Source organism: Harpegnathos saltator, unplaced genomic scaffold (genome assembly GCF_003227715.2).
Source record: "Harpegnathos saltator strain DR-91 unplaced genomic scaffold, Hsal_v8.6 scaffold696, whole genome shotgun sequence".
In the NCBI taxonomy this organism is placed as follows: domain Eukaryota; kingdom Metazoa; phylum Arthropoda; class Insecta; order Hymenoptera; family Formicidae; genus Harpegnathos; species Harpegnathos saltator.
Genome location: NW_020230533.1, coordinates 430,170 through 570,000, shown reverse-complemented (window position 1 = coordinate 570,000; position 139,831 = coordinate 430,170). Strand labels below are relative to the sequence as shown.

At 47.5% G+C, this 139,831-nt stretch overlaps 2 protein-coding genes and 1 non-coding gene across 5 annotated transcripts; 2 read left to right on the top strand and 1 right to left on the bottom strand.

The window, feature by feature from the left end:
• Nucleotides 1-37,137: 37,137 nt before the first annotated feature.
• On the top strand, nt 37,138-100,884 carry thw (chitin-binding domain protein thawb). 3 transcript variants are annotated; one of them, XM_025305435.1, is made up of 8 exons: nt 37,138-37,572; nt 81,329-81,386; nt 86,091-86,131; nt 89,649-89,802; nt 89,956-90,003; nt 92,683-92,798; nt 93,510-98,127; nt 98,588-100,884. In XM_025305435.1, the coding sequence occupies exons 2-8, from the start codon at nt 81,356-81,358 to the stop codon at nt 98,869-98,871; spliced, it is 5,292 nt and encodes a 1,763-aa protein (XP_025161220.1). In that variant the 5' UTR covers nt 37,138-37,572; nt 81,329-81,355; the 3' UTR covers nt 98,872-100,884. The 3 variants fall into 3 exon arrangements, with proteins under 3 accessions (XP_025161220.1, XP_025161222.1, XP_025161221.1); XM_025305437.1 differs by lacking the exon at nt 89,956-90,003 and having other exon boundaries at nt 89,649-89,781; XM_025305436.1 differs by lacking the exon at nt 89,956-90,003.
• Nucleotides 74,816-74,888, top strand: TRNAF-GAA (transfer RNA phenylalanine (anticodon GAA)). The gene has a single exon. It is a non-coding gene; the product is annotated as a tRNA-Phe (tRNA).
• A 21,312-nt stretch (nt 100,885-122,196) lies between the features above and the next one.
• On the bottom strand, nt 122,197-133,309 carry LOC105187766 (spidroin-2). Its single transcript, XM_025305455.1, has 5 exons — nt 133,259-133,309; nt 132,210-132,272; nt 127,916-127,944; nt 126,418-127,117; nt 122,197-125,721 (listed from the first exon to the last, which is right to left on the bottom strand). Exons 2-5 carry the CDS (start codon nt 132,232-132,234, stop codon nt 123,662-123,664), a joined length of 2,814 nt encoding a protein of 937 aa, XP_025161240.1. The 5' UTR covers nt 132,235-132,272; nt 133,259-133,309; the 3' UTR covers nt 122,197-123,661.
• Between the last annotated feature and the right edge of the window lie 6,522 nt (nt 133,310-139,831).

Sequence of the window (139,831 nt, the reverse complement as noted above, 5' to 3'; positions counted from 1 at the left end):
TATAAGCACCAGGTAAGATTAATACTTAACAACTCGACGTGCTCGATTGCTCTCTCCGCTCGTTCGATTTCTTTCCTAAATATAAGACGAGCGATTCGATATCTCTCTTCCATCGAGTATAAATCCAAGGAATTATGTATATTACTCCAACGGAGTTACATGTGCGAAATCATTGCGGTTAATTAATAGGTGTGATATCGCGCGCGGGTGAAGAATCGACACGACTCTCGTGCGAAATCTCGAGCTTCGAATGAGAGATACGAGAAAGTTTATCGCAGCGAGGTCGCGGCACCGCGGCTCGTCCTTTCGTCCAGGCCAACGTTCGTAGAGTTTCCCGGTGTATCGGCCACGAGGGCTTTTCCATTTCATGCCAGCTTTCCAAATTCTCGGCCGCTCTCGCTTGACGATTCTTACCTGAAGAGGTAAGGTTGCTCTCCGGGAATGTCATTTCCTACGTCCCCCGTCATCGGACCTCTCTCTCTGGCCGACAAGTTCGAGCGACCGCGCGCTATGCAGACTCCGCAGACCGGGGTTAGTCCTCGGCCGGGGGGTTCCGGAAGAAAACACGAGCCTACGTCTACGCGGTAAAAGGTGGAACGACGCGCGGGCATATCCGATCGGGCAGTCGCGGAGTTCTCTCTCGGTTTCTCGTGAAAACCGGCCGATCCGCGCCGGATGTTTCCTCGAGGCTCGCGAATGAGCGCTCGCTCAGCCGCGGCCGACGAATCGGATTTGGGAAAAGTGTCTAATCCGCGGTTGCCGCGGATTGTCAATTTATATCTCCGAGTATACACACATGGGTACTAGATAAGGGATAGGTCCATATCGTAGGTGCGACCAGCGGACTAGGTGGAAGGCGCGAAGGCTTCGTTCGGGCGGTGCAGCCGAGGTGTGGTTCTCGCGGATCCGGGCTCAGGATGCACCCGAATCCCTCGGCGACGACCCGATCGCCGAGTCCGCTCGAGCGCGGGCACGCACTGCTGCCTTCGCGCGGATACAACGAGCCGCGCCTCGCAGTGACTCTCTGTGACCCTTCACACGCGTCCGCGTAGAATCCGCGGAGGAAAAGGAGGCAAAGGAGCGTGACGTTGCGTAAATCGCGCGAAGCTGCGACGAGAACCACGGCGACAGGAACGCGAGAGCGTTCCCCCGCGCGTACCGAAAAAAATAGGCGTGTCGCGCTGGGAAAAATGTATTGTTGCGTGAACCGAAATTTTGTTGTAACGACGAAATAATTTGGTTAAAATATGCCCGACAAAACTGTTTAGTTCCTGTAAACAAACATCGGGTTTGATTACGGTTTGTTCGTATAAACGTAATACTTTTGTTATAGCAATACCAAAGAGCTTTAACTATATGAATTTTATTAAAAATACTATAATTTCTTCTTAATGTATAGAATCTAAATTTTAGTGCACAGAAAGGCAAAATAGTATCCACTGGGCATTATTTTAGTTTATGTAAAATAATATTTCGTTATTATGTAATGTTTATGGATAAAGTAACTAAAATGCTTAATTTTTATACATGAAGTCTGAGAAGAAAATCATTTGGTCCAGAGAACAAAGCGGGAAAATATTTTGAGTCGAGACAACTAAATATCTTGTTATATAAAACAAGATATTTGGTTGCTATTAAGAAATGCCTCGACTAAACAGTTTTGTCAGAGATACTAAATTTTTTTTCCTACGCACATTACACCCGACATGTACAAATGTACGCGTTGCGTGGCGTCTTAGGTGTCTCTGTGTATCAGATGTCTCGTCGCTGCGTGTGAGTGTGAGTGTGTGTAAGTGCGTATGTGTGTGTGTATGTGTGTAATTTTTAGGATGTAAGAGTCGATTAACACGGGACAGCAGTAATCTCCTACCTCGATAACGCATTGAGAGAGCGAGAGAGTCGTGGGAGAGAAGGAGAGGCGATAACGCGACAGTGCGTCGTTCGGAAAGACTCTTGACAAAGATCAAAAGCAGGAGGGGAGGGTCCGGCAGGCGATCCAGCCTGCCGATCGAATGGGATACCGCAGTGATTTTCTGACCGCGAGATTATAAGCGCGATTATTAATGGCGGGAAGGTTCGCAAGAAGAATATCACAACGACGAAATAACCAGGCGCGACACGCGCGGCGAAAAGTCTGATCCTCGGGTGATCGACCTCGGGTGCGATTCGGGACACGGAGGTCCAGCAGGTGCGAGAGACCACTCGTCCAGCTTATCATTTTATATTGCGCGGTCGCGAGTTACACCGCGAGGAGAGCTTCTCCGTAAGGAAGTCGTCGAGTGTTTCGCTAGATTCCACCTGACGGTCCCGCTTTTTCCGTGCGTCCGGCCGAACACTCAGAAGGACGAATTCACACCGCGCGATCGTATCGCGACAAGTACCCGACTAGAAATTTATCCCAGGATCATAGGTCCTGATCAGATTAACCTCATTTGGACATCAGGTGTCCCAATAAGGTAATACTATCCTAGTCCTAGTAAGTCATGTGCACGCAGCGTGGATATCAGGATCTTGGTAAGGATTCATAGTCAGGTTTATTGAGTCACCTTATTGAGTTACCTTATGGAATTCTTATTACGGTTACAGTTTTTCAAATTATGGCTCCTGATTACACTCGCCACAGCTATATCGGGTGATGACGTCAGAAATAAGAAATGACACGCTGAAAATTCTTTCATGTCATGTTCCAAGTAAAAAGATATTTGCATGAAATAATATTTTAGATCGCTCGAGCATACTTGTAAAATGTTTCGAGAAAGAAACATAAAATGTGTATCATAAGGTATCATAAAGTATCACAAGGTGACAAGACATAAAGCAGTGTGTTAAAGAGAAAACTTGCATGTCACGTTAATTTTACAACTATTTATTGACTGCTAAAAAAAGGATAGTTTCTGTAGCATTTTACAAATATATTCAAGTGATCCGAAATGTTTCTTCAATGCAGACATCTTTATATTTGAAAATGACACCTCAGAAATTGTTTTGTTAAAACTTGATAATGCAAATCATATTAGGTACAATGAATAAGATCCCGACAAGGACCTGATCAACTGAACCATATTATACTAGGTTGGTACATTAAGGTCCTAATATGGAGCCAATCATTATAACCTTATAAAGGTCTTCCTTTACTACTACTCATTTGTCGTTAGGACATTGTAAGGACTAACTTACTTAGGATTACCTTTCATTCACTCTATCAGGCTCTTATCAATATCAGGTGAACCTGACCAAAATTTCTAGTCGGGTAGTATCCGCAGAGAGCGACGAGAAGCAACGAGAGAGAAGTCGCGAACGCTCGTTAGAAATCCGCGGAGTGAATTGAGATCGCGCGATAACGCTCGCTGACATTTTCCGCCGGCGACACGAGGGATCATCGCGATCGCGCGCTCCTCGCCGCTCGACCGGTTAACAGTTGTGTGTCGTGAAGCGGAGTCGCCGCCGGTAATAAGCGACGCTCGGAAGTTATTACCGTCTCTCACGGCACTCTCATCCGCGCATCCGCCGCGCCGAGCCGAGCCGAGTCGAGCGCCGGGAATAATTCGACGCGCGAAGCGCGTGGCGAGCTGCTGTTTCTCTCTCTTTGCGGCAGTAATGCCAAGCCCATTACGATACAATGTGACAAGCAATTGAGATTGTCGTCGTGGAAATTACCGTGTCGTCCCGCTCCGGTCGGACGGACCGCAGCGAGCCTCTCCCGTCCGAGCGAGTCTTGAGGGACGCTGGAGGGGCTGGAGGAGGCGCGCGCGTGTGTAGGGCTGAATCGTGTTCTACGTATAGCGTGTATGTGATTAACTTGTGCCACTCGTACTGTAAATGAGAGACCTCGATCGATGTGTCGCGGTGACGCTCGCAAGAAACCCAAAATTAGATTAGAAACACCGACGGGGAGGGAAAAATCGAGGACAAGAAAGAGAGAGAGAGAGAGAGGGAAGAGAGGAACACCCAGAAGAAAGTAATTTCACAAGCGGAATAATCTAAATTTTAGAAGATTTTATTCTTACATATGGCCTCAAGAGGATTCCTCTGAGATTAAGGGAAAAATATTGTAAACACATTATTCTTAAAGTTAGGGAGATTATATGTTACACGCATAATGCCGATCTTATCGATTTTAATAGAAAATTTCCTCTTATATACAGATCATTCAATCGTTTTTTAAGAGGATTATTATTTACTCTTACTGGTTGTACTAGTTAATTTGAAAAAATTATAATATATAAAAATATTATAACTTCATAGCTACAAAGATATTCATCATAACCAATTGTATAATTAAAAATTAATAATTCAAAAAAGAATATATTATTCAGCTTCTTACAATAGATTATATAAACTGTATTTGATCAAATACGGGTAAATTATTTTCGTTACATGTTACAGCAACGTACATACCTTTTTTAGAAAGCGTTCCAAATATTCTGACCCGTATGATTATTTCTTCATTCGCAAGTCTGGAGGATAGAGCATGACTGAACAAAAGAAGCTGACATTCGAATCAACACATTCCTCCTCATATAAGAGGAACATTAATTGATATAAGAGGAAATCCTCTTGAAATGAGAGGAAAACAGTTAGAATAACATCTAATAAATTTTCGATAAATTTAATCGCTTTATCGAAAAGGGAATCCTTTCTCTGTAAAAGGCTTCGCTCAGAATACGAGAATGGCAAAAATCACTTTGCAAATAGAATACTTTTTTTTTCGGTGAACGAGAAGAAAACGAAAGGAGAAAGAGAGAGAGAGAGACAGAAAAATCGCTGAGGCAGGCTAAGAAGAGGGATTTCCAGCGATTCTCTGAGAAAAACAGGAAAGAAGGAAGGAAAGAGCGAAGAAGCTCGAGTCCTTGTTTCGGAATACAGCGAAGTATGCTGATTCAACGGTCCTCACTGCGAATTATCATATTTAAGCGAGAATTGTATCAACTGTCTGTCGCTCGCGACAGTTTAACGTGTGTATCCGCGATATCGCGCACTCTCTCTCTCTCTCTCTCTCTCTCTTTCTCGTGCTTCAGCGGCGATCCGACCGCTCCTCGGTGACTTTGATCGCATCGGGAAACTTGGACGAACTTGACAACTTAGATCTTGACGGCATCGTTGCTATCTCGGTGAGTTCGGAAAGCTCGTCGGTAAGCGTGAGGTTCGCTTGAGGTTGTCGTGTATTGCCCGTTTGTCACCTTCGTCGGGACGACGGAAATTGCCGCGTTCGTATCGTCGACCGTCGTTAAGCCCCGAGGAGTCGCGTCGGGGAAGCTTCTCGGTCGCGCTGTTCGTAATTAGGGAACAATTTTCGGCAAGGAAGGTCGTCATCCTGGTGTGATTTGCGATTAATCCTGCGTGATCCTACGGCTATTGCGAAACATGCGTTTCGCGATGGAACGGTGCTGTTTTCGCGCGAGCTTATTGCGCGTGTGAGAGAGAAAGAGAAAGATAGGTAGAGAGAGAGAGAGAGAGAGAGAGAGAGGAGAGAGTGAGTGAATAGTCAAAGCAACGTGATCTAATTTTCAAGCGTTCTCTCTCTCGAGATAAAATCAGCGAGAAAAGAGAGGGGGCGGTGCCGTCTTGAGAGAAAGAGAGAGAGAGAGAGAGAGAGAGAGAGAGAGAAAGGGAAAAGAAAAACGAAGGAGATTTTCTACGTATTTTTTAAGGATCTGCGATCTCTACCGAGGGAGGTGCGGAGTGAATGGAAACTCGGTGCGACGGCAAAACAACACGTTGATAAACGTAGCACTTTACGCTAATTTTCTAATTAATTCCGCGACATCCTCGCTCCGGCGTCGGTCTGGTCGCTCCACTCGGACAACGCGTGAACCTTTGTTTCGTACGAAGCTTGACTTCTCTCACTAAATCCGGGGCGCGTTTCGACCCCCCCCCCACCCCGCCCCCGGCTGTTCCGCTTGTAGTCCTTTGAGTCCGTCGCAGCGAGGACGAGCTGCGTGTCCGGGGGCGCACAAATTTCCGGGGTTACACGCTGCTTGAACGTACGCTTCTAAGAAGGACCTGCTCCTGATGGCCGACGCGACCTGCGGCCACAAATTCGAGACTCACGAGACGAGCTCGTAAACGAAAAAAGAAAAAGGGCCAAAAATAGAAGCGTATAGATATAAGTAAACGCAAGCAAGTGAGATGTCCTCCTCGACATTTAAAGGCGTGCCGGTTAAGTCGCGCCAAATAGTTGCCGGTCGCACGAGATGATGGCCGAAGGTACTCCGCTCTCGCGACGACCGGTGCATTTGCAAATTGGACACCGGGAGATCAGCGAGAGAAAGGGAGAAGGCTCTCCCCCTCTCTCTTTCTCCTCTCTCCTCCGGGCCGCGAGTCGGTGGATCGTCTCCGCGCCGATTTCGACCATCGTGTTCTCCGCTCCGGTCGCCGGCCACTGTCAAGGGTTGTCGACGAGAGGAGCGCGGCAGCCGCGCTAATGATAGAAACGATACAAAGGATACACAAGGAGCGGCTTAGGATACACATACGCATTGACAAAAATACACGCGTGTTCCTTCGACTCTCGGCGTATCCGACCCGGGCGATGAGGAGAACAAGGGAGGCGCGCCGACGGAAGAGCGGGGAGGGCAGAGAGAGAGAGAGAGAGAGAGAGAGAGAAAGAGAGAGAGAGAGAGAGCGGAAGGACTAGCGAAGGAGCGAGTAATTAATCTCGTCGAATTGCCGGGTAGCCGGGCGATCGCGCGGTGCTGAGCTGCCGTTGGCTGAGCCGTCGTCTCGGCGCGATGGCGGCGTTTCCGCGTAAGGACCTGCATATTAGATCGCTGCGTGAGTCGACAGGGATTTTCGCGAGAAAGCCGATGAGCACGTAAGCAGGCGTAACTCTCGTCTCGTGATGCACCGGCGAGTGCAGTCGCGCCCAACTATGAGATTATCGGCCATCGACTCTCTGCGCGAACATCCCCGCAGATTCAGCCGAGCAGCCCAAAGGATGGATTCCTCGTGAGAGAGGCTGAAGACGAGACGAGTGAAGTGAAAGACAGCTCTCTGTACGTCCTCTCTCTCTTCGTCCGGCTTTCTCCGATAGCCCAATTGAACGAAGATCGACTGCGGCGAGGGTCTTCCTTTTCAGACAGCACTTTTCGCAGCACTCCCTCACGGAGCGCTCAGTCTAAAGCCCGTGTCACACTACCGGATTGAAGATCAAGGATTGCGAATTGAAGATTAGATTTCGACAAATCAACGAACTTCGCTTTTGATTTGCTTTATTCCGATTGGTCAAATTTCAATCTTCAATCCGTGTAGTGTGACACGGGCTTTACGGCCGTGTCTCCGCGCCGACGATCCGCGTCGAGCGAACTCGGAGAAAAATCCAGAGGCGGATTTTTCACTTCAATCGGCGCTGCTAAAAGTCTGCGCTTCCGCGCGTCACGATGCTAACAAATGAGAATAACTAAAGGCGCGCGAAGAGTCAAAGGTCGCTCGTTCGTGGCATTCTCGCACGCACCGCGAGCAGCGCGAGGTCGCCGATAGCGTTGTTCAGCTGGTATTTAACGCGCGCGCAATCACTGTTATGCTTAGGCGGCTACGATTCTCAACTTGACTCGTTACGTAAGTGGATCGATGATGAACGGTATTCTAAAGGAGCGTTATCCATGAGCGACGGATGAACCGAGCGGGGGGGGCGGACGCCCGCGCGAGAACCACCGCCTCGCGGCGGGATATGAAAGTGAAAAGGAGAGAACGGCTCGCGCAGGACGCGCGCTCTTCGCGGCGACACGGTGCGTTACCGGTGGGCCAGTCGTACCGGTCGTACCGGTATCGATACTCAGGCTGTTCTGGAATTCGCCGGAATAGGACCGGGAAAGTCGCGATTTTTATATTATAGGTGCAATCAAAAAGGTTTAGCGTGATAAAAATTGAGCAAGAGCAGAGAAATTTTCGGAAAAAAATATTACAACCGATATACATTGAGAAAAAATTGTATTAAAATTAAACAAATATTTGTCCGAATACGACTGTGAATACATTTATTCAAATTAAGCGATTAATTTCTAAAATGAGATACAGAATGGTTCTCTGAATGTAAACTTTTTTTCTTGAATTTTAGAAAATAATTGCTTAATTTAAATAAACGTATTCATAGTCGTATTCGAACAAATATTTGTTTGATTTTAATACAATTTTTTCTCAGTGTACGAATAAATGTTGTAATTGATGTGCAAATGAATCATTGATTGGCTCTTCGTTATCAATAACGGAGGGTCTCCCTGAACGACGTTCGGGGCCCTACACTAGGAAAAATGTATTGTTGTGTGAACCGAAAAATTTTGTTGTAACAACAAAATAATTTGGTCAAAATATGCCCAACAAAACTGTTTAGTTTCTGTAAACAAATATCTTGTTTGATTACGGTTGTTACAGCAACCAAAAAGCTTCAACTATATGAATTTTCTTAAAAATATAATAATTTTTTCTTAACATATAAAATGTAAATTTTAGTGCACAGAAAGACAAAATAGTATCCACTGGGCATTATTTTAGTTTATGTAAAATAATATTTCGTTATTATGTAATTTTTATGGACAAAATAATTATAAAGGCTTAATTTTTATACATGAAGTCTAAGAACAAAATCATTTGGTCCAGAGAACAAAGTAGAAAAATATTTTGAGTTGAGACAGCTAAATATTTTGTTATATAAAACAAGATATTTGGTTGCTGTTAAAAAATGCCTCGACTAAACAGTTTTGTTAGAGATACTAAATTCTTCTTCCTAGTGTATGCTTCATGAGGATGATCCTAACAATCTTTTGCGCGGGTTCGCGCTAGAAGAAAGTTTTTTAAACGACTTCTGCGCGCAGCCGTTCCCTTAACGCTTCTTCTCCAGATGCTACGCATATCTTACGACATGCTTCCGCAGCTTTCGACCTGAGTTTAAATTCATAAAGCGAGCGTGCTTAAATTACATTCGACTCAACGGACATTTTAAAAGGATGAATAATCGTACACAGAGACGTCACGATAAAGTTCATCGATTAGCTCGCGCAAATCTATATACTGCATGATACGCGTAAACGGGCGCTCCCGTCAAGTCCCTCAGCAAGATTTGACAACTCATTGTATCGAACTCGAACGAGAACCGCACGAATTTTTTTCGTCACCTAAAAGTTTTCCACGACGCAAGGTGAGCGCCAGCGCGGGATTGCGACTCTCGTCGCGCGCGAGCGATCCTCGCCAGGACTGCCGTGGGTGTGCATCCTGACACACGAATATGTACACACACACACACACACATACACGTACACGCGGAATAGTAGTGATATCGATCAGAGATATTTTTCAATATCTCAAATTCGCGGGGCAGCGGCGGAGGGGGGGCGCGGTAGGCAGGGCAAGGGAGCAAGGGAACAGTTTCTTTAGAGACCTTCGCCCTCGGAAATTATAAAAAAAATGGCTTCGGCAGAGAGAGAGAGAGAGAGAGAGAAAGAGAGAGAGAGAGAGAGAGAGAGAGAGAGAGAGAGAGAGAGAGAGAGAGAGAGAGAGAGAGAGAGAGAGAGAGAGGTCTGCCCGTTCGCGCGCGTCACTGAGGCGGACGACGCGATGCGAAATCGGAGCGGAGTGTTTGTCACCTGATGTTCAGCCCGAGTGCGTCGCGTGAACGGGTCACGCGGCTTATTCTGTTGTTGTTACTGAAGTATCGATCCAACCAACTCCCGACACGTCACGACACCGTCAATTCCGTTGTTTGCGTTGCCTTTAGCGGGACACCGTTTGTGATATTTATCGCCGGCGACAGGAATAATTTCGCTGTACTCGTTCCGTTCATGTGATACATCCGCTCGCGATACGTCGAAAGTTTTCACGTGACTTTGCCGCCGGTGGTCCGTTTCCCTCGGAAGAAGGAGAGGAAGGGCGCACGCCGTGAATCCTTCGGAGGAAAAATTAGCGTAAGACTCGACGGCGGGCATTCGAGTGAATCGCGTCAGAGAGCGAAGCTGCCCGATCGTCGATCTGTTCATAATTAATGTTGTCTCGTTTGCGAGAGAGGGAGAGGGAGAGAGAGAGAGAAAGAGAGAGAGAGAGAGAGAGAGAGAGAGAGAGAGAGAGAGAATGTACCTGTAAGATAAGGCAAAAAATCAAGTGTAGTTCATTTCATTACATTATATCATACGCTAATAATAAGAGTGAATAATCATTAACGATATATATTATAAAGTCGATATATATATATATTAAACAAGATATTTAATATATATATACATATATAGATGTATATTAAAGTAGAAAGTAATCGACGTTAAACTGTCTCTATATATGTAAAAGCCCGAAGACATATGTTATACGGTAAGAGGAATTATGAGCAGATCGAAAGTACTCCTTCAAAATTGCTTCAAAAAGCCGCGAGGATCGCTTGTCGCAGACACGCGCCACGCGCGCGGTCGTTAATTACCTCGACGCATCCCGCACGACGGAAAGAGAGAAAAGAACTGACAAATGTGTCGCGGGCGCAGCTGTCGCAAGCGTAGCGGCGATCGATGAAGAGCGAGACGGAGAGAGCGCGCCGCGAGGAGGAAGAGGATCAACCGCGAGATTACGCGCGCTCGCGAAGACGAGCCGCTGTCGGCGGTCACATTTATTTATTCATCCATCGGTCTGGTCCGCTGGGTCCGTCTCGCGTGATAACGAATACAGCAGCCGTGGCACGTCCGTGGCGATTGTATACAGGGTGTCTCAAAGTCTACAGGTTCGAGCGGCGGGAATAATTTCGCGCGCGCGGAGCTCGCGTGTCGCGGGCGTCATCGCCCACATCGCGTCATCGTCGTCGTCGTCATCGTCGTCGTCGCGGAAGCGTTCTTTCAAAGTGGCACAATTTCCGTACGTTTCGCCGGGGGAGGGGGGGACGGACGAAGGGAGCCCTCTTGGCGAGGCGGGGGACGCGAGGATGCGCGTACTTGGTGCATGCGAAAGCTCCGGGGCCGATGAACTTCACGGGAGAGGTGAAGTGCTCACAAAAGAGGCCTATCAAATCAAATGGGTTTGTGCTTCCTCGAAGCGACTCGTGCTCGAGGATTTTCGCCGCATCCTCCGATCCTCGATTACCGCCACCTCTCGCATCTCGGGGAGGACTGGGGGAAGGGTGTGTTCGCGCCGCTGTCGGAAGAACATTTTCGCGACGCGAGAGAGAGAGAGAGAGAGAGAGAGAGAGAGAGAGAGAGAGAGAGAGAGAGAGATTCATCCCTTATCACGTTCTTCGCGCAGGTGATACGTTCATCATTTCGCGGTTGCGGAAGGAAGGGTGGTTGGCTTTTCTTGTCGGGACAACGACGAGATATCTGTTCTGCCGTTCATTTCGTTCGATCGACGCGTTTTCGGCCCATATCTCTCTCGCTCCCTCTCAGGCACGAGAGGCCTTATCCGTCGAGTTTTCCCCATGACATATCAAGCGGAAGTGACACCAGCGACGATTACACGGCTATAACGTTCTCGACGAGCTCAAGCGGCGGTCGCGTGAGTAGTCGTCGTGAGCGATCGCGAGAATCACCGCAGCGCGGCGGCTGTAGAATACCTTCGGGCTCCGCGGGATATCGGCAAGAAGCGGAGGATGACAAGGGGGAGTCATCGCGATCGTCGTGCACTTCTCTCTCGAGCCTCTCGTGCGTTCGTTCCCGTGAAGCGTTCCCGAGGACGCGAGACGGCTTCCTCGAGCCTGTTTCTCGGCTCGACATGGGACTCGCGAACGGAGGAGCACTCCGCCGCTCGTCTACGAGAGAGAGCTCGGCAGCTCGCGGTCTCTCTCTTCTCGTCTTGACGTCGTTCCCTCTCTTTTCCTCTCCGTATTTTCCTTACCTCTTCTCGCCTTGCAATCGCTCCTTTCAATCGCTCGCGCACATCACGATGGACGATTACAGTGTCCGCGTAAAAGTCCTACTCCGTGCGCGCCGCGACTATCAGGGGAGTGTGTGTGTGTGTGTGTGTGTTTGCATGCGTGCGTGCGTGCGTGTGCGTGTGCGTGTGTGTGTGTGTGTGTGTGTGTGTGTGTGTGTGTGTGTGTGTGTGTGTGTGTGTGTGTGTAGGTGTGTGTGTGGGCGAGGGGTAGTTACGAGCTGCAGTTATTCCCTGCGACTCTTTCGCACTCGGACGTTGGTCGGTGTTAGGCGAATAATATTTTGTATCGTCGTTGTAAAAACTAGTCGCACCGCACGCGCGCGGGAATTTCACGCGTCAACGTAAATACGTACTGACATGTGTGAGAGATCGGCGAGTGCTCTCGTGTGATCATTAGAAACGCTACGTCGATACGTGCGCTAAGGCGTGGCGGGGATTATGATCCCTGCCGATTCGCAGAGGTGCCAGGACTGGGGGATGCTTCGAACACACACGCATACACGTACACATACACATACACATACACACACACACACACACACATAGACGCACACGTAATTGATACGGAGATGTCTTTAATACAAAGTATCCTTTCACTTCGTAACTTTTTAATCACGAATTTTACAAGATTATATATATATTTGTATATTTTATATTTTTCAAAGCCTGTTCTTTTTGTGAATAGCATTCTAAATTTTATATTCGAGAAAAGGACGCTTTTCAGAGCATTTGATAACACGTATCTCTCTTATTTCGTGCCCGAAATAAGCTTTTTATAATAAAATCTCACCCAGCTCTGGATTCGAGAGAACGATATCCGACAAAGAGTTCGAGAATCTCGCACCTTCTCGATCCTTTGCTCGTGCGTGCCTCGAACTGTTTCAAGACGACGGAAAAGTGCGGAAAGCTAAGAAGAGAAAAAAGAAGAATCGAGAAAGCTTCGCGAAAGGGGAGGAGAGAACGGGGCGAAAGAGAGCACTCGGAGAATTTGAATATTTGTTCGTATATAAGTAGTATGTTCTCGAGTATATAGTGTTGATAAAGCATCGGGGTGAAGAGTATTTTTTCTAGGAATGTTAGTGGACCAGGCAGCAGGTACATTAATATCGTAAAAAAAATCGCGGCGAATTTCATAATTTATAAATTGCAGAAAAATGCAAAAAAAAAACGACAAAACCGAAACTGTAAGTAACGATGAAAAGTAACGAGCAAAAAATAGAAACGTCAGCCATCGGCTTAGGAGAAGTACAGTCGGTCTTGTAAGTCAAATGCTACTCCGAATGATAGTATAAATACAGAGTTCGTAGACAGTAAAAACTTTTTTTAGACGTCCTGGAGAGAAAATGGGAATGGGTGAAAATGAGAGAGCGAGAGAGAGAGAGAGAGAGAGAGAGAGAGAGAGAGAGAACGGTAGAATGCAAGAAAGAGTAAAAAGGAGGTGAATGTGTGTGAGAGAGAGAGAGAGAGAGAGAGAGAGAGAGAGAGAGAGAGAGAGAGAGAGAGAGAGAGAGAGAGAGAGAGAGAGAGAGACAGAGAGTGCGAAAAGGAGAGGAAAAAAGCGAGAATGTATATAACAGCGACTAAGAAAGATAGAGAAAAGGAGAAAGTGAGAGCGATAGCGAGAGTGAGAGAGAGAGAGAGAGAGAGAGAGAGAAGGAGAGGGAGAGAGCGAGAAAAAGAGCGAGACATGTTTGAGAAAGAGAGGCATTAACAGTAGAGAAACAATATGAAAACGATAATATTATAAGCAACAAGAAGTGCTTTTATGAAATACAATATTATTTATACCATCCTGATGATATATATATATGCATATATATATATATATATATAAATATCTATATCTATATACATTATATCTATACGCTAAGTGATAAGATAAGAAAGGAATCGTGTATTATGTAACAACAAGGTATAGATAAGTATATTAATATTACAAATATATATATACATATATATTAAAAATTATGACCTATTATGTGACTATGATAATATTATTAATATTGTAATAATTCGTAGTATTATATTGTGACTAGTACAGCATTAAGTAATAAAGGTTGTCCTGTATGTGAACATGAGTATTGTGTCACAAACTCATTAGTCAAATTTTCAATAAGCCCACTTCCCCTAATAATCCCCGCCAATCGGCTTCCTTCGCATTCTTACATTTTCTCGACTCTTGATTTGTCTGACGCATGTGTGATATATATATCTATATTATTTTTTTCTTTTCGTCGACGACATTTTAAGCGACAACGAGAGAAATTCACGCGGACACGCGTGTAACATCATGGAGGTAAGTGTGTGCACTTACTACTGTTTATTAATTAATTAGAAAATAATGCAATTAATCGCTCACGGGAACGGTCGGTTTTCTTGGTATTCTGCTAATAACGGTCAAATCGTTAAGTCACGCGTACGTTAAAAATCGTGATCTCTCTCACCGGCACCGTACGCGATAATCCTCAATGATTTAAAGAGACGGTACTTCATCAACGGAGCTGTTCTCTCCGCGCAGCGGTCGGTTTCCACCGAAATTCGCATTCGGTTGGCACAGCTGTATGGCAAAATTACTCGGCGCCGAGCGCTTCTCTCTTTTCGCCAGCCATCTGTTAATTTTAACGCATTTCGCGCCGCGCCGAGCTTACTGCTGCCAACGTGCTGCGTGTGAATCGCCGTTAAGCCACAGTAATGTTCGCGCTCGCGGTGGAACGAAGCGTTCAATGAGCGATCGGTGGCTCGAGGCTCTAATTGTGACACATGTGCCCTCAGATTAGCCAAGAATACGCTAATCAGTTCCACCAAATTGCTAATCGCTCCCTGAGCGCTTTGTTCTGCCGGACGCAACCATTGTTTCTCTCAATGGCGAAAGTACCGAACGGTCGGAACGACCATCGTAGATCGTCGGCGGCGGTTCGTGCTGCATGGAAGGTGTCAACGATCAGCCTGAACAACGGCGATCCTGGGAGAAACGGGAAGTTAACGTTTCAAAGACTGCTACTATATGTTTCCCCTTGAGATATTTTTGCTCGATGCGTCGTCGCCGTGATACGCGCGAATTGAGACAAAGGTACGAGTACGAGATACGCCGTGTGTGCCTTCTATTTCTATCTTGTGTTTTGTTCTCTAATTTCTCCATTTTATGCAAGGAAATGTTACACAAGACCTTACCTAAGATTCTATCTAGGATAAAAATTTACACAAGAAATTTTATGTAAGAAAATTGCTCCATTTCCTCTTCCGTATAAAACTCTTTTGTCGATTTTAAATAATAACGATCCGACGGCGTTTCGGTGTGAACGGTGCGCTCGAAATATATTTCGCGCGAAATCAGCGAATCGCTCTCGAGGAATATTTGCCGACGGAATGGCCGCAAAGTCGACGCTAAATTTTAAGGAGCCCAACATATTCGTACGATGACACGATGGATCGTCGGGACGAACACGAGCACTGCGGGGGGGGGGAGGGGGGAGCGTCGACGATAGTAGTAGTAACAGTAATTTGTACCAGTAGTAGTTTGGTAGTAATGACAGAGCATATTATGGTCAGACCTGCCGCTTTCTCGATTATATCGGCAACGGTCGGCCGACAGCCGGCCGATAAGCATTGACTAATATTTCGTGTTGATCTGAAGATTCAAGCAGTGCCGGGAAATACGATGATTAACGATGAGATACGGCTGAATGGCTGTCGAGCTCTGCCCGTGCATGCGCACGATCGTAGGTCAGATGTGTATCGATAAGAATTTACAACACCGATCTCGCTCCTCGCGACCGCGACCGCGGAATTGCAGACAGATAAGCAGCACGCGGTATCAAAGTAGAAATAATTGGTGGACGCGCGTGCATTTCTCCGGGAAGAAGCGCAGCGGGATTTGAAAAGTAGGACAATTTCCTGAGAAGCCGTAAACAATACCGTAATCTGTGAGCACACTCAAAGAAAAGTATTCTATTTGTAAAGTGATTTTTCCCATAGTCTCATATTCTAAGCGAAGTCTTTTACAGAAAGAAGGATTCCTCTTTCGATAAACCGATTAAAGTGAAGCATTCATCGAAAATTTATTAGATATTATTCTAACTGTGTTCTTATTGAAATAAGGATTTCCTCTTGTATCAATTAATTTTCCTCTTGTATGAAGAGGGATATGTTGATTTCAATGTCGGCTTCTTTTGTTCAATCATGCTCTACCTGCAGATATGAACGAATAAATAACCATATGCTTGTGGCTCAGAATATTTGGAACGCCTTTTAAAAAAGGTATGTGTGTTGCTGTAATATGTAACGAAGATAACTTAGCCATATATTTGGTCAAATACAGTTTATAATTTATTGCAAGAAGTTGAATAACGTATTCTTTCTTTTAACTATATTTCATACAATTGGTTATGATGAATATTTTTGTAGCTACGAAATTCATAACGAAATTGATTGGAAATTTATTTGTTATGATGATCTTATTCCATTCGTACCTACTTATTGTAAAACTGAAGCCGGAAATACATATATATATATATATATATTACTTTTCGCTATACATTATAACAATTTTTTTCAAATTAACTAGTATAACCAATGAGAATAAAGTACAGAAAGAATAAATAATAATCCTCTTAAAAAAAGATTAAATAATCTGTGTATAAGAGGAAATTTATGTCAAAATCAATGATTTGCATTATATATGTAACATATAATCTCCTTAACTTTAAGAATATGCGTTTATAATATTTTCCTCTTAATCTTAGAGGATTCCTTTTGAGGCCATATAAATAAGAATAAAATCCTCTAAAATTTAGATGATTCCGCTTGTTTTGAAATTACTTTTTTTTTGGGTGAAATTGATGTACGATAAAACAAACTGTTAGGAGATGCTTTGGTAGCTTGGAACGCCATTTATCGCGCACATCAACGTGTGCAATCGTCATTAATCGAGAGGTGCCTCGTTAAGATCTATCATAGCGCACTTCTCTAAGAACGTCATTATTATCTCTCTCTCCTTCCTTGCCGTCTCTCTTTCTTTCTCGACAACATCAAGTCTAAGCGTGGTTTTATGAGAAAAGTGGCAAGTAAATGAAAAATGTGAGAAAGCTTGCGAAAACATTACGTCTTATGCAAATAAAGATTATTTTAGAGATCCCACTTGTGCGTGTTCGGCTGCATCGATGGCTGAAAATTTGCATTGGCGTTGCGCAAACGCGTTTCTTAACGGAGCCATTTGGCAACGGTCTTATAAATGACAGTTTGTAGAAACAGCGTCTACCTCGTAACGCGCACAATTTTGCCGTCGAATACGCCAAAACCCATCCGCGACGCCCATCCGTTTCGTCGCTGCGGTATTACTCCATTATCTCTCGCCGAGCGATATTGTACCATGATTGTTGTTACCGAGCGGATCGCGTTGCCGACATCTTTGAGCATCGTAATTCGATGCTTATTAGTTTCGTTATTTCGAAAAGCCGAAGTCGCGCGACCGCGAAGAGTTACGCGGTACCCAAACGACGGGCGAACCGCGACGGGCTTAAGCGACCTCTTTGAAGCCAGCAGGATCAAATTACCATTAATCAAGATTCTCTGATTAATAACGTACATTAGCACAAAGTACATTTCAACATTTCAATATAGATGGGCTCCCAGATCCTGCCGATTTTCAAGCCGCTACTTTCCGGAAGATCGTTCAACACTTTTAACCCGCCCGACCGTCTACGTATGTATGTTATAGAGATATGCGAACTATTCGAATTCGAATCGAATCGAATTACATTAGATTCGATTCGAATCCGAATCCCTATGATTCGAATCCGAATAATTCGAATAGGAATCAAATAGATATATTAGCGTTTGTGCGTATCAGTTATGAAACGGGCCATCTGGGCCTGTATATTTGAACCCTTAACTTATTTTTAATTAATTATTAATTAATAATGTTTAATTACCGTAATTAACCTAACTTATAATTAATAACTTAATTATAAATTACTACAAATATTTAAATATACATTTTATTTTAAGATAATATTACAATATTAATATTCCCTTTCATATTAAAATCTTCCATCATTGTTCGCACGTTTAATATTCATGTTAAATTTTTTAATGGTTCGATTCGATTCGATTCGAATTCGAATGAAATTTCATAGATTCGATTCGGATTCGAATTCGAATTTAAAAAATGAGATTCGATTCGATTCGATTCGACATAAAAATTCTTGATTCGCACATCTCTAGTATGTTATTACATTCGCGATACGTCGCGTCGTGAAATCGCTGTATCGCGCTTACCTGGAATTTCCATCGTTGTTAAGTGTCACTCATAATCGTCTATTTTCAACGCCGGACATCGGCCTCCGATCCCGTCCAAACGAGAAGCGTAATAAAAATATAATGGCTCGGCTACGCGTGAGAGAAGGGAAGGATGAGGGAAAAGCAGAGAGAGAGAGAGAGAGAGACAGGGGGGGGGAGAAGAGGCAATGGAGTAACGCCGAGGGATCTAAGAGCTGAGTCATTTCATTCGGTATACCGTGCACGATCTCCGAATGGAACGGCAAATAGACGAGAGACGGATTACGTTGTTTGACGAGGGTGGAAGTGTGCGGCGAGTTGAGGTGTCGGTTTCGCAGCGTACCTGTGCGCGGGCCAATGTCCCGGGGCGTGGGAGCGCGTGTCGCTTAATTGCTACATTCTTTTCTTCTCGTCCCGCCACCGCCGCCGCCGTCGCCGCAGCTGCCGCCGCCGCCGCCGCCGCCGCCGCTGCCGCCGCCGCCGCCGCTATCAGCAGCACCCCGCGGCCTCGGCGGGGTGTTGCATTGTACCGGCTGTACGCGGCACGCGGAAACACGCGTACACGCCGAGGGAAACATTAAGATGCCGGAAGGACGCGTTCTCTCGCGCCTCGCGCGACGTTACATGGCTCCTGTCTTTCCATTGTTTGACGACGTCGCGCCGCGCGCCACGCCGCGCGACGTCGTCCTGAGCCACCGCGTGGGCCTGGAAAGACGTCGATAAGGATCCACGATCCCGTCGGATTAAGGCCCCGGCGACGTAACGTTACGTCGCCGTGCCGCGGAGAGGAGGAGCATTTTTAGAAAGTACGAACGTCGCGCGCGCCTTCCAGCTCGCGCCTCGCGCGCCGCTTGTTTTATTCCGTCCTACTATTTCTATTCTCTTGTCCGTTTTTATCGAAAATGCATTAAATCCCCCCCCCTCTCTCTCTCTCTCTCTCTCTCTCTCAATATTAGCTCCAGGCGCTTGTTAAGACAAATTCCCGAACGCCATTGTTACGAGATAATCAAATATTAAAAATGTTAAAGCAAAGTAAAAATGCGATAGAGAAAAAAAGAAGGGGAACAGGGGACGACGCGTACGCAGCCCGAACAATAAAAAATTATGCGCAGTTTCGTTGTAACAGAAACCACATCCGACGGCCACAAAGGCCGATAAAGAAGTAATGAACGCGGTAGATCACTGCGCTGTTCAATCGATATGCTCCGAGCACATCCAAGTAAGCGCGTTATCTCGATCGAACGTTCTTACGATTTAATGCGTCCGATCGTTCGTGCGGACGCATTAAATCGCTCGACGTATCGCCGAGTCACTCGCTAACAACTCACCTCCGTCGCGCACTCTCGGGACTTGGTGGATATCCTTTGCCGTGCGAATCCGGAGACTCGGACCTCCCTTCGAAGCGTAATACCGCCGTAAACGGCGGCGTCGTGATAAAATTCGAGGCGCGGATAGCGGAGCGACTGTGGGGTGCCGCGTGGGAAGCGACAGAGAATCCCCATGAAAGAGTTCGCGGCCGTAGGAATTTGGTGCAAAGGATCTTGCACGAAATCTCAAAGGTTAGATTGCGCCGCCACGACGCAACCACGTGGGAAGAATAAAGCTCCGCGAGCGAAAAGAAGAATTCGCGCGTGCGACACGCGCTCGCCCAAGTCACATGACGGGATAAATTATTGCACGCGTCCTGGGAATGTCCGAGAAGGACACTCTTTAACCCTCAAATACTAAGATGGGGGAGAATTCACCCCATGATATTTTTAACTATTGCCACTAGATAGAGCGGTACATTACCCAGCGGTGTCTTAGTAGGATTTATAATGTTCATAAATATTTATAATTCATGTACGCCAAAAGAAAAGAATAATAAAAGAATAAAAGTAATAATAAAGATAATAAAATAATAATAAAAATGGTAATAAAATAATAATAAAAAGAATAAAAAAAGAATAATAAAAGGAATTTATGGGGATGGGTGGAAATCCTAGTGAGGTGAGGTAAATGTCTCCCAGTAACCGAACGTTTAAGCGTATAGGTCGTCACGAAAAATGCAATATATAATATCAAAAATAGTTTTGCCAGCCAGTCTGAGGACATTTTGCAACTGGAAAAAGTTGTTGGGTTTGACCAAGCACAATCCGGCACAACTTTCGAAATTTCGAAAACGTGAACAATTTTTTTGCGTTTTTTTACGGGCCAGCTTCACACACATATGAAGTGGGAATGGAGTTTAAGATGTCATAGTATAAAACGTCTTTAAGACGACTTAAAGACGTCTTATGTCCCGATTCTGGATATTGTGTTGTCTGGGAAGTTATTAATTTACTCATTTGCATCATTCAGAGTAGAAAAAAACATCTTTCGCTTTCGCATTCGCATTCACTTTCGCAATAAATTTTTTTTCCATCTCTTTCGCATTCGCTTTTGTTATAACCACTTTCGTTACAACCCTAGTTGAAATAGGTTATGACCCAATGTTTGGATATAATTTGTCCCAGTGTCTGACCGCAATTAGGAAATTAGTATGTGATAACGGGCGGTAATATAAATACAGATGCTATCTTTTAATCTTTTAATTGAATTTATTCACGATTGACCGATTATTTTGGCAAAGCATAGAGTAGTGCATACTTATTTAATTAATTTTTCTTTTAATACAAAGATATCAAATTGAGTATATTTTTTCCAACTAATTGTCAAATAATAATGGAGTTTTTTTACAATAATTATTACTTTCATTCATTACCGTTAAAATAAATAATAAATTTCTTTTTCAAAATGGTCAGATACTAGGACGTATCCGGCCATTGGGACGTTTACCTCAACAGGAAGTAACGAAAACATTTGAGTGAACATTGAAGGATTAATGGCGCGCGCGACGCCGACTCCCATCGATCACGAGACGCTCCGGTGCTCGACTCGAGTTTCAATCGCCGAGACGAGGAGATGCGACGAATAAACGCCATTCGCCGTGCACACGTCCGAAACGCTCGCTTCATCGACTCCTTACCGTCCGTACTTGTATTTCATTTGCTGCACGCAGCTGGTTACGCTTTTTCTTCTCCTCTCTCGTTACATAAATTAGCCAGACGCGGCGAAATATTGCGGCGTCGTTCAGCGCCGACCACCCATGGCGGTCGACGTGTTAATGGCAGAAGGCCGTTAACGAAGAAATTGTCGAAGCAACGGCGCGTAGATCGACCCAACTGGATAACAGCCGGAGAACGCGAAGCGGAGAGCCGAGCGTGCGTATTTGCCGCGCGGAAAAATCTGATAGCTTCGATTGCACACATGCACTCCATATGGAATTGAGAGTGCACTGCGCGATAGCGGCCACGGTTATCTGTTGAATCCAACGACAGCAAACATAGCCGGGCGACGGAAAAAAAGAAGAGAGAGAGAGAGAGAGAAAAAGTACTCGCGGAAAAATTCAAACACTTCCGCGAGCCGAGCGCGTCGGGCGGCGGGTAGTTGCGCGAAATTGTTCGACCCCGTTCCTCAAAATTGACGGCTTTTTCGAAAGGGCCGCTACCGGAGACCTACAATGCTCGCGGCCAAGTATAGCTTTTCCCCGGCATCTGGATGTCGGAACGCAGCCTACGAAACCGCGCGCTCTCCGTCCGTGGCGGCGATTCACGCGACTTAAGCCCGTGTCACACTACCGGTTGAAGATCAAGGATTGAAGATTGAAATTTGACCAATCGGAATAAAGCGAATCAAAACCGAAGTTCGTTGATTTGTCGAAATCTAATCCTCAATCCGCAATCCTTGATCTTCAATCCGTAGTGTGACAGGGGCTTTACGCGCGATTTACGCGACGACGATGAAATCCGCCCCGAATTTAATCGCGGCAAAGCCCCGGGCGGCGTTGCATCGACGCGCGCATCGGCCGCGTTAATTCCGCGTTCCTTTGCTTCATCATTGGTTCAAGATACCAACTGCCCCCTCTGTTCCCCCCTTGATCTTCGACGGTTCGACGGATCGCCGGCGTAAGATCGATGTGACAGCGATGAACTTTCGTTGGCGATCATCGGCGATCGCACCGCCACTCGTCGGCAATATCACGAAAGGGCGTCCTCTTTTCCGTGACTCGAGGAAGAACACTGGTAGGTAATGTGCTTTTTTTCCTCCCCCTCCTCCGACGATATCCACAGTATTCTCGTGCCCTCCCCTGATCGCTCCCGCGATCGCAACACAGCCCTGCTGCGTGTCGCGGGCATAATGGATGTCCTTCCAGGCGGTGACATTTCGCCTCGGAGGATTTGAGATTGGCTAACAAGTCGCAATAAGTTTCGCGCGGGGATCATTATTCTCTTATTAGAGCCCGACCGATTGTTCCCTCACGCGCCTCACGGTGAAACGAGCGAAGGCATATCGCCTCTCGTGTCATTATCGTCTTAACTCCCATCTCGCGATTGCCGGGAAATCAATTTGTTCCCCGGCGCGGCGGCGGGTCGGCTCGAGCGATTCCCGAGCTCGCTCCGTGGAAACACGCCGCGCTGAAGAGACGAACTGAATTTTCAACCGCGCGCGATAAATAAATATCGCGCAGCGATTTTTGCACCGCCGAGTTTTGCGACGAGAAAGGAGATCGCGGTCGGGTTGACTCGGAAACGCGCGTCTTGGTCTCTTCGAGAGAAAGGAATTTCTTGCGAAGGATTTTCTTCGGACCGAACAACATTTCGCTCATGGGAGAACCAACAATTCCGCTCCCATCCAAGCAACAACAACGAAAAAAGTGCGCTTAGTTTGTTCGCGTCAGTTCGACCAAACTTTCCTTCTCGTTGTTCAACTGTTTATTTACTCGTGTTTGTCTATTTGTGTTTGCTTGTATCTGTCTGTATGTACGAATACGTGTATCTATTTTTATTTATTTCATTTATTTCCCTCGTTATTTACAAATTTTGAGAAATCGAACTCTTCCCGCGCGAGAGGGTTTTCGATTTAACCACCGCCCGAGGAACTAACGGGCGGTAACGCGAGCTTCGCTCCTGAAAATTCACGATAACGAGTGCTTGCGTTTTCAGGGGAAATAGCTGCCGGAAAATACTTGGAATAATTAACAAAGGAGCATACAATCGCGCGCGTGCTCGCGCGCGAATTGCGCGGCAGGAATGCACGAGAAGAGGCGAGACCGCCCCGAAAGAAATATCTGCGCGGCAGTTACAGTTGCTCTCTTCATTTTCTCCGCGATCGATGCCTGCTGAGGTCAGTGGTCGTGTCTCCTGTCTGACGGAGCTTTTTAATCCATTACATTTTATTCGCTACTTTACGCTCCCGCGCTTCCCGAAATAGCCGCGCGGACACGCCGGCGCCGACGTTGCTCGGATGCTGCAAATGAAACATTGAATATTCAACGATAACGATTTATCGATATGCCGTCCGGGTGTTTACGACGATAGGTTTCCCGTGTATTTTCCGGAGCTGTTTCTCACGTCGACCGGAATGTTCAAAAGCCTTTTAAAGTTACCGATGCGCGAGCAAGCGTTTCTCACAGGTAGCGCGTCGTTCCGCCGATATAGCGTTCAATAAAACGTCGCGCTTCAACGTTTCTCGCGCGTGTTACGGGCCGCTTAATCTCCACTCAAGATCGTGGACCAGGCGCTGCAGTCGTTGGATTATGACATCATGGAGTGATAGAGAGAAAGAGAGAGAGAGAGAGAGAGAGAGAGAGAGAGGGAGAGAGGGAGAGACAGCAACAGAGAGATCGTAGGTAATCTCTGTTTGCGGTACGCGTCGAAATAAATGAGAGTTCTTTTTTTCTCTCTCCTCCTCGTGTCATCACTCACTTTCTATAAGGTGAACGTCCCAGTTAGCGAGCGAGTAATCTCGTCGTGAAAATAAATTAATAAATTAACGGTATACGTCTTACGAGCCGAGAGTGCAAGTTGATCAAAGTTGATTTTTACGTCGGGCAATTTGAGCATTTTTTTTAATCGCGCTGTATTTTTCTAATTTATTGAGACATTTTAATTCATTCATCGCATTTATCTCAGAAACGGCTAAAGTGCCGCTTAGTGACAATTTAGCTTGGAAGAGAGAGAGGGAGAGAGAGAGAGAGAGAGAAATTAAATATGATATTAAAATAATATATTTACCATAACAAGACATGTTTGTGGGACAAGAATAAACCAGTCGTGAAAATAAATTAATAAATTAACGGTATATGTCTTAAGTGAGCCGAGAATGCAAGTTGAACAAAGTTAATTTTGATTTTGAGTCGGGCAGCTCGAGGATTTTTCTTAATTGCGCTGTACTTTTCTAATTCATCGGCACGTTTTAATTCATTTATCCCCTCAGAAACGGCTAAGGTACCTCTCAGTAACATGAAAGTGTAGTTTGGAAGAGAGAGGGAGAGAGAGAGAGAGAGAAGTTAAATACGATATTAAAATAATATATTTACCGTAACAAGGTATGTTTGCGGGGCAAGCGTAGATCCGCGACCGATGTGAACCTGGCAAGCAACCTGATAAAAAAAAATTCGCAATACGGTTCGATTGTACTTCGTTTGTACCTGTTTGTACCATTTTTGTTTCGTTTGTACCTCGAAGAATAAAAAAATAGGGGGAGGGGGAAAAATAGTCAGCAAGCAAGTGTAAGATATCCGAAAACGGCCAGCACCATCCGAACGAGAATCGTTTGCACTCGTTTGTACCTCCCTCCAAGTCGTTTGTACCTCAGAACAATCGGAAGTACAGGATCTTGAAGAAACGTCCGAGAAGTACTTTCGCCAATTTTTAAGATATCGCGAAACGGCCAACGCCATTCGAAAGAGAATCGTTTGCACCTGTTTGTACCTCCCTTCAAATCGTTTGTACCTCAAACGGACTGGAAATGTATGAAAGTAATCTTCCGACATATTTTGAAGATCCTGTACTTCCGGTTCCTTTGAGGTACAAACGACTTGAAGGAAGGCACAAACGGGTACAAGCGATTCTCTTTCGAATGGCGTTGGCCGTTTTGCGATATCTCAAAAATTGGCGAGAGAACTTCTTGGTTTTTTAAAGATCCTGTACTTCCGGTTCCTTTGAGGTACAAACGATTTGAAGGAAGGCACAAACGGAGGGTACAAACGATTCTCTTTCGAATGGCGTTGGCTGTTTTGTGATATGGCAAAAATTGGCGAAAGTACCTGTTGGAAGATTTTTGAAAATTCTGTGCTTCCGGTTCCTTTGAAGTACAAACGATTTGAAGGAAGGTACAAACGGGTACAAACGACTCTCTTTCGAATGGCGTTGGCCGTTTTGCGATATCTCAAAAATTGGCGAAAATACCTGTTGGATGATTTTTGAAAATTCTGTACTTCCGGTTCCTTTGAGGTACAAACGACTTAATGAGAGGTATAAACGGGTACAAACGACTCTCTTTCGAATGGCGTTGACCGTTTTGCGATATCTCAAAAATTAGCGAAAGTACCTGTTGGATGATTTTTGAAAATTCTGTACTTCCGGTTCCTTTGAGGTACAAATGATTTGAAGGGAGATACAAACGGGTACAAACGCTTCTCTTTTGGATAGCTTTGGCAGTTTTCGGATACCTTATACTCGCTTGCTGGCTATTTTCCCCTCCCCCTATATTTTTATTCTTGGAGGTGCAAACGAAACAAAAAGTGATACAAACGGGTACAGACGAAGCACAATCGAACCGTATTGAAAAAAAATATTTTTTTATTAAGTTGTTTGCCAGGTTCACAGAGCGGTATAGCATTCGCGCTGGTCGATTCATCGAGAGAAAAACGAATGAGATTGTCGCAAGTTGGAAGCAATCGGGGCATTCATCTTGCTTGAGTTAACTCGCAAACTCGCGAAATCCCCGCACGTGTTCGGCTAATAAGCGGCGGCGTGATTTATTTCGAGTGCGACCGATGAGATTAAATTCTCGTCGACGACGGGCGATTACACTTCGTCAACCGCTCGTTTGGCCGCGAAGAGCGGAGAAAGAAGTGACACTCGCGCGGCGTGTTTGACAAGTCTGCTATCGTGAGAAGAAATTACATACACGCGCTACTGACATCGTACAGCTATGCGCAACATGATTGGTCCGGTGCTTCCAACGGGCGAGCGAGAATAATAGCTCACGAGACGCTAATTCCACGTTTCCCCCCGCGCGCCACCCCCCTCCTCCCCCCGCGGACCCGCTGCATGGTATTCGCGAAATTACGGCTGGCTGATTTGTTTCCCACTTCTGGCATCGTTACGACGAGCCACGATAAATTCCCATACAACTGGCAACTATACTTTTTACGCACGGCGCTCGCGGAGCCGCGCCGCGCTGTGCAATGTTTAAGAAAGTAATCAGCAACTTTCAATCTCGATAGTCACGAGCTCCTCCTCGTTGATTGCTTTCTTAGGCGCACCGGACTCAGGCTCTCGAGACTCCTTTCTTTCTTTTTTCTTTTCTTTTTTTTTTTTTTCAGTCGCGGCGAGTCAACTCCGCCCGAGCCCGGGAACTTCGTCCTTGCGACATCCTCGCCGATCAATTATCCGTGGGCAGCGGGGCTCCTTTTCGGCCGGCGTGGCTTCCGATTTGCATTCGATCGAGCGAGCAGGACACCTCGCCGTTGCTGAATAAATACCGAGCGGGGGGAGTCACGCGTGACGGGGACACGAAGAAGCGGCGGGAGGACAACGACCGAGCAATTAGTTTTCGTCATGACTGAGGAGAAGAAAGTGAGTCTCTTCCGAGGCCGGCTGTGCGACGCGACGTCAACAAACCGTCGGCTGTAATTTATAGCGCGCGATGAATAATTCCCGATTCCGCGGCGACGGCGTTGGGACACGCCGGCAGCTTTCCAAAATGCAATTGGACGTTTAGCCGGATTCGTAATGCAGCGCAGCGCGGCCCAACGCGCGGAGCAGCCGTCATCATGTATAATCAAGCGTGGCGGCCGTGCGCAGGGAGAGAGAGAGAAAGAGAGAGAGAGAGAGGGAAAACGAGAGCGAGTGATAATAAACCGAGCGTTACGATATTAATTAGAGCCGAGATACGGACGAATAACGCGCGCGGCCTTTGATCTGTAATTTTTCGTACGTGATTTTCCAGGGCAAAGGGGAGGAGGGAGGGGGGGGCAGGAAAGAGTGTCGAACGTCTCGTGCGGCAACATCGCTGCCGGTATCACCGTGCTTTTACGACGGCGTGTTTAATTATTTCGCGCGGCAGCGCTATTTCTCTGATGACATCAGCGATGGCAAAATGCGTCATTAAAAATACACCGTTGTCGGCATTTTCGCTCGTCGGCGTTTTCGGACGAGTGCGTCGGCGGCGACTTTTGGTACGCGCGCGAAACGCCGCGACCGGACGCGCAGTAATTTTCACCTTAATAAAGTCAGAAGCGATATTCAGTAACCGCGATATTCATTAATTACCGCTGAAAAGAGCGCACTGGATGTATACTCGCACTATTTACAATCCGCCCCGCGCAAGTCGGTCGGAAGAAATTCTCATTCGATCGGACGCGCTGCTGCGTCGCGATTTTTATATTAATTACGTCGGGAAACTCGCGCGCCTCGTCGATTACCCGAGCAGAAAGTTGTTAGGGTCATCCTCATGAAGTACGAAGCTCTGATAAGGCTGAAAGTAGGATATCCTAAAAAGAGACGCCTCATTATATGTACCACATCAGGCCTCGAGATGGATCTTTTAGGGAGACCTTAGATTTTACGAAATAAAAATTTGATAAGGAAAGCTGAGAAGGGCCTTGGAAGAATTTTTTAAGAGGAAGAGAGAGAGTTATAGAAATCAAGTTTTGTTATAGAAAGAGTTATTAATAAGATCTGAAGCATGTAATAAGATTGTCATAGTTTAGTATTGTTTTAGTAGGTACGCTTTCTCTATTGGGTTCTTTTAAAAATTTTTTAATTATACCGCAATTAAAAACAAATTTTATTAGTTTTATTAGTTGCCATATTCATTAGTCTCTTCCAAGGATTTTTCTAGTATCGCCTTCGTTTTGAAATGCAGCAGACTTTAATAAAAACAGTAGCAGGAGTTTTATGTGTGAAGAATGCTATATTTTATTGTTAAGTATGCTATGTTTTTAAAATAAAAATATTCTTGTTGCATACGAACAAGATTATAAAGAAATTACAATCCATTTCTTGGAATGAAAAGAACGAATATTTTTACTCAAGCAATAATAAAAATATTTCCTTATAAAACCCCATTAATATTGCTTTATAAGGTCCTGTTGATATTGCTTTTTATAAGAACCTTATGGCTCTTATAATATTGCCGGTAAATATATAGAAAAGGGTACACATCACCGATTTTTTCCATTTTGAAATATGTTATAAAGGATGAAATTTTCCTGAGTGACTTTTCCTAACACAATTATATGCGGATCGCTTATAGTTTCCGAGATATTTGACTTTAATGTTTTATAATTGTACGTTGAAATATATTTGAAGTAGACAAGCAGTTTTCATTCATTTTAAATATAGGAAACAGTACATATAAGCGGGAGAGGGGCTCCGCCCCTCCCCAAACAAATCCTAACCTAACCTAACTTATTGCATCTTTATATATTTCTGGACATTGTTGAAAAAAGTTCTCTTAAGATCTATCACCTGGCTCAACTTAATTTATTATAATATCTGCAATATAATTAGGTTAGATGTTGCGGCTTTTAAGGAGATCTTTTCAACATCGCCCAACAATATATGAAGATACAATAAGTTAGGTTAAGTTAGGATTTTTTTGGGGAAGAAGTGCGAGGGAGGAGCGGAGCCCCTCTCCCGTTTATATGTACTGTTTCCTATATTTCTATGTATACACTATGTTTGGATTAACTGTTTGGATTGTACTGTAAATAACGTCAGCTTATGATATTTGGAATTCAACATCAAAATTCCAAAACTTTAAAGTCAAACATCTCGGAAACTATAAGCGAGATATAGTTGTATCAGGAAAAGTCACTCAGAATTTCATTCTTTATAACATATTTCAAAATGAAAAAAAACCGATGAGGTGTACCCCTTTCTATATATTTACCATATTGCCTTATAAGGACCTGTTAAGCCACCCTGTTACACCCATCTCGCGTAAGGCCCTTATTTTTCTATCCCTACTAGGGCTCGATTAATGTTGAGGAAAAACAATCGGGCCCTTACCAGAGTCCTATTAATTTTTCCACTCGGATGGCTCTGGCGAGGACGATTTGTCGCGGCGGAGAGAAGGAGAAAAATATCGCCAGCCGCAAATTTGGATTCTATCGCGAGAAAGTTCGCCGGATCCCTCGTTCCTTTCTCTCTTTCTCTTTCTCTCCCGTCGAGCGAGCGCGCCGGCGTTCTCAGAGAGAGGGAGAGAGGGAGGGAGAAATATCCTTCCTCATACTTCGACGTGTTCCTTAAGTACCGCCTAGCGTCTCGCTGTTACGTCGCAATAACCACGTGCGCATACGTTATTCGCGAGGAGCGTGCTCGCCGCGAGAGCTGCCTCAAATTGTAATTGGGCTTTTTCGCCGGGGGTGCGTTTTCCCCTCCGTCTTTCCAACACGTGCCAGCGCCATTAGCGGCGCGCCCGGGGGGGGGGGGGCAATGGCGCGGCGATGTCGTCGTGTCGTTTGCATGCGTTACGACGGGACGAGCGCGTCACGAAGCGCGGGCACGATTAAAGCGGATAACGGCTTTCACACGTTCGCGTGGCGCGCGATCGCATTAGGACGCGAAAAGAAAAAAGAGAGACGAAAAACACGTGATCGCATCGGCGCCGCAGCACAGGTGGCACTTCCGGCTGAATGAATTCGCAACGAGGCAGAGTGCGCGCTTTCCGCGCCATCCGCGCCGTCCAAACTCCATTTCGTCCTTGTTCCGCGGATTAACGCGTCTCCGCGACGCCGTTCCGTCGAATGCTCGCGCGCGACGAGGACCTCGCAGGAGATGAGAACAGTCCTCGCGAAGGAGGTCCTTCCGCCGGCTTTGCTCTCTCTCTCTCCGATCAGCGCGAACGTTTCAACGAAGCCGCGAGTTACGGAGGAGATCATCGACTTCTAATTCTCTTCGCCTAAGAAGACAGACGAAGAAAGCCGGAGGAGACTCGACAACGTCCCGCGCTCGTGCTCGGAAGAACAGAGCGCACTTTGCCGGTTCTTCTCCTGTCGGTTCAAACTTTCCGGTGTCAAACTCTCGGGTCAATCATCCGAGGACGCTGAGACGCGCGCGCGTGCCGACATCGATCGTGCGCGGATTCTTCTCCCGCGAATCGAAAGGCATCGCGCGCGCGCTTCGCCTTGCCTTCGCTCGCCTTGGCACGGCTAATATCACAGATGAAAGTGAGTTTACTGTTACTGGCGCGTCGCGTCGGTAAAAGGATGCGCCTGCAGGTTACCTCTCTCTCTCTCTCGCTCTCTCTCTCTCTTCCCTCCCCCGCCCGCCGCGGCGAATAGAGAGGCGTGGGAGAGCGTGTCATTCAGTGGGTAGTGCTTACTACGCTATCGGGACGCCGCATCGCGAGAAACGATCGAAAGTCGCGCGGGTACTTTTACGACTACGCCGCGGCCGGACGGACTAACGGCGATTGGCGAAACGCTTCAGAACGCCCGGCTCCGCGGATGATACATCGCGTCGCCCTGAGGCATCGTCCAGCCGCTTCCTCCCGACCGCACGATCCTCCTGTTCCTTGACTGCTCGCTCGCAGGACGAAGAACTCTCGTCCTCGGGGGAGCTCGCGCGCTCGGGCGCTCTCGGCGAGGCGACTTTTCCTGCGCGATTTCGGGACTCTTAACGTTTTCCCATCTGGAAAATGAATCTGCCGCTTGAAGTCGCAGATTTCGCGAGAACGTAGATGGGGTCCCCCGGATAACCGCATTGTCGCTCCCGGGCTTCGTTCCCCGGCGCTCCGCCGCTCGCCGGCAGATATTTGACAAAAGTTGCCGCGATTGCTTGTCTTGGAGCGTTCTTACGGCGCTTTATGGACGGCAATGGCGTTGAGATTTCGCGAAACTTGAGCGATCCATGCTAATGGGACCGGTACTTCTCGCGAGCGAGTCTGCAAAAATGTTTCCGTGACTGGATCAGCGAGGAGGGCGGCGAGCTTCACCGGTGAGATCACAGTGTGAATGTTCATCGATTTTCGCCGTGGAAATGCACCGCTCTCGCTGGTCCCGGCCGAAGCGGAAGTAAGATTTCAGCGCGGAATCTGCGCGAATTCGCGCGACGCGCCGACCAAATGCGATTTTCCGCGCTTGTGACTAGGGATGCGACGATTTCTCGAAATATCGAGACAACGATATTATCGTCATTTAGAACCATCGATAACGATAATATCGATAATTTTGAAAAATATCGATATTTATATCGATATCTATATAAAAAAAAGGTATACATACAGGCGTATGCATATAAAGAGTATACACGAAAAATTAAAAAATATTTCTTTTTAATTTTTATCTTTATATAATTTATTGTCGTATTCTTATTAGGAAATATATGATAAAGCGCAGTCGTTTGCCGAAGATGCACTGCATACATGCACTAGGAAAAATGTATTGTTGCATGAACCACAATTTTGTTGTAACAACAAAATAATTTGGTTAAAATATGCCCGACAAAACTGTTTAGTTCCTGTAAACAAATATCTTGTTTGATTACGGTTTGTTCGTATAATACTTTTGTTGTAGCAACCAAAAAGCTTCAACTATATGAATTTTCTTAAAAATACAATAATTTCTTCTTAATATGTAAATTTTCTAAAATGTAAATTTTAGTGCACAGAAAGACAAAATAGTATCCACTGGGCATTATTTTAGTTTATGCAAAATAATATTTCGTTATTATGTAATTTTTATGAAGAAAATAACTAAAATGTTTAATTTTTACATACATGAAGTCTAAGAATAAAATCGTTTGGTCCAGAGAACAAAGCGGGAAAATATTTTGAGTCGAGACAACTAAATATTTTGTTATATAAAACAAGATATTTGGTTGCTATCAAAAAATGCCTCAACTAAGCGGTTTTGTTAGAGATACTAAATTCTGTTTCCTAGTGTGAAGCAGAAGATCTGTTACGGTTCAACGATCGAAGGTGAAAATGACAAAAGTGAGCGAATTTACTATAGACATCGACCAATTACATAATATATATTCTAGTGAATTCACTTTTGTAATTTTCATCTCGGTCGTAGAACCGTAATAGGCCCCCGGAACTCTGTAACTGAAAAATACGAAATATCAATAAAATTCATATCGACATATCGATTTTATCGGGGATAAAAAAAAACATCGATAAATATTCGATATTTGTCTCTCGATGTACCGATACTTCGATATTATCGATTTATCGTTGCGTCCTTACTTGTGTGACGACGGAAGTCGCGGCTTCCGCGACGGTGTCGCGACGAGTCTGCGCTCGTAAACAGCGGATGATAATGGCAGCGCAAGGGTGGTCGCGACGAACGGACGCGCCGATTTCCACTCATCGTCGCAATGTACGACTCGAGTCACCGAAGGCGCGGCTGTACGTTAAAGCTTTTTATGCGCACTTGCTAACGTTTTGTACGTAAATTAACGAGACACGGTAACATTATAGCACGTCGGTCCCGCCATTGTGATAGTCAACGCGTCAAGTGATTACCTTCGCGACTTTATACTGACTGCAATCGTGTACTCGCGAGCGAACAGCACACGAGTCGCGAAAGTCTCTCGGATCGCCGAGACCGAGATGAGAATAAAATACGATTATCGGCTGCAATATTGTGTGATTTATACGGCGATATCCCGCGGCCGAAACTGCTTACGCCTTGACATTGAAGCACGCGCGAGTATCTTTTCTATATTGGTCCCTGGTGGCTTAGCGAGGAGAAAGCGCGACGCCTCGAACGGTGTATAAATCGTTTCGCAATATTTGCATCAATCTGTAGGAACGTCGTGCCGGACGAATTCGGAGGCGATAAAGTTTTACGGCTGTTCGTATCGACGAGAGAGAGAGAGAGAGAGAGAGAGAGAGAGAGAGAGAGAGAGAGAGAGAGAGAGAACTTAGCTTCGCTCGTTTCGCAAGGCATCGCGATGTTGGCCGATGACATAATAAGAGCACAAAGCCGAGCAACGAATTAATAAAGTTAAACGGGCCTGTGTGACTGAGAACGGAGGAAAGGAGAAAGCGAGAGAGAGAGAGAGAGAGAGAGAGAGAGAGAGAGAGAGAGAGAGAGAGAGAGAGAGAGAGGGCGAGAACACCCAAAAAGAAGTATTCTATTTATAAAGTGATTTTTCCCATAGTCTTATATTCTAAGCGAAGCTTTTTACAGAGAAGGGATTTCTTTTTCAATAAAGAGAATAAAGTGAATCGTTCATCTAAAATTTATTAGATATTATTCTGTGTTCTTTTTATCGAAATAAGGATTTCCTTTTATATCAATTAATTTTCCTCTTATATGAAGAGGAATATGTTGATTTGAATGTCTCGACTCTTTTTGTTCAGTCATGTCTACCTTCAGATATGAACAAAAAAATAACCACACTGATAGAAAAATATAGTTGAATTCATTATAATTTCATTATATTTTATAGTTTATTTTGACGTCAACGATATTTTTATAGTTCGTGGAACCTGCAAAATATAGTAGAATAAACACAAATATATAGTCGATGATTGTCTTAAATAATTGTTTAGTTACTTTTATCACATATATGGGTAATTTCTCATTCAAATATAGTGAGATTTAATATTCATATAGTTACATCTGTCATCATTTAGCAAATATTCGGGTAATATTGACTGATGTGAAAGAGTTACTTTACTTACTATTTTATATTTTGTATCCATACAATAATTTTAGTTTAACTTACTATCTAATTCTTAGTAAAAATATTATATGGTTGGTTTATACTATGCCTATATCGTAATTATTACCGATATTATGGTAATACTTACTATAAATATGATATTTCGGACTATAATTTAGTTACTATATCATTATTTAATTCCAAATATCATATACTTTTCTCTCAGTGCATATACTCATACTGGGCAGAATATTTGGAACGCTTTTTAAAAAAAGCATGTATGTTGTAACATATGTATAACGAAGATAATTTATCCATATTTGGTCATATACAGTTTATAATCTACTGCAAGAAATTGAATAATATATTCTTTCTTTTAATTATGTTTTCATACAATTGGTTATGATGAACATCTTTGTAGCTGTGAAGTCCGTAACAAAACTAATTGGAAATTTATTTGTTATGATGATCTTATTTCATTCGTGCCCACTTATCGTAGAACTGAAGCCAGAAATACATTTATGTATTTTTCCTTTTCGCTATATACATTAGAATAATTTTTTCAAATTAACCAGTATAACCAGCAAAAAGAAAATACAGTAAGAATAAATAATAATCCTCTTAAAAAAAGATTAAATAATCTGTATACAAGAGGAAATTTATATTAAAGTCAATAAGATTTGCACACTGAGAAAAATATCTGAAATACCCGATTGTTAATTTCGTTATCCGATCAAATATCCGGTGTATTTAATCGGATATTTGATCGGACAACAAAATTAACAATCAGATACTTCTGATATTTTTCTCCGTGCATTATACATATAACATATCCCTCTAACTTTAAGAATATGTTTATAATATTTTCCTCTTAATCTTAGAGGAATCCTCTTGAAGCCATATATAAAAATAAAATCCTCTAAAATTTAAATGGTTATTGCGAAATTACTTTTTTTGAGATGAGAGAGAGAGAGAGAGAGAGAGAAAGACCAATCTGTAAAGACTGAGCTTCAATCACGGAAAGAGGAAGAAGAAAAGCGACGAGGATCGCGGAGAGATTGACAATCCTTCCTGATTCTCTCACGCGTATAATTTTACAACAATCCCGTTTACGCTCGTATGAATGAAGTGCCTGAATTTGCAGCGAGCCGCTCGTGTGATCGACGTTCTTATTAACGCCGCCAATCACACGGCGATTGGCCGTGCATCGCCTACGGTGATTGAAAGTTGACGCAAGTTGTAAGGCTGAAACGCAGCGACGGGCGCAGCGACGAGCGGCGCGCGCGTAATAATGACGATACGTAATGAACGGCAGGATCCTGCTGGAGAATCCTAGATAAGAATCAGAGAGTCGTGACACCGAAAGTTCATAGCGATAGAACGTCCGTCCCGAACGGAGCATCACGGCTGGATACAGTCAGAGGGGGGAGGGGTGGCATTATAGTGTACGCTCGCGTTCGCGCGCGCACACAGGTATATAGCGGGCGGCGCAAGAGTTGCTGCTTTATCGGCGAAAATAAATATTTGCCTGGCGTTGAAATATTTGGCGTTGCCTTCATTGCGCGCGCAAAATTTCAGCAGTCGGACGTTGGCTTTGCGAAAGCCGAGATGAGCGCGCGAGCTTCGAACGAACGATACGAGAGGGGGAAGGGGGTCGGTAGAATCCTACGCTATGCCGGGCGCGGGCGCGAGGGTGATCGCGTGTGGATTTAGCGGTACTACGGGCGAATTAATGTTTATCCGGAATGAGGATGCGTCGATAACTGATTTAAACCGCGCGGAGCGTCGGTGTTGCGGACGGCCGCGAGCAGCCGCTGAAAGAGCGGCGGGAGGCGTCATTGTTATTTATCACTGTCCGGGAAACACGGCTCTGCGAAGTTAACTTGGAAATAAAACAATAATACACATAATATTTGTGCACCGTACGCGCCATGTTGTACAGCGCGAACGGAAAAAAGGTCGAATTGATGAGGACACGAGCGAGTGCGTTTGCGTCGAAGGGGTTGAAACTTCTCTGGTTCTCGAGAACCGCGCGAGAATCTGCCTCGAATGATTAAAAACTGCTTTTCTCCGTGCAGTTTCTGTGATTTTATTGCGATTTTTATTTACGCGTAATCGTGTTGAAAAATTACTGACAATCTGTAATATATAATGATACAAGAAAATAATAGAGTAAAAATTTATCGCAACCTGCGACCTGAAAAATCAAGCGACGACAGACGCTCGATGGAGAAACGAATGTAGCAGCTTAATCATCCCTCCTTCCTTCGTTAAATTTTCTCTCAACACGTTGCCTCTCTCTATCCGCTTAAGATAGCAACATGACTGAAGATAGCAACAAACAGGAATTAATACCGTCAACTTGACGTTTAACACGATTGTCCCACGCTAATGGCTGCTCAAAGGTAGTTTGAGTAATCTCGAGTAATCCCCGCCTTTTTTTACGCGGCGCCACGCAGCTTTCTCTAACGGAATCTCGAAAGATTGCCTAGTTTTTTCGCCGCCGTTACGCAACTTCTAATTCTCTCGATCTTGGCTCACTCACTCGCCACGCTCGCAGCAATTAGCGTGAGCTAAGAGCTACCAAAGAGAACACTCGGGAACGGGAAGCAAAATATATCTCGGTTTCGGAAATTCGTAATCTCGTCGAACACTCGACCGGCGAGACAGACAATCCCGCTAGGTTCAGATTCGAGAGCCTCCGCGAATCGCAAATTTCGCCGCAGATGTTACCGTGCTCCACATTTTTGTATCCGCATCGTACCCTGTTTGTCGAGTTCTCTGCAAGTGCACCAAAGCCCGGTATAAAAATACTCCTTGTAACCTTCGACATATTTACGGCTCGAGCTTTTTAAGCTCAACGACGGCCAATGCGCGGGCTCTTTCCGATCTTCCCGGGTGTTATCGCCAAAAAAATAAAAAAAAAACAAAGAAAATTCTCGCCGAGCGGCAATGTCGGGACAAACGAAGCACCACCTCTCCCCCTCCCCGCCCTCCTCGCACACGCAACACGCGAGCTTCGATATTCGATAAACTATAGCCGGCGCACCGCTTAAATCCGCGCGTTGGTCCTCGACGAGGGTAGCGCTGGGGCGATAATGGCTGAGCTGCAGGAGTCAAACTCGCGAGTCCGCGAGTTTGACTCCTGCAACTCGAGGGCCGGCTGGCGGGAAGGCGCGGCAACCCTCGGCGCGGGGCTCAGGATCGCGCGACGACTCTCCGTGCCCGTTGATCAACCGGCCCTGAATGTCGACGGCGCGGCGCGCCGCGCCGGTGGGGATGGAGATCCTGGCGGCATGAGGTCCGCGCGCCCCACGGGCGACTCGTCAGTATCGTGCCGCGACTCCCTCGCGACGAGAGAGCTGCTCCAAGTTCCTCGGCCACGATACCCGCATCCGCAGTCTCTGGCGCGCGCGACGACTCCTCTTCTTTCTCACTCCTTTCTCCTCGCTCCTGGCCCGACCGGCCACTCGCGCCTGCGACGCCGCGCGGGTTCGCGCGTCAAGAGAGAGAGAGAGAGAAAGGCAGCGAAAGACAAGAGAGAAAGAGAGAGAGCTGGGGAGCGCGCGCGTCTCTTCTTTTTTTTTTCTTTCGTTTCGCTCCGGTAACGCGCCGACCGCGAGTGTGATCGCGATCCGTGGAGGTGCTTAAGAGGCCCCTCCGTCGCCGAGCCGCCAGGATACCCTTCAAGGGACTCCGGGACTTCGACAGCCGGAGCGACGCCCGCGCGCGGTCTCACGACGCACAGGTAGGAGATCCTTTTACGAGATCAGTAGTCTTAGCGAGTTGAATCCTCGCGCGCACGAACGCGTCGCTGTTAGCAGGACTCGTCGGGATGACGAGGGAGATAAAACGATGCGGCCGCCTCCTTTGCTTTGTAATCATCCCCCGTGCGGCCGCACGGGGATTATCTAATTTATCTTCCTGAGACGTATAGATGCGCGCGATCGAGGGCTGATCGAGGAGCGGACGCAGAGGAGATGTACGCTAACCAAATTATTAGAAATGTTTCGTCTCACGCGACGTCGCGACGTGTGTGACGTCGTTAGGCGGATTCCGCCGGCTGAAGTGACAAATGTCAAAAGTTGCCACGTGCCAAGTGGAAATCGCTCCTTTAGACGCTCCAAGCGCGACAAGGTTCAGCCACGTGCGTCCACGCGCGTTGTGGAATAATCTCTCGGTGATGAATAAAGAGCTGGCGATCCAGTCAAAGTACGGGGAAATTTTCCTACGTGAAATAGAGTTTCCTCTGAGAAATCTCGATTTTCCTAGGGAAATCTCGCTTAACCCTTTAACGCCCGACTTTTTTTATAAGTGCTTTAAGATAGAATAAAATTTGAGTTTTTTTGAACTGACATTATAAGTAGCGATGACCAAAAAAAAATATCAGAATTTTATATCTACGAAAACTACGGAATTTTCTGACGTATCAAATGATTCTTGATTTTTTCCAAAGCGTCTTCTTGTATTTTTGTTTATTGCTTATTGGTAAATATGACTTGGATCCTGAAAGCATATACGAGATGAGGAACCTATACGGAGAAAAATGAAAGGTAATCTATACGACATAACTCTGATAGTCAGCTTGACTTTACTATATTTGCGAGTGAAGTTTATCATTCAGAGCGTCAAGCTTACTATTTCAGAAGAATATCTTGTAGATCACCGTTCAGACAGTCAATCGTCCCTTTATTTCTCGCCGCAAAAACTGTAGGTCATCAGGTTTCACGAAAATAGCTTGATTTCTTGATTTTCGTGTCCGCCATATCGGATTCGCCATTTGGAATTTCTGTATTCTTTTAATTTCACATTTTGCGTCTGAGAAAGCTTCCAAATGTATAAAATTATAACAGATACCAATCTATTCATTTATAGCGCACTTCTAGATGTCAATAACAATGCTTAGCTATGCCTACTTGGAATTTGACGAAACATGTTATCGTTAAAACTGAGCTAAAAACAGGACTAAACCGAATCTACATACAATCTATATAGCATTTTTTAGAAGAAGAATTCTTCACCTTTACAGTGCAGCTTCGAAGAAAACGAAGAATATCTCCTTTTTTGACCAAGTTATGGATTCTTAAATGCGTTTCTGGTAACTATATATATATAGTTACCAGTAGACGTTAAAGGGTTAAAGCCGGAGAATTATCGGCACGCGCGACTCGTGTATGCCGAATGACGAAGCCATCGGCCGATCCTCGCGCGGATCCTGCGGCGCGGGTCGTCGAGCCTCGGCGAAACGAGCATGACGGCCTCTCGCCGCGGGACAGCCGCGGGGGGAATTGTCGCTTTTCCCTAGCGCTGTTCTTTGTTTAATTAGGGCGCCACTCGACCGCCGCGCACTCACCTCCACCGATTGTTTCTCGACCGCTCACTCGAGTCCGACTCGCCAAGGATGCGGTGATAAATCAAGACGTGACTCGCGATGTGCGTCCAGTCGCTTGAGCTTTGCGAGATTAATGCGGTTTTAAATCAATGCAATTCTAAATTTCCAATTGATGCGATTGGCCGGAAGCGACCGCGACGTTGTCGGCCTCTCGGAGCTTCCGGAACGCTGGATCGCGCCCCGCGGCGTGCACGAGCGCGAATATCACACTCGTGCGGAAACATACGGCGGTAAATTCGGTCGAGTTTAAAAATGCATTCGCTACGCTACGCGGAGCGTCCGACTGAAGGATCGTCGAGCCGCGGGCATTCTCGTAGCTGGCGATATAATGCGAGCTGACGCGGGTCGATGGAGTTATCGCTTTACGAAAATGAGACGCCCCGTGAGTAATCTCCCCCCCCCCCGTCCCCCCGTTGACGACCAAGTGCAAATTCGATTTTTGCCAAGTGTCTCGGCCGAACGTGGCGGTCATCGCTTCTACCGGGTACGAAAATCGCGACGCCACTGCACATTCTGTTCCATTGTGGATTATAAACAGTAGCGAGCTGGACCGGAAAATTGCATTGTCTTCTCCGCGCGTGATGGAAACAGCCGACTGCATTCGCACGCGGCTCGCTAAAGATCTCGGCCCCGCGTTTCGGAGGCGAATTTACCCGATGCATTCAATGGATCATTAATCGAACAATCATCGCCGCTGTTTGCGATTCGTCGGCGAAGTTTTCGCGACAAAGCGTCATCAGCGCCGCGTCGGCCGTGTTCAATGTCGGGGATAATCGATGGAAATTTCTATTGACTGATGAAAATACCCGAGCAGAAAATTATTAGGACCATCCTCATGAAGCATAAGGTCCCGATAAGGCTGAAAGTAGGATGCCCTAAAAAGGGATGCCTCGTTATTACTAATCAGGCCTCGAGATGAATCTTTTAGGGATACGTTCGATTTTACGAAATAAGGCTTTGATAAGGGAAACTGATGAGGGTCTTAGAAGGATCTTTTAAGAATGCTTTAGATACGCAAAAGCATGTTTTGTTACAGAAAATTAATAAGATCTGAAGCGTGTAATAAAATTGTTATATTTTAGTATTGTTTTAGGTAGGTACGCTCTATCTAGTTCTTTTAAAGATTTTTTAATTATACCGCAATTAAAAACAAATTTTACTAGTTTTATTAGTTGCCATATTCATTAGTCTCTTCCAAGGATTTTTCTAGTATTGCCTTCGTCTTGAAATGCAGCAAAATTTAATGAAAACAGTAGCAGGATTTTTATATGTAAAGAATGCTATATTTTTAAAATAAAAAATTCTTGTTGTATACTAACGAGATTATAAAGAAATAAAGAAATTACAGTCTAAATTTCTTGGAATGAAAAAGACAAATATTTTTTTAAGCAGCAATAAAAATATTTCGACTCGCAACTGCAAGAATGAATGTCTCACTCAAACTTAGAATGGATTTTAACTCCATATCTTAACATTACCCTATGAGACTCTTAATATTTATTAATTGCTTCATAAAACTCTTGTTAATATTTCCTGATAAGGCCCTATTAAGATTGCCTTATAAGGCCCTGTTGATATTACCTTAAAAGGACCCACTAAACCGTTCGTCACACATCTTGTAGGGCCTTTGCCTTTCTATCCCTACTAGGGCCCGATTAGGGAAAAATAATTAGAGCCCTATTAATTGTTCCACTCGGGTAATGTCCAAACTAACGTCGGGCGAATCGAGCGATTGTTAATTAATTTCACCGATCGATTCGATGATTTCGTAATTGCATACGCGACGACTGACCAATTCTCCCACGATCGATTCGCCGATCACTTCTCTCTCGCTAAGATTCCAATCGACGCTGTCGTCGCCTATCACACGTGTGTGATTATCGTAGTATCGATGTGACGTCGCTCATCGAAGATCAGACCGAACTTTTCGACTGACCTAGTGCAGAATGTTACGCAAGATGGTGGATGCGATTAATGAAGGGCGCGCGGCGGCTGCTGGCCACATAAATGCGAAAACACGATCCGGACTTTTTGTCGCGCACGCGAGATGACAATTCCGTTCTCTCGAATTAATTTCTTCGTCGCGCGATATGGATATCACGATTTGATTGGAGATTGTGTCGAAACAATCGGCCCGTGTAACTTCCGCCCCGAGTATCCCAATGTTTCACCGCTTAATTGAACGACACTTTTGCCGTTCCGGAGGGAGGGCTAAACGCATCAGAGGGTCGCCGTTCAATCGAACAAACTCTGGCGCGTTTCCACGTCGCGCACGCAACCATTTTTATTATCCTCGTCGGCGGCAGGAAAAGCGCACTTTTTCAAGCGTGCATTTAAATAACATCCGACCGCCGCGCGCCGCGCCGGGCCGAGCCGTCCGACATCGCGTTTGTCATGCAATAATCTTTCATTTATTTTCATCGGCTCGCTGCCTCCGCTCCGTTAAACTTCGCTAAGCGTAATTAAAGGCGAACAGACGCGAGAACGAACGCGCCACTTCGTACGCTCTCGAACTTTCGGCCAACGCTCGAGCGGAACACCGAGCGCAGATTGCACAGATTTGAGCGATCCTCCGAGCGATCCTCGGAGGAGCCGCACATGCCGTTAAGGGATAACACGGGATAGCCGGAGTCACGTACAACTCCGCAGCGCGTCAGGATTAAATCGTCCGGGACCAGTCCGAGATCGTCGGGAATTGTTGCCGGGTATTCCTGCTATTTGTAATATTCGACATCGGATGTGTTGCGCGACACAAGGTATTAACAAACCGGTCCTCCGTTGTGCGAAACTAGAGACTCAATATCGCGATGTGTCGCAAACTAAGATTGAAAATCCGCGGAGCGTCCTCAGCGCGAAATGTCACGTCGATGATACGCGTCTCTCTCTCTCTCTCTCTCACTCTCTCTCCTCCTCCCGGCCTTCATCTCGGAATGTCATTATCCGCTCCGCGTCCGTCGTTGACAGTCGACTCGCAGGAATTACTCGAATGGGGTAGCTACGCGATGTAAAGGAAATTTCACCGCTCCATTATCGCGCGACTGAGCTGACAGATCCTTCCGAGAGCCTTTATAGCTTTTGCCGCGCGCTATTCTGAACTTTGCGTCTCACTCTCGGCGCGCGCGATGTCCAATTTGAGATTATGTGCCACAGAGTTACCCTCCCCTGCCCGCCCCCCCCCCTCCTCTAGCTCCTCGCTTATTGATCCTCTCGCGAGGCAAATTACCGCTCGATTTGCATCGCCTCGGAATCCAACGAACCGGCGTTTTTTCTCCTCATCGCATCCTCCCGCTAATTGCGCTCAGCACATTCCGCGCGTTTTCAATGCAAGCCGGCGGAATACACTCTCAGCCATTCCCAAGCGGTCAACCCGTGCTGGTTATTTTACAATGACTTTCAGCGCGGCCTTCCTTCGCGCTCAACTGACGCGCGACAGCCTCTAAATCCCTTATCCTTACACGGCAGAGTAGCTTGAAAGGCACTTACTCGACGTCAGGCAATTTTCACACCCTTATTATCGGGGTTGTTACATGCGCACGAGACCAGACCCAATTTGCGCGATCAAGCCGACGGATCCTTTCGGAAGTCCTTAACTTTAGTCTCTCCATCTCCCGAGAGGGGTGAGAAAAAAGTGGCTCGGCTGTCGCCTCGTTGCGAGATTAAAAAATACACTATATCCTTGCGGCGTTACTTATAACGCCCGACTTTTTTTTATAAGTGTTTTAAGAATAAAATTTGAGTTTTTTTGAACTGAGACTATAAGTAGCGATAACCAAAAAAAATATCAGAATTTTATATCTACGAAAAACTACCTGTCCAAGCAGAAACTACTCCCAGAAGCGAAAAATACGCCTGATCGGTTAAATTTTTTTTTTAGCTTTAACAATTTTATATCATACCTAATGGTTGGAGAAATTCCTCGAAACATAAAACTCATATTCAGAACTTGATCTTTATTTACCCGGAATGGAATTGAATTGAACTGGCCGCCCCATTCTTTTACGTGAGGACAAGTTTCCAGTGAGCTGTCTTGCCAAGCTCAGACGGAATCCCAATTGGTCAACCGACTCATTTTTCGTGCGAATTTTGCATAATATGTACGAATTCACGATTGCTAGGTCAATCAGAATATGCGGTGCCTACTTGGAATTTGACAAAACATGTTATCATTAAAACTGAGCCAAAAACAGACTAAACCGAGTCTACATGCAATCTACGTATCATTTTTTAGAAGAAGAATTCAGCTTTACAGTGGTGAAGAGAAAGAAAACGAAAATATCTCCTTTTTTCACTAAGTTATGGATTCTTAAATGCGTTTCTGGTAAATATAGTTACCAGTAAGCGTTAAAGGATTAACGAGCAAACAGGAAATTAAAAAAAATACATGAAACAAATAAATCCGGCTGGACTGGCCGACTCTCGCCGTCGTGTGGCTTTCTAAAAAAATTCGCAATTTTTGGAAACCGCAGGACCGACCAACGCTGCGCGACTCCCCGGTGAGATTTTCGTCCAACTTTGCGATCGACTCGGGAAACATCCGGGGGATGATCCACACATAATTGAAGATAAATCCACGGAAGGTAATCCCGCATCGTCGTCGTCGTCGTCGTCGTCGTCGTCGTCGTGTGCGCACACTTGTTCTCATTACTCGAGAGTTTATCGACTCGCCCGTTCAATTAGCCTGAGCGCGCGTTAATGCGCCGACGGAGTCGACGAGGATCGCGATACGTCGACGAATCGTTTAAGGGACCCGGACGCACCGGCGGCGTCGTGCACGAACGGCCGCTTAATGAACGGCGCTGTCGCCGCGATAATTTGATAAAGTTCACGCACGATCAACGCGCGCGCGTCTTTCCGCGTCGGCTGATATGCAAATGAAGTGAATTTCGGTCTTTCGAGTTTGCAGCCGGCGCTTCATGAGAATAAACTTCCCGTCCCGGCGATGTCGGGTCCAAGTGGAGCGTGACGACAGCCAGCACCCCGCGACGCGACGCCACGCGACGTGCCGCGCCAGGTCGAGACACACCCCGAGGTCATCGTAATTAATCGCCCCCCCCCTCCCCCGCCCGACTAATTAATCCGCCCGCCGGCTCTGTTATCCGGCCAGGTGAGCGCGCGTGTCGTGCGTCGGGCGGAGCGAAGCTCGTTGAGCAATGCGTCATAATGAAACGCGTGTACGACCCATTTTTGCGGCGCGGCCGGCACACACGCGAAGTGGCCTGTGGAAATCGCCCGCCCCTGCTGCAGCAGCTGCCGCCGCTGCCTCCTTCTTCATCGTCGCTCTCGTCGTCCTCTCCTTCCCCTTCTCTCGTTTTGTCCCCGTGGCCTGACAAAAAACATGGCGCAAAAGAGTCCCACGCTGGTGTGGCCATCGGTATAATTACACCGCCCGCCGGTGTAACCACTCGCCGGCACGCTCGAGCGTGCGGCTGGGCGCGAGTTCCTCCCGCGAGAGCGGCGATGAGAGAGAGAGAGAGAGAGAGAGAAAGCGTTATTTATTGAACGCTCTGGGACAGTGTCCCTTCGAGCGCAAGGAAGTCAAAAATGATACAAAGAATTTAGAGTTGTACATTAGTTGAAAGAATATGCAAGGTAAGTACAAACAAGTAATGGTATAATATAAAATATAAAATAGAGAGAGAGAGAGAGAGAGAGAGAGAGAGAGAGAGAGAGAGAGAGAGAGACGTGACTCGCGCAATTCGTTCATGGAGGTTCCCTCGTTTGACTGGGAATTTCGACGAAATAGGCGAGCCGCGAGAGCGCGACGTGTTACAAATCGTTGGAAAACTCATACCGTTGGCCGTCGCGTCCGCCAGCGGGAAATTTCATCGTTGGAATCCGCGAGATAAAAGCGGCATATCTTTCGTTAGACCGATTCGCGTCTCGTAATGAGAGACGGCGTAATGTGCCGCAAGATATGTCGAGATAGAATGCTCGGCAGCGAGAATATGTAATGCGTGTGATAATTCATATCGATTGTGCAATCGCGGAGACGCAGAATGGTGGCCCCGCTATTTTTTTCCGCGAGTCTCGGAAGGCATCCGTCATGTTGCGCGCTGGGAGAATTTCTCCATTGGGAAAGAAATTCCTCGTCTTCGGACGAAGGCGAATACGCGCCGAAACTCAACTCCGCGCAAGAAAAGCGGCGGACGATCTTTCCGCCCGCGCGCGCTCATTTTTCTTTACCGCCTCCGCGGTAACGCGTGCAAAAGGTTCCACATCCTGATGGACGAGCCGCTGTTTGTCGCTAACGTAGCACGTCGTTGCCGACGATACATTGTTACCCCGCGCGCAAATGGATTTATGTGGTTGTTTGCGTTAAATTGTACAATCGCGGCCCGCTTTCGCGGCCCAATGCGGGAGAAACGCCGACCTGGCCGCACGATTCGCCCATCCTCCGTTCGTCTTCATAGCTGTCATTTGCCGCGAATCAGTCTCCAGTTATTATCTCTGATTGATGCCGGCGCACTTGGTAGCGGCGCGGCGCCGGATTAGATCCGGATTACAGTGATTAGTCCCGGATTCAATTGTAACCCAGTTCCGAGAGAGGCGCGACGCGCAAAAAGCGCAGCCGTCGAAGGAGGGGAGAGTCACGAAGTGACGCGACTTAACGTTAAATCGGGAACGTTTAATCGGGAACGAGTCCGGGAAAAGCGATCCAGCCCCGATGCTGTTTGAATAATGCGGTAAACGAGCGCAAACAAACGTACGTAACATCGTACGGGCGTCACTGATAAAGCCGTGTGCGTTATGTCGAGCGCAGCAGCTCGGCGCGCACACATACGTATAAAGCGACTCACTAATAATCATTTTAATGGATTCCGTATCAATGGAAAATTGAAGCAGGTCGCTCGAAATTCGGATTTCAGGAACAACCGGTAAATATCGCGATAACGGAATTTACGCGCTCTTTGGGCGCGTGAGAGCGCTTTTTTAATCGCCATAAACTTTAGTGCGGTGACACTCACACATAGAGAGGAAGAGGCCATTTCGCAATTTGATTATTTCTCTTTATGCGTGCCGATTGTCAGCCACAGGCTTTTCAAATTTCAAAGGCAGCAATCTCGACGTATACGTAACTGTCGCGGCAGTACGACCGCGATATAACGGCGCAGTGATAATCATGATACGCGCGTTTGATGTAATTTAATATGAATGAGTGGGATATATACAGGGTGTCCCATTTTAACTTTCGCATTAAAAAATCTCGAAATCTTCGACGGTCGACGAAAAAATGTTTCAGACAAAAGTTTTAGGGCTTCAAAGGATCTATTAATGATCTATTAATGACGCTATGAATTTGACATTGGGCTAACCTTGAAAAAAAGTCCAGTCAAGATCAACATAAAAATTTTAAATAGGTAGCCCAATTTTTTATTACATCATCTTTTTCTAGCGATTAGTTTGAACAATTTTTGTCTGAAACATTTTTTTATTTACCTAGTATTTTTTTTTTGAGATATTTAGGGAAAACTTGATAACTTTTTCAATATTTAATTCACGATATCTCGCTAACTATTTGTCAGAAGAAAAAGTGGTACCAGACCTTTTTGCTCTACCTTCAAGTTTCAAGAATATATTGTTACAATAGCGCCCTAACTTTTTGTTAATTTACTGATTTTTGGAAATTTCAAAATCATCAGAGATATCGTGAGTAAAATATTGAAAAAGTTATCAAGTTTGCCCTAAATATCTCAAAAAATATTAGGTAAATAAAAAAATGTTTCAGACAAAAATTGTTCAAATTAATTGCTAGAAAAAGATGATGTAATAAAAAATTGGGATATCTATTTAAGATTTTTATGTTGATCTTGACTGGACTTTTCAAAGTTAGCCCAATGTCAAATTCATAGTGTCAGTAAATAGATCCTTTGAAGCCCTAAAACTTTTGTCTGAAACATTTTTCCGTCGACCTCGAAGATTTCGATTTTTAGATTTTTTAATGCGAAAGTTAAAATGGAACACCCTGTATATATATATATATATACTTATATGCATGTGCGTGTGAGTGCCCACTAATTCGAACCGCGATATAATGACAAGCTTCCGAGTTATATCGCGTTTTGATGCATTTCGGAGGGCCTGCTTTTACGCAACTCGCATAATTCGTCTCGCCGAGTGACGTTAATCGCGCAATGTAAATGCTCTTGTTCGGCATTATGCGCCACATTAAGCTCGTCTCGTGGCGGGACGAGACAGCGCGGCATAGATATTTATTTAATAATCGGTGCGAAATTTTTGCCGGACCGACGGCCATAATTATGACACTCGGGATTAAAGAGAATGCTATATGCGTACAGTTGAAGTGTGACAGGAAACGCTCCGAATTATTCACGCTTCCTCCCGCGTTTACACATTTTGTGCCATCCATTCAGTCGCACATTTCGAGGTGAAATGTATTTTCCCGCGGCGGAGAAATCTGTCCGGACGAAAATTTCATATCTTATTCCGCAAGATTTTGCCAGTTATAAATTTGAATTAATGCGCGGTTTTGTGACGCATAATTGCCAAATTGTGACCGACGTCACTTTTTGTGACTTTACGCATTATACTTTTGCTTCTTCGTTCTCTTCATTTCTTTATCTCGTCGCTTTGACAAGCTTGACATCGCTTTCATATCGACCGTGTGTATTTTTTAGAGGAACTAAAAATTGTAAAAAACTTATAAAACATAATCAAAACTTGACTCTCAAGAAGCTTCATTTGGAAACCGTCGATATAATACTGCCGACGGTAAATCAACTCCGAATTGATCAAAGAGAGCTCGCGGGTACAGAGGAGGACACGGAGAACTATATAATATCGTCCTGCGCGAGCAAAAAGGACACACGCAGCGGGCTTATCTCTCTCCAGTCTCCAGTATTGTCGCAGCAACGAGCAGAAATGCGCGGTGCGTATAAATCCCAAGCACTCGCCGTTACCGAGATTGTGATCCGCTATCGGATCGATAAATCATTAGGACGGAGCGAAAAGAGAGAGAGAGAGAGAGAGAGAGAGTCTCTCGCGCCCTTTGGAAACTCCGCACCGCGGCGGGGGGGGGGGGCGATCGCGAGGTAGGACACGTTATCTTGGCGATTCCACGCACGGTTGTACTCGTACTTAAATTGAACCGGAAAATGGCTCCGGGGCCGCGACGGGGCGGGGCGGGGAGAGGTAACGGCTACATCAAAGTTTCGATGTAGCCGTAATTCCCAATTTGCCGAAGGTACGGCGCGGTACACGCGGGCCGTCCGCTAATGCGATAAACGATCGCCGGACGCCTGGTTTCTGGCTATACTACTAGCAACGTCGGCCAGTTTCCACATCAAAGTGTAGCCGCTGCCACTCCCGCGGACAAGTCGCGCGACGGACGCGACTCGTGTTACCGATAACGCAATCGCTTTGATGTAGGGCCTCGGCTATGATTCTTCCGCTCCTCCTGCGCGAAATCTTCCTCCCCCGCCGCCCCTCGCCGAGCCGACCGCGCACGCATACGACGCGCGTTGTTGCGTGCGCGAGGGCGCGGCAGAACGAGAGAATAACGGGAGAAATTGTTACTCATGCATGTTGAACAACGCGAGCTCGAACCCGCGCTTCGTCACGCGACGCGTTGTGGGTCGTTAAAAAGTAGACGCTTCGATAATCTTTCGTACTTAAATTGCGTCAGAGGATGCTTTTTCGGTCTCTCTCTCTCTCTCTCTCTGTCTCTCTCTCTCTCTCTCTCTCTCGGTAACGAAGCGAAACATTGAAAGTCCGCCCTCCTCGATCGGCTTGATGTTGATCAAACGGCGAATGAAATGTTTTCAACGGTCTGTGCGCTACTGAAATCTTCTCCGTTTTTAACCTTTAGAGGACCGGGGTGGCTCCTATAGGAGCCACATATAAATCGGCATTCAGTGTTTTCTTAAAGGTTATATTATAGTTATTTATGCACTTATGTCGATGTTTATGTGCTCTAAAAATATATTTGCATGTGTGTTCGTGTGATTTTTACCTTACTTGTAAATGAACATTTATTAACAAGTACAGATTTTAACTGCATAGTAATTTGCATCTCAGTACGTTTTTATTTATGATAAACCCATTTTCTCTCAGAATTATATAAAATCAGCGCACAACACTATTAGAGTTTCGATTGCGCACAGTGCGTGATAACAAATCGCAAAGTAACAAATAAGTATAAAAAATACAGAAAAATAGTTTTTGAAATGAAATAATTTTCATTATTTTTTATAACCAAAATTTAAAAAATTATAAAAAGATTAAAAAATTAAAACAATTTTATATTAACAAAAAAAATATAAAAAAAAAACAAAGGAGCTTATATAATATAAATATAAAAAAAAACAAAAAACAAATATAAAAAAAACAAAGCTACATAACTTTCTACGTCCACGTCGTTAGCTGTGGGTTATGCTAAAGGAAAGTTTTATTACCGTATGAGATTACTTATAGTAATATAGACTTAATTTAGGTAAATAATTGCCTTTCTTTGTAAAATTTCGATAATCTGATATCAAAATGATGATCAGCGATATGTAAAAATCCCCTATGGGGATTAATGCCAAGGTCCAAATTTTGAAAATTTTTTATTTTCCGTTCCGGACCGGGGTGGCTCCTACAGGAGCCGCCACTAACAAACTCGAAAACAAACTCTACGCGACATGATATGGTTACATATATATATATATATAAATTTTCCGCGAAAAAATTGCAAATTTTAAAGGAAAAATGCCGGTCCTCTAAAGGTTAAGACGCTCTCGGAGAGACTCGGGTAAGACGAGCGGAATGTTTTCATAAGGAGAAACTAGCGGAAGTCCCATCCCCCGAAATCTGCAAGGACGTTCCCCGATGAAGGCGCGCGCTCTGCGCGATTGATTAATTCAATCCGCATCTCAAGCGCGCTCTCGCGAAACCGATATCGTCGCCGTTCCGAGGTCCGGGAAGGACCTTCTTTGCGCTACAAGTAAATTAATGTCTCCCGTACAGCCTAGGCGTGACGTGAATGAACTGCAGCACCGAATTTACGCCTCAGCTGCTGCACTATGCGCCCCGGTCTAAAAGTATATTCAGCCATTCGCGATGTTGCAGAAATTGTACGTGCGCCGCGAAGGCCAGCCGAGGAATTAATACCGTCAGCCTTTCCCGGGTTAATATTGTATTCCAAGTTCGAAATACGCGCGGTTCGCGCGCTACAGCGCGCGTCTCGGGGCAGCAATTAAGAGAGTAAAGCGACACCGGCGCGTGTGGCCGGACTTGGCTGGGACTTTTTAAGTGCCCGATACGGAAGCTCGGACTCTCAAGTTTCCCGTTTACTCCGATTGCAATCCGGACACTCGATATTTCGAAGGACTCAAAGGTTTTCGGGTAACCCAACGCGCGGGAAGCGCGTTTGAAGCGCGTTTGAAGCGCGTGATCGCGCTTCGATCGAGAATACTACACCTCCGACGATCCGTTTCAGCATCGCGCGCTTCCGTGACAAAAAGTTACCGCGGACTCGCGATGTTGTCTCTTCCGATATCGCGTTTCATTATTGTTATTATTATTATTATTATTATTATTATCGTCGAATGAAGTGAACGGGAAAGCGAGCTTTTCTCTGTCGGTCCTCACAGTCAAACCAAATCAATATTCACCACATTTCGCCGCATTAAAAGGAAGAGAGGGGCAAAAACACACGCGATATTCATACGATATATATTTATGAGAAAATAATTTATGAAAATTATCGCACACACTGTCTTCCCCGTCATTAATGTATGCGCTAATGAATCCGACGCGACGCAAACGGTCCCCGTCCGTCCGGAACGGCGTTCAGCGCCGGACGAATATTATTCTCCTGCGTGGAAACATGACTTCGTCTCGTTATTAGTTTCCCGCGGTCTTTGTCGTGCACACACGCACGCGAGAGCGCGGGTTCACCAGCGGAGTCCCCGGCATCGATCGACAGCCGGCTGCGCCGATGAGAGGCTATATCGGTTCAAAGTTATTGATCTAATGGTAGCGGAGAGCGCGCGCTATGGATCTCTCTCTCTCTCTCTCTCTCTCTCTCGCTGCGCTGCCTGCGCTGTGGCGCTCGATGCCGCCGCGGCATCGGGGATATTGTACCTTGGGTTATGCCTTATGCAGAGCACTTGCCCTGCACTTATGCACTTGGCCGACGAGCGAGGTCTATGCGCGCGCGCGCGATTTTTTAGCCCGCATATTCGAAAAGTCCGGCGGTGAACGTCGCGGTAACGGTAACGCAGCGCGATTCCGCGCCGATCTATTCGGACCTAAACGGCTCGACTAGAAATTTATCCCATGGTCCTTATTAGGTTCACCTCATTCGGTCATCAGGTCTGAATAAGGTAATGCTATCGGGTCCTAGTAAGTCAGGTCGCATGTAACGCAGTGTGGATATCAGAACCTTATTGAGGGGGAAATTACCCGCGCCAGGCCATTTTCAAGGCTATTTTTAGGGAATTTTTTTAACAGAAACGGTAAGATCAATGGAATTGGAATGTTCACAATGTATTCATTAATATTCAAAGTATAAAATAAATTTTATTGAATCACAAGAACCGATCCGATTTGTAATTATAGATAAAAATGCAATCGTCCCTTTGCGAGCTTTATGTTTGTTGTCGATATAATTTCGGGCCTCTCTGAAACCAAAAAATGAGAAAGATTTTTAAAATATACGGTTGCTATTATAGTCCGTGCCAAAATGAAGGCAGTGAAGCCGAGTTTGGATAAATAACGACTGTACAAAAAGAAGCGTCGAAAATGAAACTTTTTTCAACTTGTAACCATGTTAAAAAAAAATGAATAAAGTAAAATATAACTATGTTCGAGGTAGGAGTGCGAAAACTACGTATCTACTATATATTGTGCAAAAATTTCAAGTTATGCGGTTCAGTTTTTGCGTAATCGTGTTGACAGTTTAAGAAAATGGTGTTTCCAAATAAACGCGTTTAAAGTTTTTTATGCGTACTTTCCATATAAATAGCAACAAATCTATCTTATACTTTGAACATTAATGAATATACTGTGAACATTTCAAGTCTATTGATCCTACAGTTTCTGCTAAAATAGTTCGTAAAAATAGCCTTGAAAACGGCCTGGCTCCGCATGTAATTCCCCCCTTAAGTAAGCCTTATCGAGTCCTTCTCACGTTTTATTTCAGATCAAGGCTTCTGCCCAGTCAGAAACACTTAGTTCATACGACGTTGAATCAACATCAAAAACTCAATGTCGGTATTCAGATTGATTCGACGTTGAAGGCACATAGACCTGTCTTCGACCGCAATTTCATTATCGTTTCAACGTCGAGTTAATTACTCAAGGAACGTCAACATACGTATTAGATTTTAAACGAAATATTATAACTGTTCACCTCTAAACAGCAAAACAGTTTGAAACGAATCCAAAGAAGAAATCCAATGTCACGTTAATTTTACGACTATTTTTACTGACCGTCAAGGGAGGAGAGGATAATTGACTATAACTCGTTAAAATCTGATAATGCAAGCTACATTATGTAGGTACAATGAATAAGAATCCCGACAAGGACCCGATCAACTAAATCTTATTATATGATACTCTAGGTTGTTACATGAAAGTCCTAAGATGGATCCAATCGTTATACAACCTTACAAAGCTTATCAGGACATTATAAGATCTGACTTAATCAGAATTACCCTCCACCCTCACCCTATTAGATCTTTGTCAATATCAGACGTACCTGATCCAAATTTCTAGTCGAGAGTGTGTGCACACGTGTGGCTCGCGAAAAGACGCGGACTTGTGCAAAATTCGAATGCTACATTTTTTAATATCGACTACTGACACCGAGTTTGTTTATCAATGTACGCGCGCGTATGAGAGCATGTGGATCTCGTCGGAGATGATAACGACATCATTATAATTTCGTTACCATCAACCTCGGAACTCGCGTTTGTTTATCTCGCGGCTCATTTAGCTCAAAGCGGGACTTTAGCAAGTGCGCAGCGCGCGTCGATACATAAAGTTCGTCAGATGCGGAACTCGAATAACAACGACGCGCCGTTGGATTTTAGCCGCGCGTATATTCTCCGAGAACTCATTAATTCGACATTTAATTGATCATCAAGCGACGGCCGCGAAAAACGTTGTTTCTCAATTAATTCCGTCTGGACTCTTGGCAGTAGTATTTTAATTTGATTTCCAGAGGTAATTCGACGTCGAATCGTCCTGTGCGACGGCGTCGCCGGGGGAAAATTTGCCCCGGGAAGCATAGCCATTAAAACATAATGGCGTACAGTATCGATGCGCGCCGGTTTGCACAAGACACGATGGTATTTCACTCAACGAGGGCAGCGGAGGGGAGAGGGAAGACACTACTCGTCCAGGAGGTTATTTATTCATTCTCGACAAAATGCTATCGATTTTTCGACCTACGTGCTTTTTCCTCACGCCCCGCGCCCCGCGCCCCGCTCTCAGCCTCTCGCGCGGTTAATCTTGCTGAAATAATTATCGAATTAGCATTACAAAGGAGGAAGGAGCCACGTTCGTACGCATTCGCTAAGATGCCTAGGCTCCTCGCCTCGTTATCTCGCCGCCTTTGTTCCGACATCGGACTTCCCTCCCGAGCGAGTATCAGAAACGTGAAACTCGTTCTCGCCGTGCCCAGAGAGTCCTCCAGGCCGCTGTCACGTTAATTAAACACACCGCGCACTGCGACTCTCGGTTAAGACGTCGCTCGACCCGAACCCTAAGCTGTTCCACAGAGAGAATGTCTCGGAAGCAGCCGTCAGGATTTGTCAGCGCGCACATCGCGTGCGATAGTAAGTCAGTCTTCTTTTTAAGGATCTTTATTTTTTAAGAATCCAGAGTGTACACGGGAGAAACTGATTCGCTAATCAGCGAGCTCGGCAAAAATTCGAGGGATTCGCCGACCGAAAGATTCTGTACTTCCGGTTCCTTCGAGGTACAAACGATTTGAAGGGAGGTGCAAACGGGAACAAACGATTCTCTTTCGAATGACTTTGGCCGTTTTGCGATATCTCAAAAATTGGCGAAAACATAATACCTCTTGGACGTTTTTAAAGATCCTGTACTTCCGGTTCTTTTGAGGTACAAACGATTTGAAGGGAGGTACAAACGGGTACAGACGACTCTCTTTCGAATGGCTTTGGCCGTTTTGCGATATCTCAAAAATTGGCGAAAGTACTTGTTGGAAGATTTTTGAAAATTCTGTACTTCCGGTGCCTTTGAGGTACAAACGATTTGAAGGGAGGTGCAAACGGGTACAAACGATTCTCTTTCGAATGGCGTTGGCCGTTTTGTGATATTTCAAAAATTGACGAAAGTACCTCTTGGAACATTTTTTGAAGATCCTGTACTTCCGGTTCCTTTGGGCTACAAACGATTTGGAGAGAGGTGCAAACGAGTACAATCGATTCTCTTTCTGATGACGTTGGCCGTTTTCGGATATCTTATACTTGCTTGCTGGCTATTTTTCCCCCTCTCCTATCTAACAAAAAGTGGTACAGACAACGAAGTACAATCGAACCGTATTGAGAATTTTGTTTTCTGATTAAATTGTTTGCCAGGTTCACATCGGTGGCCGGAACCCGGCCAAAGGTGAGAGGCTTTTCGGAGCTTAAATTAAGGTGCGAACAAAGAGTCGAGCGAGAGAGAAAAAGAGGGGGATAAGCAGTGGGACATAAGTGAATTAAGGCTCGGATGAAATTTTCAACGGGAATATTAGAATGCAAATTAGTCGCGGGATATTTTCCCCTCGTTACACGGGATGTTCCGACCTCGACGGCGCGTCCTTCGCAGTACACATCCTGCACCTCGAATCAATTCCCTGCGAGAGGGCACTCCCGTTCCATCGCGCACAACTTTCATATATATTTACGATTTTATATTACGATTTATATGCAAAGTTATATGGCGACACTGGGCGAAAGAGAGCGAGAGAGAGAGAGAGAGAGAGAGAGAGAGAGAGAGAGAGAGAGAGAGAGAGAGAGAGAGAGAGAGAGAAAAGCACTCTCGGCCGCGGCTGAATTCGCTAATGTTCGCTAATCGGAAATTGGACGACACGAGCCGCGACTGTCAGCGGCAACGTCTCTCAGGGCGGCCAGAAGCGTTTCCCCGCGTGGGATTGGAAGAGAAGAGAGAATCTCCCGAAATCGCGGCATTTTAGCAGCGCTTAATTGATCGTTCAATGTCAAATGGCTGAGAACGGGAGAGAAGAGTCCTCGCGCGTTCTATGAATAGCTCGGCGCGCTAAAAGGAAATCGTTGTCGCTTCGATCTCGAGATTTTCCCCGATGTGCCGACACACCGTCCTCCCCTTCTGCTTCGCCATCGCGCTCGGATGTCGCGTTGCGGGAGAGGAAAAGGAAAGAAAAATCGATGCTGTTATGGAAGCTGCGGATGACACTGAGGGGAAAATGTCACGTTTGCGACGCGACGCTTCGATAGGCCAGTCGGCGCGGAAAGAACGGCAGCTTCGTCGCGCGACCTCGTCGTTCTGCGGCGCGCAGGCATCCATCTCCGAGATTGAAATTCGGTGGATATCGGCGGTGTCGATTCGCCAATAACCACGAAAACTCGCGCGAAAGCCCGACGCGCGCGCCAGCCCGGGCAATATGAAACTATCGCGGTCGAACGGACCGGAACTGTGTCGCGAAAACAAGCCCGCGCCGTTTGGCTGCGACGGAAAGGGAAACCGTGTCATATCCACTTTAGCAAAGTCGTTTTGGCCGCGGCTATTTTTGAAAGCCCCACGTCCCGGCGGCGCGGCGCTCTCGGCTCTCGGCGCGAATTTCACGACAAGTACACGGGAAAAGTGCGGGTGCTTTTCAATTACGGGCGAGGGACAACTTCGGGGGATCAATAGAAGAGAGGGCGGCCGGGGCAGAAGTTAGCGGCTGCGAATTTCGCAGGCTACACTGATAGAAAAGTATAGTTGAATTAACTATAATCTCACTATATTTTATACTTCATTTCGGCGCCAACCATATTTTTATAGTTGGTGGAACCTGCAAAATATTACAGTAGAATAAACACAAATATATGATTGTCTTAAATAATTGTTTAGTTACTTTTACCACATATATGGTAATTTCTCATTCACAAATATAGTAAGATTTAATATTCATCATGGTTACATCTATCATCATTTAGCAAATATTTTGGTAATATTGACTGATAATATGAAAGAGTTACTTTTACCTACCATTTTATATTTGTATCCATACAATAATGTTGGTTTAACTTACTATCTAATTCTTAGTAAAAATATTATATGCTTCGTTATACTATGCCTATATCGTAATTATTACCGATGTTATGGTAATACTTACTATAAATATGATATCTCGGACTATAATTTAGTTACTATATCATTATTTAATTCCAAATATCATATACTTTTCTCTCAGTGTACCGTTCTCGAAAGTCACCCGATGTATCCTGGCTTGCGCGCGCGCGGGAATACAAGAAAATTCCTCGAGTGATATCGCACGATGCGCGTGGAAACTCACGCGACGGCGACGGCGGCGGCATCGGCGGCTTTTGCGAGGCGAGCGCGTGGGAAAGAAAGTATTTTATTTCGTCGAGAAAGCGGGAAGGCCGTATATCGTTATGCACGATTATGGCACGTATATATCTGCCGCGCGCGCGCGTTGACGTCTCGCGTTACTGTTCCTCCTCGTTCGAGCTGGATCAGCGAAGCGCACGCGGCTCGTTACACGCACGAGAACGCAAAGTAAGCGCGGCACGCGATCACAGGAAATTATTGCGCAATCCGAGTCTTCCCCCTTTCCTCTCTCGCGCCCTCCTCCGGCGCGCAGCGGTCGATTCGGGATTCGATTTTTTCAGATTCGCGCCTTGAACTCGCGGCTTGAACTCGTGCGCCGCCGCGAGACGACGATTCCGTTCGTTCCGATCGAGCCGATCCGGACGTTAGCCGATCGTTTCATGGATCGTTTCATTAGCGCGTTGCGAAATGTGCACCGGTGAAATTGGGTCAGAGCGGGATTAAAGTTCGGCCCGCGTATCCTGCCGCATGCTGCTGAGCGCGACCGCACCCCCCTTCCCCCTGCCGTCTCGTGCCGTCGTTAAACGTGTCGTGCGTATCACGGAAATAACGCTCGAACTCAGAAAGCCGCAGGTAGCGCGACGTTAAACGGAGATGGGATGCATCCTTAGTTTATGGCGTTCTCCCTTGCTCTCGCTCTCGTCCTCTTTCTCCCTCTCTCTCTCTCTTTCTCTCTCTCTCTCTCTCTCTCTCTCTCTCTCTCTCTCTCTCTCTCTCTCTCTCTCTCTCTTCCTCTCCCGGTGTAAAATTTCACGACGGTCCTCCTCCTATCTGGTGGCGGCGCATCGGCGAAGCGAATTTTTGCATGCGCGGGGATAAAACCCCCGAGCGCCACCCGGACGGTTATACACTTAGTCAGAAATGGGCCGTGAAACAGGGGCGGAAATGAAGCCATTATGTCGAATCGTAATTAAAACGTCGTACCCTTTAATGTTGCTCCTTTGACTCCTCGCTTTTTCTCACGCGGGAGAAACACGTAGCTTAGGGGAAGACATTATTGAAATTTCCATCTTATAACTCGGTAATTTTATTTCGTCTTTTTCTTCTCTCTCTCTCTCTCTCTCTCTCTCTCTCTCTCTCTCTCTCTCTCTCTCTCTCTCTCTCTCTCTCTGTGTCTGTCTTTTACCGAGACGCCGAGATACAAGAGCGAGGGAGGAACGCCGTGAAGGATAAAACATTTAAATGTAATTATCGCGTGTCACGAACGCGACGGTCCTGTCGCGGAATGAATTTAATCGCTCAGCCATATCCGTCCTGGGACTTTAACGTATTGAATTATTGCGTGCTCCGTCCACTGCGATTAACACCTTGAGAACGATTCTCGAAATATTTTTACGACAGCTGACGATTCGAATCCGTTTTACGACACGCGGCGCGACACTCGTCCCAATTGCTCATCACGGCTTGACGGTATCGGATACGCCGTAATTTGGAACGCAAACCGTCGTCGTCCTTATCGTCGTCAAGGCGCGACGATCGCCTCCCATTGAGGAAAGGAAGAATGGAGAGATCTCACCAAGGACCGAATAATAGCCCCTGACACTATCTGTCTTTCTGATCCACTGATGCGAATTTTTCTCCGAAGGCGAAACTTTCATAATTTCTTGGTAAGGCGGTATTTCGAAAAATTTTGTAGCGCGGCCTTCCTCCTCCGCGGCGCGATTGCGTCATTTCCCTTAATTCAAAACATGAGATTACACGAGTACGCGCAGCTTGCGACACAGTGACTCAATATGAGAAAATGTAATACTCCGTGTGTGTGTGTGTGTGTGTGTGTGTGTGGTGCGTGCGTGCGTACGCGTGCGAGTGAGAGCGAAAATTGGCAGTTTGTAAAACAGTGACCTTCGTAGACTCGCGTGAATGACGGCTCGCCGAAAGTCGCGCTCGCGATCTGCCGGATGCGATATTTATTTCGAGACGTGCGAAGCGCGCGGCGACGACGATGCGCGTCTTTTGCGCTTATCGATCTTTCTCCTCCTCCTCCTTCCCGAGCGAGTCATATCCGCGGGGGTCTTCTATCTCTTGCGCGAGCATAATTTATTCAAAAGGAGAAAAGCACCGTGGATGAGAAACAGAAATGATTCGCAATTTTTTTCCAAGAATATCAAATGACGATAAATTTAGGGAGCGCGCGCGCGCGCGAACGTAAACCCAATATTGGTTGGATAAACCGTAGTCGTGAAACCGGGTTACGCAGTGGCTTTGAATATTTTATTTCCGCATTTGCTGTTGGCAAAGCTGGCAAAAGTGGCAAAGCGACCCACGAAAAGCGAACGGGCTCTGCCGGGACAGTCGGGAAAAAACAGCAGAGATTTCCTCATAATAGCACGGTTTTTACATGCGCGAAAATTGTAGTTTTGAGCCGGCATGTTTTTTGCAGTTTCGGGCTTGATTACCGCCGGAAAAACCGCCCTCCCAATTGAATCGTCATATCGAAATTTATGCCGCCCTGGAGGGCACCGCGCGGTGCGTGATGGGCAAGTATGAAGCTGAAATTTGAATGACAATCGATGGCACTCGCAATTGCATTTTGTTGTTTTCTCAACGTGAACGATACCGTTTAAATAATCGGCGTTCTCTCTCTCTCTCTCTCTCTCTCTCTCTCTCTCGATTCAATTGCGTTTACACGGGAGCGTGCTGATGAAATATTTGTAATTCATTTAGTGGATACGCATAAACGGCATAAAATCCATCTGATATCGACGAGTGGAGGAAATAATGTGTAACTGTGTGTGCGCCTCGATACAAGATATTGTCTTATTTGAAAAGTGCGTGGTTCGGCAAAATACGACCCGGCGTTTATGTCGCGTCGCTTCCGGACAGCTGAGTCGGCTAATACGGAAAGGGAATGTGCCGCGCGAAAGGTTTCTCCCGAAAATATTTGGAGGTTGAGCAAAACGAATTCTTTTCTCGCAACTCTACGATATTACATGTACCGTTTTGCAGAAATTATTGCTTGCCAGGTGCACGTGTATAACATTCCAAAGTATTCGCGTCGATATTCGTTTTGCATCTTGAAGCCCGGCGCGATGCGCCTCGAGTGAAGCTTGAACGATTAAAAGGATCAGAGGGGGATTTCTTTTCAGAACGAACATTCGCGCAAATATTCCTTCCCGTGACACGCCTCTTCTTCACTCGAGAAACATTCGATCGTGCTTTCAGGCCGAGAAAAGAAAACAAGGAAAGAAGAAAGAACGAAGAATTTTCCTTGTCCACCAACGAGGGAGTTGCTTCGGATTATTATTATACCTTTACGGAAACATATCTTTCCGTGGCATGTTCCCTCATCTCTCAGAGACATTCGATTCAAAGGAGAAACAAAATCAGAGTAGACCAAGCAAGAAAGAGAAAATGATGTGCACACGCGTCGGCTGTCTGCGTAAATAAACGGGAGAGGGAACACGCCGTTCTGAGAGACCTGACTTTTCGGATTCGTACGTAAAGGAGGTTGGACGTAATCATTATACCCGACGGGTGTTCCGAATCAGCATAACTATCCTATCCTCTCCTATTGAGGGAGCCAAGAGAGGCTAGAGGAGTCGCGCCGCGAGGCGGGACGCGGCGCGGCGCGGCGCGGCGCGGCGTGGCCGACGGAGCAGGGAGAGTGCCTGGCATTTGCATAATATGGGAATCGCTCCTGAGGCCAAGCCATTGTTCCGAGCCGTCTATGCGCGTGGTGTAGTATGTGAGAAGATTCGACGAGCGGAAGAACATCCGAATACGTAACCCGGCGATAATAATTACGTTCCTGTTCCACGTACCGCGCGGCCTGTGCTTGGGCAACGCTCTCTTCCTTTCTCCCACACCGAATTGGCTGTGCACGCGGGGGAATTTGCCGGTACTCTACTTGTTTGAAGACCTCGTTTCGCCACCGATTGATCTGAGAAAGGGAGTCGCGTAGGAAGAGCGGGCGCGGGGGACAGAAAAAGAGGAGAAAAGCCGTTCGGCGCGCGACGAGCCGAGGCAGCTCGGCCGTCCACGACGTCTCTCGCTCTCGCGTTGACTCTTTGGATCAATTATTCGTAAACGTCAATTTGCTCGCTAGGAATACCGAATTGCTTCGATGCGGTTCGAGCACGAAGCCTGTTGCGGCGACGTATGTATGTGTGTTTGCGACGAAGGCGTAGTAATTTCTCGCTGTCGCTTATCAGCTGTTACGCCCGTCATTTCTCATTCTATTTGCGGACTCGACGAATAAAATGAAGCTTTCGCTCGATCGACTTCTCGCGCGGGCTCTCCTCTCCTTTTGCTCTCGCTTTTGTCAGCCGCGCCCCGTTGATCAATTAGCGCGCGATGCGACGATAAAAGCGAGCGAGATCCTCGCGATGGATCCTCTAACGAAGGTCGAGATCTGCTCCTACATCGCCGCGCGCGCGCGCGGCGGTCCTTCAATTTTTATTTTTTACGCAGTATTTTCATAGCTTCCTCACGCGAGTCCGTCAGTCTCGATTGGAAACTCCAAACACTCGGGGGGCTCCTCGGGATCTCGGCGCGCGCGCGTGTGTATACCGTATCTTTTCGCACGCGTAAATAATTTACATTTTCGGTCATTTGCATTTAGATACGAGCGTTACGAGCGGCTTCCTCGCGAGACAATCTGCGCGTGTGTACGCGCGCGTAGTAGACGCGTGTCCGAGATGCAACGAGCGCCGCGGCCTCTATCGAATCTAACCAGCTGATCGACACCGAACCGCGGTGTTGCTTCGATGTTCCGTGTTTCGTCTGCGTGTTCGCTGTATCGCGATCGATCATCTCTCGCCGGCGCACAGTGTGGGGCCAGATGACATTTTTTGGTTGAAAATTTTCTAGAGACCTGCATTTCCAACCGATCATCGACACCAACGGATGAGGTTGATCCTGAATAAATTCCAAAGAGATCTGTCTAGCCGAAACTTTGAAAAAAAGTTATCGGTTCAGGGTTCATGGGTTTAGGGTTTGTCTGAAAAGTTTATCGTTTAAAGTACAGTGTCTTGGGTTCGAGCCTACGGATACTAAATGCGAGACCCCGGAACTTGTAGTCACCTTTGAGAAAACTCAGAATTTCAAAGCTCATCATACCAGCCCACGTTGAGAAAGAATTAAGGATTAAAATCCCTCGGTTTTGTGCTTAACCCTTTGAGGCATAGTGGTAAGTATACTTACCACCTATTTATTCTCATGAAATATTTTATATTTGAGGAGTTCTCGTCGGGTTTTTTTTGCGTGTTTTAGCTTCTTACATGACATGGGAACATACATAAAAGGTTGAAAAGTGTTTTGCCTAAGTTGTCCATTTATTATAAATAAACAAAGTGTGAAAAATACACATTTTTACAGAAAAAAATCATTTTCCACGAACTATGAGTGAATTTTTTGCTCAGAATCAAGATTTGGGGGTTTTTGAGGTCGTTGATTACGAATCTGGAAACGAGGCTCAAATTCCAAAATTAGTTTTCCAAGATGGCGGATTCAAGATGTGCGGATCATAGAATTTTTATTAAATTAGCTAAAATTGTACTCTGCTTAGTTTTTGAGGTCGCTGATCAGTGATCAGGTGGATTCCAGATTATCGCGATTTTTCATATTTGTGGCCGCAATCTTGAATCCGCTATCTTGGATTTCGAAAATCTGATAACGGATTCGTAATCAGCGACTCCAAAAGCCCCACAATATCCATTGTCACCGAAATTATCACGATTTTTCACTTTTGCGTCCGCTGTCTTGGATCCGCCATCTTGAATTTCGAAAATCTGATGACGGATTCGTCATCGGCGACCTCAGAAACCCCTGTATATAAATTTTCATGCGATTCGGATCTTCGGAAAAATACGTGCTTCAAAGGGTGAACGGGTGAACTATATTTGTTTTTTTTGTATTTTGGGTATATGAGTGTTGGGTTAATGGATTTTTGGTTCAAGATCGATAAATCTCGAGGTGTCTGTTGATTGGTTTCACAGTTTCAATCCGCTGAATACGCTATTAGATAGAAATAAGTGTCGAATAATGAGTATTTCACAAGTTTCTCGCGTTTAACGATAATTTTTCCTCTTTTGAGGCTCGTAATTCGAGAAAAAGAATCCTTTCTTTAATTTTGGCAAGATAGATCTCTTCGGAATTTATTCAGGATCAACCTCATCCATTGGTGTCGATGGATCGATTGGAAGGTCTCTAGAGAATTTTCAACCAAAGAATGTCATCTGGCCCCACTGTGCGGCGCGGCGGCTTGTCGATTATCGGCTCATTGTCGTCGAGTTTAGCCCGATACGATCGATTCTCGACGGAGGGGACTGCAGATGCTCGTCCCTAAGCCCATCGGAAATTGAAAATGTCCCAAATCGCACTCGATAGACCGTCACCTTGCGAACATCGCAGCTTACCGCCGACGCGCGAGCGAGAGGATCAAAGTTTTAAATTCCAAATTGGCAGATCCAAGGTTCAAGTTTCTAGCGGGCGCGTATCGCGCTTTCGCGGCGCATCGTGAGGTCTCGGAAAATTGTAAGCCGGATCCACCGTAAGTACGTCGGCCAGCGCTTGCAGTCGTTGGAAGGTACACCGTCGGTCAGGTCGTCCAGACACTGTCTGTCGTTCCCGTCTGAAGTCCCGTCATAAACAGGTAACATTTAAAGGGACGTCCACGCGCGATCTCGTTAACTTTCAAGCGAGACCCCGTTCTCCTTACCTCTTTGCACGATGCAGCAACGGTGCAGCCGCGTCGCGTCGCGGCGAGCGATGACATAATTATTGCGACGGCATGAAAAGAGTGCCGGCGAAAGGCATCGGCTTCTCAATTAATGTAATCTAAGAGCAGCGCGATGTCAAAGTTGAATATGCAGCGCGCGCGCGCGCGCGGAGCGAAGCGCGAGCCTTCGCGCAGCGCGCGAATAATGCTCGTTCTCCGATAACGATCGAGATAACGAAGTAGCGAAATAGCTCCTGGCCTTTTATTCGCCTAATTATCGTCTCGTTCTTCCGCGGCTAACGAGACGCGCTGCTCTCTCGCGCGTCTCACTCTGTATCGCAGAGAAAAGAAGGGAAAAAGAGAATCATGAAAACGCATCTTTCTCGAGCGGACGCAGGATCCAAGGACCTCCCTCCGGCGCCCGGCGAGACTCGCTTCTCGTCCGACGAAATTTCATCCCGAGTCTCCCACGCCACCATTTTGCAGTGCCGTCTCTCTCAGATACGGTAAACGTAAATCGTCGCACGTTACTCGCTCGCAGAAATAACGTCGCAACGTACGCGACCGACATAGCATTCACGATTTACGTTTACCGTATCTGAGGATACGGTATTGCAAAAACTCCGCAACAACGCGCGCGCGCGCGCTCGACAGAACAGCGGAGCCGCTTCGGCGCCGCGCTACATCGTCTGCGCGATCCCGGCCCGTGTCTTCTTACGTAAGCGTCGAATTAGCGCTAATTAATATTAGCGCGGCCGGTCCCGCGAGAGCCTCAAATGCCAGCCACGTGCGCGGCCAGGTACGTACGCGGATGCATATCGCGTTCCGCGACATCTGCGCGGGCTAATAACGTGACCGACGGTTAGCGTGGAACGCTCGCGCGAGCGATCCGCGACGTCTCCATCAGCGGCTGCGCTACCTAAGCGCAGGCGCAGGCAGAGCTAACTAACTATCGCGAGACGAGCTGGCGCTCGGGCCATTAGCTCGACGGCGCGGTGTCGGGTCGAGAGAGCTACCGGTATGACGGGAATTAAAATGCTGTTACGATTACAGACTTCGCGGGTCGTAAGCGACGGCAGAGGGTCCGCCGGGGCCCCAATTACGATGACCGGTAGCGCGGCCGTAACGGCGGCGGTAGTTACGAAAGCGAGCCGGGCCGCGCGGCAGGATTACGTGCGGGTGAGGTGCAAGGATCTCTCCCCCCCGGTCCCATCGTGACTCGTTGCTCAGGTCGGTTCAGGTGATTTCGGAGCTCGCCGGGAGCGTCGATCTCGCTCCGCTGTGTGACCTTTCGCCATGTCATAATCACACGAGAGCCGCGGCTCGGTTTTCCAGCGGAGTCCGGAGCGACCGTCTCGGACGATCCTGCGGACCGATCTCTCTCGTAACGACGCGAACGAACGGCTAGCCGTCCGTAAAAAATCGGCCAGTCGCCCCCGCGACTGGAATTACACGGCGCGCGCGCGCGCGCGTGTTTTGCGAGCTGTACGGCCGAGCTGTATCGTGAGCTGAGCGCGCGAGAGCGATATCGAGCTTTATTATTGCTTTGAACGGCGATCACTTAGACGCGCGCGAGCGAGCGCATCCGTGCTCGCCGTTATTTTCTTTCGGACGAAATGCCATGCCGATCCCAGAAAATGCGGCAGAAAGCGCCTCTTCTTGGTCCTTTCGTGCCGATATCGTGAGCCATAGAGGAAGTAATCACCCGCGCTGATTGCGAAAAACCGCCAACCGGCGCGCGCGCGCCAGAGAGAGAGAGAGAGAGAGAGAAAGAGAGACCCGTCCTCTCCACGGTTGCCTGCACGCTATTCTCGTTCGGTCGCTTCTTTGGCGATGCGCATCGTGTAGAAGGGTAATCGATCATTTACATGGCAACGATTAACTCCGTGTGAGATCGCCAGTTTCTCGGGGCTGACGTATTTGAGCGCTTTATCTCCGCTGCTCCCCTCTTTCTCTTTTCGGTTCGAAATTTCATGAAACATTTCATGAAAAATTACACGCCGTTCTGAATCGGAAGGATTGCGCGCGCACGCGCGCGCGTGGAATCTTCGAGGCTGATAAAGATAAAAAAAATTGTGCCGCGTTTCCCGGTGTCTTAAAAATAATAACTCGTGTCGACGAGCAAAGCGTGGGAGGGAGGGAGAGAGAGAGAGAGAGAGAGAGAGAAAGAGAAACGCGAATACGTCGGGCCGGCTCCGCGGTAATCGTCACCCGCACTCCTCGGCATTTACACCCCCATATCCGTTCGTTCCTGTGTATTTACGATGAAAGTGGATTGTGAGCGATCGTACATCAAGTCTAATTTCCGCGGCAGAGCAGTCGCGAGCAAATAGATCCGCGCTATTAGTTCTAATAAAGGCGCGCAATTGCCGTTACTTGGTTCAATTAAATCATGGACACAGTTGTATCGATCCCATTAGCATTGTTAACCGATATACCAGCGCGCAATCAGACTCGCCTATTACTTTCAATTATTTCCTCTCCTGCGTTTTCATTTCTTTCTTCGCTGGGTCGCGTTCTCGTTTTTCCGCCCGTAAATGCCAGTTCTCGTCGGCGCGTTCAATGCGGACGCGAAGGAAATATATGAATGGATAGCTCGCTCTATATTTGTATCTTTAATTATCTTAATTTCTTCTTTCCGGCTGACTTCCTCCCTCGCAGTGGGCTTATCGCAGAAAAATCTCGGGTAACTTCATTTTCCTGTTCCTCTAATTAATTTCTCTCTCTCTCTCTCTCTCTCTCTCTCTCTCTTTCTCTCCCCGATGTAAGCCCGAGAAAAGCGTAAACGATTAATTTGGCCACGTTTATTTCCGCCATAATTTTCCTCTCCCTCCTTTTTCTTTCTCTCTTTCTTCCTTTCTCTCTCTCTCTCTCTCTCTCTCTCTCTCTCTCACTCTCTCTCTCTTCTCCTGTTCTCTGTCTCACTCTCCGAGGTAAAGTAGGGATGCCGATTTTAAATCGATTTAATCGAAGATCGATTAATCGGAGCCTAAAATATCGATTTCAAATCGATTTTCCGGAACTGAATCGATTCAAGGATCGATCTGTAAATTTTGAAAATCGCCAACACCTTTTTTCAGTTTCTACTAATAATATAGTTTTTTTTTTTAATTCTTTTAGTTGTAACATCTGAGCTCGCTCAATGGCTGCACAATGCACATTACGTTGCCATTAAAGCCGATGTCCCATGGGCGAAAATTTTCAGCGGATCCGAACGCGCGAACCAATCGCAGCCACTCCATATAATAATATATATTATATACATATGTATATGCATATAATAGTAAACGTGATTTCTTATTTAATAACGTTTAAAAACCCATGATTGATGTTCAATCAAACTAATTAAATCCTTAACATAAAGATTTAAAGATCTTTTTCTATCTTATTCTGGCCACACACATACACACAACACGATCAAAAGAGTACCATCTGTTTAATTTCTTTCATTCATATTAAACTTCATATGAATTACACGAGATTTACTTTAGAGTGTAGAAATTTGACAGATAGTATACTTTAATGAGTGGTTCACTGGAGTTTACATGCACACCGATTCAAATCGATTTTCTGAAATCGATTCTTTACAAACCGATTTTTTAAAGATTTTTTTTCTTCGTGATTCGAATCGATCTTCAAATCGATCTGTTTGAGAAAAAAAATCGGCATCCCTAGTAAAGAGTCGCGAGTTATCGCGTGAAACTCGATGTAAAAATAGGTTCGCGAGAGGTGCTGACCTACCGCCATTCTTTCCCAATCGCTATTCAGCAGACGGAAGACCAGATGGCTACGCGATAAGCGAGCGAGCGCATCGCGTCGGAGAAACGCATAGACGAACTGAAGTGTAACCTCGTAAACACGGGAGAAATGTGCCGCGACAAAGAGAAGGAAGACGCTCGAAAGTAACGCCACGCGGAAACCCGGCGACGTAACAATTATCTCATCCCGCGTCATTACTTCCTAAGTTTCTAATTAACCGCGGCTCCGTATGCGGGCCATCGCTTATTAGACGGGTGTTAAATACGGTAGAAACGGGGCCGTCACTTTGCAGCCACGACGTGTGATTGTTTTCGCGGCCTCGCGACGCTGATGATGCTGTCCGCGGATTTTATCGGATTTTGGAATCAGGATCAACGCTCTTTCTCTCTATTGTTATCCGCGCGCTATAAAATTTTCGTGTGGAATATTTTTCTTTGCATCTCCCAATAACTTATATCAGAAGAGATTCCATTCGCGACAAATTGCTCGGCAACGGAAGATCAAAAATACATCACGGACGCGTGCATTGACGAACAATGTTTTATGGCCTCGACATTTGGCTTCTTTCTACGCGTTCTTCGTTCTATGTTTGAAAAAGAGAGAGAGAGAGAGAGAGAGAGAGAGAGAGAGAGAGAGAGAGAGAGAGAGAGAGAGAGAGAGAGAGAGAGAGATGGAGATTGCCGCCGTTAACAAACCCGAATTGCTTCCGGCGTATGCCGCCACGCAACTTCCGCTTTTCAACCTCCAACGATTTTGTGCGCAATCCGCAATCGCGAATCAACGCACGTCCCGTTAACTCCAAAGTCTATTCGAGATTAGCCGAGGCGCGAGGACTTTGGTTAATTTATTCGACGCGCTTAAGCACGGGGGAGGGGGGTGCTAATTCGCCGAACTTTCTCATTTTCCATCATTCCACGTCCCCGCGGGATTACATTCCGCCTCGACATTGGCGAAACCGCCGTCTCATTCTTTTCGGTTTGGTTTCCAGCGTTCGGAGAAAGTGCGCGAGTGCTCCCCGGGACACTCTACATTCGCATGCAACTATATATATATACGCGCCTCGTGTGTGCGCAACATTAAGCGCTCCATTAATGAGCAACGGAGTGCGACGCAACGAAGCTGCGGCTCGTAAAACGAGACAGAGTCAAGAGAGCATCGCACTTTCTCGAGAGCGCTCGCTCGCGGATGCTCCTCACGATGCGCGACGATAGAACCGAAGATCGAAACGTTCGCCGTACTTGCGAATCTCGCTTCTTCCAATCGCGCGGGGGAGGGACGAGGGGAGGGAAAGGATGAGCGAAAGCCATCTCCGCGACTCCGGCGTCTAAGTAGCGGCTCGATTGAAATTTTCCGATAATTACGGCGGATCATCGTCCTTTTTCATTCATCACTTATCTCGGGGCAGTCTGTACGTAAATCAGACAAACAGGAAAATAACAAGGGAAAAAAACAAAGAGAAATGAAACAAGAGACATGAGAACGAGAGCGGAGCACCGAATGTAAATGAATGACTCGGCGCAGATCGAGTGATAAAACAGTGCATTGATTAATTTGCGTAAATGAGAAATACATTGTGAAACTGGATATCAAAGCCGAAGCTAAGCCGAATGTAAAAAATGAAAGTTGAATACGTGAGGCATCGAAGAGAAATAGCACGGTAAATCGCGATCGTAAACAGCGATTATACGGCAATGTGGAAAACGCGCAGAAAACGCCTCTTACGCGCCGCCAATCGCCTCGCCTAATTCGCGTCCTCCGCGTCCTGTCGCGGAGGATAAACCCGGGGACCATTTCTCGCGGCGTGTTCGCCTTACGGTGCTTCGAACTTGCAGAAATTACACCGGCTCTTAACTTCGTCGGCGGTGTGAGCAACACAATTAGAGCGGCTATATTCGCGCTATGCTCGGGAACTTGGCGCCGATTCGCTAAGAGCGATTATATGAGCCGCGGGTAAATTAAAATAATAATCGGGCGCCTGCGGGAGCGCCGGGAATTCGAAATTCCAGACCGCTCTAATGACGGCTCGGTCGAAGTCGTGACTACGACAAATGGCTTCCCAGCCTTAGCGACAATCCTGGCCATTTCCGCGACACTAATTGAGACACCATAACGTGAGATTACACGAGACCGCGCGAGGCGCGCGGCCGTCGATGGCCTTTAATATTTTGAATTAAACGTTTGCTCAACGTGCGCGCGTGCGCGCGCGGTAGGACCTCCCGCCGATTTCGCCCTGCTGGCAATTTATATTCTCTCCTCGCGTCTGTGACTGTGGTATATGAATAGTGTCCAATTTTTTATCCTCTACGGAGATAATGAAGTTTCCCGCGCATCTCTTTGCCCAAATCGAACAGTTCAACGCGCGGGGTAAAATATGATGACAGATGCGCAATCAGATACAGAAATTGCGATACAGAAGAGCCTGCCCAGACGTCGATTGTGAGACCCACCAAATCCGAAGATAAAATAAAATAAAAACTGACGATAAATGTAGCCGGCAGTTGACCGGATGTTTCTGATCGTCTCCCGATTTTCCCTTTCGCAATCAGCATCTCGCTCAGACGACTCTCGTCGGCTTTTTTATCTAACCGTGCCGGGAAACTCCATGGGTCACAAGTAAAAATGAACACAATAAATAAGCGCAGAACGACGCAAAATTCCCCGGGCTTTAGCGATTTTGCATGTAATTTCACTCGTGAGCCGTAAAGAGAAAGATAATATTCATACTGTACATCTCGCGTTCGGGGAAAGCCGGGCGCAAAGGAACAACTAAATGCACGCACCGCGAGCGAAATATGTTGGCTTGTATTTCACACAGAACGCGTGCATTCGGTCGTTTCGTCGTGCATTCAGCAATGTATTTCAACAACGCGAAATGTCCGGCACGTTTCGCTCTTCCTCTCTCTCTCTCTCTCTCTTTCTCTCTTTCTCCTTCATTCTCACGCGCGGCGAGCAATTTCAAAGTTTCGTCCTGTCTATCTATATGCCTATATCCGCGAATAACGAGCTCAAAAGCACATATTAGTAGCGCGATGCTCCGCGTGTTTAACCGAGGTAATTTCATTTATGAGTGTCGTGGCACGTTTTCCGATATTTTTATTTTACTAACAATTATATTGATTGTTATTGGTATGTAACAGTTATTTTATCACACACACACACACACACACACACAGCGATTCCGTCGTCGACATTCGACCGTTGCTCGATATTTTTCTGTATTAATGTTTTCTACATTAATGTCATTGTTCAATTATCGGGAAATCTTAACGAATGTAGCGCATAGTTTTTCGTGGGAACATTACAGCATATTATTGCGACGGTAATTCCGCTCTCTGTCGCGTCATGTTTCACCATGCGACATTGAAGCTATTTTTATTCGCGAGGAATGAAAAAAAAAAACGCGCCGTCTATATGTACGACGGAACACACACGCGTCAATCGTCTTTTGCAAACATCCGCTACGAATGAATTTGTTTTATACGAGTTTTATACGAGAGCAGTCTCCCTCTTTTTTTTTTTTATATATCCTGCACGCTGTCATTTTATCAATTTGCAAGCGAACGAACAGCATCGTATGAGTGTCAAACGCGAGTGTTTACGCGGCAGCAGTTGAATACGCGTTTCACCTTTCTGCAGAGTGGCAATGATCTCGCGTTGTTATTTCAGTTATTCGACGAAATACGATTGCACAACGAGCGCGAGCCGCGTTGAAAACGCGCGCGAGAATTTTCGCTCACGGCAAGGATCGTTCTCAAGGATGAGACCGTGCGCGCATAGGAGAGCTAGCTCGCCTCCGTTTAAACGCGGAAAGGTGAAAGTTGAGCGAAGAGCGCGTCGCGTGTACTGGAGGCTTTTCATATTTAAAGGTCAACAACTGTGGCCGACAATAACTCCGGCGTTTCTTCCGCTTACGTGTCAATTTTTCGCCGATTTCGTCGCTACGTGATGATAGTGGCACAGGACGCGCGAGAATGCCCGAGTTTCCTCTCGATGCTTTCGTGAAACATCCCCGCGAATTCATCGCGATATTGAGTGATATATTTCGGCGTGAAATAGCGACGCTAGGGATAACCCCGACCGATTTTTAGTCCAAAGCGCATCGACCAAAAGCCTCGAACGCATTATTAATCGCCGTTTTCTAATCGCGTTGGTCGTATTAAATTTGAACATAAACGACAACCACCTTGTGCACACACGCGACACGCACATGAGAATTAAACGTTGACAGTCGTTTACGGTTTACCGCAAATTATCGTTGATTATCTCGCGCCGGCTTCTAAAGCTCTTCCGGCCAGAGAAATATTGTACAGTATATATATATGTGACGGTTTAAAGCGGTTTTCTACCATTAAGACAGCCAGAGCAATTCTGACGATAAAATTTTGCTGACTTATTTAAACAAAGGTGGTCACAGAAAAATATTCATCTCGATAGATGCCCCGATAGATTATCGAGGTCAGTTTTAAAAAATTAATTAATTTCGATCGACACCGAAAAGTCAATTTCTTCCTCGGTGAAACAGTGTGACGGTGACCGATAAACGCACAAAGGGTAGAATTTTTCGGGACGATGACTCTTCCGTCTCTTCGATATCGATGTCGACCGACATCGATTTTTCAGCAAATCACGACTTCAGCGAGTACGACGGCGGTTGCGCGTATTTGACTTGTTTCGCGCGCGTGCGCGCGTGTGTTTATTAATCGTCCCATATTCATTCGCTGAAAAAGAGAGCTTTTCTTTGGAAGAAAAAGGGAAAAAACGTGACGCGCGCTCTCTCGCCCGCAAATGCCCGGCCCTTCCATCTCTCGCGTGTCCGTTTCTTTTCTTTTTTTGCATTTTGCAACGCCGACGACCGTTTGAATTCCTCCTCCCGCGTCGTGTACTCGGCTCTCGTTAATATCGTCGAACGAAAGTAAAAACTTTCATCTGCCGTCGGTCTGGTGTCGTGCACCGACAGGCACTTCCTAGGAAGAAGATCCCTCCGGCGTGTTACATAGTCGATCGCGTATGTGCAGCCTGCTGCGTGTACCAGCCGGTCGCGACTTTACGGAGCTGCGAGTCGCTTGGATAACACTCGACGCACTTTCGACACGTCGCCGAGATGCGAGAGATTCGCTCGCATCGCCTTCCATCTTCCCGAGGAAGATGGAAGGCGATCGAGCGAACGCGCGCTCTCTCGCGCGCACCGTGCGAAAAGCCGCAAGGTGACATTATTAGCCCGCGACGCGCGATTTCAGCATTGTTCGCCATTTTGCCGAGACAGTGCGCGAGTTTTTGATGCGATCTTTATGGCATACACACGATAGGGCACAAGGTAAACTGGGGCCCAGGTCCCAGTGGACATGTCCCAGTATCCGAGCACTTTGAAAAAAAAAAAGTACTTACTATTTACTTTAACGATAATGCATGAAAGTAATAAATATTGTAAAAAGGAAAAAAACTCCAATATTTGACAATTAGTTGGAAAAAATATACCCAATTTGATACTTTTGTATTAAAATAAAAATCAATTAAACAAGTATGGCATCCGTGACAAAATAATGGTTAATAAATTTATTAAGAAATAAGCATCTGTGTTTATATTATTTTCCGTTAGCATATACTAATTTTATATTGTATTTTTTGCGACGAGCTACGCTCAAACGTCCGGTTACCTTACACCGCGTGTTTGTTTACAAATTTTTGATGCAGGTTGAAGAAACACAAACAGAGGAGAAGAGCGACGTTTCAGGGGAACGTCGGCAAGTCTTTGAATATTTCGCGCGTTGAATTTCGGCCGTGTGCCGAACATTAACCGAGTCATTGACCGTTACAATGGTTCCCCCCATCCCTTCCTCAATAATTCGTTACGGCCTCAAACGCAAATTGAAGGAAAGTAAACGGGAAGAGAAAGAGCGATTTTTTTTTAACAACTGGATGGACTCTGTGTTGGCGATTCTTTGAATATTTTACACGGCTACTTTCCGGTCGCGCATAATTAACACTTTGACTACCACGGTGACACCGCCATATAACCGCAATATAACCGGGAGGAGGGGGGGGTAATTATGAAATATCTCACTAATTTACGTACAAAACGAGTGCGTGCGACGAATTAAATATGCAGCCGATGTACAGCAGCTGTGTATTCAAGTTAATCAATTATAGATAAATATCTGGCTAATGAGAGACGAGCCAATATCGCGCATCGCGAGTTGCACTCACTTGCCGCATATTTGACATAAATTTCAGTCGAGCGTCGGAATAATCAGTGGGAAGCGACGTGTTGATTCTTTTACGTACACGTCGTAGCGCCGGATCGCGGATTACAAGCGCGAAGGTTGGAGAGCGTTTCGTTACGTTAATCGAAAATGATTCCCGAAGGACCGCCTACGGGGTGATTGATTTAGATTGCCTCGGAACACGCGATACACGGCCGATACGTCGATCGTCGGGAGAAATTCGCGCATCGGCAATTTCGGACGAGGCTCAAGTAACGGCGCGCGTCCTTTCGACGGGAATTACACCATGTCGGCAACGTAATTATCCGGCGATCTTCTTCCGTTCGCCGAGTCATTGGCCTTTATAGCCGCGAAAATCGTCCTTCGGACGATTCGAGCAGGTTCGAGGCGCAGGCGGAGGCTGCTGACCGATTGTTGCCCTAACGTCCTCAATTTCCTTTTGTTCCCTAATGCAGCTCTCGTCGGGTCTCCCTCGAGTCGTCTCCCGCCCGGGGAATTTGATTGATTCGCTACGATTTCCGCGGAATTCCGACCATGTCGACGGGACCACGACGGGAGCTCCGCCCCGGGTCAGATATAGATATTTAAGGGCTAAAAGAGAGGAGATTAACTCTCTCGGTCGCGGTGAAAGTACGTCATTACGACGCTCGTCGTGATCCCGCCGTCGCCGTTGGTCTGTGCTTAAATTGCATTGGAAATAAGACGCCGGGCCCGCGGCTGACGATTTCCACGGTAATCTCGAGGTATCCTCGTGACGAAAAGTACGAGCGGCGGGGCCGCGATTGCGATTGCGATTGCGGCGACAGAAAGAAAGCAAAATTATCGGATGATCTTACATCCTGCAATCCCACGTTATAATCGGACTCTATTCCTGGGAGACGCGCGAGAGTTGGCTCCAATTTTGCTTTGATTGAACCTCTCGTCTACTTCTGAAATAAGCGCGATTGCGTCAGCATCCGAGACATTAGCTCGTTAGGATTGTTCGGACATTTAAAACATTGTTTACGACTCCGTTCGCAATTCGCACTCGTTGAGGAAGTCCGCGATTTCGACAATTAATTTCGATGCATTTATCGAAACGTACGACAAGAGGTTCGCGTGTCTTCTCGAATGAATTGTTTATCGACTAAAGTTTTTCTCTATATATTTTCTATTTTTCTGCATTTTTTAAATATTTAAATGTTTTATCTCACAACATTTGCGCGTTAATTTTTCCCACGAGACATTTGACATTAAAATAAATAAAGAGCTCCGTTTTGAAAATTAATCGATTTTGTACTCTTAAATCACGTGTTTTATTGTAGTGCGGTGCTGAACGATTGATAACGCAACATTGGCACAAGCTAAACGCAAGTAATCGATGATAACATAACCACAAATTACACTGTTGTGAAATCCATCTCGATCGTGAGCCGAAATAGCTCAGTTGGGAGAGCGTTAGACTGAAGATCTAAATGTCCCTGGTTCGATCCCGGGTTTCGGCAAGCTTTTTGCTGATTTTTCTTCCTAAAGCTTCCCGCAGAGAAAACATGATGATGCGAGAAGGGGGCAATTTTATTTCTATTTGTTTCTGGATTATATAGTTTTTTTCTTAACTTTATCTCTTATTTCGTTTATACGAGTTTAGTTTCTTTATTCTATTTTCATTCCGAAACGTATACAACGTATACGACGTGCGCATTTTATTCTTGTTGCGTAAGTATAAGAATGTTTGTTTAGTAATTTAATTAAATTAATCAGCGGGACTCTAAGCAAGTTATTAAATAGTTGAATTTATTGAATAAAATATATACACATGTAAAATAAATGTATAAATCATATTCTATTGAGGTTTAAAATTACGTACGCTTTAAACGTATAATTTTTAATCATATACCACAGAATTATCGTGCGATAAAATTAACAGCGAATTGGCGCCGATTAGTTTCGTCAGAAATGGGGAATTTGTCTCTCACGAAAATATCAAAATCAAATATTATTATTATTAATTAAATATTACTATAAATATGATAAATTTTTTGTGGATCAAGCAACACATGTGTCGATTTTTATAATCCGATTTCCGTCAATTTTGTCAGTTACGGGTGTAATGTGCGATGTCACCGGCTATGTAATGTGAAAATTTGCCATTTTCCCTGTAATATTTTCGGCTGCAGTCAAATTTCGAGATACGCGTTTGCGGCATGGGCGTTGAATTATCCGAACTTTGAATTATTCGCAATCCTAAACGTAGCGCTGTAGCTGCATCTGGCAGCCCTTCGTTGGAAATCAATGCGACTTGCGATCGTGCATGCACTATTATATCGCATGACATTCTACGAATATTGAATTGAATTCAACACTCACCATTTCGCGCTGAAATTCACTCGGCCAGGTCGACGAAACTCGCCACTCCGCATCTCCGCACCGAATCACTCCAGAATTCCTCGGCGGCGTCCAACTTCTCGTCCCGCGGTGTCCGCATCTCACCGCGTCACACTTCACTTCACTTCACTCGCGACACGATTGATATTTATGCATTCAACGGCGTTTTATCAACACTCGCCTAAAAAGTTCCCATTTCCCGCCGAAACGAGCATCTACGAGCTCGTTTAAACGACATTTGATACCGCGGAATTTGGCGGACACTGCGAATTCGCGTGATGAATATTTGTCGACGAGGTGCTGTCAATTGTCCGAATTTTATTATCTCGGTGAACACGAAAGTCTCGCGAGAATCGCGAGTACGTAAAAAATCGCGATCGCGAAATCGCAGTCGCGTCGATACCGCTTGCGATCGGAGCGAAACAAAGATGCCGGTGGAGTTCTTATTTCGCGGTCGCGGCACTCGTAATTATTACTCACTCGCAAATGCTCCGATCAATTTGGAAAAGTTGGCTGCACTCGTGTCAAGGACTGTTTACCATCCTGAGTTCGTTCTTCACCGAGACGTGCTGTTGTTGCCGTTTTGAAAATCACGCGCCGTCTTCGGCACGCGAGTTGCACGCAATTTCTTTAATTGTTTGACGCAGTTTATGCCGCGGCATTAATATTTCATGCTGGGTCGCGAATATTGAATTGTTAACTGCGTGTTCCGACAGCGTCTATTGTATTCTTGTGTGCACATGCACAATAGCACACGCACAGAGTACGAGGTTAGGTTAGGTTAGGTTAGATTTAGAACCGCGCGCTGCCTGTTTTGAAGGCAGTAGAAATGAAAAGTGATTGATAGTCACCTTCTCGATTTCGAGGTGCTCTCTCACCGCTCCCGATGACTTCGGCACGGCGATCCTGAGATACTCCCATGCGAAACGCAAACAGAATTGGAAAAGTCGGAAGATCGCGCGCGCCGACTTCCGATAGGTTTGGCTCCGCGAGCAAGACTGTTATGATTTCTAGCTTGTCTGCGTACGTTTGTTGTTATTCGGAAGCTCACGCGACCTTTGACGCGCCGAGTCGTGTTTGAAAACATCGCGGCATGTTTTTCTTAGTTGTTTAGTAATATTATATAAATACTATTAGTACATACATACAGACATATACACAAATACATACATATTTTATATATATATATATATATACATATATATATATATACACGCAGAATATCCGGGATTCTTTGGAAACGAAAAATTGTGAAGGTTAATCAGATCAAACTGAGAAGAAAAGTCAGGTACCATTTTGCAAAAATCGCAAAAATTATCAAGTTACTAATGATTGAAAATGACCACATCTAAAGGGTCTTTTAATTGATAACTTGAAAATTTGCTCATTTATTTGCAAAATGGTAAGGGACTTTTTTGTTCAAAATGACTTAATCTACAATTATATGACGGCTGTCAAGTTCGGTTGAAAGAGCGTGGCATTTTTAATCATTAACAACTTAATAACTTGCGCGATTTTTGCAAAATGGTACTTTGACTTTTCTTCTCAGTTTGATCCGATTGATCTTCACAATTTTTCATTTCCAAAAGACGCCGGACACCCTGTATATCGTACGTAACTATTAGTTTTCAAGAATTTAGAGCCACGTATTGTTAATATGACGAATGGTTAAATAAAAGAGTGCGGGTGGTCCGCGAGAAAAGTTGCTTCAGAGACGACACGGATCGAGATGTATTTTCCATTTGCGTTGCATTTGCATTCGCAGGAAATGCACCGCCGACATTGTATCCGTCTGTGGCCGCAAACTATGCTGAATCTGGAACGAGTTTTCTCAATTAATTACAAGGATACAACAGTTCATTCGGCCTGTATGATTGAGGAATATGGGAATGCGCCGAATGTAACTCTCTTCAACATTTCATTCAAATTATTTACAGTATGCAGCCACTTTTTTCTTTTTTCCTTTGAATTTAAACCTGTTCTCACTGCTCATCCTGCGCAAATCCTCGTTATACCAGCTTTAACAACTTTAAGTTTAAAGTGCTGCTGTTAATTTTTAACATTTATTTCTGCGCAACGACACTTCTCTGGCATAATTACAACAACTAAAATTGACGTCGAAAGCCGATAGTTGCAATATTGTGACGTCGTAAAGTTCACGATTGTGTTCCAATATATCGCCCAACTTTTTTCGTCACATGCCCACGAAAAAGCATCGAGATTAAGGTCGGAGCGGTGAGGTAACGCAGAGGGGGGAGACAGAGGGAGAGAGAACTAGCACTTTAAAGTTGATAAAATCGAAAAAAAGAAAACGTGCGACTCGTCGTCTTCGTTCACTCGCGTCAAGGACCGTTATGTCCCTACGGGCGTTCAATCGCGATCCTTCCTGAAGCGGGCGACGCGTCGAAGGTCACGCGACCTTCAGCCTAACGATACACGTAGACTCGCTGATAATTCGACCCGGAAGATGTCTCAATTGACGCACCGTTGCGCGAGATTTTAACGGAGTATTCCTCGGCTCTATTCGGTATTCTATGCTCAATTAAGGTCCTGGCAGTCCCGATGCGCGCCTCAGCGAGAAGCGCACGATGAGCCAGAGATTCTCCCTCCGTTCCGCAATTAATTCGCCCGATTAATCTTTCGTAATGAACACGCTCACGATTGTACCTTAATAACGGGTGTTACTTAACCGTTGCGCGCACACACGAACCCGACGACGAGTCCGCGAGTCGCGCAGAGCAGCCGTGAAGCCTAGCCGTCGACCTAGCCCTAGGCAACGATCGTATCGTTCACATGAGCGGGAGATGCGATTATGTTCATAATAATAGCGTTCGATGTAGAAATCAGCAACGCGTAATTCACGATTCAACAACCTGCTCAATGAGTATTAATCGGCGAGCTGCGCCGCGCGCGCGCGCGCGCGAGTACGAGATTTGGCGTGACTACATTATAGACACAAATTGCAATTATACACATTCATCCGGGCGCTCGATGCGCACGGAGAGGCAGAATATTTGACGCGACTCGATGCATTACGCGCGACGCAATTCATTAAGCGCTGGAAGCATCATCGTTAGACCTTTCGCGCTAAACGGCCGCGTTTCGAAACGTCGCGCGTATAACGCGTAATGCGACGTTTCGAAAGCAGCGACCGTGCGCCGTCTTCCTTCGTTCACGAATTTTTCCTACGCGATTCTTCCCGCGATTGCATCGCGATCATTAAGGCGCAGATGTTTCAGAGAGTCATCAGAAAGGATCAGAAGGGAACGAGATTATTATACGGCGTCGGCTCGGTCGATTCGAGGATGCGAATATATCACGCAATTAAAAACCAATTTTATTAGTTGCCATATTCGTTAGTCTCTTCCAGGGATTTTTCTGGTATATCGCCTTCGTTTTCGAAATGCAGCAGACTTTGGTGAGAACAGTAGCAGGATTTTTACGTGTAAAGAATTATTATATCGTATTTTATTGTAAAGTATATTTTTAAAATAAAAAATTCTTGTTGTATACTAACAAGGTTACACAAAGAAATAAAGAAATTGCAGTCTAAATTTCTCGGAATGAAAGGAACAAATATTTTTATTCGAGCAATATTTATAGCGCCAATGTGGGCGTCGAGACAAAGTCGGAGATACAATGGCCGATAGGATTCGGGCTCATAGATGAAGACGTCGAGTCGACGGTGGCTCGTTGACGGTGGCCCAAGAAAAGAGACAAATTGTCATCACGGCGAGGCCGGCTGAGATAGGACGTTTCGTTACGAAACGCGGGCGTTGCTGTCCCCGTCGGTTGTTCCACAGCGGATCGAAAGAGTAGCCGCCCTGTGTTGGCCAACACTGCTGCATATTTATCGTGCCTAATTATACGATCACTCGCTCCAGATTGGGCCTCTTCGATCTGTCGTCCGAACCAGTTTGCCGCGAGAGCGTGCGCGCGTTTCCCTCTCGAAATTTCAGCTCTACCCACCTCCTTCTCTTATCTCCGCTTATTACCTCATCGATCGGCGGGCCGATATTGCCCGCGGGATTCCGAAACGCGCGCTCCACTGTTCCTCGAACAATTATCCCTTAATTAGACTTGGAGAGCACACATATTTTGCTTGGACTGTATGTCGACGCAGCGCTGCTTTTCTTAGCGTTCCGTTCAAACATCACGTTTAGGACCCGACCTCACCCCTCGGAAAACACGGAAAAGGATCATCTTCAGACGTCTATTACAAAATTCAAGGCTCAATAATTTCCCGAGTAGAAAAATTAATAGGGCTCTGATAAGGGCCTGGTTATTTTTCTCTAACATTAATCGGGCCCTAGTAGGGATAGAAAGACAAGGCCCTACAAGATGTGTAACAAATGGTTTAACGAGTTCTTATAAGGCAATATCATAAGGTCCTTATAAAGCAATATCAACAGAACCTTATAAGGTAATATTAATAGGGTCTTACAAGGAAATATTTTTATTGCTTGAGTAAAATTATCTGTTCCTTTTATTCCAAGAAATTTAAATTGTTATTTTTTTATTTCTTTATAACTTTGTTAGTATATAAGGATTTTGTACTTAAAAAATATAGCATACTTTACAGTAAAATATACGTAGCATTCTTTACACATAAAAATTCCACTACTGTTTTTATTAAAGTTTGCTGCATTTCAAAACGAAGGCAATACTAGAAAAATCCTTAGAAGAGACTAATGAATATGGCAATTAATAAAACCAATAAAATTTGTTTTTAATTGCGGTATAATTAAAAATTCTTTAAAAGAACCAGATAGAGCGTACCTAGTACAATACTAAACTATGATAATTTTATTATACGCTTCAGATCTTATTAATCTTTTATAACAAAATTTGATTTTGTATATCTAAAGCATCCTTAAAAAATCCTTCTAGGCCTATTTCCCTATCAAAGCCTTATTTATTAAATCTAAGGCACCCCTAGTAAATCCTTTTAAGGCCCTCATCAGTTTTCCTTATCAAAGCCCTATTTCATAAAATTTAAGGTATCCCTAAAAGATCCATCTCGGGGCCTGATAATAATGACCGTGGTAATAAAGAGACATCTTTTTTCAAGACTATTTTCCGCCTTATCGTGGCCTTGCGCTTCATGAGGATGGCCCTAACAATTTTTGCTCGGGTTCTTTCTTCGTGCAAAATCTTTGTTTACTAATAATTAGTACATTTGTCAAGTTACGCGCTCTCGTTGCGGCTACCGATGAGTCTCTCCCGGTTAACGCGACACTCTACGTTGTCTTTAAAATCCCTCATCTTTAACGGAGAAAATGGTGAAATATTAGCAAAGATTTCACGAAGATGAGAGGATTTGTAATTCACGACAAAAACTTTTCGGATAATTGACGTAAATGGAAACGTTTTACGCGCGAATCGTCATCTTGCGCTGAAATTTACGTACCTCCGAATGTGTGTATGACTGATAACGCGATAAATAGCGGCTGCAATTTTAGAAGAGATAGGACAATTTCGCGTTCTTTCGCGCGGAATTTATGCGCTAACGCTATCACTGTCTCCCCGAATAAATCACGCATATTGATGTTGTTTACAGAGTCGTGACGGACGATCTCCACCAAACATGTTGCGTCTCGTGGTCCTCCTGCTTTTATGTAAGTACAGTTTAAACGCATTTTCCATATCAATGTATACGCGGTACGCGGACACATGTTCGATAAGTCAATACCATCGGGCGTGCCAGCGCGGCGGTGCGCAACTTATTGCAAGCGTCTCCGCGAAGGCAAGACAGTAATGAAAATTCCCGCAAACTCCACATTGTCACAGTTATTTGCGATGGGTTTACCCCGGGCAAATAAAGGGAAAAGGAAAACACGAGCGCGAGGGAGGGAGAGGGCGCGTTATATTTGTAGAGAATGACCGTGGGCGTGCCGTGTAAAAATACACCCGGAAAGTAATCTCCAACGGAGTCGAGATAAAAACCGCGCTTGGCAAGTTATCACATTATTTTCCATCGCTTTCCATTCGCGCGCGCGCCGGAACGTGCCGGATTAAAACAGCGTCATCACGCGCCGGGGAAGAAAGGGCATGCTTCGCGATAACGTTCTCGTCAGCGATCTGCTATTCGTCGATGAACAACGAATTCTCGTCGGCCACGGCGAATCTCGCCGGAAGAGAAATTCCGCACGCACCGACCGGCCGGTGGTCGGCCATCGCCGTCGCCGTCGCCGTCGCGTTGTTCTCCTTTTGCCCCGCGATCCTTTATCTTCCTTTATCTTCCCCGGTCTGTGGCATTTAAAGATCGGTGAGAATACGAGAATACAATCGGCGAAATGGCATTTGCGCGACCACGTCGTCGTCGTCGTCGTCGTCGTCGTCGTCGTCGTCGTCGTCGTCGTCGTCGTCGTCGTCGCCGCCGCCGGTGGACAAACGATTAATCTTCATTGTGCGGCCACGACTTCGAGAGAGCCGTTGCTTAATATTTTTATTTATTATCTCTCTTATCGCGCCGGCGATCCCGCTCATCCGTGCGGTGCGGTGGCCGATAATTACGGACGAATCGCGTACATATCTCTGGCAGCGTGGGAGCGCCGTGGCATCATCCTGTCGTGCGGATAAAGTCAAGGATTCGCTTCCGCGGCGAAGGTGAATCGGAGGCGCGACGGATCGCGCGGGATTTACGGTCGTTTACTCTCTCGCTCGCTCTCCTCTCCTCTCCTCTCCGCTCTCGAGAAGGACGGTGCAATCTGCGGTACAGGAAGATCGATGTTGTTGACTCACCGACCATTCACGCGGCATTTGTCACCGCTCTTGTCGCTGCCTCGAATCTCTCTCCTTCTCTCTCTCTCTCTCTCTCTCTCACACACTCTCTCTCTCTCTCTCTCTCTCTCTCTCTCTCTCACTCTCTCTCCCCCCTTTCGCTACATGTCGCGGGTACACGAGAATTTTATCCGTCATTTGCGAAATTTGCGTACAAAAGACTCGGAGGAAGATGAGGTCGGCCACAGCCACGTGAGAGGGGAAATCGTGAGAGACAATTAACCAGTATTTATTAACACGCTCGACTCTCCCGCGATCTCGCGCGGTCGGAATTAACTCGCGCGCGCTGCTCTCGCCTGGAAATCCGCGTGTGTGCGGCTGTGAGCAGAACGAAACCAACGTCTGCCCTCTCGCAGGCGGAGAAGTTCAGTTTTTTACTCGCACGCGGATGATTAGCGACTCCGTCGCCGAAGAGTCGCCGGAAAACTGCGGCTAATTACAAATCGATCAGATTCACCAGCAGTACTCAATTTTACCGCCAATGTTAGAACGTTAACGCGCCTGAAAAGAATATCCGTGGAGAACATGAAAACATCGAAGCAGAAGGGGAAAAGATTTCCCCAAGATTAACTTTCTGAACTTTCTGTTTCGGGACAGATGTGAAAAATTGGGGAATAAGTTCGAGTGGGAAGAAAGAGTGGCAAAGAGAGAGAGAGAGAGAGAGAGAGAGAGAGAGAGAGAGAGAGAGAGAGAGAGAGAGAGAGAGAGAGGGAGAGGAATATTAAATCTCAATAATTCACGATCGCGCACTTTCGATTAAGCTTTTCTATAGAATCCGGCTCGGTCGCGCCGTTGCGGGCAGGAGGAAGCGGGAGGGGGAGGGGGGGGAGGGGCGCGTTGTTTTCCCGCGCTCGTCGGGCGGTCTGTACGGAAATTCTCATAGCGGAATAAAGATATCGGATTAACCGAGAGCTACACTGAATAACGTTTGAGAAACCTCTCAGCGTGGCGAAGTAGAAAAGTTCGCGAGCGCTTCGTCGGGGAGTGCGATTCGATATCCGGGACTTAGGGTGCGAGTATGCGCGGAAAATTTTTCATCGCCGCGAAAGTTCGTCGCTTACCTTCGCAAAACTTTGCACGTTCTCCACGGTCCCGCGGAGAATTTTGCCGAGCGAGTTACGACTTCGCCCCCCGTATCACTTTTTATCCATCTTTATTACTTTGTCGCGCATCTCTGTATTTTCCAATAACTTTGCTCACGGCTTTATATTCAGCGTCATTACTCCCCCTCGCCGATCGAGCGTTCGAGCGTCCGCGCCGTCGCCGGATCGACCGTGTCGCGCGAAAATTATGTTCCCCCTCCCTTCCCCTCCCCCGCCCCCCAGTCGCATATTTTCACATCTCAGCATTCGAACATTTAAAGTTAGCGTACGTATCTCGTAGTTTGCTTGCTAGGGGTTTGCTTTTGATATTGTTAACTCTGGAGCGCCTTCGCGTCTCGTTTGCAAAATATTACGTAATCCGGAAATAGTGACGAGCGCATGTATGTGTGTGTGTGAGTGAGTGAGTAGCACACGCAGTGAAGCTATGCGGAAAAGTGGAGGAAACAACTTTACGAGAGCGACGAGAAATATTTATGTTGAGAGGAAACGATGGTGAAGTACATCTAGAGGGAGAGAGGGAGAGAGAGAGAGAGAGAGAGAGAGAGAAAACCCGGCTCTGGTTATCGTCTACAATATTAAATACCGTGCGAATTTCTAATGCCGGCATGTCAAATACGTAAACTAAGTGGCGACGGCACGCCGACCTCTGAACCCCATTCGAGCTTTTGCTCGCGGTTTATGTAACTCGCGCGCTTTCTCCCGAGACCGCCGGGGTCCTTTGACGACTTTTTACACGCCGACATTTTAATTGAATGTCATAATCATCGTGCCTCTTCCTCCCTCCTTCGCACTTCCTCGCATTTATTTCAATTTTCAGCCGCGCGCGCTTATCTCCGCGGCCGTGATTCAGCTCCACATTCTCTCTCGGAATGGAGTTCAGCCGCTGTTAATTGCTCAATTCGCGGGAGGAGCAGCTCTGTGCGCTCGTGTAGCCGGCTTTTGAAGTCTCATTCGTCTAAACTTTGCTTGTAACTCAAAGATTATACGTTCCTCTGCAACACAGCAGGCGGCTCCCCGCGGGTTTCGTCGCTGTTGTTTGCAGCCGGATGAAGAGCGCTCGCGATTTTCCTCACATTACGCGCGACTCCATTCAGGCGTGTGCGCGAGCGCTCCTGCGCATACATAAAAAATATCAAAATCCATATCGAAATGCGTTTTCGATTCGTCCCTCTCTCTTGTTTTTCCCTCGTCCGCGAAAGTAGCTTTGTTGCAACAGCGGAGCTCTCGCAAATAAACGTATCGTTTACCCGCTTTTCCGGGGCGCTGCTTTTTTCCCATCCCCTGTACGGAAAATCGCTTATGAGCCGAGAAGCGTTTGACTCGCCGCTTCTCGCCGTGATCGTTCCCGGCGCACAGCGGGGCCGGATGACATTTTTTGGTTGAAAATTCTCTAGCTACCTGAATTTCCAACCGATCACCGACACCAATGGATGAGGTTGATCCTGAATAAATTCCAAAGAGATCTGTCTAGCCGAAATTTTGAAAAAAAGTTATCGGCTCAGGGGTTTAGGGTTTGTCTGAAAAGTTTATCGTTTAAAGTACAGTGTCTTGGGTTCGAGCCTGTGGATACTAAATGCGAGACCCCGGAACTTATAGTCACCTTTGAGAAGACTTAGAATTTCAAAGCTCATCCTTTCAGCCCACATCAAGAAACAATTAAGGATTAAAATCCCTCGGTTTTGTGCTTGTACGGGTCTATATTTGATGTTTTTGTATAATATTTTGGGCATACAAGTTTTGGGTTAACGAGTTTCTGCTTCAAGATCGCTAAATCTCGAGGTGTCTGTTGATTGGTTTCACAGTTTCGATCCGCTGAATACGCTATTAGGTAGAAATAAGTGTCGAATAATGAGTATTTCACAAGTTTCTCGCGTTTAACGATAATTTTTCCTCTTTTGGGGCTAGTGATTCGAGAAAACAAAATCTTTTCTTTCATTTCGGCAAGACAGATCTCTTCGGAATTTATTCAGGATCAACCTCATCCACTGGTGTCGATGATCGGTTGGAAATTCAGGTCTCCAGAGGATTTTCAACCAAAGAATGTCATCTGGCCCCACTGTGCGGCGCCCGGTAATCCCCCGTCCGTCCCGCGCGCGCTCGCGTTAAACAACGCTAGCCCGAGTTAAACAGCGCGGCAAACAACGCGCTGCGAAAGAGATGTGCGCCGCGTACCGATGCAATTTTATCATAATCCCCAGGACGCGGATTATACGGGCGTGATCGATCGTGTGCGCGCCGCGCGTTCGCTCGCCGACGGAGTCTCCTCTCGCGTCGTTCTCTCTTCGCGCGCATCAACGAACGCCGCTCGCTACCGCGTCGGCCGGTCGCGACCGCCAGTGTCCATACTCAGGTTGGACCCAGGTCGACCCAGTTCCGCGCGTGTGGAGCGCACATGACTGTTTAATCCCGACTCTAATTCCCGCTTCCGACTTGCAGGTATCGCCGCCACCTACACGCCTGGCCGCTGCGACGCGAGGGTGAGTGTGTTTTTCTTTTTTCTTTCGCTCTTTCTGCCTCTCTCTCCCTATTTTCAATTTGCTCAGAGGGGCTCGTAGGAAAAACGGCACGCTCTGACTTCGCCTTTCGTTACGGCTGTCTGTCGTTTTGTACTTGTCCGCGGTGTCTACCGCCGACGGTGTAATCCCGCTTGAAGCAGCCAGCTGCGCCCCGCGGCTTCTTCCGGCCGGGGATATCCGGAGTAACATTTCGGTTTCGATTCCTTTCCTCTTTTACAATCATCGCAGATGTCGCGCGCGATACGCGGACGAGCGGATACGCAAGCGCGCAGCTTGCGCTAAATTTTCAATCGCTCCCGAGATCGGAGGGATCATCCTTGCGCTGCTTTTACGCTCTCTCGAGCCGCACGCGAGCGTGCGCATGATGAAAAGGAAAATGGCGCGTATTTGGGGACATTCGGTCCCGTTCGCGAGCACGCAAGGAGGGAAAAGTCATAAGCGTAATTATTACGCCCCGTCGATTAGAAGTTTAATTAAATGTTTCGCAACTCTCTCTCTCTCTCTCTCTCTCAGTGCCACTCTTCATTTCGCGGAGAGGTCGTTTAATTAATTACGTGATGATAATTACAATATAATCTATCATCTCGTCGGCGAGTTTAATATTAAGTTCCGGAATTTCGTATTAAATTATGGAAATCTCACCGGTCCGCAGAGTTGGCACGCGCGCGCGCGACGGGCTTTTTGCGCTCGCGAATTATTCTGCGCCGACCGACTCATCGTCAGGCGCTGAGCGATGGCTCAAAATGAACACAATATATATATACAATATATATCGCAAGCCATCTGAATTCCAAGGAAGCAAGAACGGCGCCCGAAGAGCGACGCCCTCGTAATATATTCAAGCGTCGCTAATCCTGAGAACGAGCGCGTCTCAAATCAAGCGGCTCTTTCGGCCGGCCGAGTTAATTAGCGGCTAAGTAATTAAAGTCCCCGGCGTATTATTTCGAGTAACGCAATTTAACTTTCGCGGAATTCCACACGGTGGCGGCACACGCGGGGTGTGTATACGTAGTCATCGCGGCGATTTACGTTCGCGAGCGATCGATTCGACGGGCGAGAGGGGGGAGTCCGAGGGTGGTGGAAGAGGGTGGCATCGGCGACGCCGAACCTTCCTCGTGCACGCGCGCGCGCGAGAGAGAGAGAGAGAGAGAGAGAGGGTTCCTTCCTCGTTACAGATGTAACGCGAATTTTAATTTACGGCCGCGCGCGGACGATCTAATTACGGAGCCTCTCGCCGCCTGCTCTGCTCTCCCGCCTCCGCTCGTCCTGCTCCGTGCGAATCCTGCGCGGCCGAGCCGCGGTGAAAAATCGGCCGGACGGAATTACGATGCATATCGGGAGCGGGTCCGAGTGTTGCCGTTAACGTCCGGGCTAATAAATATGGCACAATGGTCGATACTCGCGCGGGCGCGTTCGCCGGGTTAACTGTGATTTACGCGGACGCTATTTCGTACATAACGGCGCGGCGGGCGCGCGAATTGCGTGTAGCGAATTTAATCAAACTTTCGACGCTCCGCGAGGACGCGGTATCGAATTTCGTCGCGCGAACGCGCGGGTTAACCCCGCGACGAGAGCTCGCGCTCGCGTTTCTCCCGCGTTTGTTCGCGTTCGCATCGTTTTGCGAATATTACTCACTTTAGATAGATACGTCAAATAGGAATCATTTCCATAGATAAGTTCCGAGTGAGTCCACTTGTGACTCAACAAGGGTCGCTCCGATCAGGATATTCTTGTATTTGCCTTAGCGATGGAATTCGTCGCGTCGTATTTTGACCCTTGTCCACGTAAGCTTAGGTAAAGATATGTGTACCTGGGAAAGTCAACCGATAAGCTCCGACGGACAACTGATGAGATAACTGATGGACTTTTCCTAAAAATAGTAAGCACCTATATTATATATTATATATAGGACTTATACACAGGATGAGTAGCTTTTTCCCCAGTGCTACTGAAGAAGCAAGACTGCTTCTTCCGAACGCGTAGAGTACAAGTTATACGTAATAAGAGAAGTGAACATTGTTAACCTTTACTGTACACCTGGGGTCCAGTGGACTCCAACAAGCTGTTAAACATCAAAAATATTTTTTTATATCAATAATAATCATGAATATTTGAGATTTCTTGGAATTCGATTTTTTAGAAAAATTCCTTGCTTCTTCGAAATAAATACCTTTTTTTTTAAGCGCACGCATTCGAACCACTTTCTTCTTGAAAATATAGTATTCGAAGAATGCGGCCTCGAAGGAATTATTTAAAAATACTAAAAATTACGATGATTTTCTTTTGTACAAAATGTCATTTTTCGCGTTTTTCTCTTTTACGGATTTCTTTTCATTATGTTCGTATTAAAATTATTCAAAAAAAGCTGTTGGCTCTTATTTTAAAAGGTTTCAAAAACATTCTCAATGCTTTTTTAATCAAAATACACTATAGAATAAGCGTGGTAGTGGTTTTAATCGTTGGAGTCCCCTTGTGTGTGTCGTATTAAATTATTCGGAGGTGTGTACAGTGTAAGGGCTAAAAAGAGTCAGTTATTACAGTATAATACAAGTGTGAAGTTTTCATAGTCGCAGATAAAAAAGGATATTTTTTTATTTCTACATAATCAGCGACAACTCTTAGAGTTCTCGCGCGGGCGCGCGTTTCGAGAGCGAAATCGATAAGCGCTGAAAACGTCCGCGCTCGTTCGAGCTCGTGCGATCGCATAAATCGCTTCTCCCAATTATCAACACCTCGGCCCGCGGTATCGTGCGTATTGTGCGCGCGTAAATGCGTGCGAAAATAAACGTACATCCGAGGCTCGCGCTCGTAAACTCTTTCACCGGCCGCTGCCCGTCGCCTTCCCGTCCTCCCTGCTCTTTCAGCGCATCAGATAAATAACGCGTGGCTATTTTTTCTTTTTCTGCATTTGCCGGATAGTCGGCCCGGAGTATTCAATTCATTCGTTCGCTCGCTATTCTCCGTTAATCCCGATTAATGGAATGAAGCTCGATCAGCTCGGCTGGGGGGGAAATACGGCGAGGTGTGCGACGAGCCGATGACGGGTTATCCAGTCGAGCTAAAAAATTACCGATCCCGAGGTAGTTGTCGCGCGCGCGGTCGTGTTGGCTGAGACTTTGACGAAACGCGCGGATCAGGGAACGACGTGAAGATCGACGTCGGTGGAAAGTTACAGGCTGACGAGAGTGAGCCGCAGTTTGAGCGAAGAGCAGCCGCACTTTCTCGCCAGCAGCGGACTCGCGTTCATTCGTTTGTCTCGAACGACGAGCGTGAGATTACCGAATACAAGAGGAGAGGGAGAGAGGGAGAGAGAGAGAGAGAGAGAGAGAGAGATTGAGAGAGAAATAATTTGGTCGGCTAAGCCGCGCGAATTCGAGTTGTAAATAGCGTATTTTCCGGGAGAACTCGCGGAAACGCGCCGCTACGAGAGCGCTTTTCTGGAAGTAGTTCTACATTCTAAGAGCGTATTACGTTGCAGGCTTCGCGAGATGTCGGGCACGCGAGACTGCCAGAGTTCCTCTCGGAATTGGACCTGTCGAGTCTCGAGGCATCCGAGGAAGACGTCGAAGCTCTGAAGAAAATCGTGAAAAGACTGGCGCCGGAGAAGAACGGCGAGTACCAAGTTTACCAAGGTTCTCTCTCAGACTGTCCCACTAACCTCGAGACTACGTTGCTAACTTTTCTTCTCTTCTCTTTTCCCTTCTCTTCTTCTTCTTCTACTTCTTCTCCTCCTCCTCCTCCTCCCCGCCCTGACTAAAGCAACTCGCTTTTTCTTTCATTGCCAGTCTTCTTCGGTAACGAGGACCTTCTCAAGGAGTGGCTCAAAGGAGCGGGTATTATTACTTAAAAGCGTCCTTCTCTCCATGCATGCAGCCAACCGGGCGGTCTCTTCATTCCACGCCGGTGTAGAACCGCCCTTGCAGCCCGCCCCGGCAGTTCCGCTGTTATTACCGTCCACGGAATAAACTATCTAACTTTTTCGACTGCGGCCAATCTTTCCGAATGAAAACTTCCTCCCTTCGCGAGGAACCGTATTTGCGCGGGATTACTTCCCGCGCTGAATTTTTCCGAACGCCTGATAATTTCCATCCCTCGTAATTCGCCGACGATTTACCCCGGGATAATTCCGCGCGTAAAACGTAAAGCGGAAAAGTGGGCGGGATGTAAATGCGGCTGAGAAACTGCGAGATAAATACTCGCTCTGTTCGCGCATTTTGCACGCAGTGTGCGAGTTAACGTTTGTCCGATTTCCTTGTTCCAGCATGGCACGTGTTATCCTTCTTTGACGTGCAGGTTGCTCAGGAGCGCCTTCTCCCGGAGGGATTTCCTCCGGTCTGATTTGAAATTGGTTAAAACAAGCGGTGCCTTAAATCTAATACCCTAATAAAATAAAATAATATTCTTGAATAAACTGATATAAGATTGAAATTTATTTAATTAACCCTTTAACGCTTACGCTCGGTAACTGTAACGATCAGAAACGCATTTAAGAATCCATAACTTACTCAAAAAAGGAGGTATTCTCGTTTTCTTTGCACCCGCACTGTAAAGATGAATTCTTCTTCTAAAAAATGCTACATAGATTGTATGTAGATTCGGTTTAGTCTGGTTTTTAGCTCAGTTTTAATGATAACATGTTTTGTCAAATTCCAAGTAGGCATAGTTAGCATTGTTACTGACATCTAGAAGTGCAATATAAATGAATACATTGGAAGCTTTCTCAGATGAAAAATGTGAAATTAAAGAAATACAGAAATTTAAAATGGCGGATCCGATATGGTGGACACGAAAATCAAGAAATCAAGCTATTTTCGTGAAACCTGGTGATCCACAGTGCTTTTTATGCGGCGAAAAATGAAGTTTCTAAACTTCATTTTGACTATCTAAATGGTGATTTATAAGATATTCCTCTGAAATAGTAAGCTTGACGCTCTGAATGATAAACTTCACTCACAAATATAGTAAAGTTTCAGCTCAAAAATGCTCAAGCTGACTATCTTCAGAGTTGTGTCGTATAGGTTACCCTTCATATTTCTCTATATAGTTTGCTCATTTCGTAAATATACTTTTAGGATCCAAGTGATATTTACCAATAAACAAAAAGCGAACGATAAAAAGAACCAATATAAAATTCCGATACTTTTTTCGGTTATCACTACTTATAGTCTCAGATCAAAGAACTCAAATTTTATTCCTAAAGCACTTGTAAAGAAAGTCGGGCGTCAAAGGGTTAAATATATAACGAAATAAAATTGAAACAATATTCTTGTCAAGACTAAAATCAATTTGAAATTAATTGAAATTAAAAATAATATTTTTGAATTCTCATCGATCCCTCTTGGGAGACACTTTTCGCCGTAAAGAGGAAATTTCGCAGAACCTTCTTAGAGAGAAGCCCCAAAGATGTAAAAAAAATCCTCTCCCCCAAACCGCCGGAAAATTCTCCTTAACTCCAAGGGGGTCTCGATTTAGAATGGAGCGGGCGCTTTAGGTGGCGCTTGTTCCCAGTCGTTTCCGTCCGGAGAGAACGGCGCCGAGAAGACGCTCCTGCGTGCAAGCTGCGTGTGCATGTTTAAATTTTGCGTCCGTGTGGAGCTCGGCCTCTCCGCACGTAGACAGGTGTCGCACGTGCATGCAAACACCCCGTGCAGCCTGCTGCATGCAAACACCCAGCGCAAATACACCGGAAGCGCGTTCGATGAATGCGTCGGGGCATTCCGTGTCTCCGCGGGGGGGTCGCGGCGCGAGCGGTCGTTTCTGGCGAACGGCATGCGGACGGCGAAATGAGAGCATTCGATGCCTCCGCGCGTGTGTCGCTTCCACCGCAGGAATCTCTCTCTTAGCGAGGCGTCGGGGCTCGTTACGCAAGGCTCTGTGTAAGCGAAAGTCATCGAGTGCGTGCGAATATCTCGGAGCGATCGGACCCGCTGCGCGCGTCCCCCGCTTTCCCACGGGGCGCAATTTTTCGTTTTACGATGATTGTGCCGGCACTTCGTGACTCTCCGCCGAGTGACAAGAGGACTTTCTACGACTCCTCGCCCGTCCCCGCTCGATCTCCCGCAATCTCCCGCGTGACACGTGACGTAATCTCATTGTTGTCGCGCGCGCGTCCGCGTTAATTAAATCTCTGAAACGCGCGTTCGGCGCGCGTCGGGAGAGCGTATCGACGCGCAATCCGTCGTCCGCTCGTTTATCATCTTTCGCACCACGGCATTATGACGCGGGGATAAAGAGAAAGGGAAAGAAGGGGAGGGCGCGGCGAGCGCGATCTTTATTGCCGGTTTCCGAGTTATCGTTCCGCGCGGAATTCCCGTGTGTGTGCGTGTGTGTGTGTGTGTACCGGAAAAATCGATGGCGCACGGCTGGCATGGCTCGTAAAAGCTTAAGTGATTATATATTTTCGCAAAATTCATACTTTGAAAGGATGACCGCGGAAGCGCGCGACGCGGCGCGGCGGTACGACCAGCGCCATGAAATTTAATAACTCCTCCCCCCCCCCTCTTCGTGCTCAGGCGTGACGGGACAGCCCGGGGTGGATTACCCAGCCCTCACGTCGATTCCGGCCACTTCATTCAGCTGTCGCGGCCTGAGGGGCGGATATTACGCGGATTTAGAGACAAATTGCCAAGTAGGTGCTATCGATATCATGTAGCTCGCTTGGACGAGCAATTTGATCGTAAAAAGTGACCCGCCGTGAAACGCCCCGGAACGGCAATTGCGGGTCACGGGGTCCGCGTGGGGGTCGTTTGAGCGATCGTCGCTCGTCGGTGAGAGAGGACGACGCGGACGCAGGCGGTGAATATTTTTTTTTCCTCTTCCGCATCAATTTTGTCTCACCCTGTAGCTTCCGCCGAGATTCCGCCGCGAATCAGATTTAGATTCGCGGCGTCGCGTCGGTCGAATAAATTCGAGTCGATTGCTCGTGGAGGATGATACGAGAATATTTTGGTCCTCTCTCTCTCTCTCTCTCTCTCTCTCTCTCTCTCTCCGCGACATAAATGTCGATTTATCGTAACACTCGAATTTTCCTCACGACCGATTCGGATTCAGATTTGGATCTGTGCCTTACATTGGAATAAACGTTACATTTGCTCGTGGAAGATTAGACATAAGATAGCGAACGTTTCACCCTTCAGCGTGCAATTTTGTCTCGTTGTAATTTTAGAGATTTCTCTCACGACTAAAGTCCAAGATTTAGGACGAACGAGAGACAGAAAGACGTCACACGTCACACGTCCCGCGTTCGGTGGCGGTGTTTTCCGAGCCTTTGTCACCTGCGGACGCTTCACGCCTGGTGATGAGAGAGAGACCACGTGACCGACGCTGAATGTGTTTCCAGGTATTCCACATCTGCGACAACGGACGCAAGATCTCGTTCCTGTGCCCGAACGGCACCATCTTCCAGCAGTCGCAGCTCATATGCGACTGGTGGTTCAAGGTCGACTGCAGCAAGTCCACGGAGCTGTACGAGCAGAGCGCCGAGCAGCTGGCCGAGGAGGAGAGGAAGCGGGCGGACGCGAGGAAGATGAAGTCCGAGTTCCACCGCACGGTCGAGCAGGACAACGCCAATTACTACGACACGCAGAATGCTGACTATGATGGCAGGCAGAACGGCCGGACGAACCCGTACGGTCAGTCCGTCAAGCAGAATCAGGTCCCGGAGCGGCAGGAAGAGCCCAAGTCAGTGCAACACTTCGGGCCGAACAACGTCTTCGACCAGTCGCGGGACTCGGGCCGTTACTTCCAGGAGAACAATGGAAACGCGTTGCGCGGTCGTGACAAGACGACGCAGCCGGCCGAGAGCTACAATCAGCCGACGGCGACGACGACGACGATGACGAGGACGACGACGAAGCAACGACAGCAGTACGAGTCCGGCTCAAACTACCAGGCGGGCAACCGGCAGAGGAATCAGCTGCTGGACTCGCAGAGCGGCAAGTTCAGCTACGAGCACAGCAACAAGCTCCAGGACACCCGGCAGAACTATCAGAACACCTTCGGCAACCCTCAAGACTACCGCCTGAGCCCAGGCGCGACGCGCAATGAAAAGCCCGAGTACCAGCGCGGCTCCAAGTCGCGCACTCTGACGCGAAACAACCTCTTCGGCTCTCAGAACAGTCTCAGAAACTCAGAGAATCAGTCGCAGAAGGTGACTCCGACGTACATGGAGACGACTACCTTCAGAACCACCACCGCGCCGCCGAGGGAGTTCCAGCAATTCGCCGAGAGCGCCGCTTTCGTGTCCAATCGGGGAAATCGCTTCAACAGCAAGCAGTCCGAGAATAACCGGCAGTTTTACTACCAGTCGTACCACGAGCAGCGCGGCTCCACGGTCGACGACCGGGAGACGACCACCGTGAGATACGAAGAGCGAAGCGAGGAGGCGAACAACAACAGGATATCCTTCGCTCCGAAGACCGGCGCCTTGCCGTACCCCGGGCCTACCTTCGCTCCCATCTATAAGCCCAGGACGACGACGATACCGCCGTACGAGACCACGCTGCAGTACACGCCGACCACGGAGACGCCGTTCTCCAGCACGTCCTATTACCGGCAAGAGGACTTCCCGGAGACCACGTATACCACGTACAGCGCCGAGCCGGTGACCGCGACCGCGTCCACCTTCGAGGACTATCAGACCACCGAGGCCTCCGCCACGACGTACAACGAGCAGCAGCAGCAGACGCCGGCTTTGATAGGTCGAGTGCCACCAGCTGCGAATTACCCGAATCAATACGCGCCAGATAACGCCAGAGTGACCGAGCGGGACATCGAGCGCGAGACCACCGCGTCGTTCGCGACCACCCGGCCGTACCTCAACACCGAGAGCTACCGCTACAACACGGTGAACGCCTCGTCGGTCGTCAGCCAGGACGCCTATCCTTCGTCGACGCCTTACTTCGACGACGCGAGCCGTTCCGACGATTACCGAAGCGAGAACGACGTCGAGGCCAAAGGCACCACGAGGGACCCGTCGCGCGGCTCTTCGCCGAGCTTCCGGCAGAACTCGATCAGCTCGACCGAGAAGCCCTGGCGCAGCACCAACGTCTACCAGCAGAGCGGCTCCACCAGCAAGACCTTGAGCCCGTACGACACTAGTTTCACCTACAAGCAGGGTAAGGTGCTGTCGACTTTGGGTCCATACGTGCCTTTCACCAAGAACTACGTGTACTCGACGATGACGACGACCTCGAGGCCGCCGATCACCGCGTCGACCTATCACAGCCCGACCATCGCGGACTACCGCATCACGACGAGCAATCTGATACCCAAGGTGAAGTCTTCGACGTTGCAGTCTGCGACGAGCAGACCCAAGGACCGAGCAACGTACTTGCCTGAGGTGGGTAACGATAGTGGACGACCACCAGCAGTCAGCAGCTTGGAGGACAGGCCCTACGCCGAGCGTGAGCACGCGCTCAGCATGCTGCACTCTCTTCAGGGCCTGGAGAACAAGGCGAACGGGCTGCACGTGACTGAGAGGACGGCTGGCTCCGGCCGGAGCATTCCCCTCGCGCCCGGCCCGTCGACCTTGCACTCGTTGGCCTTGTACTTCGCCACGGCTAGCGACAGCTTCGACTCCAACGAGACCGCCGAGCCGGCCGCGAGTGCCGAAGACCACCCCGAGGCCGGCGAGAGTCTCTCCGCCGCGCGCAGCTCGTCGTCCGTCGAGCTGCCCACCAGCATTCTCACGCAGCATACCATCACCTCGTACGCCGATCTGTTCAACTTGAACAACGCGCTCGAGGGCAACGCCACGGCGACAGCCGAGCTGACAGCCGAGGCCGACGACGTTAGCGAGCTGGACGACGAGCAGGACCTCGAGCTCGAGCAGAGCGAGGGCCCGCTGAACGGCGCCAAGAAGACCAACGGCACCAAGTTCCGCGAGCTCGCTCAGGTGTTCACTCACGCTCTCTCGGCGTACCTGCAGGATCCGGACACCTTCAAGAAGGCGTTGACGGACATCAGGCCGACGGAACCGCCATCGACCACCACCGACGGCCAGTTCGACAGCGACTCGACCACGCTCTACCCGACCACCGCGGAGGAGTACTCGTCGGTGACGAAGGAGAAGGACGAGGTGTTGGACTTTTCGGACGACAGCGATTCCGCCAGGAGACGCAGGCCCACCACCGTGCAGCCGCCCACCACGACCGACAGGTACTCGACGTACTACACCACGCCGTACGACGACGACTACTACTCGACGCAGAGCCAGACCACACGGAGGCCGGTTTATTATCCGAGCACGACGCTGTTGCCGCCCGGCGAGTCCGGCGAGTACGTCGAGACAACCACGCAGGTCACCAGCGGCAACACCTTCGCCTACGAGGTGAACCGCGCATTCGGCACCACCGCTGTCAACGACATCCGCGGCTACGACGCTGCTGACACGAGGGACTCGACCGACCTGTCGCCGATCTACGACAATTATTTCCCGTCGTCGGAGGACGAGGATAACGCTCGCGGCAGGATCGCTGGCTTCCACAACAACACCGCCAGGAACTTCCAGCCTTACGGCAAGAACGTCAAGCCGGCCAACGCCACGCCGATCAACAACTATGTGACGTCCACACTGGCGTCCTTCCAGAGTCCCGCGGGCACCAGCTGGGGCAGAGGTTCCGCCAGCGACAAGCCCGTGCAGAACCTCACGCCACCCCATTACCAACGCTTCGGCAACGTCAAGAGCTTCGAGGTCTCCAACAGCATCGTGCCGAGTCAGGCTCGCTCGACCACGCCGTTGCCGAGGAGCAAGCCTACCTACGAAGCCTCCAGCAGCACTGTTCACCCCTTCAGGATACGTTATTACGAGTCGACGACGACGACGACGCCGCCGCCGCCGCCGCCGCCGCCGCCGCCATCGTCGCCGTCGCCGTCGCCGTCGCCGTCGCCGTCGCCGTCGCCGGAGGACCGGAGTCCGGAGTCTCTTGTGACAGCTCGCAGCTCATACGCGAAGTTCAGGAACAGTTACAATCGCATAGAAGGCTCTCGCAAGCCGCCGGAGAACGTGGCGACCACGGCGACGATCCCGTCGACGACGACGCCGCCGCCGCCGCCGCCGCCGCCGCCGGTCACCCGGGACACCGTCTGGACCTTGGACCCTGTCACAGCGACTGTCAGCGACGCCGACGTCACGCCGTATACCGCCACCGTGGTGCGCGCCACCTCCAGCAAACCGGCCAACGCGTTCTCCAGCAAGCAGCCGAGCTCGCTGAGCAACGACCACTGGACTTCCTCGCCCATGGTCACTCAGCTCTGGGAGACGACGGTGTTCGTGGACCCTCGGCACATCAATCACGGCCTGGAGTCCGACGACGTCACTCAGTCGTCCACGACGGACAACAGCGTGAACGAGCTCACCTCGACGGCGTCCACCTCCAGACCGTCGACGTTGTCCAGCGAAGCCGCGGACAGGACGCCGGTATCGCGAGCGACCACCACCTCCAGCACCTCGAGTCCGTGGCAATGGGCACCAAACGACAACGACTCGCCCGTGGCGTTCACTCTGCTGCCGACGACCTTCGCCGCGGAGAACACGGCGACACCGAGCCCGATCATCAGCACGCGCTCCAGTATAACTACCACCATCACGTCCTCGGTCACGTCGACCAATGTCGGCCGGGATAGCCTGCCGTCCACCTTGCTGCCCTTCACGCTGACCACCGGCGTGTGGAACAACACCGAGAACGAGGTGGTGAAGGCGCAGGAGATGTTCGGCAAGCTGAACGAGACGAGCAGCGACACGCTGATGCGCGTGATGAAGCAGGCGGATAATAACGAGACGGTGAGGCAGCTGGTGCTGCTGCTGATCAACCACTGCAACGGGCCCAGGAACAAGACGATGGAGCAGGAGAAGGAGCAGCTGCTGGACGCTCTGCTGAGGATGCCGGTCAACGAGTTCAGCTCCGAGGAGTCGCGCGAGATCGTCGCCGGCATCAGCAGACTCAGTCTGCCGATCGGTACGTTCCTTTGGGATATTCCGGCATATTCAGACCATGATCTATCCTTTTTTAGGATGATCTTTTAGGATGATACCATTTTATCGTTTTATCGTTTTTACACTCGCTTATCTGTGATATCGCAATTGAAAGTAACACACAATAGAACAGTGCACGACATGACGTGACGAAACATAAAACTACTCGGTGCACCTTTCATCTCATCATGACCGTCATTGTCCCTCATTGTCTCCCTTATTTGTTTCATTTACCAAAGACTTCACGTTACAACTACATTATGTCCGTTAATCACTAACGATCACGTGTGCTTCCTTCCTTCCACGGACAACATGGTTTGTCTTTCCCGGTGTAACGTTGCCGTTTCCAGACTAACATCCCTGCGCTCTTTGCAGTGCCAGCGAGAACGATACCGGGAGCCTCTCCTTTGTCGACTGATCTTTCTCGTAAACATCGTTTACAGGTAAATCACGAGCCGCTGCTTCAATAAGTAGCACGCCGAAGATACCCCGAGCGACGTCCGTGGGACCCACTTCGTCCGAGCCATCGATCACCACGTTCCGCAGCAGGGCTGGGCGGAGGTTCCGGACGACCACCGAGAGCACCGTCGGCTTCGCCAGGAGATTCGACGAAGATGTCTCAGCGGACACGAACAATTCTCTGTCGGAGGACGAGACCGCCGCGTCCGACAACAGGGCTCTCGAGCTCCTCAGGTCGCTCTACTCGATAGCCGCGAAATGGGGCTGAGACCGCACAATCGAGGACCGATCGAAAGTACGCGTACGTCGGAAGACTCGCGAGATGAAGATCTCGCTGGAGTACTAGAAGACGTTCATCTGTCGATACGTCGGAGTAGATCGTCGCGCGTCCGCTCCGCTTACTTAGCTAAACTCTTCAACTTCAACTCGCGGGTTCGGCGCCTCGCGTTTCACGCCGGACGTTAAATCGGTTTTGATCTCGGCCCATAAATCGACCAGGATCCGATCCACGGAGTAGGCGATGGCGTCGAGACCCGAGGATCGGCAACGACAACGTCCGGGGTATTTTAGCGGGAAGCGCTGCTCTCGTTCTCGTTCGCTTTCGTTAAACTTTTGGAATTATTGCACGGCTCTTGCTTTTCTTTGTTTCTTAACGTAACGTGTCTCTCTCTCTCTCTCTCTCTCTCTCTCTCTCTCTCTCTCTCTCTCTCTCTCGCCGAACAGACCGAACGCGAATTAAGGAGTGGGAGTTGGAAGATTCGACGGCACCTGCGTCACGAATCGATAGCTCGCCGGCGCGCCGGTGAAGTTCGATTTAATTCGGGGCCGAGATTGACTTAAACGATTTTCACCTGCGCTCGCGGATATCAAGTAGATCGAATCGACGACCGCTTTCGGAATGTCATTTTCGAGCCGGTTGCTTGGTAGCCGCGACCGAGCCGTCGGTCTGTTGATACGCGGAGTCCCGGTCGATCGTTCGATCGTCGATGAAGTCGCAACAACGATCAGCAACGGCTAGCGGTCCGACGATTAAGATTATTCATGTAACGTTCTCGCCGTTCTTTTTACTAAGAATAAAACATCGATCGCCTCCAGACATCGGCAAATATTACTTGCAAAAAATGCCTGCCATACTTCATCCCTCTCGTTCGACTACACTCTTGTGCGCGAACGCTGCTGTACGAATATTCTACAATTTAGCTCTCTCTCTCTCTCTCTCTCTCTCTCTCTCTCTCATCGCGTTGAATGTTCAACGAGAAACCTAACCCAGCTGTTTCACTCACTCTTACAGCAATGACAGTGAATCTCTTGAATTCTCTTCTCGCGTGATTCTCGGGCAACGCGAAGCGAAAAATGTCTACCCCGGGAAGAAGTGGATTTTATCGCAAGACAATTTTCGACAAGAATCCATATAATTCTGCACTTTTTTCTCCTTTCCTTCTTCTTGCCTCGGAAAAACGCACGCCCGAACGCACGATCGTGCGCGGAATGAGGGAGTTAACTTTAATCGTTGGTGCAACCAGCGTAGCGCGTCAGACAGACATAGAGCGTTGATCGCGGGAATCGACCATGCCCGAGCAACATATAACTATACTCATGTAAAATAACGATTGTCCTGCATGCCGACGTAAAGGGGCCGAAGCACTTCGCATGGCTCGCCCGCTCCTCTAACAGTGCCCTCGCTGGGTCGCACTCTCAATTCGCAACTCCTCTACGCTGAATTGTCCGCGCGAGATTGTCGGGACGCGGTGAATCGCGCTCGCGGCTCTCCTCTCGCGCTCGCGAGCTCTACGTGCTCACAATCTCTCATCCTCTTCTCGCGTGCGCCTCCCCCGCGAGAGCTCCATATTCCCGTCCCCCTGCGAAGCTCGCGTTAATAATTTCCCGCCGGCATCGGATTCGTATTCGCGTAGCCGCATCGCACGAACTTCCAATTCGCCCCGGATAATTTTCGCCGCCCTCGTCAGTGCTGCGAGAAGACCCTCTCCGTCCCCCCCGACGGGGGGGCGCGTCCTTCAAATTATTTAATCGCCCCCGCTGCGGCTCCTGCACGTACCGGCTACACAATAAGCTACTTGTATCTTGAAATTACGGTGTTGGTAACGTTCTCTTTCGTTTGGCCAGTCCTCGAGGGTCGCCGGTGCGCCTCCGCTGCGGCCCCGAGGCTTCCAAACGGGGTCTCTAGGTCATTATTTAAGTACGCGATCTAGCGTGTAGCTGTGTCGACTTTATGTAATATACCTTTGTACAGTATGTGAATAAATAAACAGGGTTTTGTTTACCCCCGGCCTCTCGCTCATTAAACGACCCCTGCTGCGTCTTGCCCGCCCCCAGTCCCCGCAGGACTAAAACCTCATGGTGCAGTTAGACGTCGGCGTTTACCGCGCGCTGGCGGAGGAATTCAAGTGGGCCCGGTGGGACGTGAGGTAAGAAGAAGCACCTTAGACGTGTAGCCCGCCGCGGCTGCGTGACACTGCACTGTGTGTGACAATGTGTTAATAAGTGCCAAACGCGGCCTCAGCAGCACCATTAGCCACGTTTTCGCGGCGGATCCTGGGAAGGACGGGCGCACCTGGGAAACGGCCACGGTCGCCGACACGGTTGCGCAAACGCCGAAAGAAGAGAGAGAGGAGGGTCTTCTTCTTTTCTCATCCTTGTCGTGCAGCACAAGGTGCGACATCCGGCGATTCACGCGCGCATGACACGGGTTTACAGCTTTTCCAGGACCCTCAGCGCGCGCCTGACAGCCCCAATCTTCGTCTCAATCTTAGCCTTTGACGTGATGATAAAAGATGGTCTATATATGTATATATATCGCAACATAGTCATGACCTCTTGGAGCCATCAGCTTTCGGTGTCAACTCCTAGAGGCGCAGCTCACGTTGAGCATCAACGTGCTATTCGGAGGTCAAGCGCGATCGACGGGAGTACGATAACGTTGCGAGAGGATCGCGAACAGATTTCCGTAATACGTCATGAAACGCGGCTGAGAGAAGCACGCCTCGGAGAAGCGAAAGAAGTGAGAGCGTGGCGCAGCGCGAGGAGGAGGAGGAGGAGAGGAGGAGGAAGAAGGAGAAAAGGAAGAATCGCATACGGGCTTACGGAGGCCATTGCGAGTGTGACTGATTAATATTTCTAAAGACACGGGCTTACCGCGGCCAGATCATCGCAAGCAGGATGCGGCGGCATCATCCTCCGTCTCACGTAGAGCGTTACAAAACTACCCTACAAGGACGGCACTTTTGCGCGTCACGCTTCATCTCCCGATCGCCTCACGGCTGTTGCCAGCAGCGGTGACGGCTCGCGCTGCATCCAGGAAAGTATCCTGAAGATCGAGATAACTGAGAGAAAGAAGGAAAAATGATCATACATCGCGTAGTGAGAGGATCCGCCATTCAAATTTGCGCTAGTGGCTTTCGCGTTATTTCGCTCGTCGTCGAGAGAGAGAGAGAGAGACTCGCTCGTAAGCGGAGGTAAATGTCGCAATTAATGACAGTGTCCCAATTTGCGATAGTTGCACCGGTTCTCCTTAATAAATCAGCTAATACGGCTGCATGTTTAGTTTTCAAATTTTCTAATCTGAATTCTCGATTTTATACATTGTCGACTGCAACAAGAGTTTTCAATCAAATTGAAAGCCACGGGAAAGCGATGGAAGCTGATAGGCGATATTACATGTCCACTTGCTAGATCCGTGCGATTATCCTGAAATCTCTTCGAAAGGAAAAACCGGCGGAAAGGAGAGAACTGCGAGATCAAACTGGCTGAACGACACCTCCATCCTTTCTGAGAAGATATATAACAAATGAGTAAGGATCTTTCTATAAGGTTAGAAAATTACACAATTGAAATCCCGAATACTCGAGCGTTCACGCTTAGCTTGACACGTGCGTTGTTAATTATTAGCAAGCGGCCAGTTGAAAGACATTCACCTCGTGCCCTCTTCGGACAAACGGCGGCTCGCGAGGGATTTTCGCCCGCAGGATTGTCGCCCGTGTCCAGCCAAGCGTTGGCCAACCGTTCGAGCGCGAGCTCGAAGTTTCGCGTCCGAGTATCCCGTGACGCAAGCCTTGCCTCCGCTGCGCGGCGCGACAGGACATCCGCCCTCTCGGCAGAGAGCGAGAGAGCGAGAGAGCGAGAGAGCGAGAGAGAGAGAGAGAGCGATTCGCCGCAACTCTCGACGCAACATATTCAAATTAATCTCCGGAGATCGGTATCCGGATGAAGAGTTACGAGAGGCAGGAAGGGGTCCGCCGCGCCGAGGGGCTCGCTTTTTCCGCGAACGCAAACGAAACGTAAACGAACCGGCCGCTCGCTCGTGACGTAATTACCGGGGCGAATGTCATGTTCGCGCGAGCAACGGCGACAATGGCTGAAGCGAAGCCATTGTTACGCGGAACGTCCTATATAAGTCACGTGCTTCCTCCTACGCGCTCTTTTTTCCCTTTTCGCCGCCTTGGTCCCGTTTATGGAAATCTATCTGCGTATTTTTGCCCGCTCGAAGTCGACGAGCCGCGCGCGCTCACGCGCGGGACAGACTAATTTACATATAATCACAGCTGTCGGGATTATTTTCAAGAGTCCCTCGGCGATAGACAACGCACGGCGCTGCTCTGACAGCCGGGAATGCATTTGCGCATCGACGCACGCGACGAGGGACGCGTCGAGCGATGCGCGCGAGGCTCCGAATGTGAAGTAATGATAGACACTACCGGCACGGCAATTTCACGTAATGGACCGTAACGCATCGTGCGAAAGTACGTGAATGCAGGCGTGCAGGAGCGGTAGAATCGCTGTTTTTCCATTTCTTTGTTCCTTCTCTTTTCCTTCCTGCGGCTCCGCGCGCTGGAAGAAGTCCGTGTGCGAAATGAGCGGAACTGGATCGAGATTGTACAATCGGCGTCCGCCGTCGAACGACTAATCCGGAGATCCAGTCGTGCCGCGGAGAGAAGGTCAGGATTATTTATTTCCTCGGAGGAGCGACGTTGTGCCCGGCGCGTTTTACATTGCACGCTGACCTAGTCCCTTCCCAAACGGCTCGGGTTGCGCAATACTCGCTGCGTTCGGTTGTGCAATAGCAATTAATATGCATGCTTTTGTAATGCTTAGAGCGTCGTTAGCGTCTCCGTAAGGATCGCCGTGAATTTTCACGGAGATTATTCGACTGTGCCGAATTCGTCTCTCCTCGCGCAGGATATGGACTCTGGGATTTTAAAAGGAGATGTGAGCTCGCTGCACGCCAGCTCGATATTCAGCAGAGACTCGGTTCCTGCGGATCTTTCAGAAACTGCTCTCGCGGAAGAGTCGTTTCGAATGCGCGTTTTTGAGGGTGGTCGTACCGAAGTGGAGATTTTTTCTTTTTCCAGACACTTTTCTAGACACGGGGATGATTATCGCTCGTAATAGCGGAGGAGTAAACGGTCGAGTTTCGCTCAGGATCAAACGCCCCTCTCCTCTCGCCGGATGAAGAAGAAAAAAGTCGCAGATTACGGCAGCTCAGATAGAAATCCTGTCTATCTCGCCGGATTTTCCCGTCACCCAGCGCCGGCATCAAGACGATTTTCCTCGCAACACCCTGCGCGAGCGGGACAACCGAGGATCGAGGCCGGTCCGATTCCGAACGTGGATCTCGTCTATACAATTATCTTCGCGCTCTGCTGGTGAGGCGGTAAAAGGTCGCGGTTGATGCAATCGGCCACGATATATACCCTGCAGAGTACGCGGTTAGATTACGGCGTATTGGCCAATTGCCAGAGCTCAATTAAGGCTTTTTAGTTTTACGGCCGCTTATCGGCCGCTCGCGTAACACCGAGCGGCGTGTCGATTATTGTTTAAATATATATAGATCATCGGCACGTTGGCGCGCGAGCGATTAAACTTGATAATCAGCCCGTCAACGCGCTTCTATAAACATATTGCGCACATGTGTGCGTATACATGTATACCCACACACACACACACACACGACAGAACGATGCGGGAAATATCGACGGGATAATGACGCCGCTTGACGCGCGATTCGACGTGTGAGAAAGTCGTGATGAGAGATCGCGTTAAGCGATTTCTCTGAGACGAGCAAATGGATTGACAAGCAAATGGAACTCTACAAGTCGAGACAGTTATATCAAAGTCCCAGAGGAAACTACTCAAATTTATATAACGACGCGTTTTGATACGTTCAATGGAAACGTCGAATGAGGCTGAAAAAAATATGAACATTGTTATTCTTGTGTAATGTGTATTTTCCCGTGTATTAAAGCCCGTCATTATTTTGTTTATTAAAACCCGTCTTAAATCCCGTCTTAAAACCCGTATTAAAACCCGTCATTCGAGCGCTCCGATAGAAATAGGTCGCGTTAATCGTCGGCTTTGTGTTAAAGTACAAAATTGTTCAAGCACAGACAACGCGAAATATGAAACAATTGAAATACAAGAAAAAAAAAAATACGATTTTAGTCGCTTCGTCTCTCTTTTGCTTTCTTTTTTTTTTTTTAGAGAAACCGTTCGCTCGAATCCCGAACGACGCGAAAACCGTGCGCCGATTTCACCGGAGCTTTCAGACGATTTTTCATTTAGCGACGAGCGTCGTCGTGCGGGACGCGCACTCATCGCGCGCGTTAAATGAGCCGAAAGGTTACAGCAGCCGCTAACCGGCTATTACGCTTAAGATTACAATGTTTTTTTTCGCGCAGCGAGAGAGAGATCATGATTTACATTCCTATTGATCACGTAGAAATTATCGACTCTCCGACCGAACAGGCGCTTGAAAACCGCTCGTTGAAAAACCGCCGCGATGAACCGCGCGTTGTTGGCGCTCGATCGCTCGCCGGCGGAATCCCACCGAAATTCGCAACGACTCCTCGCTCCTCTCTCGCGGAGAGGACGAGGGGAAAGCACGTAGCCGAGGAAAACGACGTTTCACGCGCGTGCAAGAAGACCTACCTGTCCCGCCATTGCGCGCGCGCGCGCGCGCGTCTGTGAAGCATTGTCATGCAGCCTCGAAAACGAGTCTTACGCCGAGCGACGGAGAGCCGGCAAATTAGGACAAATTTTACACGCGTGCGCGCGGACGCATTTATATAACCGCGAGCGCCGCAGGCTCGTACTCGTCATTAATAACGATCACTCGAAAACTCAATTATGCGTGCGAAAGGTGTAGTTTCCGACGGATCGTGCCATTTCTCCGGCGAGCGAGCCCTGCGCTTTCACCGCCGCCGCCGCCGCCGCCGTCGCGCTCGGTAGGTACTTGTTGCATACCGATTCGGATCGCTGCCTCTTTTTCAGCGCTGATGACACGGTGTTACTGCGAATCTCGGGCGATCGGCTGGAAAGAGCGGCAAACAAAAATGATGCTAGAGGTCATGCGCGCGCGAGCGAGCGAGCGAGCGAGTGAGCGAGTGACGTAACGCTCGCCGCGCAGGCGGCAATTAACCCGTAATCTTGGACTGGCTCGTTCCCTTTCGTTAAGCGCTCGAATGACTCGTCTGGCTGCGTATCGAGCGGCGAAACGAGCGGCGGAGCCCCCCGCGTCTTGCACGCGTTTTTATCGGCATCGAGATTACCGTCCGCACGCGCGCGCGCGCGAGCAAAGCGTTTTTCGCACGAAGTTTGCGCGCCACGTGTTTAGCGCCGCGGCTACGTCTCTATCATCTAGCCGAGTCCTGATAACTGCCAGGGTTCGACATTCACGTTCCCAACTCATGAGAAACGAGCCGCCTGCTCGGTCGCTCGATATCAACCGACAGCCGTTATAATGACATAATAACATCGCGATAAACGAGCAGATTCTTACTCGTAACTGTATCTCTCTCTCTCTCTCTCTCTCTCTCTCTCTCCCTCTCTCTCTCTCTCTCTCTCTCTTTTTCTCTCTGTTTTCCTCTGTCTTAGTCACCACTCTCGGCAGAACTAAAGTTGATGATAGCGAATCAGCGGATCGTGTTTTAGATAAGAGAGGAAGAAAGAGAGCTCTCCCGTCGATGGTAAAACGTTCGGCGCGGTCTTCCGTCGAGCAAACAAGTCTGGGAGTTGGACGAGCGCATCTCGCGTTGGAGAACTCTAATTAAATAAAATTGTCTTCCTGCCTCCTCGTGACTCTACCCGGCAACAATGTTACGGACCGACGATCCGAGCTCGGTATGTCTTCGCGTTTAAGAGCGCGGATCTTGCGGTGTAACGAGATCCGACGGAGATCTTATTACACCGCGAGGATCCAGACTGGTGGACCGAGACGTCTGGAGAATAATATGAATGGAGTAAGCTTCTTGACTCTGCGAGAAGTCAAATATTAACGTTGGATTTTATTAGGTAAATTGGAAAGTTCCATCCATCTAGCGGCAAGTAACTATAGCTAGAACTGTCGTTAACCTCTAATGTCTACACGAAGTTTAATGGCTTGTTTTGACGTCTGTCAATAACATTCGGTACATAAAGGTATACGTTTGCATCAATAACATTGTTTTCTACTGCATCGAAAATGTCGAAATTTGAGCCAAGTAAGCGTCATTTGCGCGAAGTTTTAATCTTTTGCTTCAATTAGAAGAAAACTGCAGCTGAAGCTCATCGAATGCTTGTAGAAGTTTATGGTGATAATGCTCCTTCCGATCAAACATGCAGATAATGGTCTCGACGCTTTGAAAGTGGTGATTTTGATGTAGAGGACAAAGAGCGTTCTGGACGGCCAAGAGTATTCGAAGACGAAGAATCGCAGGCATTGATGGACGAAGACCCGTGTCAAACGCAAAAGCAACTTGCAGAAGCATTAAATTGTGCTCAATCTGTCACTTCCGATCGTTCGAAAGCCTTAGGTAAAGATTTACAAGGAAGGAAAATGGGTCCCGTATGAACTGGAGCCAAGAGACATTGAAAGGCGAGAAACCACCTGCGAAATTCTGCTTGCTAGGCAACAAAGGAAGGGGTTTTTACATCGTATCATCACTGGGGATGAAAAATGGATTTATTTTGATAACCCCAAACGTCGAAAAACTATTGGCGATTCCGGCCAACCCTCAACATCGACGCCAAAGCGGAATATCCACGGAAAGAAGGCAACGCGCTGTATTTGGTGGGATCAGAAGCGTTGTGCTGTACCATGAATTGTTTAGAAGTAGTCAAACGGTCACAGGGGATCTCTACAGAGAACAAATGATCCGTTTGAGCCGAACATTGCACGAAAAACTACTAGAATATGAAACGAGACAGCATAAAGTGATTTTGCTTCATGACAATGAAGCTCGGCCTCACGTCACAAAACCTATGAAGGAAACGTTAGAAGCACTTCGCTGGGAAATGTTACCCCATGCGGCTTATTCACCAGACTGTGTACCCCTTCCGACTACCAGTTGTTTCGGTCGACGGCACACGCACATGCTGATGAATGCTTCAATTCTTATGAAGACGTCGAAAAATCGGTCTCTGACTGGATAGCCTCCAAAGATGAGTCATTCTCTCGCCGCGGAATTCGCTTGCTGACCGAAAGATGGCAAAAGGTCATCGCTAACGATGGACAATATTTTGATCGATGTACTTTATCATTTTGTTTCTTAAATATTTTGTTTCTTAAATAAAGCCATACGTTATTTCGCAAAAAAACGGACGGAATTTTCCGATTGACCTAATATTACGCTGCAAAATATTCGCGCGTACAGTCTCCGTTTGCACTCTTCGGGGCTTTTCCTCACGTAATTAAAATTAAAAATTTTCGTCCTCGCACTGCTGAGAGAAACCTGATGATTTATTCAGTACCTTTATATCCCCTGTGACGAGTGAGTTAACCTACTCGACTACTCGTTTATTATTGAAATTAATCAAGCGGAAACAAAACAAACATTCCTCTCGCTTTGACGCGATCAAACAACCCCTCCATCTAAACGCGAAGCGAATCAAGTCGCAAGGTCGGTGTCCGGCTCGATAACCAAATTCACAGGCTTCTCGGCGGGATGTGTTCGACAGGAAACCAATCCTGCCGCTTGAGCGACCGGTTTGAGAGGGTGGAAAACGACGAAAGAAAGGGAGAGGTCCTCCCGCGCACATACGCATCCTTCGTCGTCGTCCTGCCGCGCCCGCCGCGCGCGCGCGTAATTTATGCGAACGGAGGGCGCACGGCTGCGATCCCGGCGTTGCCCCCATCGATCATCCCGGCATCTGCTGAAGACGATCAGCTGAGGTTACCATCGAGACTGCATCCTCGGGACGAAGGAGAGCCGTGCATCTCGGGCGCGAGTACACCTCCTAGGAGGTGTACTCGCGCCCGAGATGCCTATTACAGCGCGGCGCGCGCGACTTTCTCCCCAATTCCTCTGCATTTCGCCGTAGATCGCGCTCGTTAGCTACGGTCTCTCCCCTCCCCCCTTCTCTCTCTCTCTCTCTCTCTCTCTCTCTCTGCGTTCTGCGGCGTTCTTGCTATTGCCCGCTGAATCCCACTGTTATCCGCGGACCAGAGGCTGAGTTCTGCGACCGCGACGCGCGCTTTAATGGAAAGTATGTCAACCGCATCGGCGGGCGCGAGCGCACGACGGGAGAGTCCGCGATCAGATTATCCGATAATGATATCGCCGGCTTCGATATCATTACGAGCCCGCTTCCCCCGCCCCCGCCCCGGCACAATCATGCGTGCCTGTCGCCTGTCTGGACAGCGGCGAGCCGTCATCGAGGGTGCCGAGGCGATGACGGCGGCAGAGAGACCCCGGTAGACTCTCCTTGATCGCCGCTCAATTATTCATCCTCGTGTGGTAGCTGCGGGGCACAGTGTGTGATCCTGTGTGATTAGTGATTTACAGCGCTCGCACCGGCGAGATAACGTCCGACCAGCCGCAACGACGGAGTCTTTTGACAATCAGCCACTTGGCCTTCCTCCTCCACGCCGTCGGCTTCACTTATCTGAGTAAACAAGTTGGCGAGAAGGCCGCTACCTTCTGAAGGATCGCACTTGGGTAAACAGGATGTATCTTGCGATGTTTTTAATTGGGGAGACATTGGAGGAGAGATTGGATGCGCGGTGGCTGAAGAGCCGATTTCGAAAGGCATCTCTCGCTTTTCAGTCACCGAAGCGCTTGAGATATTTTTCAACTAGTGCGATTGATAATTGAATCGACTATACAGTTTCTTGAGATATTCCGTTATCCGATCGATGCAATTAATAACTAGAAACTGATCAGCCAAAAAAAAAGTAATTTCAGAACAAGCGAGATCATGTGGATTTTATTCTTATATATGGCTCCTCTAAGATTAAGAGGAAAATATTATTAATACATTATTCTTAAAGTTAAAGGGATTACATGTCATATGTATAATGCAAATCTTACTGATTTTAATATAAATTTCCTGTTATACAAAATTTATTCTTACTGGTTATACTAATGGTTAATTTGAAAAAATTATTATAACGTATAACGAAAAGTAATATATATATATATATATATATATATATATATACATACAGATATACTTCTGGCTCCAGTGCTACAATAAGTAGGCACGAATGAAATAAAATCATAACAAATAAATTTCCAATCAGTTTTGTTATGGACTTTATAGCTACAAAGATATTCATCATAACAAGCAATTGTATGAAACATAGTTAAAAGAAAGAATATATTATTCAACTTCTTGTAATAGATTATAAACTGTATCTGACCAAATATAGATAAATTATTTTTGTTATATGTTACAGCAAGACACATATTTTTTTTAAAAAGGCATTCCAAATATTCTGACCCATATGGTTATTTTTTTCATTCATATCTGCAGGTTGAATATGACTGAACAAAAAAAGCCGGCATTCGAATCAACATATTCCTCTTCATATAAGAGGAAAATTAACTTAATGTAAGAGGGAATCCTCTTGAAATAAGAGGAAAACAGTTCGAACAACATCTAACAAATTTTAGATGAATGGTTCACGCTTTAATCGCTTTATCGAAAGAGAAATTTCTTCTTCTGTAAAAGGCTTCGCTTAGAATGTGAAACTTTAGGAAAAATCACACTTTACAGATAGAATACTTTCTTCTAGGTGTATAGTTTTGAACGACACACACCTTCGATACATAACTTGGTCCATCTCGACCGATACTCGCATTAATATTAATTTTAGAAAACCCAATGTTTTTTGTTTTTAATCTCGTTCGGAATGATGCGAGCGATAAGTAAGAGTTCGCGGTAAACCGCGGCTTCGCGTTGCTGAACTTCTGCTAAGAACGCGTTCCGCGAATATTTATCAGCAAGATCTGATCGGGAGCGAGACAATGCGCGCGCCTTTCAGTTCGCTCGGCCCGCGGGGCGAGCCCGAAGAATTAGATGTGTGAAAAAGATAATAGCCACATTCAATAGGACCGTCGAGCGCGCGCACGCAATGGCATGATTTAAGATCGCCGGTTAATCACGATGACGTTACACTGCGGCGTTCGCGCGCGATTTACGCCGCTACCGTATCATTTGTTCCCGGATACGTTTCTGCGTGAGCTCCGCGCCGTCCATTAATCAGTCTTAATAACGGCCGCTATGGAGTTTGCAAAGAAAGGTAGCGAGAAAAAGGGTCTTCCTCGCGGATTCTTCGCGGTTTTATTTCCGTAGTCGCGTGTAAACGTTCAGGGGAGGACCGGCGCACAGTGGGGCCAGGTGACATTTTTTGGTTGAAAATTCTCCGGAGACCTGAATTTCCAACCGATCATCGACACCAACGGATGAGGTTGATCCTGAGTAAATTCCAAAGAGATCTGTCTAGTCGAAGTTTTGAAAAAAAGTTATCGGTTCAGGGTTCATGGGTTTAGAGTTTGTCTGAAAAGTTTATCGTTTAAAGTACAGTGTCTTGGGTTCGAGCCTGTGGATACTAAATGCGAGACCCCGGAACTTATAGTCACCTTTGAGAAGACTTAGAATTTCAAAGCTCATCCTTTCAGCCCACATCAAGAAACAATTAAGGATTAAAATCCCTCGGTTTTGTGCTTGTACGGGTCTATATTTGATGTTTTTGTTGATTTTGGGCATATGAGTTTTCGGTTAATGGGTTTCTGCTTCAAGATCGATAAATCTCGAGGTGCCTGTTGATTGGTTTTATAGTTTTAATCCGCTAAATATGCTAAATTAGATAGAAATAAGTGTCGAGTAATGAGTATGTCACAAGTCTCTCGCGTTTAACGATAATTTCTCCTTTTTTGAGGCTAGTAATTGGAGAAGAAAATTTTCGGCAAGACAGATCTCTTCGGAATTTATTCAGGATCAACCTCATCCATTGGTGTCGACGGATCGATTGGAAATTCAGGTCTCTAGAGAATTTTCAACCAAAGAATGTCATCCGGTCCCACTGTGCGGCTGACCGCCGAGGCACGAGGGTTATATCACTTGATTATTATATCATCTCGTCGTGCCTGCAATCCGCGCAGGTAGCGCGAAATCTCGCTCATTAGGTCACATTTCTCCATTAGACGGGCTAGTCGAGCGTCGCTCGAGATGCCGAACGGCGCGGTAATCGATAATTCCCGTTGTCGTAATCGGGCAAAAGTGAAATCATATGTTTGCACTGTGCGATATTGCATCTCGGATGAGCGAGAAAGAGCGAGTTATTGCTGCAGTCGAGCGTGCCGTTATGCGATCGATCGGCGTCGAGTGTTCTCGCATTGTCGTATACACGTCGGCTCTCGTGCCGACGGCAGAGCTCGCTATTAAGAACGATTCGCGGGGGCACTCCGCGAGGACTTACTTTACACGCCTCTTATGGTCTCTCTCGCCAGCTCTTTTACGACCCTTTTGTTTCTTAATGATGATTGGTGGCGCGACGACGCGGTGGTTGCGCAATCGCGCGAGCGGTGTATGCAAGCGCTCGCGATCCTCGCTGAAAAAGGGAGTCCTGCGCGGCTGAAAACGCCGAGCGCGCTCGTTCGCGAACTGCATCTTCGGTCGGCGAAACGGTTTTGCAACTGCCCATTTGTCCGTGGGGATAATCGAGGATTGTTTATAATTTAAAAAGAAATTGCAGAAGGGATGCGCGTGAAAGTTTGTTCGCGGCTGCTCGGCTCTTTCAGTCCGTTGTGTGATTGCTCCTTTTCAATAATATTCAATAATTTTTCGAGCTCTGCGCAAATTTGAAATAATTTATTTCTCGGCTGCGGGGGGGAAGAAATTTATACGAGCGGTGGTAAAGCCTGAATCAAGCATCAATTCCTCAGAATGTGAGAAAAAGAGAGAGAGAGAGAGAGGGAGAGAGAGGGAGAGAGAGAGAGAGAGAGAGAGAGACGGTTTATGCTGTGTGCATTTCACTCTTACATAAAGCTCTCACTTGCGCAAAATTGGACTTGTATAAAACGCAGAACGACGGCCGAGATCTTTCCCGCGAGATTCACAAAAATGTCGCGCGCATACCTCGGAATTCAGGCCGATTTTTCTGCGCCGCGACGGCACTCGCGATAACAACACGAGCATTCACGGTCTGATAAAGGCCGGTCGTCCGACCGCGGCGAGACTGATCGCTGCGAACGCTCCCTCTTACCCTTAATAATAGTGATTTATCGCACACGTCGACGTGCGTGCGTGTAGGTATTCGTAATGAGCCTCGCGGAGTCTTTATAATATCCAAGCGAGCCGCGATTAATACTCGCCACGGAGCGCCACGGCGCGGCGTCTCGTCGGTCGTAATTACACCGTTCGGCGGACGCTTTTGCGGAAACGAACACAGGGCGGATGCAGGATCGATACGAGGACTTCATTAATCCGCGCGATCGTCGCTAAGTCTCGCAATATTCGGCGCGGCGACTCTCATCATATCGCGATATTGCCGAGGCGATGCGCGCGCCTGCGACGCGAGCGATCGACACGTCAGATCGATCGCTCGGATTCGATTCAAGCGCTTCGAGCCGCACGACATTTCCTCATTTTAATCGCGCGCCGGAATACGTAACCCTCCTAATTGAACGATTCTCCGAGCGAGCGTGCTTCTGCTTCTCTGTGCCGGTGCCGATAAATTGCCAGCGCTGAACGTTCACCCCGGCTGCATTTCGTACGGATAATTCGCGCGACGCGGTTCTGTTGCCTCCTATTCAAACCTTCGCGGCGCAAAGCCGAAAGCTCCTATGACGTAATCCGCGACATGACGTAATCCGCCGCTTCCCTTCTCTCTCTCTCTCTCTCTCTCTCTCTCTCTCTCTCTCTCTCTCTCTCTCTCTCTCTGTCCCTGTCTCTCTTTCTCTGTCCCTGTCTCTCTTTCTCTGTCGTGATGATGAGCGCACGCTAAACGCAAATTTGATGAAAACCAAGTGCGGGCCGACACTCGAGGAGGAACGACTCCGCTCTCGCTCTCGCTCTCGCTCGAGCACCGTCCAGTTCTTCGCTTCGTTTGTCCGCATGAATGATCCGCGTAATGGATCAGATAATAAGCGACTGAGAGACGCGGCATGATAGTCATTAAAAAGCCATCAGCTGGCGCACTTCTCGTACGTGCCGATGAGGGGCCATCTTCCCCGTCCGGCCATCGTTGCCGACCGATGTCTTCGGCAATTACGCGTGTATAAGTGACACCGGACAACCAATTCCGGTACTTCCAATTCCCTGGAGACGTTTATATGCGCGGTCCTCCGGGGGGAGGGGGAGCAGAGTGAAGCGGCTGTCGCGACGGAAGAGGCTTTCTGACGGAAGAGGCACCTGCAATTTCCGCGACGCTCGAAACCACTTTCGTCGTTTCGCGAATTCCGCGGAGAGTCTCCGAAGCCAACGAGAGCCTGATCGAACCGAAGAGGAAAAGTCCAGTTTGCATTTTGGCTGGAGATAGCACGCTGTTTCGGCCGCCCGAAGTTCCGAAACTAATTTGCCGACCTGATTCGAAATGTTTGTCGCAGACTCATCGAGATCCCACGAGATCTTCGTCCTCTCGAACAGAGCTGCTCATTAGCCTGCGTTTGATGTCTTGTTGCAATTTAGCGATTGTATTCGCTCGCGAGCCGGCGAAGCATGGAAGTCAGATTGCATTAATTGCCGATGGATGACGCGAGAACTGCCTCGTGCGTGCTTGAGCAAGAGGGAGAATAAGAACGGAAGAGGGGGGAGGGACTGCTGAAGCAACATTTTTCTCTCCTCTCTGATACTTTTTTTCAGATGAAGTCCATTACATTTCGTCGGAATTATCGCGCGTGCTATTGCGTGCACGCGGCTTCAAGACAAACTCGTCGAGCGGCTCTAACGGCCCCGTTAATTGACCCGGCGATTAAACGGTTCTTTGAAGCATTTTCCGCGGAAAAATTGCCGACGTACGTAATAAATGACTATTATTACGAGTAAGAGCGAGCGTTCGCATCGATTAGTCTCGCGGGGGTTTCGCCACGGTCGGGGAAGCACATCCCTCATCAATCTTTAAATATCCATCTCACAGTCGCGGACTTTGATGAAACAGCGGGCCCGAGTACGTCGTCCCCTTTCGGTAGGATAATCCGCGGCTCGGAGCGCGAGCAGGAGAGCGAGGATCGATTAAGGGCGCTCCGTGCATGCATAATAATGCGGACAGGAAGATCATGGCTGGCTGCTATTTTTTCTTCCGCGGCCTTCCTGCGGAAGGTATCCTTCTGGACCAAACAGCACGATTCATCTCCCGACGGCATATCTAAGAGAAAAAAATAATTTCAGAACAAGCGAAATCATCTATATTTTCGAGGATTTTATTCTTATGGCCTCAAGAGGATTCCTCCAAAATTAAGAAGAAAATATTATAAACACATTATTGTTAAAGTTAGAGTTAAAGTTAGATTTTATGTTATATATATATATATATAATGCGCATCTTATTGATTTTAATGTAAATTTCCTCTTATACACAAATTATTTAATCTTCTTCCAAGTAGATTATTATTTATTCTTACTGTACTTTATTCTTACTAGTTGCATTAGTTAATTTGAAAAAATTATTATAAATTACTATTATAATAAAATTATTATAATAAAAAATTATTTTATGGCAATAAACATTATTATATAATAAAATTATTATTAATTATTGTAATTATAATATTTATTTAATTATAATTATATAATATAATAGGCACGAGTGAAGTAAAAAAAATCATCATAACAAATAAATTTCCAATTAGCTTTGTTATGCACTTCATAACTACAAGAATACTATACATAATTACAAAGATGTTCATCATAATCAATTGTACGAAACATAGTTGAAAGAAAGGATATATTATTCAACTTCTTGCAATAGATTATAAACTGCATTCGACCGAATATGGATAAATTATTTTACATTATATGTTACAGCAAGACACATATTTCTGTTTAAAAAAACATTCCAAATATTCCAACCCAAATGGTTATTTTTGTCGTCCATATCTGCAGGTTGAATATGACTGAACAATAGAAGCCGACATTCGAATCAACATATTCCTCTTCATATATGCAAGAGGAAAATTAACTGATACAAGAGGGAATCCTCTTGAAATAAGTGGAAAACAGTTGAAATAACATCTAATAAATTTTAGATGAATGGTTCACTTGAATCACTTTATCGAAGGATGAATTCTTTCTCTGTGAAAGGCTTCGCTTAGAACATGAGACTGTGGGAAAAATCGCTTTACAAATAGAATACTTTTTTCCTTAAATATGAAGAATTCTGCCATTGCGCGCGAGGCGGATGCGGATCGCGAGGCACCTTTGTTAAAATCGCGAGTATTACGCGACTCGCGGCCGCGACGTGTGCGATTCCGCGCGATCTGGGATGAACAGGTGAACAATGTCGCCTCGGAATCGTGCTATCTGCCGCAGTCATCGACTCGCGCAAATTTCCTCGGTGTCCGTATGCTAAATACCTGTCGGCGGGGAGGCACTCTCTCTCTCTCTCTCTCTCTCTCTCTCTCTCTCTCTCTCTCTCTCTCTGCTCGGAGCCGGCAGCTTGAACGATGACTTCTGCGGCGCGAGAGGCTCACGTAAGACGTTAGTCACGCTCGGCAAGGCTGATACATCGATCGACCGCTTCGTCCCAGTTTCGCAAAGGATCGGACCAGCCGCGATGCGCGCGGCTCGGCGCATCCGCGACGCGAGGGTGCCGCTCTCGCGCTTTCTTCTGTCATCGGCGGATCACATCTAATGTAACGGAGAAAGTGCTCTTTCTCTCTCTGTCGTAATATCGGCATCTAATCGCACGAATGCCTCCTTTTAGATTCCCGCCTTGCAGGCGGACGGCCGCGCCGCGCGCCGGTCGCCTGCACTTCGTATTATGAAAAGGACGAATGCCTCGTTAACGGGAGGAAGAATTATGCCGAATGGCATCTGCGATCGGCACTGGCTCGTTCCAGCAGCGGCGCGCGATGCTCGAGGAAGAATGCCGCGGCGATACACAGAAGGGGTCACAGTTCGATCGACGGCAATAAGTGATTTACATGAGCGAGCGAGCGAGCGAAGCTGCGCGCAGTCGGACTCGTCACGAAATTCGCGGTTCAGGCCGGGGTCATCGCGGCGGAATGATTCTTTTGCGGAGACGCGAGATCAATTTTGCCGAGTTCGCCAATCGGCGAAGACGTGTTTTACAAACGTAGAGAGGGAGGGGGAGGGAGAACGTACTCCGGTTTACGTCTGAATCCACTCCGCGGGAGTGGACCGATCGGACGAGAAGTTTGCGTTGGTTGGAAATTGATGAAAAGTTTCAAGGGAACGTAGGGTTCTCCCACCGAAGACGCTCGGAATGACACGACCGAGAAGGATCATTCTCAGGGAGCTCAGTTTCTCATGCTTATTTCTCCTTTCGTTCATGGCTGGAGCGAGTCTCCAATCTGCATCTTGCGCCGGTTCTTATCGGCTCCTTTCCGTCTCTGCTTAAACTCCCTGAAAAATGACTGTCAACAACAATGCCGTCGACGAAACGATGAAACTGCGCAGCCCAGTCGCCAGCCTAAGCCGCCAAGTTTAGTTTAGCGAAGAAATATCCAACAGAACCGCAAGCCCAAATATCTCGCTCTTTAGCACTTCTCTTTTCCAACACGATGAAAACGTCACTTTCGATTAGATCTTATTTTCGCGATCGCGCTGCTTTCGAGGCGGGCAGACCCGCCGCGCCCTCGTATATTTGTCTTCCCGGCGAACGCCCGCGCCGCCCTTTTAATCAGCCGTCTGAAGGTGTTGCGCGGGGCTGTGTATTTACAATCATATCGACTCCCCCGCGCTTGTGCATGCAGGCCGAGGCAATCCTCGGCCTCTCTCGGGGATCGCGACCCCCGCTTGGGAAATGGCATTAAAGTGTGAATCCAGGTACCGGTCGATTTCGGCCGCGCGCCGAGTGCTTGGCGCCGAAGGCTATAAATAATATCGCTTGCTCAATCCGTCATTACTCACGCGCGCTAAGCGAGACTGTCTTCCGGCTTCTCCTCCCACGAATCGATCTCTCGGCCCGCTCGAGTCGAACCCGACGTGCCGGCCGTGCCTTGAGCTTTGCACGCTTTGTCGACCGACATTGATTGCGTGCGTATGTGCGTATGTGTGTGCGCGTGTGTGTTCCGTAGCGGTACATGCTGTTATTCGGCGGCGACCGAATTACACGCTCCGGCAATGTGCCTACTACGCGAACACGGCGGACGCGGGCGACCCTGACAATGACGGTTACTGACCCCACGAACCGGTTGCGCGGTGCCTCGCGCTGCGCGACGTTTGCAATTGCACGCACCCGATCGGAACCCGTTTGGCCTTTCTGATCGTGCCGATCATCATAATGTTACTACCGTCCACCGTCCACCAACACCGACGAGTTGCGACCTGTGTGTGCGCGCGCGCTTACGCGTGTCCTCTGCCCGCAGGACGATTTCGCAGCGCGTTTACTTGGAGCCGCGCTGAGTCGTCGCACGCACGGCAGATTAATGTCGCCGACTACCAAGTGACTCTCAGCCTAACAAAATGCCGGTATTATGGCTCGTTCCGAGCGGAGGAAAATCTCCTCGGCCGTCTCGAGTGGACGGTCTCGCACGGGGGAATCCGTAACCGGGAGGTCAGTGCGTCATTATCCGCGATGATTGGGCCGCGCGGCTTGCGCAACGGCGCATCCTCGTGCAACGCGCGCGTTTTTACTCCTGTCGCGCCTACGGCAGGTGGGAAAGGGGGGGCGAGAAAAAGGGAGGAGAGGAGGAGAGAAGCGAACCCGGTCGATTGCGACGGCGACGGCCGCAGGCCAAATGTCGCTCCGTCGGCGTCGCTCTGCGATTCGCAAAATTTACAACGGCCAGTTGCCTTAACCGAGAGTTGCTCTCCTCCCCCCCCCTCCTCCTCCTCCTCCTCCTCCCTGCCTCCCACTCTCCTCCTTGTAGTACGTGGTCATTTGCAATTTACAGTCTACGGGAATTGCATAAATCGCGCGCCTCGCAATATCGGCCGCGCGCTGCCATCTGCTGCGCCCGCCGTTTTTCGTCCTATTTCCCGTGACAGCGAGTTTCATCGTCCGTATCGTATCACGGAGATGTAATAATGCAGCCGGTAGTTGAAGAGCTGACAAATTTCGTCATCACCGCGTCCCCCCCCCCTCTCTCTCTCTCTCTCTCTCTCTCTGTTCGGCGTGCCTATCGGGCGATGCGCAGCCCGCGCGCAGTTTGCGAGGGGCAAATTGCAAAAAAGATTGCGTTTTGAGCTGCGTGCGGCTGCGTGCGTTACGCAAGGCCTATTAATTCTGTAAAGTCCCACTCGCGACGGACGAGTGTCAGGCCGCAATTACGCGCTGATATTTTTCGCCTCGGTCTCAAAAGCGTCGGGGCGCCGAGCGGATAACCGAGAGAAAGAGAGAGAGAGAGAGAGAGAGAGAGAGAGAGAGTCGGCTTTTCATCCTGCCAACTTACGTACGCACGCGTTTCCGCGATTCTGCGAGAGCGGGATCAATCCACACGTCGCTTAAAGTGCAGCTCACTCAGGGACTCCTGTTTCCTCTCCATCTCGCGAGGATACCCTAAACGCTCAGGAGTAGCGTTTCCTTCCATATCTCTCAGACAGTTGATTCCGTCCGTCTCAGACTATTGCTTTTACTTTGCCGCGCTCTTTGCTTCGCTCCGCCTCGCTACGCTTTTTACTTAACTTCGCCTCCCTGCATTTCTTTTGCAGTGCGCCTCGGTCCTCGATGTACTTTTCGCGGGGGGACGAAACGCGCTCAGCGGAGCGGCGCCGACAACAGATACAGCGGTAAATCCCGCGCATCTTGATATAATCGTCCCGAACAGGATTTACTTAGCTTGACTGATTCGCTAGTTATTGCCTTTATGCATAGGCGAGCTCAATTACGCACGCCAATTAACCGCACGTACGGGGCTAATGGCGGCCGGGAGAGGAGGAGCGAAGGTGAAAGAGACGCCGCAGCACATGTGCGCGCTCACTCGCTGCGAAAATAGACAAGGTAACGCCGGGCGATGCGGCTATACGTGCCTACGGCGGAATCGGCGGACCAGCTGCGAAAGGTCGAGTCGTAAGTCAGCTCTGTTAACAGGTGATCCGTCACTATCCGCCGCTCTAATGGTCTACTTTTCATGAGCGTCGACGGCCCGCGTGCCGCTCAAGGTTGCATTGCGCCACGTTGCGCCGTAATTTGCAGGGTGCGCGCGCGCGCGTGCGCGCGCGCTCGCGGCGCCTTCTCATTAATTTCCACATTTTTCGCACGACCATCGCCTTGCCGGCGCTGCACCGAATAAGCGCGAGCGAGAGACCGTCTCCCTCGTCTCTCTCGCGACGAGAGCCCGCTGACGAAACCGAATTCGCGCTTCGCACTGGATTCGCCCATTATGTATTCATGAGCTGACTCATAATGTATTACGCTATGCATTTTCTACCGCTAACCTTTCGACTGCTTCTTAATGTAACGGCAGCCGAGGGCGGGAGGCTGCCTCTCGTCTTCTCGGGGGGGGGGGGATGTTCGGACAACGCGGGCTTTTCCGACCGATCAAGATAGGCCAGGTAGGTCTCGGCTGCTTGCTCAATATATTTCGTACGGAGTTACACGGCACGTGCATCGGGCAAGAAACAAATCCGTTGATGTAAGCGGATTTTTTCCCTCGTCCGCGAGCGCCAGACGCTAATCCGTCGCTCGCAGGAGCAGAAGGAGAGCTCCTCGTTGCACAAACCGAGATTATTCTTCTCGCCTGGTGGAAATTCAGGATAGCTCAAAGTCTCCCCCTGCAATCGGCGATGCAACAGAGGGCTTTGGTGGAAATTGAGTTTGTATGATCGTTAAGGATGAATTTAGGTCGAAAGAGCGGCGCAAGGATGCTGCGAGCGAACAATTTCTTGACGGGAGGAGAATTATGTCGAGACGAGAATCTTCCTCTTGTAGCGTACATGGAGCAATCGGCCGCCGTTCCGTTGCTCAACCGCGACGCCATATTCCGTTAATATACATACATGTCTTTTTTTTTTTTTAATTCCTAAGAGCGACACCGCGCCGGTAGTTTTATTTCGTACGCAGCGTCGCGAGACGCGCTGCCTCGGCATCGCTTTCATCGACACGAAGCGAGACGGGAGCTTCAGCGGGACAGAAAAAACGCCTTCTATCAAAATGTAATCCATTATCTTGCCCGACAGCGACGACACACTCTGTAAGCGGCGTCGCTCGGTCGGCTCCGCAGCGCGCGACGCGCGGGAAAATCCGCTCGCGGTTCTCGTTATCAAAACACACCTGTACCGATTGCGCGCGGCGCGAATTATGTACTTAATTTGCACGCGTAGTTAATTAGCCCACTGACCTTCGTTATCTCGCCCGAAGTCACGTTTTCCAGAGCAAAGCTTAATTGGCTCGGCTTAAACAGCTCCTTTCATTAGCGGAGCTACCGCGGCGGCGATTATTCGCGCGATAACGCGGGCGTAACGCGCCGGCCGGTCGTTTCGCCGATGTTTGCGCTTTTGATTACTTGCGCGCTTACTTCCATTATTTCCAGCTCCAGAGTGCCGTGACGTGAGCGCGATGATCGAGTCGCTCGTTTCGCCGCTCAGGACAATCCCGACGGGCGACGGGCGACGGGCGACGGGCGCGACGGCTACGTGGAAAGCGGGATGAGGCATTTCGTACGACCCGGTTACCTATGTCAGACAATTTGAGACGCGCGCGAGAATGCCGCGGCGGTGGGTTGCCGGTTTCTCGCAACGTTTACCCGCAACGTAACGTCACTGCCATGGGAATCCGCAAAATCATTTGCCCGTCGAATGACTCCGCGCGCGGATAGACGCGGGTAGACGCGCGTAGAGAGACAGTGGAGGAGGCTTGCGAAATCCACGCAACTATAAATCGCGAAACGATGATCGCACGTAGACCGCGTACGAATTTATGTAACCTCCTCCGACGCGAACAATTTCAAATGACTAATTATAGTAATGAGGGGAAAGGGAAAGGCGATATGTAGTAACGCGCGTGTGTGCCCGGCGCGTCTGGCGCGGGCTGTTTGAGTAACCCGCGCGACGTATAGTGAATAGAGACGCGACATAATTCTTGCAAAGGTGTTTCCTTTATTTCGCGCATAAAATATACATAATGGCATCCCACGTAGGAGTCTCAAACCATTGTTATAAAAAATATATAAGTATGTATGTATATGCGTATATATATATATATATATATATATATATATGTGTATATATATATATATATATAATTATGTCATGCGTTGCTTAACTACGTATATGACAATGATATGCTGTTTAAATCGGGAAATCGGATTCTCTCTCTGGACGCGATTATTCTCTGAACGCGCTAGCGTGTAACAATTAGAATAGCGCGTGTGCACCGGACACGGTGCTTCCATGGACGCGAAATTTGATCGGAATCGATAGTCAGGCTACGTCTGTCGGAAGGTTACGTCCGACATATTACATGTCTCGCGGTAGTGCTCGTGTACAATGTTCCTATGAAGAAGATTAGCTCCGCCGTGGAAATTTTCATATCTCTATAATTCGTTCGTAAATTACTTCCTAAGGAATACTATTTTGTAATCTTACAGATACACATGCAGCTCTCCCTCTCGGATCAAACTAACAATGTACGTCGCACAGATCGTTAGAAATGTCATTGTGTGTGTATGCGCGCGCGTGTGTGTTGGCGGTTTTGCGCTTGACAGACCGTGAGCGACGAAGTAATCGCCTTGAAATTGTGCAATTATATGACACTTTGTATAAGACAGGAAATTGCCTTAAAATATGCGTGACGTTTGATTATGCTTCCAAGCGTTCAATTAGGTTCAATTAATAACTCTAATTGTACAAGAATCCGTGTATCGATGACATCCGCATGACGGCCGGTTGGTCTCTTTTTGACAGTAAAGTCGTAATGATAACGTTCATATTTTTATTAAAGCTGAATAAATAAATACGTCGTGTTGTAATACTTAAAAACTGCATGTATCCATCAACGCTCATTTGTGCGCATTATTACGATACTCTAATAATCTTTATAATTACTGTATTGAAAATTGATAATATCATTACCAATAATAACGTCAATAAGTGTCTCTTTACTACACATAGATGCCAATTATAACGAAATGGCTTTCAGCGTAACGTTCAATTGTATATATATATTGTATATAACAATAATTGATAAAAACCGAATGTGCTTAATTTTGTAATACTTGAATTTGTAGAGTTGAATCAAACATTGACGAATACATCCAGCGTATGTATCTTAATATTATTTACTCATACTTTCATCGTAAGGTTTCCGTCGAATTGATTGCATTCGCTTTCAACATAATATTATAATGTTCAAAATAAGCCAAATGCAGTGAAGCGCATTCAAGTTTAATAAAAAATCAAACGAAGAGGAATCCACCATGTAATTTGTGTATGTTCTTGTAAAACAATATACTTTTCCTAGTTTATTTCCCTGGAGCGTGAAATATGGGTGAAACAAATAACCTTGATCATATAAACTTTTAATTGGGTAACGCGGAAACCTCAAGATGAATAAACGCGCAAGCAGAATAGTTGAATTCTCTATACGTAAAAGTGAATGCAATGCGAATAACCGATATCACTTAGATTACACAGGTAAAGAGGCTCGTATTTACACGTGTCATCCAGCATTAACAACGGTGGGAGTCGTTGTTGGATACCGGCTGGAGCGTTTAGATTCACGATTATCCAGCCCTTGGCGGCAAGTACTCACGATCTGGTTTTGAGGGGCCCTGTGGCGGGAAAGGTGACCCATTTTGAGGTTTTCCTGGGATACCTCCTGGTCCGGACGGTCCACCTGGTCCAGGTGGGAATGACGGACCGCTTGGTCTACCGCTGGGAGGATATCCTTCTGGTCCACTAGGTCCTTGTGGTCGACCACCGGGTCCACTTGGGCCCGGATAAGCACCTGGACCCTGCGGTCCTCTTGGTCCCTGAGATCCTTGACTACCTGGATATCCCGGAGACGGTCCGCTTGGTCCCGGATAACCGCCAGGACCACTCGGTCCTTGAGGTCTCGTCGGTCCGGTAGGACCCGATGGTTCCTGAGGTCTCCCAGGATATCCTCCTGGCCCTTGAGGGCCTTGAGGTCTTGATGGTCCTTGAGGTCCTTGAGGGCCTTGAGGTCCTGACGGTCCTGACGGAGGACTTAAATATCCGGGTCCTGGCCTGCTGGGACCAGATGGACCCTGCGATCCTGGGCCAGGATAACCTGGACCTGATGGACCTGGGCCAGGATAACCAGGACCTGATGGACCTTGCGGTCTTTGACCAGGATAACCAGGACCTGATGGACCTTGCGGTCTTTGCCCAGGATAACCAGGACCTGATGGACCTTGCGGTCTTTGACCAGGATAACCAGGACCTGACGGACCTTGCGGTCCTGGACCAGGATAACCAGGACCTGATGGACCTTGCGGTCCTGGACCAGGATAACCAGGACCTGATGGACCTTGCGGTCCTGGACCATGATAATCAGGGCCTGATGGACCTTGTGGTCCTGGGCCAGGATAACCTGGACCAGATGGACCTCCTGGTCGTCCTGGGAAACCAGGTCCGCTTGGTCTGCCTGACGGTCCTTCTGGATAACCTCCAGGATGTTGCGGACCACCTGGATAGCTGGGACCACTTGGACCACCCGGACCACTTGGACCACCTGGGCCGCTTGGTCCACCTGGACCACTCGGACCTCCTGGCCCTCTTGGGCCTCCTGGACCCCCTGGATATGTACCAGGTCCAGCAGGCCCTAATGGTCCTTCAATTCCTGGGAATCCTTGGCCTGGTGCTCCCATTATATTATAATCGTACAGATTTTCATTCAAGTAGTAAAAGCTTTGCGCGGAGTTACAATCGAATTGATTCCACCAAACACAGACAAAGAATTGCTGATGGAAGATTGTTCCGTTCGGACAAAGGAAATCGTAGGTCTTATTGTTGACACATATGTGAAAAACTTGACACTGAGCTTCCACATCGGCGTAATAACCGGGGAATTGTTGAGCATCGCAACTGAAGCTGGTCTCCGGAATATCACTATATATAGGATAATCGCGACCAGGTTCTCCTGGAATAGCCGAGTAATCTCCTTCGTCGTATGTTCCTTCATCACCGTGATATTCTCCGGTGTCTCCATGTCCCCCAGGTCCTCCAGGTCCACCAGGTCCTCCAGGTCCTCCAGGTCCACCAGGTCCTCCAGGTCCTATAGGGAAACCAGTGTCTGGTCCACTTGGGAAACCGCCTGGTCCTTGCGGAACTTGTCCACTTGGATATCCTCCTGGTCCTTGTGATCCTGGACTCGGATAACCTCCCGGCCGTTGTGTTCCTGGTCTTTGTGTCGCTGGCCCACTTGGATAGCCTCCTGGCCCTTGTGGTCCCGGGCCACTTGGATAGCCTCCTGGTCCTTGTGGTCCTGGACCACTTGGATAGCCTCCTGGCCCTTGTGGTCCCGGACCACTCGGATAGCCTCCTGGCCCTTGTGGTCCCGGACCACTCGGATAGCCTCCTGGCCCTTGTGGTCCCGGACCACTCGGATAGCCTCCTGGTCCTTGTGGTCCTGGGCCACTTGGATAGCCTCCTGGTCCTTGTGGTCCTGGGCCACTTGGATAGCCTGGTTTCTGTGCTCCTGGTCTTTGTGTTCCGGGTCCACTTGGATAGCCCCCTGGTCCCTGTGGTCTTGGACCACTTGGATAACCTCCTGGTTTTTGCGCTCCCGGTCCACTTGGATAACCTCCTGGACCTTGAGTTCCTGTACATAAAGAATAATTTCTTTGGGTTTAATATATTTTGTTAAATTTAAACATATTTCATCATTGGTGTGATCCAAATAAATTGATATTTCAATCAAGAAGTATAACCTAATGCTAGAAATATTAGCAATTTTTGACGATATTTTTGTAATTTATATAACATATACAGGGTGTCTCAGAACTTTGGGACACGAGCTCCGTAGGGACATAGGGCTAAGTGAGAGGAACAGAAAAGTCCTCTATCATAATGTGAAAATCGTAATAGTTTTTTAGTAATAACCGCGTAAAGTTTGGCGTTTTCCACGCCCATCCACGGCCCATAGACGCTCCGCGGCAAGCTGTGTGCGTGGGGGTTGAGCGATAACGCAGCTCGCGTTGAACGGCTCGCACGGCGTCAAAGCGCTAACACCCCATCGTGACAGACAGCGCGAGACGCGTTATCGCTCAGTCCCTACGTACACAGCTTGCCGCGGAGCGTCTATAGGCCGTGGATGGGCATGGAAAACACCAAACTTTACGCGATTATTACTAAAAACCTATTACGATTTTCACATTATGGTAGAGGACTCTTTTGTTCCTCTCACTTAGCCCTATGTCCCTACGGAGCTCGTGTTCCAAAGTTCTGAGACACCCTGTATATCCTCATTGGAATATTAATTTAAAAGAGCTTTGTTCTCTATACGATTTTTATGTACCTGGCCCACTTGGATAGCCTCCTGGCCCTTGAGAACCTGGTCTAGTACCAGGGTAACCACCGGTAGATGTTCCACCTGGGCCTTGCTGACCTCCAGGACCTTGAGGGCCGCTTGGTCCTCCTGGACCTGGATACCCGCCTGGTCCCTGAGGACCTGTACCACCGCCAGGTCTCTGAGCACCTCCTGGATAACCAGCGCCTGGCTCTCTACCAGGATATCCACCTCCCGGCCCACTAGGCTTCTGCTCTCCACCGGGATAACCTCCAGGAGCTTGTCCGCCGGGATAACCTCCGCTTGGTCCTTGACCTGAGGGAAAGCTCCCTGGTCTTTGGCCACCAGGTCGGCTACCAGGATATCCGCCACCTGTCGGTTCACCGCTCGGAAATGGAATAGAGGGTCGTCCACTTGGGTAACCACCAGAAGGTCCTTGGCCCGATGGAAATCCCCCGGGTTGTTGCCCACCCGGTTGAGTACCTCCTGGACGTCCACCTGGAAAGCCCGATGGTCCTGGTCCGCCACCCGGGAAACCTCCAGGTTTTCCAGGTCCGCCAGGTTCACCAGGACCCCCGGGGACACCAGGTGCACCGCCCGATGGATATCCACCGGGTGGACTTGGAAATCCTCCAGTACCGGGACCTCCACCCGGGCCACCTGGTATAAACGGTTTTGATGGTCTGGGATAATCATAGCCCTCGTCAGCCTATAAGATTGAATAAAATATTCGCAGAGTCGCTCGATAAATACATACAAGTTGAGTCTGTTATCAATTTCATAAAGCTTTCTTTGAGAAAATGGATTCACGTAATTTTATTGTCGGGATATTTGATGCCCAAATTGATATTTTGATTGCAGTTTAAGTGATATATTGATAAGATAAAAGTAATACTCATTGATTCAACATTGTGTGCATTCTGTTTGTTGTAGAGTTACTATGTCACGAGTTACTGTGTTCGGTATCGTGTAACGTTGTACCATCCGTTGGGATCGCGATACCCTTGAACGATTAATTATATCAGATTTATGGATTCCGACATCGCAGGAATCGTGCTCGTGGAAATGTCCGAAGGAGCGTCTTCGTACTCTCGATCATTGTGATCGTGCAGGTTACAACAGCGCAGTCACGACCGATTAATATGAGAGTGCTTAAACTTGCGCAACCGAAAATGCTATTTTGCAAGACGCCAAAGGGGGAGTAAGATGTGTTGATCGCGAAAAATTAAATTTACCGCATCGCGTTGATTTATGCAGAGCTGACACGCTGCTTAAGGATAAGCAGAAAGTGAGCACGAAACGTACTCGAAACGAATTCGTACGAGATTGAGTGTGAGCAGCCCGAGCGGCCGCATATTAAATCGGATTCGTGAGAAAACTCGCGCTTTTATCAACATCGCACAAATATTTGCAAGAATGTAAAGGTTTCGCGGAAAATGCTCTTCTCTTAAAATCGTCGTCGACTTCTCAACGATACAACCGGTGAGCAAAGTATGGTGTCACTTACCAAAGCCGTACGAGCGACAACCAGCAAAACTGAAACAAGTGGAAACAAGGCGGTATTATTTTCGGCCACACACCACGGCGAATGTTTAAACGACACGCTTGGACAACGGCCATCTCATTAAAGTACCATTACACTCGAGGAGAATTTTTACCGCGACGTCAATTAACCCGAGTGTCAAAGACTTAATGCCCGCCTACGCTCAGCCGCCGCCGCGCCGCCGGCAACCAGCGCAATTCGTCGCGATGACGGGAGGTTGCGTGCGAGTCTCACACAAGAGAAATGTGTCTTGAAAAATCTCTGACATAACTTCCCGTCTAATTAATTAAGGAGCATTGTCGAGCGCGCTTAGAGTGTAGGCACGGAGAAGCCGGGAGTTCTTCGCACGCTTGGCCGTACGTAAATCGCATCAAAAAGCGTAAATGAAGAGAGACAAGGAGCGTGGTAGGGAAGGATCGTGCGCGCGTGAGCGAGAGAGAGAGAGAGAGAGAGAGGGGGAGAGAGAGGGAGAGAGAGAGAGAGAGAGAGAGAGAGAGAGAGAGCGAGGGAGAGAGGAAGAGAGGCGAGCGGCACGAACGTGCCTCAGGAGTGCGTGGTGTTACACGAGAATTGTAGACTCCCGTACGCGTTTTCGCAATGACACCGTCATGCTGGTCCGCGGATCACGCAAGCTACTTGTTAAGCAGATACAGAAGTCTGGTTGCTGGGCATGCGAGAGGAGATCGAGATTGCGATCTCAAGCTCTCCTCCGGGAGTTTGGCAAATACCTGTCACGCGAGTATAATATTTCAGAGCGCGCCGCGTCGCGCCGCTGCGTTCGAGTGTGAGACACGATCATTATTTCACGTCGATATCGCGTTGATGTCGAGATGAAATCTCTGCCGTGTTTCTTGGATCTTTAATACATTTTAACTGTGAAAACTGAAAAGTGACTATCGTCGAGTCGCTTGTAATCTCTTGGGCAACCTCGCGACACGTCCAAGCTGTGTGTGACTATCGGAAACGGCTTTAGCAAATGACGTGGAAACGACGCGAAAGGAAGTGTGGCGGGATGAATTGTAAAAATCTTGATTGGTTTTTCCTGTTATCACGAGGAATATCATTCACGGCGGTTGGGTGTAATTATCAAGCGAGCTGGGCATTGATATGTCCAGAGTCGATTTGACATTGATAGATTAAGATTTAATGGTGACTTTACCTCGGACGTAGATTAATGAGCGGAACTTGGCAAATACGATTGACACGACCTCCGCGCTTTAAATAATAACCGGCTGGCGCCGCGCGCCACGCAGGTAATTCAGGCGAATCTGTGTCGCCGAGCAACATTTCTATTTTCCCGGCTAATCGCGAAAATTTAGCGGAATATAAAGCGAGACAGCCGTTCATAATTGAAATAACCCGAGTCATTTACACAATGCGACACGCTTGCCGCAGGGCAAGTCTGAATTTTGTATCAAGAGAACCGCGAATTGCCACTCGACGTTCCAGTGATTAGCAACGTTTATTTGCAAATCTCACTGTTGGCGGGGGAAGACGGACGCTGGCAAAACTGCCGCCGGTCGCTGCGATTCGACTCCAGATTTTTCGTCGAGGAACGCGGCTAATTTTGCGGCGGCGACTTCGGCAGACCGAATCGAACCGTTTAGGGGACTGGAGGGTCAGATTACAGAAAAATCGTGCTTGTTTTTGATAATATTTTGTGACGAACTGAATAAATGTGCAAGAATGAAAATTTTTGATATATTTATATAACATATGAAGAGTGGAAAAATTTTGTTTATTAACAAATACTCATATAGATATACTTCCACTTAAATTTTAAACGCGTTTTTCTCGAAACGCGTTTTTATCGTTCGATTATTGTTTGCAATGATTTCTCCGAAATTGAGCTTCGTATCGATTTGAAATTTTAAAGCAATAATATTTGTTCATCTGGCTCTCGGATGAACCATGGACAATTATGTCAAAATACTTTATTTCCAGATATTAATTTTTTATTATAAAAGAACTGAAAAATTTGGATTTTTTCTTAACAATAGTTTTTTCCTAATAATAGCTGCCAATTTCGTTCGATTTTTTTTTTTGTAGTGGTTTACCGGATAATAATAAGCCTCCTTAAGATTTCTAGCTAAAATTCGCTCTGATCGGATCATTGAGAGCCGAGATTATTACTGCGACATAAAAACGACAACTTGAAAAAAAAAGGAGAGTATATTTCAGCTATATATATCGTGTATTTGTATGAGTATTTGTTGATAAACAAAATTTTTCTATTCTTCGTATGTTGTATAACTGTACCTAAAATTTTCATTCTTGCACATTTATTCAGCTCGTCACAAAATATTATCGAAAACAAGCACGATGTTTCAGCAATCTGACTCTCCAAGTCCCTTAAGCGTAACTGCAGTAGCAGAAGAACCTCGTTTGCGTATCCTCGTCAACGTGCCGCGCACGTGGGGGCCGTTGGAAATCATTTTGCCAGCGCTTTTTCCCTTTTGCTACAGCATAACCGCCACGCCGCACACACTTCCACCAAAAGGCTATCTCAGGTACAACAATATCGCCGCGCCATTATCCCTACATCTTCCTGTTGCCGGTTGATAGCCTCGGTTTTGGTTACCTCGAAACAATGGGACGGAGATCAAGATGCGGCCGAGCCTCGCGTGATCTACGAAGATAATCCGAGCACGGTACTCGATGCATCGTTCGAGAGGATCTTTGACCGTTACGTGGTTACACTAGCATTGCACGATCGCGTCAGAGTATTGACGTAACTTGCCCGAGGGGAAGCTGCACAGCGGAAACGGCTCAACTTGACCCGTTAACTTGGGTCGTATCTCCGAATTTCTGCGCGGATTTGTGCATTTCGGCGTCTCCCTCGCTCGCAGGAAAGATCTGCGCATTTTCCGCAAGACCGGCGCGGCGGAACACGTTCGCTTCTCGCGGGTTTTCCCGGTGATTCGACAGCGAACGGACAGATTCTCGGACATTCCTTCGTTTCCAGCCGGAAGCCCGCTCTTCTCATTCGCATTCGCGATCTCCGCGTTGGCGCTTGTCCGTTTTGGAGATTCACGAGAAAAAGGAAGGCGATAACAGTTGCGCTAACACGGCACGCTGCATACACTTGACCTTTATTTTAAGTACGGATGATCGTAAGCGTAAAGGGTGACCCCGTAATACGTAAAAGTGCGCTGGAAAACAATACCAGTCGGCGGCGGCGGCGGCGGCGGCGCGCGCGCTTATCTCGAATTCGTTTTAATTAGAGGATGTTACGAAAAAATGTCGTAGACCTTGCGCGAGAAGTTTCCGGTCGAAATTTGAGGCCCGCCGTGTTACAAATCGAGATGTTGAAACGTGTCACTGTGAATTCCACGGGAATGATCAAAATTCCGCTTATATTACAACCCGAGATATTACATTTCCCGAGAAGAACCATCTGGCGAAAAAAAGAAAAAAAAAGAAAATAACGAAAAATTGTGTCTCTCCGCGCGCACTCGGCTATTATATTCAAATGATAATTATATAAGTCGGACAGACGCACATTGTCTGTCCTTTCGGAAAAAAAAGAGGGAACATTATTCTGCAAATGTGCACGAGACAACGAGGCGACAAAGATTCCGCAAGAAAGAGAGTATGAGGTCCTCTTTGTTTCGCCAGGCCTATCTAATACGCATCTGAGACCGAGATGCCGGCAGAGCATGCTGTCACGTTCGCGATTGCGACGGCCAACCGTGATTCGTTTTCCGTTAAATAATCTACAGCTGCCGCAGCGAGCAGCGCCCGAGAGCATTGTCAAAGCATGCCATATTGATTACGTGGCGCGTAATAGGTGAGAGAACTTATACGGCACGATAATTCGACGGACGCCGGGTAAAGTCGCCGCGTGGAATTGCCTAACAATCAGCTTGGGGACATTTCATCTCCTTCGATTATCGAGACGAAGGTTGTACTTGCCGCTGCTGGGACACGTCACAGATTGCAAACTTTCTTTTCCTATCCTCGACACTGCAATCTCTGCCTGCGCGCTAATCTTTCTGTTTTCTCCGCAGGAAAACCGACCGACACTGCCGCGTGGTGGATTTCTTGTGCGTCGTCGCTTTTTTCCTTTTTCCCTTCGTTAGCTCCTGCCTCCCCTCCCCCCCCCCTCCTCCCCCGCCCTCCGCTCGACCCGTGTGCTTACCCGAGAGCGATGTTATAACGTAATAACTCGATTACCACATCGGATGATTGTATGAGATGAAGCCGTGTGCCGCGCGGGACGCGCTCGATATCTCAATCAATATCAGTCAGGTCTTACCGATCCAGAGCAAGCGTGGCCGCATATTTGCTGGCGCGAGCACCCCCAAAAGAGCGGGCGAGTCTGAAAAAGAGCAACGCGATCGCCGATACATTATTTCTTCCACATGCGCGGCAACGTGTGATAACGAGTTATTAGCGCAACTTTGAAAATCACGTTCGCGTGAGATGACAAAATGTCGACGCCGGGAGATGCATTTTCACAGATTTTCATGCGAATCATCGCGCGCCATTGAAACTCTCTGCGCAAATGACACGGACGCCGGGATCGAGACACAGCGCGGACACAGATAGAATCGTGAAAGATGTTCCCTCAATGGAAATTAATAATAGTAAAAAGTTGTCAGTGAGAAATCCGCGGGTAGTTGAGAAATGTTAAGCGGACTTGCGTGTAAAAATCCGACATCGAACATCGACTCGGTTGCGTACTACCGTGAGACCGTAAAAATACCGCCGGGAACCGTATGTTAACGTCACCATGCTGAAGAGGGCAAATTTTGGCGTTTCCCAAGCGTGTTTCATGATTACGATAACTCGAGTATCGATTCCTTTCCGTTGATTATACGCGTGTACCGCTGTCGCAGCTCACACCGTCCGTTTCCGCACGGGATCTCCCACGGGGGTGATGTATTAATCATATTTACAAAATACAGAAAATGGAACTTGGAGGTACGCTCGAATGGAACTCACTGACCGTATTACTTCAAAACACTGCGATCGTCCGAACCCCTGCGCGCGCGTTGCGCAGCGAGCTGCGAAACCTTCGTCGAGTCATTCGTGCGTGTTATCGGTGCCACGTTGAAGATGCACACGGAGAAAGGAACGAAAAACAAGAGAAAAACGAGAGAGAGAAGTCAAACGTCCCTGGGCCGAGAAAGAGCGCGAAAGAGAGAAAAATAGAGAGAGAGAGAGAGAGAGAGGGAGATAAAAAGCACTGGTCCGAAAAAGAGTCGGCAATTGGCGCGACAGACGCGAGAAAACTTGCGGACGAGCGAAGACGCGCGAGAACGGTGGGTCTTAGGGGGATGAAGTGTCGTGTCGTGGACTCACCCGACCGATCCGTACGTACAAAACACACCGCAGTGCAGGTAAGTCAGGACAGTGACTGATGGTGGAAGTAACTTGGTCGGCATATATATCCTTGGATAGCACCCCGAGTGTTGATACGCCCCCACCAGGGATGCTCGCGCGCTCATCCTTCGACCTCCTCCAGATCGAGCCCCCTTTTTTCCTCTGTTCCTCCCGGGACGCCCGGAGGTGGGGAAGCACGCGAAACCGCGAATAGCGATGGGATTGATCCTTTCGCGCGGATCGTCCGCGCTCCTGGAAACCGTGGGAGAGACGAGGACGCGACGTCTCCGCGCTGACCCCTTCTGTCCGTCAGGCCAGGAAGGGAATTTCGTGTCACTTTTTCTGCGCTGACAACAGATTGCGCCTCTCGTGAAGAAGTAGCTGGGTATAAATCTCAAATATTATTGTTGCGTGTTCGGCGCCTTCCTCGCTGATGATCAATACGCCTGCGGCGAATCTCACCGGAATTTCACGGGCGTCGCTACTACTAACTACAGGCTGTTTATGTTAACGCGACGTGATTCGGGGAATTTTGTTATCGAACGCGTGCGATATGGATGTAACGTGTATCTTAATTGTTTCGTTGTACTTTAATTACGTATGCGTTATGTTCTCTCGTTATGGTGCAATGTGTGTTATGGACCGGGTCTAAAAGTAAGAGTGCCGGCTGACCTGGACCTCGTCTCTCCTCGACCCGCCATTAAGTGATTACTTAAAGTAAATATCGACAGGTTCGGTCCGAAATAGCGGGGACGGATCTAGCGCGGGCCCATCACTACCCATAAGCGGTGCGCCATCCGTGGAACGACCTCACGACGACGTAAGTGACCCGCTGCGGGGCCGAAGGGGGCCTTCTTCAGAGGGGAAGGGGCCCTGCCGGCGGGGGATCTCTCGCGGAGATGAGCAGCTCGTGGGAGGCCGGGGTTAGTGAAAGTGAAATACTGCAAGTAGAGTAATGTCTACCAGCGTGCTGTGTATTTCGCGTTGCTCTAGCCGACGATGAAGATCGTCGAGATGCAGAGGAAGAAGAGATCGAGCCGCGATCGAGGAGATCTCTCTCTCTCTCTCTCTCTCTCTCTCTCTCTCTCTCTCTCTCTCTCGGATATATCTGCGTTTCTCGACTCATTTGGTGGCATTGGTAGTTAAAAGAAAAAAAAAAGGAAAAAAAGAAATCGCTAATGTCGGTTTGTATTTCCATTTGAATGGGACTCGTTCGGTTAAAATACCATTTTTCACGAGATATAAATAAGGACGATACTGATGAATACGATAAATAAAAAGAGAAATTATTCTAGCGTGAAGACACACGTCTTGTCGTGATAACAGATATATATATATATATATATTCTCAATTATATCGCTCTGAAAAGTAATTCTCTGCTAAAAAAAGTAGATTTCAACGTGAGAAGTCGTCCTCTTACGACAACACCAGGTATTCGAATTTATACAATCCCGTTCGAGGCGAGATTGCATTCCGTAGTAAGGAAAGCTGTTGCAGAAGCAATTGTGTTTGTACAGCCATAGGTCGGATTATTTCTACCTCTGAACTTTCCTAATCACTGAGATGTGATCCCTAATAAATTATGCATGATATCAGAAAAGCTGCAGGAAATAATACCCTGCGGGATGGAAGAGGTCGTAAACGCTCTTGCAACGGCGAACTCATTCGCTTTGTTTTCCATTCGATATGTCGAGGTTGTACGAAGTCGTCAGTAGAGAGAAAGAAAGAGAGAGAGAGAGAGAGAGAGAGAGAGAGAGAAAGAGAGAGAGGGAGAGAGCCGTAGAATAAATCACGATTCGATTATACCTTGACAGAAAAGAGCCGGCCGAATTTAATGGTATCTTTAGGCGGGTTGAGAGAATCTCATCCTACCTCATAAACAGAAGTACACAAGCCGAACTGAACAAATCTCGCAAGCGTTGCTTCATTTTAACAAGGATTCACTTGTATGTGATATATTGTGCTAAAGAAGGATGCAGCTTAACAAGAGAGTAGAGAATACAGCTCTTAATTTATACGCATACATTTTGACCAATTACAGACTGGTTCTCTCCGAAGAAATAATTGTCTAGTCAGCTGTTTACTTCGTCGATTCATCTTCACTCGGATGAAACATTTTGGCTCAACATCCGCTTCGATCGGTGCGGACGCGGCGTTTCGCCTTTCGTCGAGAGGCAGCTACTTTTTCTCTGCTCGCCCAGTTTCGGATTCGTAATCGAGCTGCATCATCGCGTAATCATCATCGGCCACGTAGTGACACGACGAGTCTTCGCACGTCCTCCTCGCGGGTGCTTTCACCGCAAAGTGCGAGTTACTGCATCGCGTGGGCGACATAAAGACGCTCGGCGCGTAACTCACTTGTCGGTGAGACACAAAAGCGAGCCACTATCGAAGCTGCATCGCGTAATCGCGGGCCGGTTCCTTCTAATCCCGCCGTATAATATCGTTCGCGATCGAACGTACGTGTGCCCTCTCTCTCTCTCTCTCTCTCTCTCTCTCTTTCTCTCTCCTCTTTCGCGTCTGTCCCATTTAGGGCACGGCAACATTTTTTCCGGTTTCCTGCTCTCTTCCCTCCCTCCCTCCGTCTCTCTCGCTCTTTTTCACTTCCAATACGGCACCTCGGCTTTTGCGGAAGATCGCTGCGGAAGGTCGATGCTATTTAACAATGTCGAGTCTAAAACCATCTCGGAACACCTCTGCGTTCGAGCCGAATTATCGACAACGGAAGTCTCGCCACTGACGTACCTGTCGGCGTGGAGCCGCTGGTATGTCAGAACTGACTGGTATGTCAAGTCCCGAGGCACAGAGAGATGAGGCACGTAATAATGCACGATCGAAGCAGCTGATCGCGCGGCAAAATTATCAATTCACTTCACATATAAATCGGGCTTCAGTACCGCGCTACAATGCACGATGAGATTTACGATACTACGAGGGGATCTTGGATGTGTGTGAAGTCTTACGGCGAGTATCTTCTTCCTTCTCGCTCTCCTTGAATCGATCTCGGCTGCGCGAGTCGGTTTACTTCGTATCGTAGTGTAGGATCTAACAACTCGCGGCGCTAAGGACTTTTTATACATCAAAGACTCGTAAATTAATTTTATCTATAATTGCCCACTTGCGGAGGAGTAGTCCTGAGTAGTCCGAACATCCTCGTTGGGAAATTCTGTGTAACGAAGAAAAAGGAAGGGGAGATGCAAACAAACTGCCGAGCGAGAGTCACTTCGTACGAGTTCCGGCTGAAAGGAACCGATGACCGCAACATTATCGAGATGAATCTCGACAAATTCGCGGAGATCCTTATCCTCGCTCTTGGGAGAGAGGATGTCGATACGATAGCTTGCAATATCCGTCAATGATCTCCTCGTCGTCCATAGAAAGGCTCCAACTGTAATCGTATTAGCGTCTCCGCCGTGCGCGAGAAATCCATCGGCGATTTAATACGATTGCGATAATCAATCCGCGCATTGCGAAACCGCCCGCTCCTTTAGAACTAATCGTTAATGAAGTCTAGCGGGAGAGACTGGATCTATCGGAGATCATCTGTGATTTATGAATATACTTTAGGGATTTTTCTCGACAGCCCCAACAGTTACGATAAACATACACAAATCCTTGAAACATAAAAAAAGAATGAAAGCACGATTATGATAATCTATGACGGCAATGTCCAATGCGTTCGTCACTCTCCGCTGTGACGGATAAGACATTGCGGCGAACGTATAAATCGATGAAACAATTATAATCTCAATCATTCCCACACGACGTAACGTATATCTCCGAACGTAACGCGTTTGCGCTCTCGTCAGTACGAAGTAAGGTTACGAAGTGAGGTAAATGTCCCAATGGCCGGACACGTCCCAGTATCCGAGCACCTTGAAAAAAAATATTTACTATTTATTTTAACAATAATGAATAAAAGTAATAATTATTGTAAGAAAAAAGAATTCCAATATCTAACAGTTAGTTGGAAAAAAATATATCTACTTCGATACCTTTGTATCGAAATAATTGTAATGTATTGTAATGTAATAAATAAATAATAGAAAATAAAAAAGTAATTGTAATAAAAGATAATTGTAATGTATTGTGATGTATTAAAATAAAAAATAATTAAATAAGTATGCATCCCCCTATGTCCTGGCAAAATAATGATCAATCGTTAATAAATTCATTAGGAGGTAGCATCTATATTTATATTACTTCCCATTAGCACATATTAATTTTTTAATTGCGGTCAGACACTGTGGGACAAATATATCCGGACATTGTAAATATTTCATTAATAATAGACATATACATTGGTTTAAATCATTTTTCTCTACTTGAGGGAATCTTAAGTTTTCGAATAAATGCAAATATTCATATCAAAACTATTCTTAATATTATACATTGTATTTCTTGTGACGTGCTAAACGTCCGATTACTGGGACATTTATTTTACTCGCTTAAAATTTCAAGAAAGAAAGAGCAAAGTAATCTCTTCGCGTTGGTAACATTATTCGAGGTAATTCGAGGTAATTCGTCGTTGGTATTAACAATAAACAGTCCTAGCGAGAGGTCACTCGCGTAACACGTTGCTTAATCTATTTTATTACGACGCATGAACGCACGGGAAAAAGAAATCTATAAGTACGGTTAGCTTGGAATTTCTATATGACGCTCTTCCCCGCGAGACGACATAATGTGCCTCTCCGCGATAATTACATCAAATTTGTTCTCACGCGCGCGAGACTTCAATTCCGCGCCGCGCTCTCGGTTCCCTCGCGCGATATGCCTGGAATGCGTTGATTGTATTATGTATAACATCGACAACTGTCTCACGATCCGCTCGAGTTCTCAAGTGAGAAGAAACGGTTAGGCCATTTTGTCCCGTCGATAAATAATTTCCATTATAATAAAAGAAGGGACGAAGGTAATGATGCTTACCTGTGGAGAGGGCGTTACAAAATCCCCGGCTGATTTACCGCAACAAATCAATCACATTAATCCCTGAAAAGATTGCAATTACGACATACAGCGTGAGAACTCGGGGCAATGCCGAGTGCATTCAAATGTTCGTGTGCCATTAAGCTTCGTCAAAATCAGGGCGAATAAAGCGGAAAGGTCTGAATTATCAACGACCGTCTCTTTCTTCTGACTGAATTGCATTACATCAGTGAGGCGGATGACGGTTCGCGCGGAGGAAAACGAGTCGTCCTTGTCTCATCCCCCGTGCACTTTATTCTTCATAATTCCTTTATACTGTACCAATCGCGTCATGATCGTACTTGTCGGCTTATTATTATACGGACTCATAATTGCAGAGTCATTGATTGAATTTCGCAATAACCGAGGAGGAAAATCGATAATTGGACTATGCGATAATCGGTGAAAACCTTGCTATTTATGAGAATCATTCACACGGGGTGAGACTTCGTGGATGAAAATATAGTAAGATAGAGAAGGAAGGAAACAAGTTTTTCTGCCTTCTCACGAATACTTGTTTCTTCCGGGGAGTTCTTCCGCATTCTTCAGGTTTTGATATTCAACGCGTCAGCAAAATATATTAATAACGTTCTCCCCGCTTCATCAGCAAAAGTGCATTCGAGTCGATAAGAATTTTCTGGCAGACGTTCATCATAACGTTTCGTCATAACGGTCCATTGAATGACTATATATCATTGCGCGTTGCTAATTAAAAATCAGCTACGACGTGGAGTGTCGCTCTATTCAAGAAATTACCTTACTTATCTTGCATTCGGCGAGCTCAACGGCCGACCTTGCCCCACTGCTTGAACAAATGGTTAACAACTGTCTTTAGCAGTTACGCGTTCAACTAATTGCTCTTATAACTTCTATTATCCGCAGCGTGTTAACACGTTTCGCGCGCTCTTCTCGCTTTCGCCGTTCTCTAACGAGGCTCTCATTTTTTTTTTTTTCAGCAACTTTCCGATCGCAAGCAGGCGTGCATGGTGCGCAATTTCCTGCATATAAGAACGAGACGTTCGATCAAGGTCGCCGAGATCCATCCTGCTGATTGACGTCGCTCACGTGCGCATTGCGTATGCGCGCGTGCGAATCGAGAGGCGTATGCGCGAATATTAATTAAAACGTCGAGATTTCGCGCGATCGCGTCGGCGTGTTGCGTATCACAACCGACGACCAACGTCTGCGCTGCGTCTGCGGCACGCGATTGCAGCCCGTACGAAGTCCACGAGTTGAAGAGATCCCAGTTGGGAGCCGTGAGAATATTATACGTAAGATAGGGGATGCGCCCACCTCGCGAGTCACGGATGACCTTCGCGCGGATGTTCGTGACGGCTGAATCAGCGGCCGATCAAGCGCGAGATGTAATGGACAGATATCGCATTGAGAAAATCGGTCTCGTTTCGCGCGAGCCGCCCCGCCGAGTGTTCTCGCCCAAGTGTTTTTTCGCGCAGAATCCGGGAAATATCAAAGACGCGGAGACAGCGCGTCCGTGTGCGCCGTTTGCGTCAGCACTTATTCATCGCACGTTTTTATCGCACAGCGAGAGCGATGAGAGCGGGAGATCAGCTCCCTTCGTCCAT

Excerpts from the sequence above, each read along its gene's own strand:
- thw (XM_025305435.1), top strand. The coding sequence starts at position 81,356 with ATGTTGCGTCTCGTGGTCCTCCTGCTTTTAT. Across the intron at positions 90,004-92,682 it reads GGAGTGGCTCAAAGGAGCGG|GCGTGACGGGACAGCCCGGG; the intron begins GTATTATTACTT and ends CTTCGTGCTCAG. Across the intron at positions 98,128-98,587 it reads CAGACTCAGTCTGCCGATCG|GTAAATCACGAGCCGCTGCT; the intron begins GTACGTTCCTTT and ends CATCGTTTACAG.
- LOC105187766 (XM_025305455.1), bottom strand. The coding sequence starts at position 132,234 with ATGCGGCCACGCTTGCTCTGGATCG. Across the intron at positions 127,945-132,209 it reads GCCACGCTTGCTCTGGATCG|TTTTGCTGGTTGTCGCTCGT; the intron begins GTAAGACCTGAC and ends CACTTGTTTCAG. Across the intron at positions 127,118-127,915 it reads TTGTCGCTCGTACGGCTTTG|GCTGACGAGGGCTATGATTA; the intron begins GTAAGTGACACC and ends TCAATCTTATAG.